Consider the following 144,179-nt stretch of genomic DNA (forward strand, 5'->3'; position numbering starts at 1 on the left):
GATTATCCCGAATGACACAACACATTTCTTCTGCTTCAGCAATCATGTCATTCCCAAGAATCTGACGCTCACCAGTCTCTGACCAATTGAGCGAGGTACGACACGTCCTACCATAGAGAATCTCGAACGGAGCTTTACTGAACTTGCCTGATAACTGTTGTTATATGAAAACTCAGCAAAAGGTAGGCAATCTTCCCACTTCATGCCAAAGTAAATGACACAGCCTCTTAGCATATCCTCGAGGACCTGATTGACTCTCTCAACTTGCCCACTAGTCTGAGGATGGAAGGCTGTACTGAATCGAATCTTAGTACCCATCGCAGACTGAAATGAATCCCAGAACTTGGAAGTAAAGATGCTTCCTCGATTCGAAGAAATCAGCATTGGAACACCATGCAATGCGACTACCCATGACGTATAGAGCTCTGCAAGCTGAGCTGCCGAGATAGACTCCTTGACTAGAATGAAATGAGCGACTTTGCTCAACTTGTCGATGACGACAAAGATGACATCGTTACCTTTCTTGGACTTCGGAAACCCGATGACGAAATCCATCTCAACATGGTCGAACTTCCACTCGGGAATGGGCAAGAAATGCAAAAGACCCGCTGGACGTTGATGCTCTGCTTTCACCCTTCGACATACATCACATTCATTTACGAACTGAGAATATCACGCTTCATGCAAGTCGACCAGAAGGTCTGTTTCAGATCCTGATACATCTTGGAACTTCCTGGATGTATCGAGAGAAGAGAGTTTTGAGCTTCTTCCATGATAACCTTTCTGAGATCCCCTTTCGGAACGACAAGGCGATCTTGAAAGAACAATGTATCTTTGGCATCAACACTGAAGCATTAATATTTGGGAACTCCCTTTGCCAAGCCAATCTTAACTTTCTTCACCATTGCATCAAGAAGTTGAGCTTGTCAGACTTGGTCTTCGAAGGTAGGAGAAATCTGAAGATTAGCAAGAAATCCCCGAGGTACTAACTAAAGGTTGAGCTTTCTGAAAGAATCACAAAGATCAGGCTCGATAGGCTTCAGAATGAGACTGTTGAAGTAAGCCTTCCTGCTCAAAGCATCTGCCACGACATTAGCTTTGCCTAGAGTGTACTCAACGCTCGGATTAAGATCTTGGAGCATTTCCACCCAACGAGTTTGTTGAAGATTAAGGTTAGGCTGGGTGAAGATGTATTTGAGACTCTTGTGATCGGTGAACACTTCAACCTTTCTTTCCAACAAGAGGTGTCTCCAAGTCATCAGAGCATGTACCACTGCCGCCAACTCAAGATCATGAGTGGGGTAATTCTTCGCACTTGGCTTCAACTGCCTCGAGGTATAAGCTACCACTTTCTTGTCTTGTATCAGAACTGCTCCAAGACCTTGAAGAGAGGCGTCGCAGAACACTTGATAAGGTTTGGAATCATCAGGAGGAACCAAGACTGGAGTGGAGGTGAGCTTCTCTTTGAGTGTGTCGAAAGCCAACTGACACTCTGGAGACCAGACATACTTCACACCCTTCTGAACAAGACTTGAGAGAGGTTTAGCAATCTTGGAGCAATTCTCAATGAATCTTCTGCTATAGCTTGCAAGCCCGAGAAAGCTTCGAAGCTGCTTCACATTTTGCAGAGGTTCCCACTCAACAATGGCCTGCACCTTCGACGGATCAACTTTGATGCCCTCGACAGAGATGATGTGCCCAAGGTAGACAACTTCCTTCAACCAGAACTCACATTTGGAAAACTTAGCATATAACTTATGCTGTCTTAGCTTATCAAGTACAAGCCTGAGATGTTCTTCATGCTCTTCCCCAGTTTCCGAAAAGACCAGAATATCATCAAGATACAACAAGATGAATTCATTCTTGGACGGGGAGAAGATATAATTCATCATCCGACAGAAGGTCGGTGGAGCATTGGCCAGACCGAAAGACATCACCGTGTACTCATACGAGCCAAAGCTTGTTCTGAAAGCAGTCTTTGGAATGTCCTCTTTGCAAATGTGAATCTGATGATAACCCATCCTGAGATCAAGCTTCGAGAAGATCTTAGCCCCTTTCAATTGCTCAAACAACTCATTGATGTTGGGAAGTGGATACTTTTTTTGATCGTCTTCTTATTCAATGGGCAGTAATCGACACAGAGTCGTTCCGTACCATCATTCATCTTGACGAAAAGCACTCCACAACCCTAAGGAGATGAGCTTGGTCTGATCAGACCCAGACGTTCTTGCTCATCACGTTGTTTATTCAGCTCCTTCAACTCTTCTGGACCCAGCTTGTGCGGCCGCTTGCACACTGGCTCAGTACCCGGTTCAAGCTCAAATACGAACTCAACTGCTCGGTGCGGAGATATTCCTGGTAGTTCTTTTGGAAAAACATCTTCATACTCGCAGACCACTGGGACTTGAGAAATTGGAGAGATCTCACCCTTCTCATTCAAGGAAAACAGAAGGACCGTGTCATGACGCGTTGCGAAGATAATCATGTCCTCCGAAGAAAGAGTTAGCTTCACTTCTTTAGCTTCACAATCAATAGACGCCTTGTTCATAGCCAACCAATCCATTTCAAGGATCATGTCAATATCAGAGTTGCCAAGGACAATAGGAGAATCTAGAAAGACATAATTACCCAACTTGAGAGACATCCAGAACTATGCGACTAGAATTCAAAATCAAACCAGGAGAGACCACCGACATCGGCTTAGGCAAATCTTGATAATCAAACTCATGCTTGACGAAAAATAACTTTGACATAAAGCAATGCGAAGCACCAGAATCAAACAAGAATTTTGCAGGAGAATCATTAACTAAGAAATTACCCATAATCATGTGTGAGGAGTTGTGTGCTTCAGCTGCATTCACCATATTGACTCTCGCAGCCTTGGGATTTAAGTTCACCATAGCATTGCTTGGAGGCTTCCCTCGAGGAGGGGGTGGAAGACGCAGCTGAGAGGGGCACTTGTTGGAGTAGTGACCCTTCTTCCCACACTTGTGACAAGTAACATCTGACAGCGGACGAAACTACCTGAGGATTCCCTTGCTTCTGTTGCTGAAACCTGTGCTGGAAAGCTGGGTTGGGTGGGTGGGAAGAACCACGACCATGTGACTGCTTGAACTGCTGAGTCTGCCGAGGAGGAGGAGGAGAAACCCAATATTTCTGCTGCTTCTGGACCACCTGAGTTGAGGGCGACGAGATGGAATCTCTAAAACGCTTCCTCGAATTCTCCACTCTGAGCAAAGCAGCCTTAGCCCTGATAGGCAAGTTATAGAACTTATCAAACTCATCGGGATCGTGCAAGGCAAGGGCCAGCTGCAAGTCCTCTCTCAGGCCACCTCTGAACTGACAGATCTTCCTCTTCTGATCTGGAATGTCCTGCAAGGCATATCGAGCCAACTCATGGAACTCGACGTTGTACTTGTACACAGAGGAACCACCTTGCTTCAAGTGTCTGAACTTCTCACACATCTCTTCCACAAAGATAGACGGGATATACTGAGACCTGAAATCTATGCAGAAATCATCCCAACTGATCATTCGGTCTCCCGTGGAGTCCTTCAACTACTGCCACCAAACTGCTGCGTGCCCCTTGAGCTTAAACATTGCAATCTTGATGAAGTCCTCTCGACGGACATTGCTGCACTCAAAGTGTTTGATCATGTCCCGAATCCAGTCCTCAACGTCGAACGACTGGTCACAAGACATGAAGGACTTCGGCTGGTTCACCAGGAATTGATTCAGAGATGCAAACTGATTACCACCATGGTTGAAATTGCCGTGCTGCTGATTGGTCCTCTCTTGCAACAGCTGGATTAACATCTGGGTGTTAGAATTTGTTGCAGCCATCACCGCTTGCCAAGCCTCTGCAGGAGGAGGCGGCGGCGGCGGAGGAGGCAGAGGAGGTGGTGGCAGAGAATCAGCACCCTCGCGACCCGGATTCTGGCGAGTTGGTGGAGCCATCCTAAAGACGGACAACACATTAGCCCAGAGAGTAACATTCAAGGTAAAGCTGAATGAATAGGGAGAAATATCTGAACAAGAATATTTAGCAATTGCACTCGAACAAAATAGTAAGAATGCTTCCTCAAAGTGACTGTCGACAATATCTGATTAAAGACCACTTGCAAACCAAGTATGAGCTAGAACTGCTCGAAACAAACGTATGACAGAGATTCCATCCGATATCTTCGTGGATATGATCGCACGGTCTTGAATTTACAGTAGCCATCCTGTGCAAGGCAGTGCACACGACATACGAAGCGTCCCCGAGTCATAGCAAGCTACAAGGACTCTTTAAGACACAATGAGAACCGCTGTAAGACAACCGTGAACAAACGTACCCACTGAATGTCGAATCCCAACCTCACATCATGCATCTATAGGAAGATTGTCCTATAAGTCACTATCTGATATCCCACCTATGAATTCCCGAAATATATGGCCATGCAATCTGGTACACGGATACAAGGAGTAATATGTCACACAACTCCTATACTAACCCGTCCAGTGTATCACATCCGTCAACACATAACCAGTATCTCGTACCTTCTTCTAACACATACCCTCGTAATCACAATGATACAAAGTGTGGCGATACATCGGGAACTCTCTACACCAGTACTGGGGAAGTCGGACTCCTCTTAGCACTACTAGTATCGAAGCAATTACGAACATCCTCCGTCCTGAGATACTAAGAAATCTGAATGATGGCAGATGTGCATAATAATCCCCTGGAGCTCAACTCCCCGGAAGAAATCAAGTCAGACAGGATGCACCAAGACAGAACTCTGTCACATCGATATCATATAGATTTCAAAATATCCGCGTGATCCTAATTTTTTTTGAGCGAGAAGAGGAGTAGAATTAAGATCTCCTAAGTCGAGAACCTCACCAGAGCATAGAAGAGGAGAAAAAAGAAACCTACTCTTCGATATAACTAAGACTCAAATAGTTTTACTAGACTCGACTCGGCCAAGTTCGATCACACAAAGGCTCCTATGGTCGTAAGGCTCTAATTACCAACTTGTGATGACTAAGATGCGGCCCTTTCCTATTTTGGGGGCCAGACCTCAAAAGGGAAAGGGGCGCATCTAAACGTTTCGCAAGCGAGATAATCATAACATTACATAACTGAAAGAGTGACAATTAGGGCATACACTTGCCATCTGATAAGAGTACATCATTAAGCTTACATACACACATTATTCGCAGCATAGTTTAGTCCCGCTATGGAAAACATGAAACAAGTAAAAGTAATACATCCCGCATGCTGGCCCCACGATCACGACCATGGACTCAGTCCTCCGGATAGTTCACGTACAGTCGGCCAGAGTCCTCATCGAACTCCCACTTCAGCTGGTTGTCATCAGGATCTCCCGCGTCGGGCGTACCTGTACCTGTTGGTGTTTGTAGTAATCTGTGAGCCACGGGGACTCAACAATCGTATGACCTTGGTATCGAATCTAGCCAAGTTATTGGGTGAGGAAGGATAAGTGTTTGGGTTTGCATCAACCTAAGCATATATGGTGGCTACCTTACGATGATCAGAGTAATCATATGGTGGTCTACACAAGCGATCGAAGACTAGATTGATCACTAAGTGATCCTGGACACCTACTTACGACACACATAACCCCACCGTGTTCTCGATCGGAGAGCGATCTCCGAAGGAGACAGTCACGGTTACGCACACAGTTGGCAGTTTTATTAGAGTTACTTCAAGTTATCTAGAACCGGATGTTAACAAAATATCCACATTTGCCACATAACCGCGGGCATGGCTTTCCGAAAAGATTAAAACCTGCAGGGGTGCTCCAACTAGTCCATCACAAACTGCCACGGGCCACAAAGTAATCCTCTATCACGAAACATGTGATCTCGTCGGATTCCTTAGAGGAAAACCTCAACTTCGAGGAGACCCAAAGTTTCACCTGAATCCCTATACACAAGATATATCGTTAAGGTAAGGCAATTCTCGCAGGACCTCCCGACGTGTCGACGAACCCGATAGGATCCGCATATCTCATTTTCAGGACACGGTCGGATGAGCATAGCGTACAGTGGCTTGATAGAAATCTCCCGAGTTGCCCCGTGTTGGCCCCGCACACGACTCTAGTTTGGACCAACACTCATGAGGAGCACTGGCCCGGGTTGTTGATTAATTCCTCGGGGTAGCTATTCCCTATGCAAATTATTATTAGGTTATTAGCAGATTAAAAACCAATGTTGGGTCCTGCCAGACGAGCCTTAACACTACACAATTTATCAAGGGGGTCCCCATAACAACCCTCAACGTGTTAGGAGCGATCAGTTATGGAATCAAACACCGGTAACCGAAACTAAGACGGCAACAACGGAACAAATCACCCGACAAAAGGCTAGGACTTCCGCTATTTACCAATTATATAGGTGCATTAATTAAATAACAGTTTAAACATAATGATATCAAAATACCCATGTTATCACATGGGATAGCTGGCACCTGCAACTAGCAAAGCTACTCATTAGAGGTTGAGCAAGCCTACTTAGCCAAACAACATTTGCTAGGAGAGGGAGGTGTTTGGGGTTCGTGGCAAGGTAGGTGGCATTTATATCAAGTGGTAGGCAGCGAGCATGTAACGAGGAAACGTGACTCTAAGAATAACAAAGCTAGATACGGTGTCAAGGTCACGGTCATCTTGCGTGTGATGTCTTCGGCTTGGATCTGCTCCTGTTCTTCCTGCACGTACTCTCCAGAATCCACGTACTCGCTCTTCGTTCCTGATACTACCCATAAGATAATAGCCAATTAACACCGGCAAGACATAATGCAACAATCAATATGATGCATGTGTGAAGAAGGAAGCATGCATCACTATTCTAGTCACTTTCATATGCATTAGTTGAGTTAATTGAATTCTGGACAGAACCTCATATTAAGTTATCTTGACATGCATGAATATGGCATGAATATGCGCATCATGAGAATACGATGCAAAAACATATAAAGAACGTAGAGAACGGAGTCACGGATCAACCAAAAACTACAAAACAAGTTTCAAAGGCTTACAGTTCAAAACAGCCACAAACACACTTTAATGGGCACTCACTGGTGTAACCAGGTTGCCACATGATCAAGCAACAAATTATAAGTGGGGTGGTGCATGGGAACACACCACACCATCAACAATGCCCACACAAGCTTCAAAACAATACAAACATACAATCTGTTTTCAACAGCAACATAGCAGTTTGTCTACAAGATTTAAAGAAGCTACTACCTTCTAAACAAATCACACAAGGCATGAAACTGAAGCCATCCAAAAGCTCTACAACCCTGTACAAGAAGCTAATGCAAAGGAACCACCCATGAGCATATATATAGACCCTAACTTGGACAAAAACTATCACATATTGGGACTTAGTGAAAATCACAGATTTTCACTAGCTACTTATGCTCTGAAGCATTTTGGCAGCCTCCAAAATGATATCTACAGGAGGTGTATAAGGATGAGATTTAACAGGGAGCTAAGCAAACATAAAAGCTCATAAACATTAGTTTGTTGCATGGGCTAATTCCCAACACAGGAGCTAATTCACACAAGACAACATGAGAAGAAAATAACTTCAGATTCCCACGTGAAATTCACAGGTTTTCACAAGTCTGACAGATTCAACCAAGTACCCACTTTGACAAGGCACAATAGGTTCATACAAATCCCTAAGAACAAAATAAAGGCCCCATGATGTATAGGGGTTCACCCACTACCATTCCATCAAGGAATCATCCACAAAGGGCCAAAGCACCACCTAATGTAAAGCAATAAACATGGCATCATACCAGAAAATAACAGTTTTATGAAGTTGCTCTAAAGTGAAATCTGAATGCACCAATGGATTCCCGGGATGATTCTACCCCAAACTCATATATCATACATGGATACTTGCATGTAACAACAATGCACAAAGCTAGCTCGAAAATGTCACATATAATCCTATAAGCTACAAATAACTATCATCACATGTGGAAGCTATCACATATGGTATCATCTACACATGCACATTCCTAGGACAAGATAAACCTATCTAGGCATAGCATGGAATCACTAACATGGTCACACTAACATAGAGAGAAGTGGTCATCCACACACACACACATGTGCACTCACATACACATGCACATGTATATATGGACACACACCACACACACCTACACACACAAGGGATTACTCACCCACATACACACATAGAAGAATCACACAACATTATTGTTGGAAATATTCCCTAGAGGCAATAATAAATTAGTTATTATTATATTTCTTAGTTCATGATAATCGTTTATTATCCATGCTATAATTGTATTGATTGGAAACACAATACTTGTGTGGATACATAGACAAAACACTGTCCCTAGTAAGCCTCTAGTTGATCAAAGATGGTCAAGGTTTCCTGGCCATAGGCAAGTGTTGTCACTTGATAACGGGATCACATCATTAGGAGAATCATGTGATGGACTAGACCCAAACTAATAGACGTAGCATGTTGATCGTGTCATTTTGTTGGTACTGTTTTCTGCGTGTCAAGTATTTATTCCTATGACCATGAGATCATATAACTCACTGACACCGGAGGAATGCTTTGTGTGTATCAAACGTCGCAACGTAACTGGGTGACTATAAAGATGCTCTACAGGTATCTCCGAAGGTGTTAGTTGAGTTAGTATGGATCAAGACTGGGATTTGTCACTCCGTGTGACGGAGAGGTATCTCGGGGCCCACTCGGTAATACAACATCACACACAAGCCTTGCAAGCAATGTAACTTAGTGTAAGTTGCGGGATCTTGTATTACGGAACGAGTAAAGAGACTTGCTGGTAAACGAGATTGAAATAGGTATACGGATACTGACGATCGAATCTCGGGCAAGTAACATACCGAAGGACAAAGGGAATGACATACGGGATTATATGAATCCTTGGCACTGAGGTTCAAACGATAAGATCTTCGTAGAATATGTAGGATCCAATATGGGCATCCAGGTCCCGCTATTGGATATTGACCGAGGAGTCTCTCGGGTAATGTCTATATAGTTCTCGAACCCACAGGGTCTGCACACTTAAGGTTTGACGTTGTTTTATGCGTATTTGAGTTATATGGTTGGTTACCGAATGTTGTTCGGAGTCTCGGATGAGATCACGGACGTCACGAGGGTTTCCGGAATGGTCCGGAAACGAAGATTGGAATATAGGATGCCCTCATTTGATTACCGGAAGGTTTTCGGAGTTACCGGGAATGTACCGGGAATGACGAATGGGTTCCGGGAGTTCACCGGGGGGGGGGGGGGGAACCCACCCCGGGGAAGCCCATAGGCCTTGAGGGTGGCACACCAGCCCTTAGTGGGCTGGTGGGACAGCCCAAAAGGGCCCTATGTGCCAAGAAGAGAAAATCAAGAGAGAAAAGAAAAAAAAGGAGGAGGTGGGAAGGAAGGGGGACTCCCTCCCACCAAACCAAGTCCAACTCGGTTTGGGGGGGGGGAGTCCTTCCCCCTTGGACTCGGCCGACCCCCTTGGGGCTCCTTGAGCCCCAAGGCAAGGTCCCCTCCCTCCCACCTATATATACGGAGGTTTTAGGGCTGATTTGAGACGACTTTTCCACGGCAGCCCGACCACATACCTCCACGGTTTTTCCTCTAGATCGCGTTTCTGCGGAGCTCGGGCGGAGCCCTGCTGAGAAAAGTTCATCACCAACCTCCGGAGCGCCGTCGCGCGGCCAGAGAACTCTTCTACCTCTCCGTCTCTCTTGCTGGATCAAGAAGGCCGAGATCATCGTCGAGCTGTACGTGTGCTGAACGCGGAGGTGCCGTCCGTTCGGTACTAGATCGTGGGACTGATCGCGGGATTGTTCGCGGGGCGGATCGAGGGACGTGAGGATGTTCCACTACATCAACCGCGTTCACTAACACTTCTGCTGTACGATCTACAAGGGTACGTAGATCACTCATCCCCTCTCGTAGATGGCCATCACCATGATAGGTCTTCGTGCGCGTAGGAAATTTTTTGTTTCCCATGCGACGTTCCCCAACAGTGGCATCATGAGCTAGGTTCATGCGTAGATGTCTTCTCGAGTAGAACACAAAAGGTTTTGTGGGCGGTGATGTGCGTTTTGCTGCCCTCCTTAGTCTTTTCTTGATTCCGCGGTATTGTTGGATCGAAGCGGCTCGGACCGACATTACTCGTACGCTTACGAGAGACTGGTTTCATCGCTACGAGTACCTCAGTTGCTCAAATATGACTGGCGGGTGTCAGTTTCTCCAACTTTAGTTGAATCGAAATTGGCCGAGGAGGTCCTTGGATGAGGTTAAATAGCAACTCATATATCTCTGTTGTGGTGTTTGCGTAAGTAAGATGCGATCCTACTAGATACCCATGGTCACCACGTAAAACATGCAAACAACAAAATTAGAGGACGTCTAACTTGTTTTTGCAGGGTATCCTTGTGATGTGATATGGCCAACGATGTGATGTGATATATTGGATGTATGAGATGATCATGTTGTAATAGTTAATATCGACTTGCACGTCGATGGTACGGCAACCGGCAGGAGCCATAGGGTTGTCTTTATAACTAACGTTTGTGCTTGCAGATGCGTTTACTATTTTGCTAGGACGTAGCTTTAGTAGTAATAGCATGAGTAGAACGACAACCCCGATGGCGACACGTTGATCGAGATCATGATGATGGAGATCATGGTGTGACGCCGGTGACAAGAAGATCGTGCCGGTGCTTTGGTGATGGAGATCAAGAAGCACGTGATGATGGCCATATCATGTCACTTATGAATTGCATGTGATGTTAATCCTTTTATGCACCTTATTTTGCTTAGAACGACGGTAGCATTATGAGGTGATCTCTCACTAAAATTTCAAGACGAAATTGTGTTCTCCCCGACTGTGCACCGTTGCTACAGTTCGTCGTTTCGAGACACCACGTGATGATCGGGTGTGATAGACTCAACGTTCACATACAACGGGTGCAAAACAGTTGCGCACGTGGAACACTCGGGTTAAGCTTGACGAGCCTAGCATGTGCAGACATGGCCTCGGAACACATGAGACCGAAAGGTCGAGCATGAATCGTATAGTTGATATGATTATCATAGAGATGCTTACCACTGAAACTATTCTCGACTCACGTGATGATCGGACTTGAGATAGTGGATTTGGATCATGTACCACTCAAATGACTAGAGAGATGTACCTTTTGAGCGGGAGTTCTTAAGTAATATGATTAATTGAACTAATTGTCATGAACATAGTCTAAATGGTCTTTGCGAATTACGATGTAGCTTGCGCTATAGCTCTACTGTTTTTATATGTTCCTAGAGAAAATTTAGTTGAAAGTTGATAGTAGCAAACTTTGCAGACTGAGTCTGTAAAACCGAGGATTGTCCTCGTTGCTGCACAGAAGGCTTATGTCCTTAATGCACCACTCGGTGTGCAGCACCTCGAGCGTCGTCTGTGGATGCTGTGAACATCCGACATACACGTTTCTGATGACTACACGATAGTTCAGTACAAAAATACTTAATGGCTTAGAAGCAAGGCACCGAAAACGTTGTAAAATGTCACGGAACATAAGTGATGTTCCAAAGAGATGAAATTGTGATTTCATGCTTGTGCCCTTGTTAAGAGGTACGAGACCTCCGACAAGATTCTTTGTCCACAAAGTAAAGGAGAAAGGCTCAATCGTTGAGCATGTGCTCAGATTGTCTGAGTACGACAATCGCTTGAATCAAGTGGGAGTTAATCTTCCAGATGAGATAGTGATAGTTCTCCAACGTCACTGCCACCAAGCTGTGAGAGCTTCGTGATGAACTATAACATATCAAGGATACATACAATGATCCTTGAGCGATTCGCGATGTTTGACACCGCGAAAGTAGAAATCAAGAAAGAGCATCAATAGTTGATGGTTTGTAAAACCACTAAGTTGCAAGAAAGGCAACGGCTAGAAGGGATACTTCGTGAAACGGCAAAACAGTTGCTGCACTAATGAAGAGACCCAAGATTAAACCCAAACCCGAGACTAAGTGCTTCTGTAATGAGGGGAACAGTCACTGAGGCGGAGCAACTCTAGATACTTGGTAGATAAGAAGGCTGGCAAAAGTCGAAAGAAGTGTATTTGATATACATGATGTTGATGTGTACTTTACTACTACTCCTAGTAGCATGAGGGTACTGGATACCGGTTCGGTTGCTAAGTGATTAGTAACACGAAATGTAAGCTACGGCATAAACGGAGACTAGCTAAAGGCGAGGTGACGATACGTGTTGGAAGTGTTTCCAAGGTTGATATGATCAAACGTCGCACGCTCCCTCTACCATCGGGATTGGTGTTAAACCTAAATAATTGTTATTTGGTGCTTGCGTTAAGCATGAACATGATTGGATCGTGTTTATTGCAATACGATTATTCATTTAAAGAGGATAATGGTTACTCTATTTTCTTGAATAATCACCTTCAATGGTTTATTGAATCTCGATCGTAGTGTTACACATGTTCATGATATTGGTGCCAAAAGATACGAGTTGATGATGATAGTACCACTTACTTGTGGCACTACCGCTTGAGTCATGTTAGTATTGCATGAAGAGGCTCCATGCTGATGGATCTTTGTACTCACCTGATTTCGAATCACTAGTGACATGCAAATCATACCACATGAGCAAGGCCTTGTTTTCATTGAGATGAAATAAGATAGTAACTTGTTGGAAGTGATACATCTTGATGTATGCAGTCCAATGGGTGCTGAGGCACGCAGTGGATATCATTATGTTCTTACTTCACTGACGATTTGAGTAGATACAGGAGTATTTACTTAATGAGTCACAAGTCTGAAATGTTGAAAAGTTCAATTCCGTTTCAGAGTGAAGTTTGTCGTGACAAGAGGATAAACTGTCTACAATATGATCATGGAAATGAATATCTGAGTTACGAGTTTTGGTACACAGTTAAGACAATGTGGAAATTGTTTTGCAGTTCATGCCACCTGGAACATCATAGTGTGATGATGTGTCTGAACGTCATAGCCATGCACTATTTGGTATGGTGCATACTATGATGTCTCTTATCGAATTACCACTATCGTTTATGGGTTATGCATTAGAGACAACCGCACTCACTTTAAATAGGGCACCGCGTATTTCCGTTGAGATGACACAGTATAGATTGAGGTTTAGAGAAATCTAAACTGTCGTTTCTTGAAAGTTTGGGGGTTTCGACACTTATGTGAAAAAGTTTCAGTCTGATAAGCTCAAACCCGAAGCGGATAAATGCATCTTCATAGGATATCCAAAACAGTTGGGTACATCTCCTATCTCAGATCCGAAAGCAAAGTGTTTGTTTCTAGAAAGGGATCCTTTCTCGAGGAAAGGTTTCTCTCGAAAGAATTGAGTGGGAGGGTAGTAGAACTTGATGAGGTTATTGAACCATCACTTCAACCAGTGTGTAGCAGGGCGCAGGAAGTTGTTCATGTGGCGCCTACACCAATTGAAGTGGAAGCTGATGATGATGATCATTGAGCTTCGAATCAAGTTACTAAAAACCTCGTAGGTCGACAAGGTCGCGTACTGCTGCAGAGTAGTACGGTAACCCTGTCTTGGAGGTCATGTTGTTGAGCAACAGTGAACCTACGAGTTATGGAGAAAGCGATTGTGGGCCCAGATTCCGACAAATGGCTGAAAGCCATGAAATCCGAGAGAGGATCCATGTTTGAAAACAAAGTGTAGACTTTGAAAGAACTACTTGATGGTCATAAGACTATTGACTAAAGATGGATCTTTAAAAGAAGACAGACGATGATGGTGATAAGTCACTATTAAGAAAAGCTCGACTTGTCGCAAAGATGTTTTCGACAAGATCAAACAATTGACTATGATGAGACTTTCTCACTCGTAGCGATGCTAAAGGTCTGTTAGAATTATGTTAGTTGTTGATGCATTATTTATGAAATATTGCACGTAGGATGTCAAAACATTGTTTCCTCGACGGTTTCCTTGAGCAAACATTGTATGTGATACAACCTGGAGGTTTTGTCGATCCTAAAGATACTAGCAAGTATGCAAGCTCCAGCGATCCTTCAATGGACTGGTGCAAGCATCTCGGAGTTGGAATATATATACTTTGATGAGATGATCAAAGATTTTGGGTTTGTACAAGGTTTATGAGAAACTTGTATTTCCAAAGAAGTGAGTGGGAGCACTATAGAATTTCTGATAAGTATATGTGGTTGACATATTGTGGATCAGAAGTAATGTAGAATTTCTGTAAAGCATACAAGGTTGTTTGAAAGGAGTTTTTCAAAGGAATACCTAGATTGCGCTACTTGAACGTTGAGCATCAAAGATCTATGGAGATAGATCGAAAGCGCTTAATAGAAGTTTCAACAAGATGCATGCCTTGACAAGTTTTTGAAGGAGTTCAAAATAGATCAGTAAAGAAGGAGTTCTTGGTTGCGTTGTAAGGTGTGAATTTGAGTAAGACTCAAAACCTGACCACGACAGAATAAAGAGAATAGACGAAGGTCGTCTTCTATGCCTTAGCCATAGAATCTAAAGTATGCCATGCTGTGTACCGCACCTGATGTGTGCCTTGACTCAAAGTCTGTTGAGAGGTACAGAGAGTGATCCATGATTGAATCACTAGCAGCGGTCAAAATTTATCCTTAGTAACAAATGGACTAAGGAATTTTTCTCGATTATGGAGGTGGTTAAAGAGTTCGTCGTAAAGGGTTATGTCGATGCAAGCTTTGACACTAATCCGAATAACTATGAGTAGTGAAACGGATTCATATAGTAGAGTAGATATTTGGAGCATTTCCGAATAGCACGTAGTAGCAGCATCTATAAGATGACATAAAGATTTGTAAAGAACGCACGGATCTGAAAGTTTCAGAACCGTTGACTAAAACCTCTCTCACGAGCAAGACGTGATCAGACCCCATAACTATATGGGTGTTGGATTCGTTGGAATCACATGGTGATGTGAACTAGATTATTGACTCCAGTGCAAGTGGGAGACTGTTGGAAATATGCCCTAGAGGCAATAATAAATTAGTTATTATTATATTTCTTAGTTCATGATAATCGTTTATTATCCATGCTATAATTTTATTGATTGGAAACACAATACTTGTGTGGATACATAGACAAAAACACTGTCCCTAGTAAGCCTCTAGTTGACTAGCTCGTTGATAAAAGATGGTCAAGGTTTCTTGGCCATAGGCAAGTGTTGTCACTTGATAAAGGGATCACATCATTAGGAGAATCATGTGATGGACTAGACCCAAACTAATAGACGTAGCATGTTGATCGGGTCATTTTGTTGGTATTGTTTTCTGCGTGTCAAGTATTTATTCCTATGACCATGAGATCATATAACTCACTGACACCGGAGGAATGCTTTGTGTGTATCAAACGTCGCAACGTAACTGGGTGACTATAAATATGCTCTACAGGTATCTCCGAAGGTGTTAGTTGAGTTAGTATGGATCAAGACTGGGATTTGTCACTCCGTGTGACGGAGAGGTATCTCGGGGCCCACTCGGTAATACAACATCACACACAAGCCTTGCAAGCAATGTAACTTAGTGTAAGTTGCGGGATCTTGTATTATGGAACGAGTAAAGAGACTTGCCGGTAAACGAGATTGAAATAGGTATACGGATACTGACGATCGAATCTCGGGCAAGTAACATACCGAAGGACAAAGGGAATGACATACGGGATTATATGAATCCTTGGCACTGAGGTTCAAACGATAAGATCTTCGTAGAATATGTAGGATCCAATATGGGCATCCAGGTCCTGCTATTGGATATTGACCGAGGAGTCTCTCGGGTCATGTCTACATAGTTCTCGAACCCGCAGGGTCTGCACACTTAAGGTTCGATGTTGTTTTATGCGTATTTGAGTTATATGGTTGGTTACCGAATGTTGTTCGGAGTCCCGGATGAGATCACGGACGTCACGAGGGTTTCCGGAATGGTCCGGAAACGAAGATTGATATATAGGATGCCCTCATTTGATTACCGGAAGGTTTTCGGAGTTACCGGGAATGTACCGGGAATGACGAATGGGTTCCGGGAGTTCACCGGGGGGGGGGGGGCAACCTACCCCGGGGAAGCCCATAGGCCTTGAGGGTGGCACACCAGCCCTTAGTGGGCTGGTGGGACAGCCCAAAAGGGCCCTATGCGCCAAGAAGAGAAAATCAAGAGAGAAAAAAAGGAGGAGGTGGGAAGGAAGGGGGGCTCCCTCCCACCAAACCAAGTCCAACTCGGTTTGGGGGGGGGGAGTCCTTCCCCCTTGGACTCGGCCGACCCCCTTGGGGCTCCTTGAGCCCCAAGGCAAGGTCCCCTCCCTCCCACCTATATATACGGAGGTTTTAGGGCTGATTTGAGACGACTTTTCCACGGCAGCGCGACCACATACCTCCACGGTTTTTCCTCTAGATCGCGTTTCTGCGGAGCTCGGGCGGAGCCCTGCTGAGACAAGGTCATCACCAACCTCCGGAGCTCCTTCACGCTGTCGGAGAACTCTTCTACCTCTCCGTCTCTCTTGCTGGATCAAGAAGGCCGAGATCATCGTCGAGCTGTACGTGTGCTGAACGCAGAGGTGCCGTCCGTTCGGTACTAGATCGTGGGACTGATCGCGGGATTGTTCGCGGGGAGGATCGAGGGACGTGAGGACGTTCCACTACATCAACCGCGTTCACTAACGCTTCTGCTATACGATCTACAAGGGTACGTAGATCACTCATCCCCTCTCGTAGATGGACATCACCATGATAGGTCTTCGTGCGCGTAGGAAATTTTTTGTTTCCCATGCGACGTTCCCCAACAATTATATGTGGAGATGCACACATATATGTGTTTGTGCACAGTTGCACTAGTGTGTGTGTGCAAACACATACACACATGCACACACATCTCCACCTACACACTATCTACACACACATTCACTACACTCTAGTGAAACATGGGAGAATAAAAGAAAACATCAAACACAACCCCCTGGTAGTAAAAAGAACAACACAAAAAAATGACAGCAAAGGAAAAGAAATAGGGGAGGATGTGGGGATCGAACCCACAACCCCCTAGTACATCCACCAGAGACACACCACTTGGCTAGGCCATCGAGGCTTACCAGAGAGAGGGCCATATGCAAGGTTAGTCCTCTCTGGCACATCACATGGACTAGGAAAAAATAAAAGCAAAAGGGCGCCTGGGGGATTCGAACCCGCGATGCAGGTCCACGCGCCTGGCTGTATTGCCACTTCGCTACGCTAACTAATCTTAACAGAGAGGGGGGATGTTGCTCTTTTGAGCAGCCCCCTCTGCTCTCCCTGCATCTAACGCTGCCGGAACAAGCAAGAACGCGAGCGGCTCTCCGGCGACTACCACGCGGGGAAGGAGGGAAGACCATGGGTTCCATTCCCGGGGCTAGCTCCCTGGGAGGAGCCCCACTGCGACGGCTTGATGGCGCGGCTATCCTACTGCGATCCTGGCAAGGGCAGAGGCCTACGGCAAGGCTAAGCGCAACATGAGACTCTACGCACAGGGAAGAAGAAGGAGGAGGTGCTGGCGCTCACCCTAACGCGATGAGGAGGAGGAACGACCCGACGAAGAGGAAGAAGAGGCGAGGCGACGACGACGGCTCTGCTCCACTCTGTCCCTGACGGAGACGGCGAGGAGGGGCCGGCAGAGGAGGGGATCTACCCTCCTAGCACCGGGAATGGATCGAGGGAGGATCCAACATCCTCCCTGCGTGCTTGGACTTGACGGGGAAGCACCGGCGACGAGGGGAGGGACGACGGCGAGGCGACGACGCTCTCTCTGAACCCCTCTCACTCTCTCTGAAACCTTACCTGCAGAGGGGGAAGAAGGAGGGAGAAAGAGGTGGTAGCGGGGAGAGGGAACCGTAGGAGAGGCACGAACGACGAGGGGCTAAATAGGCGACGGGGCTAACGACCTCGACGTCCGTGATGCCACGGTGGCAAGCTCTCTCTCACACGCCCGACTCTCTTTGTCGGAAAGAAGGGGAAAAGTGGCGAACAACGTGAGAGGAGGAAGAAGGGACGGGGAGAAGGCCGCGCGAGCGATGAAAAGAGGCGAGGCCCAGGTGGAGAGGAGGGAGCCGGCCCACCTGGGCTTTTCTTGCACTTGGCTGAAAAAAATAAAAGGGGTTTTCCTTTTTAAATAAATAAAACAACAAACAAAACCCTCACGGCCACACAGGGATGTGAAAAATAAAATAAATTCAAATAGAGCATGAGGGATTTATGCCCTATTTTATAAAAATCTAAACCAGATTTCTAGAACAAATAAATTATACATGAAAGAGGAATTTATAATGCTTTTTTTATAAAAACCCCACATGAATTAAATCTTAATACAACAAAGACAACTACCCCCCTCAACCACAAGTAAATTCTCTGAATGTTTAACATTTTTAAAACAGGTTCAAACAAAGTATAACACACAAGTTAAAAATAACAAAGGGGAAGGGCTTTGCATTGTTTGAAAAACATAGTTTGAAAGCATTGTTTTGAAAACACAACATCATTTCACACCACTCAAAGCAAGCTAGCACTACCATGATGGATCAACTCCTAGCAACACAAGAAGGAAAGAAATGCAATTGAAAAGGATGCCATGATGCAAGATGATGACATGAAATAAAGCCACATGAAATGATAACTTTATATAACCTCCAACACATGGTTCCACAAAATAGGAAAGGATCCAATTATGGAAAGGAATACATCTGGGTTGTTACACCAGGGACCACTGGGAGGGGTGTGAAAACCCAAGATTCTTGTGGGCTATGAGAAGAGGTGGACCAGCCCCTGGTGGGCTGGACGAAGCCTCTCTCAAAGGCCCATGCGGCTAGGAGAAGAGATAGAAGGATAAATGACTTTTAAAAGGAAGGGAAGGAGGAGTCCTCCCAAAGTAGTCCACCTTCCCACAAGGAAGGTGGACTTTTCCATTGGTTCGGCTGACCCCTCTCCTTGGAAGAGGGGCCAAGGCGGCCTCCTCTCCTCTCTTCCTATATATACTAGAGGTTTTGAGGGTTTTTGAGACACAATAATCAGCCATGTGCTGCCCTCTCTCTAGATCCGTTTCTCCTCTAGTCTAGTTTTCTGCGGTGCTTAGGCAAAGCTCTGCTAGACTAGCTCCACCACCATCGCCGTCACACCATCGCGCTACCGGAGAACTCATCTACCTCTCCGCCCCCTCTTGCTGGATATAGAAGGTGGAGATCATCGTTGAGCTGTACGTGTGCTGAACGCGGAGGTGATGTCCGTTCGGCGCTAGATCGGGACAGATCATGAGACGCCGGCGATTTGGATTGCAAATACGTTCCACTACATCAACTGCGTTTCTTAACGCTTCTCGCTTAGTGATTTACTAGGGTATGTGGATCTGATCTCCCTCTCATAGATGATCATCACCATGATAGGTCTTCGTGTGCGTATGAATTTTTTTGTTTCCCATGCAATGTTTCCCAAAAGATAACACTACATGGAAGAGCGATGATGACACCCTAGTTAAAAGCAATGGTGATAAACCCCAAAGGCGCCAACATTGTAATAAGCCGAAGGCACATAAGGGCAAGGGAAGCAATACGGGCACTAATGAAAAATCCACACTAGATGACCCAGTTAACCCTGTCGATCCCACTGCTCCCGAAAACCGGCATGACGATTCATAGGGACACACAGATCTGGATAAGCTCGACGACCTCGTTGATTCCGAGGATAGCAACTACCTCCCTCTTTCCGAAGAGGAGAGCAGTATTGGAGACGAGGATTTCATCGTCCCTGAATATCCGTTGGATCAGGAACATTCAAGCGACAACTAATAGCCACTGCCCAGAGCCTGAAGCTCAAACAACAAGGAATCAAGGGCAAACAAGACTCCATCAACGATAAATGGACCCAAGTCCTAGACAGCGAAGAATGGTACGACAAGGAGCAAGAGGAACATTATAAAAGTTACCTGTGTTGCCGATTATTGCGAGAGTTTGAGGATGTAGCATTAGAGCCCATACCCCCTAGACGCACTCAGGGCAACCAGTCAGACCCCCCCTCCCCCGAGACCGGGACGAGACGACAAGAGAAGCTGGTGAACAACCCAAACACCCTCACAGAAGAGGGAAGGAGCCGGCATAGCCTGGAGACCCATCTGACCTGCAGCACAACTTGAACGCTAAAGTAGGACATACAAGATCCATATATGTGTCCACATGATGCACTCTCGCTAGACGGGATATCTACCAAGCTTGATTCTCGGGAGCCACCTCGGAACATGGCTTCATCCGACCTCCGGCATGATGTGTCTCGGGTCAGAGGCGCCGCTCACCCAATATGTTTCACAGACGAGGTGATGCAACACTAGTCCCCTGAAGGGTTTGAACCCGTCAACATAGAGCAACACGACGAGATAATAGACCCAGCCGTGTGGCCTGAGGTGATGACCTCCATGCCATAAAATATTTACCATTAAATCTCAAGGTACCAGCATGACATTGAGTGAACAGCCTCCTCGAAAACTCCATTGGGAGCTGGGAAGAGCTCGAAGACACTTTCCGAGCTAACTTTCAAGGCACCTATGTACGGCTGCCGAGCTCCGATGACCTGAGCCACATCGTCCAACAAGCCGGTGAGTCACCCCGACACTTTTGGAATCGATTCCTAACAAAAAAATGTCAAATCACTGACTATTCAAACACCGAGGTACTAGCCTCCTTCACAAGCAACATGTGGGATGAATGGCTAGCCCGGACGCTCGGGCAAGATAGGCCAAGAACAATGGCAACCCTTATGTCTCTTATGACCCGCTTTTGCGCAGGCAAGGATAGATGGCTAGCCCACTGGAAAAACCCTCCCACAAACCTCGACACGTCCAAAGTTCGGTATAGAAACGAGAAGCCACGGCACAACAAGAACAAGCGTAAACACAACAACAGTGAAACTGAAGACACGACAGTCAATGCCGGATTCAGCAACTCCAGGTCTGTACCTCAGAAGAAATCCTCTAAGAAGAGTCGGGATGGACCGACCGCACTAGACAAAATACTGGATAGACCCTGACAGATCCATGACACTCCAAATAAGCCCGCTACTCACACCAACTATAACTGTTGTGTAATCGAATAGGCAAGCAAAAATATAGCCGAGGACCAGGGAAAGAGTCCCTGTAGCGAGGACGACGAAGAGCCTCGCAGGCCAAACAATGGAGGCCAAAAGCAATTTCCTTTTGGGGCGAAAACCGTGAACATGATCTATGTAATACATACCAAAAAAGGAGAGGAAGTGATCACTTTGGCACATATAAGAAATAGATACAGTAGCTCCGAAGTATAACCCATGGTCGGCATGTCCTATCACTTTTGACCGCACCGATCACCCGACCAGTATTCGGCACGGGGGTTCGGCGGCTTTGGAACTCGACCCCATTATCAATGTGTACCATCTCACTAGAGTCCTTATGGAAGGAGGCGGCAACCTCAATCTGATTTACATAGACAAAGTGAGAAAAAAGGGAATCGATCTATCAAGGATCAAACCGAGTAATACCACCTTCAAAGGAATAATTCCTGGCGTCGAGGCCCGCTGCTCGGGTACCATAACTTTGGAAGTAGTGTTTTGTTCGCCCGACAACTTCCACGGTGAAGACTTGATCTTCGATATTGTCCCTTTTCGCAGCGGCTATCATGCACTCCTGGGCCGTACAATGTTCGCTCGCTTTAATATTGTTCCCCAATATGCATGCCTGAAGCTGAAGATGCCGGGACCCAAGGGTGTTATACCGTCAATGGTAACACTTAGAAATCCCTCCAAACCGAGGAACATACCGTGACTCTGGCAGCCGAAGTACAGGTCAGCAATAGGACCCCAAAGTCCCAGCTCAACATTAAGGAATGAGGGGAAAACAAACGAGCCCGAGTCCCACCATAGTTCCCGGATCCTTCTAGAGCTCAAAATAAATAGGGGTATGCTCCCCACAACAGGACCTTTCTAGTCGTAAAATACGTGCTCCGGAGGCACAATTTCGCGCTTAAAATACCATGGGCAGCTATGGGGACCGAATTGTTGGAATTATGCCCTAGAGGCAATTATAAATATGGTTATTATTATAATTCCTGTACCAAGATAATAGTTTATTATCCATGCTATAATTGTATTGAATGAAGACTCATTTACATGTGTGGATACATAGACAAAACACCGTCCCTAGCAAGCCTCTAGTTGGCTAGCCAGTTGATCAATGATAGTCAGTGTCTTCTGATTATGAACAAGGTGTTGTTGCTTGATAACTGGATCACGTCATTGGGAGAATCACGTGATGGACTAGACCCAAACTAATAGACGTAGCATGTTGATCGTGTCATTTTGTTGCTACTGTTTTCTGCGTGTCAAGTATTTATTCCTATGACCATGAGATCATATAACTCACTGACACCGGAGGAATGCTTTATGTGTATCAAACGTCGCAACGTAACTGGGTGACTATAAAGATGCTCTACAGGTATCTCCGAAGGTGTTAGTTGAGTTAGTATGGATCAAGACTGGGATTTGTCACTCCGTGTGACGGAGAGGTATCTCGGGGCCCACTCGGTAATACAACATCACACACAAGCCTTGCAAGCAATGTAACTTAGTGTAAGTTGCGGGATCTTGTATTACGGAACGAGTAAAGAGACTTGCCGGTAAACGAGATTGAAATAGGTATGCGGATACTGACGATCGAATCTCGGGCAAGTAACATACCGAAGGACAAAGGGATTGACATACGGGATTATATGAATCCTTGGCACTAAGGTTCAAACGATAAGATCACAGATGTCACGAGGGTTTCCGGAATGGTCCGGAAACGAAGATTGATATATAGGATGACCTCATTTGATTATCGGAAGATTTTCGGAGTTACCGGGAATGGACCGGGAATGACGAATGGGTTCCGGGAGTTCACCGGTGGGGCAACCCACCCCGGGGAAGCCCATAGGCCTTTGGGGAGACACACCAGCCCTTAGTGGGTTGGTGGGACAGCCCACAAGTGCCCTATGCGCCAAGGAGAAGAAAATCGAGAGAGAAAGAAAAAAAGGAGGAGGTGGGAAGGAAGGGGGACTCCCTCCCACCAAACCTAGTCCAACTCGGTTTGGGGGGGGGAGAGTCCTCCCCCTTGGACTCGGCCGACCCCCTTGGGGCTCCTTGAGCCCCAAGGCAAGGCCCCCTCCCTCCCTCCTATATATACGGAGGTTTTAGGGCTGATTTGAGACGACTTTTCCACGGCAGCCCGACCACATACCTCCACGGTTTTTCCTCTAGATCGCGTTTCTGCGGAGCTCGGGCGGAGCCCTGCTGAGACAAGGTCATCACCAACCTCTGGAGCGCCATCACGCTGCCGGAGAACTCTTCTACCTCTCCGTCTCTCTTGCTAGATCAAGAAGGCCGAGATCATCGTCGAGCTGTACGTGTGCTGAACGCGGAGGTGCCGTCCGTTCAGTACTAGATCGTGGGACTGATCGCGGGATTGTTCGTGGGGCAGATCGAGGGACGGGAGGACGTTCCACTACATCAACCGCGTTCTCTAACGCTTCTGCTGTACGTTCTACGAGGGTACGTAGATCATTCATCCCCTCTCGTAGATGGACATCACCATGATAGGTCTTCGTGCGCGTAGGAAATTTTTTGTTTCCCATGCGACGTTCCCCAACAGTGGCATCATGAGCTAGGTTCATGCGTAGATGTCTTCTCGAGTAGAACACAAAAGGTTTTGTGGGCGGTGATGTGCGTTTTGCCGCCCTCCTTAGTCTTTTCTTGATTCCGCGGTATTGTTGGATTGAAGCGGCTTGGACCGACATTACTCGTATGCTTACGAGAGACTGGTTTCATCGTTACGAGTAACCCCCTTTGCTCAAAGATGACTGGCAAGTGACGGTTTCTCCAACTTTAGTTGAATCGGATTTGACCGAGGAGGTCCTTGGATGAGGTTAAATAGCAACTCATATATCTCCGTTGTGGTGTTTGCGTAAGTAAGATGCGATCCTACTAGATGCCCTTGGTCACCACGTAAAACATGCAACAACAAAACTAGAGGACGTCTAACTTGTTTTTGCAGGGTATGCTTGTGATGTGATATGGCCAACGATGTGATGTGATATATTGGATGTATGAGATGATCATGTTGTAATAGAAATATCGACTTGCACGCCGATGGTACGGCAACCGGCAGGAGCCATAGGGTTGTCTTTATACTAACGTTTGTGCTTGTAGATGCGTTTACTATTTTGCTAGGATGTAGCTTTGGTAGTAATAGCATGAGTAGCACGACAACCCCGATGGCAACACGTTGACGGATGATCATGGTGTGGCGCCGGTGACAAGAAGATCGTGCCGGTGCTTTGGTGATGGAGATCAAGAAGCACGTGATGATGGCCATATCATGTCACTTATGAATTCCATGTGATGTTAATCCTTTTATGCACCTTGTTTTGCTTAGAACGACGGTTGCATTATGAGGTGATCTCTCACTAAAATTTCAAGACGAAATTGTGTTCTCCCCGACTATGCACCGTTGCTACAGTTCGTTGTTTCGAGACACCACGTGATGATCGGGTGTGATAGACTCAACATTCACATACAACGGGTGCAAAACAGTTGCGCACGCGGAACACTCGGGTTAAGCTTGACGAGCCTAGCATGTGCAGACATGGCCTCGGAACACATGAGACCGAAAGGTCGATCTTGAATCATATAGTTGATATGATTAGCATAGGGATGCTTACCACTGAAACTATACTCAACTCACGTGATGATCGGACTTGGGATAGTGTAAGTGGATCATGAACCACTCAAATGACTAGAGAGATGTACTTTTTGAGTGGGAGTTTAGCATATAATTTGATTAAGGTGAACTCTAATTATCTTGAACATAGTCTAAGTCCACTTTGAATATATTTATGTTGTAGATCATGGCTCACGCGACAGTCATCCTGAATTTTAATACGTTCCTAGAGAAAGCTAAGTTGAAAGATGATGGAAGCAACTTTGTAGACTGGGCTCGTAATCTTAAGCTAATCTTACAAGCTGGGAAGAAGGATTATGTCCTTAATGCTGCGCTAGGAGATGAACCACCCGCTACGGCTGATCAGGATGTTAAGAATGCTTGGTTAGCATGTAAGGAGGACTACTCAATAGTTCAATGTGCAGTCTTGTATGGCTTAGAACCGGGACTTCAACGTCGCTTTGAGCGTCATGGAGCATTTGAGATGTTCCAGGAGTTGGAGTTTATCTTTCAGAAGAACGCCCGGATCGAGAGGTATGAGACCTCCGATAAATTCTATGCTTGCAAGATGGAGGAAAACTCGTCTGTCAGTGAACATGTGCTCAAAATGTCTGGGTACTCAAACCGTCTAGCTGAGCTGGGGATTGAACTCCCGCAAGAAGCTATCACTGACAGAATCCTTCAATCACTGCCGCCAAGCTACAAAGGCTTTGTGTTGAACTACAACATGCAAGGGATGAACAAGTCCCCCGGCGAGTTGTTTGCGATGTTGAAAGTCGCAGAGTCTGAACTCCGTAAAGAGCATCAAGTGTTGATGGTGAATAAGACCACTAGTTTCAAGAGAAACGGCAAAGGCAAGAAGGGCAATTCGAAGAAGAGCGGCAAGCCTGTTGCCAATCCGCCGAAGAAACCCAAGGCTGGACCTAAGCCTGAAACGGAGTGCTACTATTGCAAGGGTATGGGTCACTGGAAGCGCAATTGCCCCAAGTATCTGGCAGATAAGAAGGCGGGCAAAGAAAAATCAGGTATATTTGATATACATGTTATTGATGTGTACTTAACCGGCTCTCGTAGTAGTGCCTGGGTATTCGATACCGGTTCTGTTGCTCATATTTGCAACTCGAAACAGGAACTGCGGAATAGACGAAGGCTGGCGAAAGATGAAGTGACGATGCGCGTAGGAAATGGTTCCAAGGTTGATGCAATCGCCGTCGGCACAGTATCACTTCAGCTACCATCGGGATTAGTGATGAACTTAAATCATTGTTATTTAGTGCCTGCGTTGAGCATGAACATTATATCTGGATCTTGTTTATTGCGAGATGGTTACTCTTTTAAGTCTGAGAATAATGGTTGTTCTATTTCTATGAGTAACATCTTTTATGGTCATGCACCGAATGTGAGAGGACTGTTCATATTGAATCTCGATAGCGATACGCATATACATAACATTGAGACCAAAAGAGTTAGAGTAAACAATGATAGCGCCATATTTTTGTGGCACTGCCGCTTGGGTCATATTGGTGTAAAGCGCATGAAGAAACTCCATGCTGATGGACTTTTGGAGTCACTTGACTTTGATTCACTTGACACGTGCGAACCATGCCTCATGGGCAAGATGACTAAGACTCCGTTCTCCGGAGCAATGGAGCGTGCAAGTGACTTATTGGAAATCATACATACCGATGTGTGTGGTCCAATGAGCGTGGAGGCACGCGGCGGATATCGTTATTTTCTCACTTTCACTGACGATTTGAGTAGGTATGGTTATGTCTACTTGATGAAGCACAAGTCTGAAACATTTAAAAAGTTCAAGCAATTTCAGAGTGAAGTGGAAAATCATCATAACAAGAAGATCAAGTTCCTACGGTCTGATCGTGGGGGTGAATATCTGAGTTTCGAGTTTGGTGATCACTTAAGAAAATGTGGAATAGTTTCACAGTTAACACCGCCTGGAACACCACAGCGTAATGGTGTGTCCGAACGTCGTAACCGTACTCTATTAGAGATGGTGCGATCTATGATGTCTCTTACTGATTTGCCGTTATCATTTTGGGGTTATGCATTTGAAACAGCTGCATTCACTTTAAATAGGGCACCATCAAAATCCGTTGAGACGACACCATACTAACTGTGGTGTGGCAAGAGGCCAAAGTTGTCGTTTCTTAAAGTTTGGGGATGTGATGCTTATGTCAAAAAGCTTCAGCCTGAAAAGCTGGAACCCAAAGCGGAAAGGTGCATCTTCATTGGTTACCCAAAAGAGACAGTTGGGTACACCTTCTATCTCAAATCCGAGGGCAAAGTGTTTGTTGCTAAAAACGGAGCTTTTCTCGAGAAGGAGTTTCTCTCGAGAGAATTGAGTGGGAGAAAGATAGAACTTGACGAGGTTGTCGAACCTCTCATCCCTCTGGATGGTGGCGCAGGGCAAGGGGAAACCTCTGTCGTTGCGACGCCGGTTGAGGAGGAAGTTAATGATGATGATCATGAAACTCGAGTTCAAGTTTCTGTTGAACCACCAGGTCGACGAGATCACGCGCTGCTCCAGAGTGGTACGGTAATCCCGTCTTGTCAATCATGTTGTTAGACAACAATGAACCTGCGAATTATGAAGAAGCAATGGTGGGCCCAGATTGCAACAAATGGCTAGAAGCCATGAAGTCCGAGATAGGATCCATGTATGAGAACAAAGTGTGGACTTTGGAGATACTACCTGAGGGCCGCAGGGCTATTCAGAACAAATGGATCTTTAAGAAGAAGACGGACGCTGACGGTAATGTGACCGTTTATAAAGCTCGACTTGTGGCAAAGGGTTTTTCACAAGTTCCAGGAGTTGACTACGATGAGACTTTCTCACCCGTGGCGATGCTTAAGTCCGTCAGAATAATGTTAGCAATAGCTGCATTTTTCGATTATGAAATCTGGCAGATGGATGTCAAAACGGCGTTCCTTAACGGTTTCCTTAAGGAAGAGTTGTATATGATGCAACCCGAAGGTTTTGTCGATCCTAAGAATGCTAACAAGGTGTGCAAGCTCCAGCGATCCATTTATGGACTGGTGCAAGCATCTCGGAGTTGGAACAAACGCTTTGATGAGGTGATCAAGGCATTTGGGTTTATACAAGTGGTTGGAGAATCTTGTATTTACAAGAAAGTGAGTGGGAGCTCTGTGGCGTTTCTAATATTATATGTGGATGACATATTACTGATTGGAAACAACGTAGAGCTTTTAGAGAGCATAAAATGTTACTTGAATAAAAGTTTCTCTATGAAGGACCTTGGAGAAGCTGCTTACATTCTAGGCATTAAGATCTATAGGGATAGATCAAAACGCCTGATAGGACTTTCACAAAGCACATACCTTGATAAAGTTTTGAAAAGGTTCAAAATGGAACAGTCCAAGAAAGGGTTCTTGCCAGTTTTACAAGGTACAAGATTGAGTAAGACTCAGTGCCCAGCAACTGATGAAGATAGAGAGCATATGCGCTCCGTCCCCTATGCTTCAGCCATAGGTTCTATCATGTATGCGATGCTGTGCACTAGACCGGATGTTAGCCTGGCCATAAGTATGGCAGGTAGGTTCCAGAGTAATCCAGGAGTGGATCACTGGACAGCGGTCAAGAATATCCTGAAGTACCTGAAAAGGACTAAGGAGATGTTTCTCGTGTATGGAGGTGACGAAGAGCTCGCCGTAAAGGGTTACGTCGATGCAAGCTTTGACACAGATCCGGACGACTCTAAGTCGCAAACCGGATACGTATTTATTCTTAATGGGGGTGCAGTAAACTGGTGCAGTTCCAAGCAAAGCGTCGTAGCAGATTCTACATGTGAAGCGGAGTACATGGCTGCCTCGGAGGCGGCTAAGGAGGGTGTCTGGATGAAGCAGGTCATGACGGATCTTGGAGTGGTGCCAAGTGCACTGGATCCAATGACCTTGTTCTGTGACAACACGGGTGCCATTGCCTTAGCAAAGGAACCACGGTTTCACAAGAAGACCAGACACATCAAACGACGCTTCAACCTCATCCGCGACTACGTCGAGGAAGAGGACGTAAATATATGCAAAGTGCACACGGATCTGAATGTAGCAGACCCGCTGACTAAACCTCTTCCACGGCCAAAACATGATCGACACTAGAACTGGATGGGTGTTAGATTTATTACAATGTAATTCACATGGTGATGTGAGGGCTGGATTATTGACTCTAGTGCAAATGGGAGACTGTTGGAATTATGCCCTAGAGGCCATAATAAATATGGTTATTATTATAATTCCTGTATCAAGATAATAGTTTATTATCCATGCTATAAATGTATTGAATGAAGACTCATTTACATGTGTGGATACATAGACAAAACACCGTCCCTAGCAAGCCTCTAGTTGGCTAGCCAGTTGATCAATGATAGTCAGTGTCTTCTGATTATGAACAAGGAGTTGTTGCTTGATAACTGGATCACGTCATTGGGAGAATCACGTGATAGACTAGACCCAAACTAATAGACGTAGCATGTTGATCGTGTCATTTTGTTGCTACTGTTTTCTGCGTGTCAAGTATTTATTCCTATGACCATGAGATCATATAACTCACTGACACCGGAGGAATGCTTTGTGTGTATCAAACGTCGCAACGTAACTGGGTGACTATAAAGATGCTCTACAGGTATCTCCGAAGGTGTTAGTTGAGTTAGTATGGATCAAGACTGGGATTTGTCACTCCGTGTGATGGAGAGGTATCTCGGGGCCCACTCGGTAATACAACATCACACACAAGCCTTGCAAGCAATGTAACTTAGTGTAAGTTGCGGGATCTTGTATTACGGAACGAGTAAAGGGACTTGCCGGTAAACGAGATTGAAATAGGTATGCGGATACTAACGATCGAATCTCGGGCAAGTAACATACCGAAGGACAAAGGGAATGACATACGGGATTATACGAATCCTTGGCACTGATCTTCGTAGAATATGTAGGATCCAATATGGGCATCCAGGTCCCGCTATTGGATATTGACCGAGGAGTCTCTCGGGTCATGTCTACATAGTTCTCGAACCCGCAGGGTCTGCACACTTAAGGTTCGACGTTGTTTTATGCGTATTTGAGTTATATGGTTGGTTACCGAATGTTGTTCGGAGTCCCGGATGAGATCACGGACGTCACGAGGGTTTCCGGAATGGTCCGGAAACGAAGATTGATATATAGGATGACCTCATTTGATTACCGGAAGATTTTCGGAGTTACCGGGAATGTACCGGGAATGACGAATGGGTTCCGGGAGTTCACCGGGGGGGGGGGGGCAACCCAACCCGGGGAAGCCCATAGGCCTTTGGGGAGACACACCAGCCCTTAGTGGGCTGGTGGGACAGCCCACAAGTGCCCTATGCGCCAAGGAGAAGAAAATCAAGAGAGAAAGAAATAAAAAGGAGGAGGTGGGAAGGAAGGGGGACTCCCTCCCACCAAACCTAGTCCAACTCGGTTTGGGGGGGGGAGAGTCCTCCCCCTTGGACTCGGCCGACCCCCTTGGGGCTCCTTGAGCCCCAAGGCAAGGCCCCCTCCCTCCCACCTATATATACGGAGGTTTTAGGGCTGATTTGAGACGACTTTTCCACGGCAGCCCGACCACATACCTCCACGGTTTTTCCTCTAGATCGCGTTTCTGCGGAGCTCGGACGGAGCCCTGCTGAGACAAGGTCATCACCAACCTCCGGAGCGCCGTCACCCTGCCGGAGAACTCTTCTACCTCTCCGTCTCTCTTGCTGGATCAAGAAGGCCGAGATCATCGTCGAGCTGTACGTGTGCTGAACGCGGAGGTGCCGTCCGTTCGGTACTAGATCGTGGGACTGATCGCGGGATTGTTCGCGGGGCGGATCGAGGGACGTGAGGACGTTCCACTACATCAACCGCGTTCTCTAACGCTTCTGCTGTATGGTCTATGAGGGTACGTAGATCATTCATCCCCTCTCGTAGATGGACATCACCATGATAGGTCTTCATGCGCGTAGGAAAATTTTTGTTTCCCATGCGACGTTCCCCAACACGAATATATGGGACCAAGTACTCATCTAGACTAAACTATGGTCATTACATGTCTTCAAACAAATTCGGGTATCATTAAATACCTACTCAGTGTCAAGCTAAACACACATTGGGGACGACCGTCTCTACCACTGGTCCATTCACGCATTATTCCCTCCCGTAAAGAAGTACTTCATGGATAACAAAGGTGTATACGTGCAACAGGGCACCGTGAAGGACATCAAGCCATCCGCCAGTGACCCCGTGTAAACCTTTCTCTGTAAGTTTATTTTTATAGTATCCATAACAGTTGCTTGAGAAAATCCTATTGTACGAGTTCATCAGAAATAAAGACCATGCTTTATGATCCCATGGTTATCAGTTTTATCGTACAACCTTTTTTACTTCTCTTGCGCTCTTTCACAACAACAAACCTGTTCAATACCTACTTTCGATGTGATTGGCTAATCGACCGGGGCTTGGCTATTACGCTCGTCCTAAGCATCATTCCAACACCATCTTTTATGATGTGTGTTCGACTTCTTGGATATTGAGTTATATGCATCGATTCCAAATTATGTCTTGGATCAATAGTTGGGTTGCCCGGCTCCTGTGCTACCCCTTTATGTTCTGCTTGTTTGGCTAAAAGGGTAAAGGGAGAACCATTGTGATTGTATTGCTAGCTTGTCTGGTCAAGTACCTTAGTGGAGAAAGCCGAAAATTGACTATCATAATAGGCGAGAACTGATCTTTGATCCACTGATAAGTATTAAACTAAGAACCGATGGAGGTTCATCGTGTTATGTGGAGGGTTTGAAGTTATACAAACCAAATGATAATGGTTTTTAACCTCGGATCATAACTAGTCCCCGCAATCAAGCTCCTATGGTCAAGTGAAAGCAACAAGGCCACATAGTCTGATTGCCTTGCTTCCTTCCGGACTACCACCTCCGGGAACCAAGACATTGGGTAAGAGTAATAGTGTGAAAAACGAAAACACCCCTGATAGCATCTACGAGGGGGCTGAAGCCGACGACTCGAAACTTTCCAAATTCAAACTACCGTAGAGGATACAAATTAAAGAAGGACATGGTAAAACATGCAAAACAAAAGGCACCATATTGCACAAAGGTTTGTCCGTTCATACAAGATAGTACTTTCATTCAAAGAGTACATCTTTGGAGCACTGGGTTGCGATCACCCGAGCACCCTCCATTACATTGGGGGAAATATAGCTCATGAGCATGTGCTCCTTTCCAAGTGGCGGTGGTGCAATGTCTATCTCGATGGGCTTTAGCTTCGGCCAGTGCACCATGGTCCTCATGAATGCCGTCCGAGCTCCCTCAATACAGACGGAGCGCTTTAGGACATCAATAGAATGTACATCGGTGATAATTTTCTACACCAGGCCTAAGTAGCTGCTCAGCATTGGCTCTGCAGGCCATAGCCTGATGCAGAGATCCTTCATGGCTGGCTCCGCCATCCAATGCAGCTCCATTAGATGTTTTAGCTAACCGGAGACATGCAGGCGTTGTTCAAGGGCTTGGAACTGCTCCCAGAATAGCCTCAACTCAGCATGTCCTCCATGGGATGCATAATGCAATGATGCTTCTGCCGCACTCTTGGGGAGGTCCGCAAACATCCCTGGAGAATGCCATACTCAAGTAAGCAAGGCGAACTTTTTTCGCCATAGATGCATTTGAGTAAGTATTGCTTACCATCCGTAGTGCGTTTGATTTGGCGTATCTCCTTCTCCTGGCATTGCGCCTCCATTCGCGCCTCCTTGAGTGTCGCAACCAAATAGGATAGCTCGGAAGCCCGCTGTTTGTTTTTCTGCTCAAGGGCCTCACATTTCGTGAAGGAGTCCTTGAGCTCTTATTTCACCTCGGCAACCCTGACCTCATCCTTGTCGCCGGTCGCCTCGCTGTCAACAGTTTGACAACTGCTTGTTTGGCTACCTCCTTCTGTCCGACAGCCACTTGCCAGCTTTGTTCAGCTCAACCTTGAGCTTCTCTACCTCCGCGACAACAACTACAATTGTCATGCAAGCAATTCACACTTAAGGATACAAATAAAAATACCTACTTTGATGAATTTTTTTAATGATAATAGTCCAGTTCGGACTTACCTTGTGCGCCATCAAACCTCTAGTTAAGTAGGTCGAGCTCTTCCTTGGAGCTCTTAAGCTCCTGATTCATTTCAGCCAAATCCGTGGAGTTGGGGTCTGCTCACGAAGATGAGACGTGCATAAACACGTGTCACACTCCAAAGTTATCAGATTTTTTGAATCATGTGCTAAGTTTTTTCTACCATCCTACCAGAGTCTTGGGGGCTATGACTCATTTTAAAACAATTTTTATGTGTGTTTCCGACATGACTTTGACCTCTGCATGAGTTTTTTCAAAGTCACACCAGTCTCGAGGGCTACTAAATATGTCGATTGCTTATAAACCCACAAATTACAACTACTTTTGTAAAAAATAAATTGTGAATTACTTTGAATCCTGTCAACATGCCGTCGAAAGCCTCCTTCAATCTGTTATCAATGGATCAAATACTTTGTAGAACTGCACTCAATAGAGTGCAGTGTTCCTCAGTGATGGAAGAGTCATTTAGACCCTCATCCATCATGGCCGGCCACCCGGTTTGGGCCCGCTCTGTTGTGGACAGCTCCGGGTGTGGCGTTGCAGTTTCTCCTCTCGGAGAAGCTGATGCGGATGATTCCGAAGGATGAGAGGTCTCTGGAATTGTCTTTGGAGAAGACAGGGATTGTCCGGGCTCTCCCTCTTTTCTTGCTGGAAGGGTTTCGTTCTCCTGGTCTTTGGTGAATGACGTGTTAGCCTCGACCATGATGTCATCAACCCCGAACCTGGTTTCTGGCTCCGAGGGGTTCTCTCGAGACACTACCTACCCGATCTCCTCGATAAGTGGGGTGTTGGGGAACGTTGCATGGGAAACAAAAAAAATTCATATGCGTACGAAGACCTATCATGGTGATGTTCATCTACGAGAGGGAGATCGGATCCACATACCCTTGTAGATCGCTAAGCGGAAGCGTTAATAAACGCGGTTGATGTAGTGGTATAGCTTTGTCATTCAAATCACCGTCGTCCCACGATCCGTCCCACGACCCGTCCCGATCTAGTACCGAACGGACGACACCTCCGCGTTTAGCACACGTACAGCTCGATGAAGATCTCCGCCTTCTTGATCCAGCAAGAGAGACGGGGAAGTAGATGAGTTCTCCGGCAGCGTGACGGCGCGCCGGTGATGGTGATGATCTTTTCCTGCAGGGCTCCGCCCGAGCTCCGCAGAAATCCGATCTAGAGGAAGAACTACGAGGTATAGGTTTGAGTTGCACATGGGAAAGTTGTGTTCCAAAAGCCCTAAACCTCTAGTATATATAGGAGGAGGGGAGGGGCAGCCTTGGCTCACCAAGGAAGACCTCCTTGGGTCGGCCAAAGTAGGGAAGGGAGGAGTCCTTCTCCAATCCCACTTTGATTAGGACTCCTTCCTTATTTTCCCACCTCTTTTGTATTTTCCACTTTTTCATCACAGGCTTTCCTTGGATGATTTTTTCAGCCCATTATACCTTATTGTGCATCCAATAAACCTATGTGGACCCCTTGGGGCGTGGAGGGCCCACCCAGTGGCCCCTCAGAACCCATTCGTCACTCCCTGTACACTACGAGCAATTCCCGAAAACCTTCCGAAATCCAAACACCAACTTCCTATATATCAATCTTCGTTTCCAGACCATTCCGGAACTCCTCGTCACGTCTGGATCTCATCCGGGACTCCGAACAAAACTTTGGTCACAAACACATATAACTCAACTATACCAAAACGTCACCGAACCTTAAGTGTTCAGACCCTGCGGGTTCGAGAACTATGCAGACATGACCTGAGACACTCCCCGACCAATATCCAATAGAGGGATCTGGATGCCCATATTGGATCCTACATATTCTACAAAGATATTATCAGTTGAACCTCTGTACCAAGGATTCATATAGTTACGTATAACATTCCCTTTGTCCTTCGGTATGTTACTTGCCCAAGGTTTGATTGTCGGTATCTCTATACCTATTTCAATCTCGTTACCGACAAGTATCTTTACTCGTTCCGTAATACAAGATACAGTGACTAACACTTTAGTCACATTGCTTGCAAGGCTTATATGTGATGTTGTATTACCGAGTGGGCCCCGAGATACCTCTCCGTCACACGGAGTGACAAATCCCAGTCTTGATCGATGCTAAATCAACGGACACCTTCGAAGATACCTGTATAGCACCTTTATAGTCATCGAGTAACATTGCAACGTTTGATACACAAAAGGTATTCCTCCGGTGTCAGTGAGTTACATGATCTCATGGTCATAGGAATGAATACTTGACACGCAGGAAACAATAGCAACAAAATGACACGATCACATGCTATGTTCATATTCGGGTCTTGTCCATCACATCATTCTCCCAATGATGTGATCCCGTTATCAAGTGACAACACTTGTCTATGGTCAGGAAACCTTGACCATCTTTTATCAACGAGCTAGTCAATTAGAGGCTTACTAGGGACAGTGTTTTGTCTATGTATCCACACATGTATTTGAGTTTCCAATCAATACAACTATCGCATGGATAATAAACAATTATCATGAACAAAGAAATATAATAATAACCAATTTATTATTGCCTCTAGGGCATACTTACATCATGGGGAGGCGTGTTGTGTGAGGCGGTCCCACTCTCTACCAGGTTGGCTAGTAAGGAGTCCCCCTCCGAGAATTGATCAGCGGGAAAATCGCATGGCAGGTACAATGCGGAAAATATGCTTATCATTAATAGGAATGTCTCTTCCGGAAGGGTTTTCGGGTTTTTGGACTTATACCTTAGGGTCCTTCGAGTAACCCTCTCAAAGTCCTCGGATTCCTCGACACAGTCCAGAAAATCATCAAACAGGGCCACTTGGGCCCTGCATTGCCCCTTTGGGGTAGTGGGAGCTAGATCTCACTCGGCGTCCTTGAACGCTGCCCTTTTCTTTTATTGGAGGAGCCGCTCTCCTCCCAGCCTTCTTCCTCTTCTCCCTCCAAATGAGAGGGAGCAAGTGTGTCTTCAGACCTGGTGTCCGGAGGTCCTTTTGACCGAAGACCCTCCCGCCCTTCTTCTTTTCTGCCTTCTCTTTTAGTGTTGTGTACGACTTATCGACTAGCATGGGTGTTAATAAATCCGTCGTGGGGCCCTCGGGCAAGTGTGCCAGACAGTTGATCTACTGGTACTTTCCCAGCCAAATCTGCGAATGTGGAGGAAAACGAAGATAAGAACCTTGTTAAAGGGGGAAAAACCAAACACATAATAAAATCTTACCAGACCAAGGGGTTTGGTAACATGAATGCCGATGTCCACCTCTTCGACCGTCCAAGTCTTCTGCGGTTTGAACAACACCTTCCACGACTTCTCGTGGGTCGTGCAAAAGAAGTTCCGCATAGTGGCCGGGTCGCCCGTGCTGTATTCCCACAATAGAGAAGCCCGACATAGACTGGGGATGATGCATCGACGTAGCATGACCTGAACTACGTTGGTCACCTCGATCTTTTTCTGCAGCAAGATGGAGATGCAGCTTTGCAGTGCCTCCAGCTCCACGGTTTCCCCTCAATTGAGTGACTTCTCCGTCCAAGACACTAATCGGGTAGGGGGTCCGGATCTAAATCTGAGGGGTGTCTCCCAACTCGCGTCTCGTGGCTCGGTGATATAAAACCATTCATGCTGCCAAACCTTGACGGTGTCTATGAAGGAACCGCCCAGCCATTGAACTAGCGGGAGTTTGCTAATCATTGCTCCCCCGCAGTATGGCTGCTCTCCATTGACTACCTTCGGCTTAACATTGAATATTTTCAACCATAAGCTGAAGTGAGGTCGGACCCGCAAAAAGGCCTCACATACGAAAATGAAAGCCAAAATGTGCAAAAAGGAATTTGGGGGAAGATCATGGAAATCTAACCCAGAATAAAACATTATGCCCCAAACAAAGGGGTGGCGAGGGAAGTCGAGGACCTTAATAAAGTGAGTGATAAAAACTACCCTCTGGCCTTCTTTAGGCATGGGGATGACCTGGCTGTTCTCAAGAGCGCGGTAGACGATGTGTGCTGACAAATAGCTGGCGCTCTTCAACTCCAGGATGTCCTTTTCTATTACACAGGAGGCCTCTATAACATCCTAGATGTATTCCTTTCCTTATTTGTACTCCTTCCCTATTTGATGTAGGCTATGTTGAACCATGTGTGGGTGTTATATAGAGTTATCATTTCATGAGGCTTCATTTTATGTCATCATTTTTGTATCATGACATACATTAGCATTCTTGGCATTCCATTCTTGTGTTGCTAGTGGTTGATCCACCATGGGAGTGCTAGTGTGATATAAGAGTGGGTTGTATGTGGTTTTTGCAAACATTGGTATTTTCAAAACAATGCTAAAACCCTTCCCTCTTTGTTTATTTTAACTTGTGTGTTAGACTTTGCTTGGTCCTATTTTAAAAATGTTAATCATTTAGAGGATTTACTTGTGGTTGAGGGGGTAGATCTCATTATTGTATTAGACTTTAGATCTATGTGGGTTTTAAGAAAAACAACATTAAAAATTCCTGTTTTGGGGTGTATTTTATTTTGTCCAAAAATCTGGTTTATATTTTTGTTAAATAGGGTATAATTCTCTCATGCCCTACCTATTTTTATTTTTCCCAAAATCCCTGTGTTGCCTCTGAGGTATTTTGGTTGTTGTTTTATTTAATTTAAAAGATAAAACCTTTTGTCCTCCATGTCTTAGCCGGGCGCAAGAGAAGCCCAGGTGGGCTGGCTCCCTCCTCTCCACCTCGGCCTCGTCTCCCTCTGCCGCCAGCGAGGCCCACAATAAGTTCCTTCTTCCTCCTTGTGATGCCGTCCCCCCTCGCGTAGCTTTCCGCCAGAGAGCAGAATGAGAGAGGTCGCATCCCACGCCGTTAGCCGTCCCCTCCTCAGCCTATTTAGGCCTCGACGTGCGTGCCCGGTAGGGTTTCCCCTATTCCCCATCGCGCCGCCACCTTCTTCCTCCTCCTTCCCCATCTCTCTCCCTCCCAGGGAAGTCTCTGAAGATAGATGAGAGAGCAGACCGCGAGAGAGAGGACTTCACCGCCGTCTACCCCCGCGTTGTCGTCGTCTCCGGCGTCGGCAAGCATGTACAGGGGCTTGGGAAGACTCCCCGTGTTCCGTTCCCGTTGCTAGGAGTCCCGGAGGTCCACCGCAACAACGACCACTTCCTCGTCTACCTCGCCGTCGTGCTGCTCCGCCCGTGGTCGACCTGCTTTGACTCCGGCAGGCTTCCGCGACCCTTCTTCCCCTGCGTCGGCTCCCCTTGACCGAGGGTGAGCACGCCGTCTCCTCCCCCTCTTCCTTCTCCCATAGTAGCGCCGTTTGCATGCTCGCCGCCTTGTTGTCGCTGCCGTGGCAGGAGAAGTACCGCGCCGGCCATCCACCGTTGCGGGCTCCGTCCCGCCGTACTAAGCCGGGGAATGGGTTCACCTGGAACCCCGCGACTAGCGCCAAGTGTCGCCGCGACGAGTAGGTCATCGGAGCTTCGCCGGAGAGGATCCTCTGTTCCAGCCGTGTTGGTTGCAGTAGAGCAGAGGGGGGCTGCTCAAAAGAGCAACACCCCCTCTTTGTTAAGATCCGCTCGTCTAACGCAGTGGCAGCCGAGCCGTGTGCCTTCGCAAGCGTCGCGGGTTCGATTCCCCCAGGTGTCCTTTTTTATTTTATTCGTTTAGTTCCAGTGCAGCGCCAAAGGGGTGGCTTACCTTGCCCATAGCCCCCTCTTTGTTAAGCCTCGATAGCCTAGCTCAGTGGTGTGGGTCTGGTGGTTGCACCAGTGGGTTGTGGGTTCGATCCCACATCCCCCCTTTTATTTTAATTTTAATTTTTCCTTTTGCTATTATTATTTTTGATTTGTTTCATTTTACTGCCAGGGGCTTTTGCTTGTTGTTTGTCTTTTCTCCTGATGCATAGGGATTGTAGTGTGTGTATGTGTGTGTAGATGGTGATGTGTGTGCATGTGTGTATGTGTTTGCACACACACACTTGTGCAAGTGTGCACAAACACATACATGTGTGCATCTGCACATATAGTGGGATGGATGAATCTACTATGTGTTTGTATATGTGAGTAGTTCTTGTGTGGGGATGCATGTGTAGGTGTAAGTGTGTTTGAGGGTGTGTGTGTGAGACCACATATACATGTGCATGTGAGTGTGCTCATGTGTGTGTGTGTGGAGGAAGCCCTTCTTACCATGTTGGTATAACGTTGTTAGTGATTCCATGCTATGACTAGGTAGGTTGAACTTGTCCTAGTGTGTGTGCATGTGTAGATGATACCAAATATGATAGCTTCTACATGTAATTATAAGACACTTGTAGCTTAGAGGATTCGTTGTGATATTTTCGAGCTAGCCTTGTGCATTGTTGTTACTGCAAGTACCTATGTATGATATATGGTTTTGGGGTAGAATCATCCCAGGAATCCATTGGTGCAGTCAGATTTCACTTTAGAGCAACTTCATAAAACTGTTATTTTCTAATGTGATGCCATGCTTAGAGCTTTGGCCCTTTGTGGATGATTCCTTGATGGAATGGTAGTGGGTGAACCGCTCTACAACATGGGACATTTATTTTTTTTCTTAGGTTCTTGTATGAACCTATTGTGCCCTGTCAAAGTGGGTACTTGGCTGAATCCGTCAGACTTGTGAGAACCTTAGAATTTCACTACGTCTGGGAAACTGGAGTTATTTTCTTCCCGTGTTGTTGTGTGAATTAGCTCGTGTGTTGGGAATTAGCCCATGCAACAAACTAATGTTTGTTAACTATTATGTTTGTATAGCTCTCTCTTAAATTTCATGCTCATACACCTCCTATAGGTATCATTTTGAAGGCTGCCAAAATGCTTCAGAGCATAAGCAGCTGGTGAAAATCTTTGATTTTCACTAAGTCCCAAACTGTGATATTTTGTCCAAGTTAGTGTCTATAGATCTTCTCATGGTTGATTACTTTACCTTAGCTTCTTGTCCAGGGTTGTAGTGCTTTTGGATGGCTTCAATTTCATGCCTTGTTTGATTTATTTATAGGCCTGTAGCTACTATAGAACTTGTAGTCAAACTACTATGTTGTTGTTAAAAACAGATTGTATGTTTGTATTGTTTTGAAGCTTTTGTGGGCATTGTTGGTGGTGTGGTGTGTTCCCAAGCACCATCCCACTTGTATTTCGTTGCTTGATCATGTGGCAACCTGGTTACACCAGTGAGTACCCATTAGTGTCTGTTTTGACCCGTAGGCCTTTGAAACTTGTTTTGTAGTTTCCGGTTGATCCGTGACTCCGTTCATTATGTTCTTTATATATTGTTGAATCATTTTCTCGTGATGTACATGTTCATGCCATATTCATGCATGTCAAGATAACTTAATATGAGGTTCTCTCCAGAATTCAATTAACTCAACTAATGCATATGAAAGTGACTAGAATAGTGATGCATGCTTCCTTCTTCACACATGCATCATATTGATTGTTGCATTATGTTTTGCCGGTGTTCATTGGCTGTTATCTTATCTTGGGTAGCATCAGGAACAGAGAGCGAGTACGTGGATTTTGGAGAGTACGTGCAGGAAGAACAAGAGCAGTTCCAAGCTGAAGACATCAGATGCAAGATGACCGTGACCTTGACACGATTTCTAGCTTTGTTATGCTTAGAATCATGTTTCCTTTCTTACATGCTCCCTACCTACCACTTGATATAAATGCCTCCTGTCTTTGCCATGAACCCCAAACACTTCCCTGTCCTAGCGAATATTGTTTGGCTAAGTAGGCTTGCTCAACCTCTAATGATAGCTTTGCTAGTTGCAGGTGACAGCTGGTCCATGTGATACCATGGGCATTTTGATATAATTATGTTTAAATATTACTTAATTAATGCACCTATATACTTCGTAAATAACGGAAGGCCTAGCCTTTTGCCGGGTGATTTGTTCCGTTGTTGCCGCCTTAGTTTCGACTAACGGTGTTTGATTCCATAACTGATCGCTCCTAACACGTTCGGGGTTGTTATGGAGACCCCCTCGATAAATCGTGTAGTGTTAAGGCTTGTCTGGCTGGACCCAACTTTGGTTTTAATCTGCTAATAACTTAATAATCAAGTGCATAGGGAATAGCTACCTCGAGGATTTAATCAACAACCCGGGCCAGTGCTCCTCATGAGTGTTGGTCCAAACTAGAGCCACTTGCGGGGCCACCTGGGGCAACTCAGGGATTTCTATCAGGCCACTGTACGTAATGCTCATCCGACGTGTCCTGAGAACGAGATACGCGGCTCCTATCGGGTTCGTCGACACGTCGGGAGGTCTTGCCAGTCTTGTCTTACCTTAGCGATATATCTTGAGCATTGGAATTCCGGTGAAACTTTGGGTCTCCTCAAAGTTGATGTTTTCCTCTAAGGAATCCGACGAGATCACGAGTGTCGTGATAGAGGATTACTTTGCAGCCTGTGGCAGTTTGTGATGGACTAGTTGGAGCACCCCTGCAGGGTTTAATCTGTTGGAAAGCCGTGCCCGCGGTTATGTGGCAGATATGGATATTTTGTTAACATCCGGTTCTAGACAACTTAAAGTAACCCTAATAGAACTGCCAACTGTGTGCGTAACCGTGACTATCTGTTTCAGAGATCGTTCTCTAATCAAGAACACGGTGGGGTTATGTCTGACGTAAGTAGGTGTTCAGGATCACTTAGTGATCAACCTAGTCTTCGATCACTTACATAGGCCACCATATGTTACTCTGACCATCGTAAGGTAGCCACGATATATGCTTAGGTTGATGCAAACCCATACACTTAACCTTACTCACCCAATAACTTAGCTAGATTCGATACCAAGGTCATACGATTCCTGAATCCCCATGGTTCACAAATTACTACAAATACCAACAATTACATGTACGCCTGATGCAGGAGATCCTGATGACAGCGAGCTGAAGTGGGAGTTCGATGAGGACTCTGGCAGACTGTACGTGAACAACCCGGAGGACTGAGGCCATGGTCGTGATAGTGGGGCCAACATGCGGGATTTCATAGTTTTACTTGTTTCATGTTGTTCGTAGCGGGACTAAACTATGCTCTGAATAATGTGTGTATGTAAGCTTAATGCTATACTCTTATCAGATGGAAAGTGTATGCCCTACTTGTCACTCTTTCAATTATGTAATGTTATGATTATCTCGCTTGTGAAACGTTTAGATGCGCCCTTTCCCTTTTGAGGCCTTGCCTCCAAAATAGGAAAGGGCCGCATCTTAGTCGCTACAAGTTGGTAATCAGAGCCTTACGACCATAGGAGCCTTTGTGTGATCGAACTTGGCCGAGTCGAGTCTAGTAAAACTAATTGAGTCTTAGTTATATCGGAGAGTAGGTTTCTTTTTCTCCTCTTCTATGCTCTGGTGAGGTTCTCGACTTAGGAATTCTTAATTCTACTCCTCTTCTCTCTCAATTATTTTTAGGATCACGCGGATATTTTGGAATCTATATGATATCGATGTGACGGAGTTCTGTCTTGGTGCCTCATGTGTGACTTGATTTCTTCCATGGAGTTGAGATCCAAGGGATTCTTGTGGCACATCCCTATCATTCAGATTTCTTAGTGTCTTAGGACGGAGGATGTTCATAATTGCTTCAATACTAGTAGTGACGACAGGAGTCGGGCTTCCCCAGTACTGGTGCATAGAGTTCCGGATGTATTGCCACACTTTGTATCGTTGTGATTACGAGGGTCTGTGTTAGATGATGGTACGAGATTCTGGTTATGTGTTGACGGATGTGATACACTCGACGGGTTAGTATAGGAGTTGTGTGACATATTACTCCTTGTATCCGTGTACCAGATTGCATGCCCAGATATTTCGGGAATTCATAGGTGGGATATCAGGTAGTGACTTATAGGACAATCTTCCTGCAGATGCATGATGTGAGGTTGGGATTCGACATTCAGTGGGTATGTTTGTTCATGGCCGTCTTACAATGGTTCTCGTTGTGTCTTAAAGAGTCCTTGTAGCTTGCTACGACTCGGGGACGCTTCGTAAGTCATGTGCACTGCCTCACATAGGATGGCTACTGTAAATTCGAGCCCGTGCGATCATATCCACGAAGATGTCGGAGGAATCTCTATCATATGTTCGTTCCGAGCAGTTCTAGCTCATACTTGGTTTGCAAGTGGTCTTTAATCAGATGTTGTCGACAGTCATTTGAGGAAGCATTCTTACTATTTTGTTTGAGTGCAATTGCTAAATATTCTTGTTTAGATATTTCTGCCTATTGATTCAACTTTACCTTGAATATTATTCTCTGGGCTAATGTGTTGTCCGTCTTCACGATGGCTCCACCAACTCGCCAGAATCCGGGTCGCGAGGGTGCTGATGCTACGCCACCACCTCCTCCGCCTCCACCTCCGGCGCCGCCTCTTCCTGCAGAGGCTTGTCAAGCGGTGATGGCTGCAACAAATGCTAAAACCCAGATGTTAATTCAGCTGTTGCAAGAGAGGACCAATCATCAATAGGGCAATTTCAACCATGGTGCTCATCAGTTTGCATCTCTGAATCAATTCCTGGTGAACCTGCCAAGGTCCTTCACGTCTTGTGACCAGCCGTTTGATGCCGAGGACTGGATTCGGGACATGATCAAACACTTTGAGTGCAACAATGTCCGTCCAGAGGACTTCGTCAAGTTTGCAACGTTTTAGCTCAAGGGGCAGGCATCCGTCTGGTGGCAGCAGTTGAAGGACTCCAGGGGAGGCAGAATGATCTGTTGGGACGATTTCTCCAAAGATTTCAGATCTCACTATATCCCATCTAGCTTTGTGGAAGAGATGCGTGAGAAGTTCAGACGCTTGATGCAAGGAGGATCCTCTGTGTACAAGTACAACGTCGAGTTCCATGAGCTGGCTCAATATGCCTTGCAGGACATTCCAGATCAGAAGAGCAAGATCTATCAGTTTAGAGGTGGTCTGAGAGAGGACTTGTAGCTGGCCCTTGCCTTGCACCATCCCGATGAGTTTGATAAGTTCTATAACTTGGCTCTCAGGGCTGAGGCAGCTTTGCTCAGAGTGGAGAATTCGAGGAAGCATTTCAGAGATTCCAGCTCGTCGCCCTCAACTCAGGTGGTCCAGAAGCAACAAAAATACTGGGTGTCTCCTCCTCCTCCTCGGTAGACTCAGCAGTTCAAGAAGTCAGGTGGTCGTGGTTCTTCCCACCCACCCAACCCAGCTTTCCAGCAGAGGTTTCAGCAGCAAAAGCAAGGGAATCCTCAGGTGTAGTTCCATCCGCTGTCAGATGTTACTCATCACAAGTGTGGGCAGAAGGGTCACTACTCCAACAAGTGCAACTCTCAGCTACGTCTTCCGCCCCCTCTTCCAGGGAAGCCTCCAAGCAATGCTATGGTAAAGTTCAACCCCAGGTCTGTGAGAGTCAATATGGTGAATGCAGCTGAAGCAGACAACTCCTCAGACGTGATTATGGGTAATCTCCTGGTTAATAATTTTCCTGCAAAGGTCTTGTTTGATTCTGGTGCATCGTATTCATTCATTTTTAGGCCTTTTGTTGCAAAGCATGATATCGTGATAGATGACACTCCTAGACCATTAAAAATCATTTCTCCGAGAATGCAAATGACTTGTCTGGTATTTGTTCCCGATGTCTCTACCAAGACGGGTAATTATGCCTTTCTGGCTTCTCCTATTGTCCTTGGCAACTCTGATATTGATTTGATCCTTGGAATGGATTGGTTGGCTATGAACAAGGCGTCCATTGATTGTGAAGCTAAAGAAGTGGAGCTTACTCATTCTTCGGAGGACGTGATTATCTTCGCAGCGCGCGATGACACAGACCGTCTGTTTTCCTTGAATGAGAAGGGTGAGATCTCTCCAATTTCTCAAGTCCCAGTGGTCTGCGAGTATGAATATGTTTTTTCGGAAGAACTGACAGGAATGCCTCCGCACCGAGCAGTTGAGTTCATAATTGAGCTTGAACCGGGTACTGAACCAGTGTGCAAGCGGCCGTACAAACTGGGTCCAGAAGAGCTGAAGGAGCTGAAGAAACAACTTGATGAGCAAGAGCGTCTCGGTCTGATCAGACCAAGCTCATCTCCTTGGGGTTGTGGAGTTCTTTTCGTCAAGAAGAAGGATGGTACGGAACAACTCTGTGTCGATTACCGTCCATTGAATAAGAAGACGATCAAAAACAAGTATCCACTTCCCAATATCAATGAGTTGTTTGAGCAATTGAAAGGGGCTAAGATCTTCTCGAAGCTTGACCTTAGGATGGGTTATCATCAGATTCGCATTCGCGAAGAGGACACTCCAAAGACTTCTTTCAGAATAAGCTTTGGCTCGTATGAGTACACGGTGATGTCTTTCGGTCTGGCCAATGCTCCACCAACCTTCTGTCGGATGATGAATTTTATCTTCTCCCCATTCAAGAATGAATTCGTCTTGTTGTATCTTGATGATATTCTGGTCTTTTCAGAAACTGAGGAAGAGCATGAAGAACATCTCAGGCTTGTGCTTGATAAGCTAAGAAAACATAAGTTCTATGCTAGGTTTTCCAAATGTGAGTTCTAGTTGAAGGAAGTTGTGTACCTTGGGCACATCATCTCTGCCGAGGGTCTCAAAATTGATCCGTCGAAGGTGCAGGCCATTGTTGAGTGGGAACCTCTGCAGAATGTGAAGCAGCTTCAAAGCTTTCTCGGGCTAGCAAGCTATTGCAGAAGATTCGTTGAGATTTTCTCCAAGATTGCTAAGCCTCTCTCAAGTCTTCTTCATAAGGGTGTGAAGTATGTCTGGTCTCCAGAGTGTCAGTTGGCCTTCGACACACTCAAAGAGAAGCTCACTTCTACTCCAGTCTTGGTTCCTCCTGATGATTCCAAACCTTATCAAGTATTCTGTGATGCCTCTGTTCAAGGTCTTGGTGCAGTTCTGAGGCAAGACAAGAAAGTGGTACCTTATACCTCGAGGCAGTTGAAGCCAAGTGATAATAATTACCCCGCTCATGATCTTGAGTTGGCGGCAGTGGTACATGCTCTGATGACTGGGAGACACCTCTTGTTCGAAAGAAAGGTTGAAGTATTCACCGATCACAAGAGTCTCAAATACATCTTCACCCAGCCTAACCTCAATCTTCGGCAACCTCGTTGGGTGGAAATGCTCCAAGATTTTAATCCGAGCGTTTAGTACACTCCAGGCAAAGCTAATGTCATTGCAGATGCTTTGAGGAGGAAGGCTTACTGCAACAGTCTCATTTTGAAGCCTCTCCAGCCTGATCTTTGTGAATCTTTCAGGAAGCTCAACCTTCAGTTAGTACATCAGGGATTTCTTACTAATCTTCAGATTTCTCCTACCTTGGAAGACCAGGTTCGGCAAGCTCAACTTCTTGATGCAATGGTAAAGAAAGTTAAGATTGGCTTGGCAAAGAGCATTCCCAAATATAAGTGCTTCAGTGTTGATGACAGAGATACATTGTTCTTTGAGGATCACCTTGTCATTCCAAAAGGGGATCTCAGAAAGGTTATCATGGAAGAAGCTCATAACTCTCTTCTCTCGATACATCCAGGAAGTTCCAAGATGTATCAGGATCTGAAACATAATTTCTGGTGGACTCGCATGAAGCGTGAAATTGCTGAGTTCGTAAATGAATGTGATGTCTGTCGAAGAGTGAAAGCAGAGCATCAACGTCCAGCAGGTCTTTTGCATCCCTTACCCATTCCCGAGTGGAAGTTCGACCATGTTGAGATGGATTTCGTCACTGGGTTTCCGAAGTCCAAGAAAGGTAACGATGCCATCTTTGTTGTCGTCGACAAGTTGAGAAAAGTCGCTCATTTCCTTCCAGTCAAGGAGTCTATCTCGGCAGCTCAGCTTGGAGAGCTGTATACATCAAGGGTAGTCTCATTGCATGGTGTTCCAATGCTGATTTCTTCGGATCGAGGAAGCATCTATACTTCCAAGGTCTGGGATTTATTTCAGACTGTGATGGGTACTAAGATTCGATTCAGTACAGCCTTTCATCCTCATACTAGTGGGAAAGTTGAGAGAGTCAATCAGGTCCTCGAGGATATGCTAAGAGCCTGTGTCATTTCCTTTGGCATGAAGTGGGAAGACTACCTACCTTTTGCTGAGTTTTCTTACAACAACAGCTATCAGGCAAGTTCAGGCAAAGCTCCGTTCGAGATTCTTTATGGCAGGTGAAAGGATCGATATGGTTGGCTAGAGGGGGTGTGAATAGACAACAACCACTTTTTAATTAATCTTAGCAAGTTAAGGTAAACAACATACGGGTTCACAAATAATACGACAATGAGGTGAACCCTAAAGAAGCTAACAACGAGAGCTATTAAGACAAGTAAGATATAGTCACAAGCATAAGCAAATACGAACTAAAGGATAGAGATAACCACAAGTGGAACCGATGGAGACGAGGATGTGTTACCGAAGTTCCTTCCCTTTGACAGGAAGTACATCTCCGTTGGAGTGGTGTGTTGGCACAATGCTCCCCAAAAAGCCACTAAGGCCACCGTATTCTCCTCACGCCCTCGCACGATGCAAGGTACCGTGATTCCACTATAGGTGCCCTTGAAGGCGGCGACCGAACCTTTACAAACAAGGTTGGGGCAACTCCACACAAAGCTTGGATGCTCCCAACTAGACCACGAAGCTTCACCACAATGGAATATGGCTTCGAGGTGACCTCAACCGTCTAGGATGCTCAAACACCCAAGAGTAACAAGATCCGCAAGGGATTGGTGGGGGAATCAACTTTTCTCTTGGTGGAAGTGTGGATCTAGGCCTTCTCAACCACTCCCTAAAGAATCAACAAGTTTGATTGGCTAGGGAGAGAGATCGGGCACTTTTGAGCTTGGGGCACAACAATGGAGCTTAGAGAGGTAAGAGATGAGGTTCCTCAGCTCGAAGAACCCTTTATATAGTGGGGGGGGGGGGAATCAGACCGTTTTCCCACTCTCTGCCTGAGCTCCAGCGGTACTACCGCTGGCACTCCAGCGGTACTACCGCTGACCAGGGGCGGTACTACCGCCGCCTGGCGGTACTACCGCTGGATGCAGCGGTACTACTGCTGGGATTCCAGTGGTACTACCGCTGACACCAGCGGTACTACCGCTGGGCCCCTGGTAGTGCAAAAGCACTACTACCGCCAAGAAAGTCTTCGTAAAAAGGTCCGTCCACGAACAACCGCTAGGCAAGCGGTACTAAGCTCCTGGAGCGGTACTACCGCTGACCAGGAGCGGTACTACCGCCAGCTAGCGGTACTACCGCGGGCTGCAGCGGTACTACCGCTAGCAGTCCAGCGGTACTACCGCTAGGGCCAGCGGTACTACCGCTGGGAACCATTTTCCAAAGATACAAGAAACAAAGTGGCGGGGGCCGCACCGAAGATGAAGGTAAGGGAGAATATGTGAAGTGTGCGCGTGCAAAGATAGATTCCACCCAAACCATTCCACTACGGATCCCCTCTTAATAGTACCGCTTTCCTATGACTCAAATAAAGAGAACGAAGAGAGCGCCGTGCTTCCGTTCCATGATTGAGGAGTCGAGTCGTCTTGTGCCGTTGAGTGTGTTATCTGAAACCTCAACACACACGGTTAGTCCTTTACGGTACTGTCATCAATCACCAAAATTACTTAGGCATAAACTATGCCCAACAATCTCCCCCTTTTTGGTGGATTGATGACAATACCGGATTTGCACAGAGAATAATATGAGAACACAAAGATAGAGATATATGACAATACGGGGCATATGACTCACAACATATGATGGAAATAAATATCACATAAGTTCATGTCTCACAAATGATAGCAAACTAGAAGCAAACCAAGTTCGAAGCAAACCACACGAAGGAAAGCAAAGCAAAGCAAATTTCGACTATGAAAGCAAATCCAGCTCCTAGACTCTCTCCCCCTTTGGCACAAGACACCAAAAAGGGGCACACCTAATGCCACAGGTAGCTACTCCTCATCCTCAGCATCGCCAGACTCGTCGGTACCCTCCTGATCGTCCTGCTCCTCCTCTTCCGCCTCATCGCCAGACCACTGGTATCCTTGAGCCTGCATCCAAGTAGCCTCTGGAGTGATGTCGTCCTCCGATCCGCTGGAGATGTCCACATCAAGAGTCCTGAGAACACGCTTGTGCCTCTGGCGGCTCTCCTTCTGAGCCACGTGCGTCTGGTACTGACCCTTAGGCTGCATACAGAATAGAGTCTTCATCTTGTCCTGCAGTTTGATGGCCCAAGATGGCATGGCAGAAGAGCGGGACTGAGAGGCGGTTCCTCTGTCAGCAGCAGTCTCTGTGTCAGTATCCATGTGCTGAGAGGAATTTGATGGGTTGGCCCATTTGTCCTTGACGCGAAGCTTGATCGGGTCGTGCACAATGTAGTCAGACTGAGCATAGAGCACCTCCTCCGGAAAAGCCTCTTGCCACTTATGACGAATATATGCGAACAGATAGGGCCCGTAGATGGGAACCTTACGCATGATGATGGAGTTCCAGAGCTCCGTGAACATCACATTAGAAATATCCAGAGGGGCAGACTCCTGAGACATAGCCTCCTCACAAAGAAGCAGCATCTCAGCCAAGGAGCCATGAACCTCGTCGAAGTTACCAATGCGAGGGAAGAGGGTGTTGCGAAGGATCCGGTGCATGATGTCCAGATGCTTGGGGAGCACACCCTTCCTCACATAGAGCTTCTGCAATCTGTCCTTTGCGGGGGCCCTGTCGGTGGGGGCTGCAGCATGAGGACGCAACCCAAGTGGAGTGTCAGCTCCCTGGAAGTCAATGTTGAGGAATTGCATGAATTCACGCCAGGTACCGGGCATCTTCTGAGTCCCGGTCATCCACACCATAGAGCGCTCTTCATCAGGAGAGAAGTGGACCGTGACATAGAACTAAGCAACAACAGTGGGGTCAAAATCTGTCTTGTAAGTGATGATGTCCTTGATGCCCAGTTTGTCAATCAGAGAGAGGGCATCACCAAAATAGTCCAGGTTCCGCTGAAGATGAACTAGGTCAATCCACTGAACGGAGACATAGTTTTTCTTGAAATGCGCGACAACATCACGGTAGATCCTCCACTGATCCCTTGCCCAGACATGGTCAACATCCTTGATCACAGCCCTCTCGTTGAGATAGTGGTTCTGGGTGCGAAACTGCAAAAAGTCCTTGGGGGACATTGTTCGGACATTGACCCTCTTATCCTTGTGCGCGGTCTTCTTGAAGGACTGCCTTTTGGGTTGCAGACCTAAGGTGGCAGACCCCTCGTGAGCCTCTTGGTTGCGATACTGCTTTGACTGCGTGTCCCGTGGGGGGTTCGAACGGCAAGAACTACCTGTGACACAGAACATACAGCGAAAAGAGGCGAAAAAAAGAGTCAAGGCAATGAATCTTGAAAAAGCAGAAAAATAAACACTCATTGCCAAGCACATAAAAAGAAGGCACAGTGAATCCTCCTGGCGGTAGTACCGCTACCCTTGGCGGTAGTACCGCTGGGGGTCCTAGCGGTAGTACCGCTACCCCTAGCGGTAGTACCGCTGGGGGTTTGACTTTCAGATCTGACAGATAAAAAACCGTTACGAGAGCATGGGCTGTATATGAACACTAAGAACTCCACCCCAGCCCTACTTACATGAGGATCACAGCTATCATCGAAATAAGTACATGCCTAGTCAAGAGAGAGCAAGTTTTAGATCTAATCCAAACATAGTTCAAGTGCTAGATCTAAAACAAGTAAATCCTAGGGCATGGCAACATAATCAACAACAATCCATAGGACCTACACTCCCCTCAAATATCCCCTTCATGCCATCCAAGAACACGACACAAAATCAAAGACATGGATCCAATCCCCATTGCTCCTATCCCTAGAACAAGAACATCAATCAAATAGAAGAAGGGAGGAGCTTTACCGGGATTCATGGCTCTTGGAGGAGGAAGAAGAGGTGGAGCAACCCTTCCAATCCAACGGAGAGAAGGAGCTCCACGAAACGAGATCCAAACGGGGAGATTTCGGGCTAGGGGAGGGAGGAGCCGCGAGGAAGAAGAAACAGGCAGAGAAAAACGGGCTCCCCCTCCTTTATATAGCCCAAGGGGTACGGGCCAGCGGTAGTACCGCTGAGGACCTAGCGGTAGTACCGCCCCCCTTTGAGACAGCCCTAAAAATTTCCTAGCTGGTCGTGGTAGATGGTAATCCTGGCGGTAGTACCGCTGGGGTCCTGGCGGTAGTACCGCTACCCTGGCGGTAGTACCGCTGCAAATGTCACAACGCGGCTTAGGATAAGAGATGAACTTGGGCACATGACAAGTAAGTAAAAAATGAGATAGCACCTAGAAAAATGTACTGACTTGTCATTGTACATCCTTTATTCTATACAAAAGAAAGGATGGAGGGGCGGTGGCCGAGACCACCTATGTTTGAGAAAATGGTATGACACCGCGAAGAATTATCCTTGGGTTCATGACCAATGCTCGTCTTTGAAGCACATTTGCCATTTGACAATGGCTAAAGTGAAAGACTAGATTGATTTATGCATAATGGGGGGAGGGAAAGTTTATTGAGAGAACAACACTCCCCCTATGTCCATGCCTACATCTAGACCAAGATGGAATGCAAAGTGAGGTGCAACATGCCTAGTTTCAATCCACATTACTTGAATCAATGATATTTAGCTCATGCCTTAACTCCTGGAACCTTGCTTCATCTAGAGGCTTAGTGAAAATATCTGCAAGTTGCTCTTCAGTGTGGATGAAGTGAACCTCAATATCACCTAGCTTGATATGTTCACCAATGAAGTGATGACGAATATCAATATGTTTGGTCTTGCTATGTTGCACTGGGTTGAGGGAAATCTTGATAGCGCTTTGATTGTCACATAGAAGAGGCACTTTGTCACAAGTGACACCATAATCCTTTAAAGTCTGCCTCATCCATAGCAATTGTGCACAACAACTTGCAGCTGCCACATACTCAGCTTCGGTGGATGATAAGGAGACGCAATTCTGCTTCTTTGAAGACCAACTTACCAAAGAGCGACCAAGGAATTGGCATCCTCCAGACGTTGACTTCCTCTCCACATAATCTCCTGCCCAATCTGAGTCAGAATAGCAAACTAGATTGAAGTTTGCTCGTTTGGGATACCAGAGGCCAAAGTTTGGGGTATGAGCCAAATAGCAAAAGATTCGCTTAACAGCCATGTAATGACTTTCTTTTGGTGCGGATTGAAACCGTGCACATATCCCTACACTCAACATAATATCCGGTCTAGATGCACAAAGGTAAAGAAGGGATCCAATCATGGAGCGGTATACCTTTTGATCCACTGCTTTACCATTGGGATCACTGTCAAGCTTGCATCTTGTTGCCATGGGGAACTTGACCGGTTTGACATCATCGAGCTCGAACCGTTTGAGCATGTCTTGAGTGTACTTGGCTTGTTTGATGAATGTCCCTTCTAGACCTTGTTTAATCTCGAACCCGAGGAAGAACTTCAACTCTCCCATCATGGACATCTCAAACTTCTCAGTCATTAGTGCAGCAAATTCTTCATTGAATGAAATGTTAGGAGAGCCAAAGATAATATCATCAACATATAGTTGGCATATGAACAAATCCCCTTTAACCCTCTTAGTAAAAAGAGTGGGATCTATCTTCCCAATTTCAAACCCACGATCTTGTAACAACCCAGTAAGGTACTCATACCACGCGCGTGGGGCTTGTTTAAGGCCATAGAGTGCCTTATTAAGTTTGTACACATGATTGGGGAGCTTGGGATGTTCGAATCCCGGGGGTTGTTTGACATAGACCAACTCATTCAAAGGACCATTAAGAAAGGCACTTTTCACATCCATTTGCTGTAATTTGAAGTTATGATGAGAAGCAAATGCAAGTAACATGCGAATAGATTCTAGACGAGCAACAGGGGCAAAGGTTTCACCGTAGTCGATACCCTCGACTTGGGAGTAGCCTTGAGCCACCAATCTTGCCTTGTTTCGAATCACAATTCCATTGGCATCTTTCTTGTTCTTGAATATCCATTTGGTCCCGATGACATTATGTTCCTCTGTTGGTCGAGGCACTAAATCCCAGACTTGGTTGCGCTCGAAGTTGTTCAGTTCTTCGTGCATGGCCATAAGCCAATCCTCATCATCGAGCGCTTCCTGTACCTGTTGAGGTTCACAATACGAGACAAACACGTGATGCTCACAATAATTCCAAAGCTGTTGACGGGTGGATACTCCCCTTTTTAAACTGCCAAGTACATTCTTCATAAGATGTGACTTGCCTCTCAACTTGTTCGCATTCTTGGCTGCTCGACGCTCCAAGAGTTCTTCATTGGATAACGGGGGAGCGTCGACTTGTTTCCTTTGCTTGCCCTTGCGTCTTGAGCCGGCTGTTGGAGCTCCAGAGGGGAATTGTGAGACAGTCTCCTGATCATCTTGTCCTTCGACTTGAGCAGGTTCACTAGTTTGTTCTTGTATTAGTGGTTGCTCTTGATCTTGATCTTGTGCTTCTACTTGGTGTGGATCTTGGGGTTGCACTTGATCTTGATCATGAGCAGGTTCGGAGTCTTGGGGTAGTGCTTGAATATCATGGGACACATCACCATTGTTGGGCAATTGATCTTGACCTTGAGCATGTTCAACTTGTTGAGAGTCTTCTCTTTGTTCATCGGAAGCGTGTGGGGCTTGTGGGGGTGATGGCTCCACGTGAGTAGAGCATTGTACTTCTCCTTCGGCCACAAGGGGTTCCTCAATGGGGAGTATTTGACCAATCCCCATTCTTCTTATGGCTTGGGGAGGAATTTCATCACCTACATCACAAAGACCACTTTGCTCCACTTGGGAGCCATTATTTTCATCAAACTCTATGTTACACGTCTCCTCAATTAGTCTGGTGGACTTGTTGAGGACACGGTAAGCATGAGAGTTTGTAGCATAACCAACAAACATACCCTCATGTGCTCTAGAATCAAATTTAGCTAGTCGTGCTCCTTTCTTGAGAATGAAACACTTACAACCGAATACCCGGAAGTACTTGAGATTGGGTTTGTTTCCAGTTAGAATCTCATACAGAGTCTTGTTCAAGCCTTTGCGGATGTAGAGCCGATTGGATGCATGACCTGATGTGTTGATGGCCTCTGCCCAGAAGTTATATGGAGATTTGAACTCTGCCATCATTGTCCTTGCAGCGTCTATCAAGGTCCGGTTCTTCCTTTCTGCCACGCCGTTTTGCTGAGGGGTATATGGTGCAGAATATTGGTGCTTTATTCCCTCATCACCTAGAAACTCATCTAAGGTGTAGTTCTTGAACTCTGTGCCATTGTCACTCCTAATCATCAAGATCTTTGCTTCATGTTGACGTTGCGCTTCATTAGCAAAGTTGATGACCGTTTGTTGAGTTTCACTCTTCCTTTAAAGAAGTATACCCAGGTATATCTTGAGTAGTCGTCAACAATCACTAAGCAATACTTTCTGCCTCCAAGACTATCAAATGATGGAGGACCAAACAGATCCATATGGAGAAGTTCCAATGGCCTCTTAGTGTAGATAAGAGTCGTTGGATGATGAGCAGTTTCATGAATCTTTCCTTCAATGCAGGCACTGCAAACACGATCTTTAGCAAAGCTCACATTTGTTAGTCCACGAACATGGTCCCCTGTCAGAAGACTTTGCAAAGATCTCATATTGACATGAGCTAAACGGCGATGCCAAAGCCAGCCCACGTCAACTTTAGCCATTAAACATGTCGCAGTCTTAGTGGGTCGCTTTGAGAAGTTCACCACATAAAGACCATTTTCGACATGTCCAACATAGGCTACTTTAAGAGTCTTGCTCCTCAAGAGGACCACAGAGTCAATATTAAAGAATGTGGAAAAACCCATAATTGCAAGTTGGCGAACCGAAAGTAAATTGTAGGCAAGTGACTCAACAAGCATGACCTTCTCAATAGATAAATCTTGAGAGACGACCACCTTACCAAATCCCAATACCTTTGAACAGGATGCATCGGCGAATTGGACATGGGTGGGCATAGATGGAGAAGGATGCACATCCACCACTAAGTCCTTGCTTCCGGTCATATGATTTGTTACTCCACTATCGAGCAACCATGACACCCCACCGGAAGCAAACTCCTGCAATAGATCAAGGCTTGGTTTTAGGTACCCATTTTTAATGGGTCCTTTCATGTTAGAGACAAGGGTCTTAGGAACCCAGATAGCCCATTCAATATCCTCATCGTAGGAACCAACAAATCTGGCATAAACATGCCCATCACTAGCACAACACAAAACATAAGAAGAATTGAGTTTGCCGGTTGTGTTAGTAGGAACGGTTTTGCCCTTCTTGGGGTTCCCATAGTCCACCTTGTTCCTGTTCACCTTTTGAGTCCCCTCACCCTCTTTGACAAAGATGTCCATGAGGGTGAGAGATCGTTTGTTCTTGTTCTTCCTTTTATCTTTTGACTTGGAGGTAAGTCCAAGTCCTTCCTTTCCTACACCACCCTTTTGAGTGCTCAAGAGATCGTTCAGACTCTTCTCACCTTGTATGCATGCCACAAGGCCCTTCTCAAGTTTCTTCTTTAACTTGGCATTTTCCTCCACAAGATGTACATGCTCACAACAGGGGTTAGTTGCACAAGCATTATCAATTAACACAAAGGGAGGACAAGTAGAGATCTCCTTGGTAAGCTTTGCTTGGAGTTGATCATGAGACTCCTTCAGAGAGAAATGAGCACCTTTCAAGGCTTTGTGTGCCTTGTCAAGTATGTCAAACTCCTCTTTGAGTCTGTCACGGCCAACCTCAAGAGCATACTTTTCAGATTTAAGCATACGAGTAAGAACAACATCATGATCTAGTTTCTTTTGCATTTTAGCGCAGTCATCGTTATATGACTCCTCGAGAGCCAAACGAAGAGTGTGCTCCTCTTCTAGAGCACTAGATAATTCAGCAATTTCATCGGCATAGTCACGACTATGTCCCTGAAGCTCGGAGATGGTCTCCTCATGAGACTCAATGAGGTCAGTGGCCTCACCCAGTTGTTCCAAGAGAGCAACAACGTGCTTCTTGGGTTCTCCCTTAATAGTGCACAGAAACTTATCAAGATCATGCTCATTAAGTTCCCCAACATCACTATCCTCAACACAATTTAACAATGAAGGAGAAGAAGCAATGTTGGTCTTAATGATGGGAGTTACCTGATGGATACCTTTTGCCATGAGGCACTTGGTGATGTGGTTCTCGTTGGGGGCGTTGAAGAGAGACACCTTCTGGGAAGGGGTAGTGGCAATAGCAACAGTTGTCGTTGCCATTGTATCATCAACATCACCATCATCATCGGAAGGATACTCTTCCAGGGCCACCATCCCTTTTGGGTGAGGTTTCTTCACAAAGTTGTTCTTGATTGTAAATGATTTGGTTTTGTCTTTGCGAATGAGATTGCCTCCGTTGTCTTCCCTTTTTTCATAGGGACATTCGGCCACGAAGTGACTCACGTTACCACAGTTATAACATGTCCCTACTCGTTGTTTGGGTTTGAATCCACTCGAGTTGTTCTTGGTGAAGGAGGGTCTTGAGTTCCTCTTGTTGCCCCAAAATTGCCTCGATGCAAGAGCCATGTGCTCATGATAGGCATACTTTGTTTCTTCAGGGCAGCCCTCCTCTTCCTCATCTTCTTCTTCTTCTTCTTCAAGCATTGCTTTTGCTTTCAACGCAAGGTTGGGTGAAGTTGTCTTTGATTGAACACGAGCAAGTGCATTGTCGGCTGTTTTGTTCATGATTGACATTGCAATGAATTCATCCAACACCTCACTGGAAGACAAGGAGTGGAAGTCTGGCCGCTGACGAATGACAGATGACATGGCTTTGTTGAAAGGCATGATGGCTTTAAGGAACTTGCGCTTGACCCATGTATCATCCACATCCTTGCTCCCATGATCCTTGAGTGCCACAGCAATGGCAGTCACCCTCCGATAGAGATCACGAGGGTCCTCGTCTTCCTTCAACACAAACTCATCGGCCTTATCAAGTATCACTTCATAGTTGGATTGTTGAATGCTTGAGCTTCCCTTTTACAATACCATAATGTGCTCCCAACAATCCTTGGCCAAAGTGAAGGGACGCAAGTGAGGAAGATCTTCAGGTGGCATGACAGACTGGAGAATAAACAACACGGAGTGATTGTATTGATTGTCTGCATCTTCTCTTGGAGTGAGGTTGCTTGGATCATGGGGATAATATCCTTGCTCGATGATTCTCCACAAGTTTGTTGAGTTGTGATTCAAGTGAGACTTAATAGAAAATACCCAGTTAGCAAAGTCACCTTTCACAAGCTTAGGAGGAGGACCAACAGGATTAAGACGTGGTGCGGGAACGGATCCTCCATAGACCATGGGGGGTGGAACTGAAGCATATGTTCCAGTCCCATCCTTTTCGTGAGATGAGGGAGGTTGCATACCTTTAGCCGCTTCCTTAGAGGAGTTGGCCTCCGAATCGGAAACGGTGGGTTTAACCACTATAGTCGGTTCGGGTGAACTTTTAAATCCCTCAATTAACTCTTTAAGCATGGTCTTGACCTCGTTCGTCAAGGACGTCTTGAGAGCGGCCATAGCCGTATTCAAGTCGTCCCTTGTGACTGAAGTCAAGTCCATGGCCTCGGGTTGACCATGGTTAATTCCCTCTTCGCCTTCCATACTCTTCGGGTGGTTAAACCCTTAATAAAGAGACGTGGCTCTAATACCAATTGAAAGGATCGATATGGTTGGCTAGAGGGGGGGGGTGAATAGACAACGACCACTTTTTAATTAATCTTAGCAAGTTAAGGTAAACAACATACGGGTTCACAAATAATACGACAATGAGGTGAACCCTAAAGAAGCTAACAACGAGAGCTATTAAGACAAGTAAGATATAGTCACAAGCATAAGCAAATACAAAGTAAAGGATATAGATAACCACTAGTGGAACCGGCGGAGACGAGGATGTGTTACCGAAGTTCCTTCCCTTTGACAGGAAGTACGTCTCTGTTGGACCGGTGTGGAGGCACAATGCTCCCCAAAAAGCCACTAAGGCCACCGTATTCTCCTCACGCCCTCGCATGATGCAAGGTACCGTGATTCCACTATAGGTGCCCTTGAAGGCGGCGACCGAACCTTTACAAACAAGGTTGGGGCAACTCCACACAAAGCTTGGATGCTCCCAACTAGACCACGAAGCTTCACCACAATGGAATATGGCTTCGAGGTGACCTCAACCGTCTAGGATGCTCAAACACCCAAGAGTAACAAGATCCGCAAGGGATTGGTGGGGAATCAACTTTTCTCTTGGTGGAAGTGTGGATCTAGGCCTTCTCAACCACTCCCTAAGGAATCAACAAGTTTGATTGGCTAGGGAGAGAGATCGGGCACTTTTGAGCTTGGGGCACAACAATGGAGCTTAGAGAGGTAAGATATGAGGTTCCTCATCTCGAAGAACCCTTTATATAGTGGGGGGGAATCAGACCGTTTTCCCACTCTCTGCCTGAGCTCCAGCGGTACTACCGCTGGCTGCAGCGGTACTACCGCTGGCACTCCAGCGGTACTACCGCTGACCAGGGGCGATACTACCGCCGCCTGGCGGTACTACCGCTGGATGCAGCGGTACTACCGCTGGGATTCCAGTGGTACTACCGCTGACACCAGCGGTACTACCGCTGGGCCCCTGGTAGTGCAAAAGCACTACTACCGCCAAGAAAGTCTTCGCAAAAAGGTCCGTCCACGAACAACCGCTAGGCAAGCGGTACTAAGCTCCTGGAGCGGTACTACCGCTAACCAGGGGCGGTACTACCGCCAGCTAGCGGTACTACCGCTGGCTGCCGCGGTACTATCGCTAGCAGTCCAGCGGTATACCGCTAGGGCCAGCGGTACTACCGCTGGGAACCATTTTGCAAAGAGACAAGAAACCAAGTGGCGGGGGCCGCATCGAAGATGAAGGTAAGGGAGAATATGTGAAGTGTGCGCGTGCAAAGATACATTCCACCCAAACCTTTCCACTACGGATCCCCTCTTAATAGTACGGCTTTCCTATGACTCAAATAAAGAGAACGAAGAGAGCGCCGTGCTTCCGTTCCATGAATGAGGAGTTGAGTCGTCTTGTGCCATTGACGTGTGTTATCTGAAACCTTAACACACACGGTTAGTCCTTTATGGTACTGTCATCAATCACCAAAATTACTTAGGCATAAACTATGCCCCAACAGCAGGAAGTGCCGTACCCCGCTCAATTGGACAGAGACTGGTGAGCGTCAGATTCTTGGGAATGACATAATTGCTGAAGCAGAAGAAATGTGCCATGTCATTCGGGATAATCTCAAAGCAGTGCAGTCCCGTCAGAAGAGCTACTACGATAGCAAGCATCGTGACATGGCTTATCAGCTCGATGATTTCGTCTATCTTAAAGTGTCTCCCATGAAGGGCACTCAGCGTTTCGGCATCAAAGGAAAGCTTGCTCCTCGTTTTGTTGGGCCTTTCAGAATTGTTGGCAAGAGAGACGACCTTGCATATCAATTAGAGCTCCCTTTAAACTTCTCAAATGTGCATGAAGTGTTTCATGTCTCTCAGCTTCGGAGATGCTTCAAGACTCCCGAGCGCACATTTGATTTTCAGGATATCGACCTTCAACCCGACCTATCCTACCCTGAGCATCCAGTTGTAGTTCTTGAGGCGACTGAGCGCAAGACCCGCAATAAGTCAATAAAGTTTCTCAAGGTGCAATGGTCACATCATTCCGACAAAGAGGCCACTTGGGAGCGCGAGGATCACCTCTGTTTCGAATTTTCAGAGTTCTTTTAGTCCTAGATCTCGGGTCGAGATCTACTTGTAGTGTGGGAGAGTTGTAACAACCCAGATGTATTCCTTTCCATATTTGTACTCCTTCCCTATTTGATGTAGGCTATGTTGAACCATGTGTGGGTGTTATATAGAGTTATCATTTCATGTGGCTTCATTTTATGTCATCATTTTTGCATCACGACATACATTAGCATTCTTCGCATTCCATTCTTGTGTTGCTAGTGGTTGATCCACCATGGGAGTGCTAGTGTGATATAAGAGTGGGTTGTATGTGGTTTTTCCAAACATTGGTATTTCAAAACAATGCTAAAAACCCTTCCCTCTTTGTTTATTTTAACTTTTGTATTAGACTTTGCTTGGTCATGTTTTAAAAATGTTAATCATTTAGAGGATTTACTTGTGGTTGAGGGGGTAGCTCTCATTGTTGTATTAGACTTTAGATCTATGTGGGTTTTAAGAAAAACAACATTAAAAATTCCTGTTTTGGGGTGTATTTTATTTTGTCCAAAAATCTGGTTTATATTTTTGTTAAATAGGGCAAAATTCTCTCATGCCCTACCTATTTTTATTTTCCCAAAAATCCCTGTGTTGCCTCTGAGGTATTTTGGTTGTTGTTTTATTTAATTTAAAAGAGAAAACATTTTGTCTTCCTTGTCTTAGCCGGGCGCAAGAGAAGCCCAGGTGGGCCAGCTCCCTCCTCTCTACGTGGGCCTCGTCTCCCTCTGTCACCAGCCAGGCCCGCATCGCTTTCCTTCTTCCTCCTTCTGACGCCGCCCCCCCCCCCCCCCCCGCGTTGCTTTCCGTCAGAGAGCAGAGAGAGAGAGAGGCCGCGTACCACGCCGTTAGCCGTCCCTTCCTCAGCCTATTTAGGCGTCGGCGTGCGTGCCCGGTAGGGTTTCCCTTATTCCCCATCGCGCCGCACCTTCTTCCTCCTCCTTCCCCATCTCTCTCCCTCCCAGGTAAGTCTCTGAAGATAGATCAGAGAGTAGACCGCGAGAGAGAGGAGTTCGCCACCGTCTACCCCCGCGCCGTCGTCGTCTCCGGCGTCGGCAAGCATGTCCACGGGCTTGGGAAGACTCCCGCGTTCCGTTCCCGGCGCTAGGAGTCTCGGAGGTCCACCGCAAGGACGACCACTTCCTCGTCTACCTCGCCGTCGTGCTGCTCCGCCCGTGGTCGACCTGCTTGAACTCCGGCAGGCTTCCACGACCCTTCTTCCCCTGTGTCGGCTCCGCTTGACCCAGGGTGAGCACACCATCTCCTCCCACCTATTCATTCTCCCGTAGTGGTGCCATTCGCATGCTCGCCGCCTTGCTATCGCTGCCCTAGCAGGAGAAGTGTTGCGTCGACCATCCACCACCGTGGGCTCCCTACCGCCGTACTAAGCCGGGGAATGGGTTCCCCTGGAACCCCGCGACTAGCGCCAAGTATCGCCGCGACGAGTAGGTCACCGGAGCTTCGCCGGAGAGGATCCTCTGTTTCAGCCACGTTGGTTGCAGTAGAGCAGAGGGGGGCTCCTCAAAAGAGCAACACCCCCCTCTCTGTTAAGATCTGCTCGTCTAGGGCAGTGGAAACCGAGCCATGTGCCTTCGCAAGCGTCGCGGGTTCCATTCCCTCGGGCGCCCTTTTTTTCTTTTATTCATTTGGTTCTAGTGCAGCGCCAGAGGGGTGGCTTACCTTGCCTGTAGCGCCCTCTCTGTTAAGCCTCGATAGCCTAGCTCAGTGGTGTGGGTCTGGTGGTTGCACCAGTGGATTGTGGGTTCGATCCCACATCCCCCCTTTTTATTTTTATTTTATTTTTTCCTTTGCTGTTATTTTTTTTGATTTGTTTCATTTTACCGCCAGGGGATTTTTCTTGTTGTTTGTCATTTCTCCTGATGCCTAGGGATTGTAGTGTGTGTATGTGTGTGTAGATGGTGATGTGTGTGCATGTGTTTGCACACACACACTTCTGCAAGTGTGCACAAACACATACATGTGTGCATCTCCACATATAGTGGGATGGATGATTCTACCATGTGTGTGTATATGTGAGTAGTTCTTGTGTGGGGATGCATGTGTAGGTGTAAGTGTGTTTGAGGGTGTGTGTGTGAGACCACATATACATGTGCATGTGAGTGTGCTCATGTGTGTGCGTGTGGAGGAAGCCCTTCTTACCATGTTGGTATAACCTTGTTAGTGATTCCATGCTATGACTAGGTAGGTTGAACTTGTCGTAGTGTCTGTGCATGTGTAGATGATACCAAATATGATAGCTTCTACATGTGATTATAAGACACTTGTAGCTTAGAGGATTCTTTGTGATATTTTTGAGCTAGCCTTGTGCATTGTTGTTACATGCAAGTACCTATGTATGATATATGGTTTTGGGGTAGAATCATCCTAGGAATCCATTGGTGCAGTCAGATTTCACTTTAGAGCAACTTCACAAAACTGTTATTTTCTGATGTGATGCCATGTTTAGAGCTTTAGCCCTTTGTGGATGATTCCTTGATGGAATGGTAGTGGGTGAACCCCTCTACAACATGGGACATTTATTTTGTTCTTAGGTTCTTGTATGAACCTATTGTGCCATGTTAAAGTGGGTACTTGGATGAATCTGTCAGACTTGTGAGAACCTGAGAATTTCATTAAGTCTGGGAAACTCGAGTTATTTTCTTCCCCTGCTGTCTTGTGAGAATTAGCTCATCTGTTGGGAATTAGACCATGCAACAAACTAATGTTTGTTAGATGTTATGTTTGTCTAGCTCCGTGTTAAATTTCATGCTCACACACCTCCTGTAGGTATCATTTTGGAGGTTGTCAAAATGCTTCACAGCATAAGCAGCTGGTGAAAATATGTGATTTTCACTAAGTCCCAAACTGTGATATTTTGTCCAAGTTAGTGTCTATAGATCTGCTCATGGTTGATTCCTTTACCTTAGCTTCTTGTCTAGGGTTGTAGTGCTTTTGGATGGCTTTTGTTTCATGCCTTGTTTGATTTATTTATAGGCATGTGGCTACTATAGAACTTGTAGTCAAACTACTATGTTGCTGTTAAAAACAGATTGTATGTTTGTATTGTTTTGAAGCTTGTGTGGGCATTGTTGGTGGTGTGGTGTGTTCCCAAGCACCATCCCACTTGTATTTTGTTGCTTGATCATGTGGCAACCTGGTTACACCAGTGAGTACCCATTAGTGTGTGTTTGTGGCTGTTTTGACCCGTAGGCCTTTGAAACTTGTTTTGTAGTTTCAGGTTGATCCGTGACTCCTTTCATTACGTTTTTATATGTTGTTTCATCATTTTCTTGTGATGTACATGTTCATGCCATATTCATGCATGTCAAGATAACTTAATATGAGGTTCTATCCAGAATTCAATTAACTCAACTAATGCATGTGAAAGTGACTAGAATAGTGATGCATGCTTCCTTCTTCACACATGTATCATATTGATTGTTGCATTATGTTTTGACGGTGTTCATTGGATGTTATGTTATATTGGGTAGCATCGGGAATGGAGAGCGAGTACGTGGATTCTGGAGAGTACGTGCAGGAAGAACAAGAGCAGTTCCAAGCTGAAGACATCACAGTCAAGATGACCGTGACCTTGATATCGTTTCTAGCTTGTTATGCTTAGAATCATGTTTCCTTCGTTACATGCTCGCTGCCTACCACTTGATATAAATGCCTCCTGTCTTTGCCATGAACCCCAAACACTTCCCTGTCCTAGCGAATATTGTTTGGCTAAGTAGGCTTGCTCAACCTCTAATGAATAGCTTTGGTAGTTGCAGGTGACAGCTGGTCCATGTGATAACATGGGAATTTTGATATAATTATGTTTAAATGTTACTTAATTAATGCACCTATATACTTGGTAAATAACGAAAGGCCTAGCCTTTTACCGGGTGATTTGTTCCATTGTTGCGCCATAGTTTAGGCTACCGGTGTTTGATTACATAAATGATCGCTCCTAACACGTTCGGGGTTGTTATGGGGACCCCCTTGATAAATCATGTAGTGTTAAGGCTTGTCTGACAAGACCCAACTTTGGTTTTAATCCGCTAATAACTTAATAATCAAGTGCATAGGGAATAGCTACCCAATCAACAACCCGTGCCAGTGCTCCTCATGAGTGTTGGTCCAAACTAGAGCCACTTGCGGGGCCACCCGGGGCAACTCGGGGATTTCTATCACGCCATTGTACGTACTGCTCATCCGACGTGTCCTGAGAACGAGATACGCGACTCCTATCGGGTTTGTCGACACGTCGGGAGGTCTTGCCAGTCTTGTCTTACTATAGCGATATATCTTGCGAATTGGAATTCCGGTGAAACTTTGGGTCTCCTCAAAGTTGAGGTTTTCCACTAAGGAATCTGACGAGATCACGAGTGTCATGATAGAGGATTATTTTGCGGCCTGTGGCAGTTTGTGATGGACTAGTTGGAGCGCCCCTACAGGGTTTAATCTTTCGAAAAGCCGTGCCCGTGGTTATGTGGCAAATATGGATATTTTGTTAACATGCGGTTCTAGAAAACTTAAAGTAACTGTAATAAAACTGCCAACTGTGTGCGGAACCGTGATTATCTCTTTCGGAGATCGTTCTCTGATCGAGAGCACAGTGGGGTTATGTCTGATGTAAGTAGGTGTTCAGGATCACTTAGTGATCTACCTAGTCTTCGATCGCTTACGTATACCACCGTATGTTACTATGACCACCGTAAGGTAGCCACCATATATGCTTAGGTTGCTGCAAACCCATACACTTAACCTTACTCACCCAATAACTTAGCTAGATTTGATACCAAGGTCATACGATTGCTGAGTCCCCGTGGCTCACAGATTACTACAAACACCAACAGGTACAGGTACGCCTGACACAGGAGATCCTGATGACAACCAGCTGAAGTGGGAGTTCGATGAGGACGCTGGCAGACTGTACGTGAACTAACCGGAGGACTGAGGCCGTGGTCGTGATCGTGGGGCCAGCATGCGGGATTTCATAGTTTTACTTGTTTCATGTTGTCCGTAGCGGGACTAAACTATGCTATGAATAATGTGTGTTTGTAAGCTTAATCCTATACTCTTATGAGATGGCAAGTGTATGCCCTACTTGTCACTCTTTCAGTTATGTAATGTTATGATTATCTCGCTTGCGAAACATTTAGATGCGCCCCTTTCCCTTTTGAGGCCTCGCCCCCAAAATAGGAAAGGGCCGCATCTTAGTCGTTACAGCCTCCCACTTACCTTTCGAGCCCGAGCCGGCCATGGACGAACTAGGGAAGGGGTCGACGGGATTGGGGAAAGGAGAGAGCTTGGAAGCTGGAGATCTGAGGATTGGGAAAGGCAATGATGTGAGATCTGGAAAGTGTAAGGATGTTGTGCTGGCGGTTTCCTTTTTATAAGCCGTTGTAATACCAAGAGCCCCTCAACTACGCCGTGAACTTTGCCATTTCCCGATAAATCATGCAGTTTTGTGCACATGGGATAGACAAATCGTAAACCATATCCCTTGAAAGGTGGGACACGATCTCCATGTTGATGGAATGTGTTAATAGAAAACCGTCTCGAACCACGTTTCTATGACAGGTCGCGGATCTTGATCATAAGTGACCTTTCATTAAAAAGTTGTCGGACAAATATGATTTTCGCTCACCGAGCAGTCGGCCTTTGAGCCTATATATATATATATATATATATATAGGGTCGCGCTATTCGTCATCCTGGGTGAGGAATAGTTATTCTTCACCCCCTCTATTTTAACATCAATGCATCGTAATTTTAAGTTTCGTAAATTTTATCTTATTTTATGCGTCAAAAGAGACCATAAAAAATATAATTAATGTAAAAATATTTTCTATCACATAAAATTACGAACGTTAAAAAATAGTGCAAAAAGTACAATAAATTCAATTTTTCTGGTCTTGCGACCTATATTCTTTCTTTTATTTTGTCATATTTTATGTAGTGATTCAATATAAGTGTAACTATTTGTATTTCAAATGTAACTTATTTGTAAATTGATCGTAAAATTATCTCGGGTGAAGAATAAACTATTCTGCACCCTGGGTGATGAATAGAGTTTCTATATATATATATATATATATGTATGTATGTATATATATGTATGTATATATATATGTGTATGTATATATATATACATACATACATACATATATATATGTATTCTTGGTAGTGGGGAACGGTCCCGATCTTTCGATGAAATGATAACTATCGATTTGGTGGAGACGACTTCGACGATCCGACTACAAATGTGCCCGATGTTGCGCCTTAGCAATCGCTAAACCAATCTCCAAGAGGTTATTGACCATGCCGGAGCACGATCAACCTGACCACGAAGATCTGTTCTTGCAAGCAATCAAAGAACAAGCAAGAATATGATATTGCAATCTGAATATTGCGAATATAGATGAAGTATTGATAAGGGTGGGGATCCGAAAGCGCTCTTAGTCTGGTCGTTGGACACAAACAAAGTACATGAAGTTCAATGGCTAACTTTTAACTAAACAAATCCCAAGCAAAAAGCTACTAGGTTGATCTACTTATATAGGAGCAAGGGGTTGCGGCCAAGGATGTGGGAGGACGTCTCAAGGGAGCCTAAAACTAACCCTAGGTCGTATAAGGCCTATGGGCCCAAGTGGAGGTGATGCAACACCTTTGGACTTGTTGTTTGACTCGGATTCTGGTGCAACGTCATATTGTTTGGTTGATATCTCCATGCTCCGGACGAATTTGAGGAATAGTTATTCTTCAACCCCCTTTATTTTCATATCAATACACCGTAATTGTCGGGACCCCGATCCTAAGCCATAGGAATCCAGTCTGTAACACATCGCATCTCTTTGCGGTCTCAGGCACAGTTATCCCCAGGGCTGCAACCTTACCTTAGCCGGGACCGTTTGCGCCTTTTGACTCACGTATGCAATTGTGTCGCTAGCAATCCAATGACAAAGAACCCAGATCGACATGTCTAGTCATAAACCAAAGCAAAGCATGACCCAGCAAAGCAGGTGTCGGTCATGAGCGAATGTAGATGAGTCGTAGCAAGCTACAAGGACTCCATTACATCGCGTGACATTTCCCCAAAGGGGACATACACAACAGCTAAGAAGGACACATGCCGGTCAACCAATGTGTCCGGAGCAGTAGCGAACTACCATGGCTCGTTGGATCACAGAGGGGCATTTCCCTGTAAGGAGTGCTACTAAAGCCTACGCCTAGGTAATCGAACCCCATACATATCGAGTACAACACACGTACGCATGGCATACCGATATGTATAGATACATCGATGGCATCACAACATAACCATAAACATACAAACTTTATTTAGAAGGCTCGGAAGAGCCACACACATAATATTACAAGGTAGGGGTCTCACGACCCATCATCACAATTCATACACACAATTCTTACAAACCAGCGGAAGAGTAAAGCTGTCTGAGTACAGACAGAAGGAACGACAAAGGCACATGGCCTGACTATCTACAGACCCATCCTAGGGCCAGATCGTAGCTCGGATACCAGCTACTCGTCGTCGTCGATGTCTAGGTAGAACCCTCCATTAGGGTCATTAACAACCTCTGCAACAATTTATTAAGCAAACGTGAGTACAAAAGTACCCAGCAAGACTTTAGGATAAGCTATCTAGTCATGCAATGTATCAATAAGGAGTTGTGGGGTTTCATGCGGAAAGCCAGCATTTGACTCGTGGCTAGACAACTTGCATTTTTAAATAGTTTAGACAACATTGATTTCTCGCACACGAGTCCACTAACACCACAACAATACTCCATCGTGGAATCAATCCGTCTCCATAGGGAAATGTCGTCCACAACACTCACGCTTGTCTTGACAATTTTATGAGTAGCCATTATAGTTATCTATGAACAACATATGTCTCCAAGTAGTCCATATCCGTGGACGCGGCTATTCGAATAGATCATAACCCTGCAGGGGTGTACTTATTCACACACGCTCTCGCCACTTATCGCCATGTGCACGTCATGCACCTCGGCAACCTTCAAGCGGAAGCCCGGCGAGGGAGTCGGCCACGACCGTTAACCACGCCAATACTTAGTCCAGGTCTATCGCCTATCTGAGGGTAACCCGCATGGAAGTCCGACCGAGGTTTCCGCCACGGCTCCAAACGATGTGCGCAGGGTTCCCAAGCCCACCATTCGGGTGCCACTTGGTACACCGTGCAACTGCCTACCGCATCATAGCCCTCCTCTAAGGTCAGCGCTACGCACGGCCTCCAGCATGACTATAAACACCATAAACTACTTGCAACTCCTAGACCGAGTACTAAGCGATTAATAAGTCGAGCGGGGTCATATTTCACGGCCCAGCAAGAGGTAGTATCTCGTCTTGGATTACATACACGGAACTCAGTTCCTAAGGACGGTTCCAATGAAACAACCCGCCATGTACTCCTACATAGCCTTTCACCGGTACCTTTACCAAATCAGGTTCAACACACAACCTTTACTTACTAAACACATTCTCACAATTCTGTTCATCACCCAGATGACAGACCATACACAACTCTAAGCATAGCATGCATAGCAGGATAAGGCACATCATGGCTCAAGCATCTACCAGGTATGCTAGGTTGCGAGGTTCAGCTATTTACTGTGACAAGGACAAGTCATGCAAAGGAAGTGGGTTCAAATAACGTGGCAAAAGCATTTGAAGCATTTGATCCTAATGAAATAAGTAAGAGCAGAAGCGAGAACATGGGATTTATCGGGATGATCAAAATGGTTGCTTGCCTTGTTGCTCAGCAGAGGGACAATATCCGTTAGTCGGATATTCAGTGGAATCCACAGGAGCGGGGCCTACCGGTAAGAATAATATCAATCAATAACAATCATATGCAACAAGATGATGCATGAGCATGGCATGAAAATGAAAGGTGGTAGGCTAATGTGACTACCATTTCTTAAGTTGAAGTTGATTTGAATCAAGATTCAAATATCACTTCAAACAAGGTATTTTCAAAACCCTTTTAATTGATTGGACCTGATGCTCAGGTAATCTTGTTTTAGCATGCATGAAGATGGTATTTTGAGGTGTTGATTGTTCTTGATCATTGTTTGGTCATAATGTTTGAAGTGGAATTCAAATGGATTTCAAATTCCAACTCCAAATTATTTAATAAGGTTATCCTATTCATCATTTAATCTGTTTGGTGATGTTAACATTTCCAAACATGTTTAAAAATATCAAAATCAGATTCCTTGGATTTTTCTGATCCTTTTTCATATATAAATTATTTCCATCGGAGTTACAGATTATTTTCTATGATTTTTAGAAGTTTTGGGCATTTTTTGGAATTCTTTTAAATCAGAAAAAGCTTATTGCATCAGCATGACATCAGCAGGTCCAACTGGCCGTTGAAAGTCAAACCTGACCAGTGGGACCCACTGGTCAGTGACTCTGGCCAGTTTTTAGTTTAAATTTCTCTTAATAGATTAATTATCAGGGCTGGACCCACATGTGAGTGATTGTTTATGTTTTTATTTAATTAATTATTTTTACTAATCCTAATCTTAATTAACCAGAGGCTGGCCCCACCTGTCATAGACTCAAGGGGTCAGATCCACCGGCGGCGAGGTCATCCTCGCCGGCGGTGAGCCTCCGGCGACCACTAGAACGGCGGAGGGGCTCGGAAATCTCATTCTGACGACCATTTGCACGGCACAGGGCAACAGACTTACCAGCACTCACCCGTCATTCCATTCCTGCACAGAACCGGGGCTGATCTGGCTAGAGATGACGCCGGCGACGAGCTTGGTGGCGGCCGAAGCTCGGGCATCATGGGGGTCATCGAAACAGGGTGCTTCACGCGCGGGGCTAGGCTCATACGGCATCTACACGATGTGCTGAAGCGTTTGCAAGCCTCAGATCAACCAGCTGATCACCAGAGAGCCACTGGCGACGAGCTACCGCGGCGGTCATCGTCGGGCTCCGATGGAATCAGGTGCTAGGGCTCGGGATCGAGAGGGGAAATAGGGGGAAAAGGATCCTGAGCTCACGAGGAGTGCGGAGGCGTTGAAAGCAGGCTCGGGGGAGGCCCAAGGAGGAAGAATGGAGGCGATGAACGTCGGCGATCCGAGGAGGAAGAAGGTGGCTTCTCGGTGATTCACTGCGTCTCGGCGTCGAGCTTGTGGCTTGGAAGCTTCAGGGGACCCTGACGGTTCTTCTGCACGGCTTAGGAGGGAAGGAGGCAGGCCAGAGCAACGGCGAGCTCGAGCTCTGCTCGGGCTCCAATGGCGGCCGAGAGGAGAGGTAGCAGGGGGAGAATGGGGAGGGGATGAGCTCAGGCACGCCTCGGGGAGCTTATCCCCGACCTCGCCAGCGCGACGCGGTGGCCAGGCACGCACGCAGCTGCGTGGGCGCGCCGGATCGAGCGGCGGCCATCTCCTGCTCCGACTGGCAGGGAGGAAGACGACAGGTAAGGTGGGCTGGGCTTCAAGTAAGCGTAGGATAGCATTTTTCCATTTTCATGTTTCTGTTTTATTTGCTGACATTGATTTCTATTTATTTTTGCTTCAAAAAGCAAACTAAAAATAGTTCGAAAAATGCTCGGGTGTTAGTTGGAATATTTCCAATCACCCATAAAGTTTTCAGCATTTTTGAAAACTATATATTTTTGAATTCAAATATAAGTTTGAATTGAGAGACTTGCTAGTTTAAAATAAAATGCCAAACGTGATTTGAAAATAGTTTTCTCCCCTGATAATTTGTTTACAATATTTATCAAAAATATTGAACTTTTAAGAAGGCCATTTTGGGTTCATTGATTTTGACAAGATTTGAATTTCCTTTGAATAAGAAGTGGCTAGGGTTTTTGGTTGAGTTTCACCACTTCTTTGGAATTTGTTTCAATTTCTTGAATGCAATAGAAGAAAACATGAGCACGAATACTAAATCCTAGTTAGGGATCCAGGGATGTGACAACTCACCCCCACTCAAAAGAATCTCGTCCCGAGATTTGGAAGTCGTCGGGAATAGCGCGGGATACTCAAGTCGGACACGATCCTCTCTTTCCCATGTTGCCTCCTTATCGGAATGATTTGACCATTGAACTTTAAGAAACTTGAGGTTTCGACGTCGAGTGGTACGCTCAGCTTGATCAAGAATATGCACAGGGTATTCTCGATATGAAAGGTTATCTTGGAGATCAAGCGTTTTGTGGTCCACTTCGCGGATAGGATCCGAAAAGCAACGCCAGAGTTGTGAGACGTGGAAGACATCATGAACCTTGGAAAGATGCAGAGGAAGTTCCAATTGGTAGGCAGATTATCCTCGTTTGGCAAGAATGAGAAAAAGACCAATGTAACGAGGAGCCAACTTGCCCTTGATACTGAATCGATGGGTACCCTTCAAAGGTGTAACCCGAAGGTAAGCCTTCTCGTGAACTTCATAGGTCACAACCTTGTGATGACGATCATATTGGCTCTTTTGACGAGACTAGGCTGTTTTCAACTTTTCACGAATAATGCGAACCTGCTCTTCGGAATCCTGGATCATATCCGGGCCAAAGAGTTGCCTCTCTCCGGTTTCTGACCAATTAAGAGGTGTTCGACATCTTCGTCCATAGAGAACTTCAAAAGGGGCTTTGCCCAAGCTTGATTGATAACTATTGTTATAAGCAAATTCGGCGAATGGAAGGCACTTCCCCCAATTCATACCGAACGATATAACACAAGCTCGGATCATATCTTCTAGGACTTGATTCACTCTTTCTACTTGACCACTTGATTGAGGATGGAAAGCAGTGCTAAAAGATAAGTGAGTCCCCATAGCATTCTGAAAACTTTCCCAGAAGCGAGAAGTAAAGATACTTCCACGGTCTGAGTTAATCTCCAGGGGAACACCATGAAGAGACACTATTCGAGAGATATATAACTCTGCTAGCTGGCTAGCTGTTATACTCTTACGAACTGGAAGAAAATGAGCTACTTTGGAGAGACGGTCAATGACCACAAAGATAGCATTATTTCCTTTCTTGGTCTTGGGAAATCCAGGAATGATATCCATACTGACTTTATCCCATTTCCATTCAGGAATAGCTAAAGGTTGAAGGGTGCCAGCAGGCCTTTCATGTTCTGCCTTAACTCGACAACGAACGTCGCAGTTAGCTATGAACTCAGCAATTTCTCTCTTCATCCTAGTCCACCAAAACCTCTGGCGTATGTCATGATACATCTTAGTACTACCAGGATGAATGGTGAGAGGAGAATCATGAGCCTCCTTAAGGATCAATTGCCGCAGACGTTTGCTCTTAGGAACCACTAAACGATTCTGGAAGAACACAACACCTTGATCATTCATATATAATTCATTAGCGTTTCCGCTAATAATATTCTCCTTGATCCGTGATATACCCTTATCACGCTTCTGCCCAGCTATAATTTGATCCTTAAGAGTAGGCTTCGCCACCAGGGTAGAAAGGAATCCTTCAGGATCAATATGAAGATTTAACTTCCGAAATTCCTCATAGAGATGTGGTTGACCTCGTTGTAGCATCGAATTGTTACAATAAGACTTACGACTTAGTGCATCAGCCATAACATTGGCCTTCTCCGGGGTGTAAGTTATCCCTAAGTCGTAATCCGTGATCAAATCAACCCACCGTGTTTGCCTGAGATTCAAATCCGGCTGGGTGAAGATATATTTCAGACTTTGGTGATCAGTGAATATTTCGCAACGATTACCAAGAAGGTAATGTCGCCAGGTTTTAAGTGCATGAACTACAGCTGCAAGCTCAAGATCATGTGTGGGATAATTATCCTCATGTGGACGCAACCGTCGAGATGAGTATGCTATCACATGATGATCTTGCATGAGAATGCAACCAAATCCTTGCCGCGAGGCGTCGCAATAGATAACAAAGTCCTTAGAAAAATCTGGTGGTAGCAACACAGGTGCGGAAGTCAGGCGTCTTTTTCAGTTCCTGAAAACTATGCTCACACTGTGGTGTCCACTCGAACTTTTTATCTTTCTTGAGGAGTTCACTTAGAGGCTTTGCAACCTTGGAGAAATTCTCGACAAAGCGGCAACAATAGCTTGCTAGACCAAGAAAACTTCTAACTTGCTTAACCGATTCAGGTTGAGTCCAATCAAGGACAGCTTGAACTCTCTCGGGATTGACAGCAATACCCTTACCAGAGATTACGTGACCTAGATAGGTCACTTCTGGTAACCAAAATTCACATTTTGAAAACTTGGCATAAAGGTGATGCTCTCGAAGTTTCATCAATACCAGCGTTAGATGCTCGGCATGTTCTTGTTCGTTCTTCGAGTAGATGAGAATATCATCAAGGTATACTACGACGAATTTATCCAAATACTCCATGAAGATTGAATTCATCAAGCGAGAGAAAGTGGTTGGGGCATTGGTTAAACCGAAGGACATGACGGTGTACTCGTATTGGCCATAACGAGTGACAAAAGCCGTTTTTGGAATGTCCCCGTTCTTGATCTTGATTTGATGGCATCCCAACCTCAAATCTATTTTTGAGAAGAATGAGGATCCAGCGAGGTAATCATACAGGTCGTTGATCCTGGGGAGCGGATACTTGTTCTTTATGGTGACCAGATTAACTGGTCGGTAATCTACAACCATCCGATCCATTCCGTCTTTCTTCTTGACGAAGAGGACGGGACAATCCCAAGGAGAAGAGCTAGGATGAATGAAACCTTTATTCAAGGCCTCATCTAGTTGCTTCTTAAGTTCGGCTAGCTCTAGGGGTGCCATCTTATATGGTCTTCTAGTTATTGGAACAGTTCCCGGAACAAGATCTATCACAAACTCTACATCTCTGTCAGGTGGAATTTCTGGCAGTTCCTCTGGAAAAACATCCGGGAAGTCACGGACTACCGGAATGTCTTCAAGTTCCGGAAGAGGGTTGGCATTGAGGGAATAGAGTTGGCATTTGACAACTCGAGTAGAGACATTGACTATCTCACCCGAGGGATGGGTAAGCTGAACATTTCTCGAATGAGTATCAATCCTGGCATAGTGAGCTGACATCCAGTCCATACCCAAGATGATATTGATATTCGAAGATTTCACGGCTATCAAGGATGCTAGAAAAACTAGCCTGTCTACTAGAATTTCATTGTCATAGGTTATCCTGGAGGTTTGCCACTTACTACCAGGGGTTTGGACAACCAATGGGATTGGCATATCACAGAAACACATGTTATGCAACTGTGCATAACTTTTTGAAATGAAGGAATGAGAAGACCCAGTGTCAAAAAGAACAAACGTTGGGTGATGATTAACGAGGAGCGTACCCAGTATGACGTCGGGATCCTGTGCAGCTTCTTCTGCTGAAACACAGTTCACGCGGCCACATGTAGGAGTTGGCTTCACATAGTAAGCTTTGCCCGACTTGCCTTGCCCAACGGACTTTCCGGATTGCCTGGCACCCACATTCTGAGGAAACTCACGGGAATATTGCCCTGGTTCTCCACACTTGTAACAGATCACCTGATTGACACGTGGTGCAGCATTGCTAGCTGGACCACCATAGGTTTTTGCTGGAGGGTTGGTCTGATTCGTCTGAGGCGCCACATAGGATGGCCTCGGAGTGTATCTTGGCGGCAGAGAACTATTTGGAACCCACAGCCTGCGTTTTGGAAACGCGGAACCAGATGACGAGCCAAAGTCACGAGAGTGCTTTTTTTTGGCTTCATAGTCGGTATGACCAGTCTCGGGACTTATCGCCTTGTTGACCAAGGCTTGGAAGCTTGTACATTCGTGGAGGCGCAAATCACGACGAAGCTCAGGGCTCAGACCCTTACGGAATCTTGCTTGCTTCTTGGCATCAGTAGACACCTCCTCTGTTGCATAGCGGGCGAGGTTACCGAACTCGCGGCTATAGGCATCCACGGTCAACTTTCCCTGGGTGAATGCACAGAACTCCTCTCTCTTTCTGTCCATGAGGCCCTCTGGAATATGCTGCAGACGGAAGGCTGCACTAAATTCTTCCCATGTGGCTGCTGGTTCAGCAGGACGCATAGCTTCAAAGTCCTCCCACCACAGATTGGCGGGTCCTTCCAGAAAGTACGCCGCAAAGGTCACCTTGTCGGCCTCAGAAACATTCACCGAGCGAATCTTGCGTGATATACTACACAACCAATCATCAGCGTCGAGGGGATCGACGGAGTGATGGAACTTTGGAGGATTCAGCTTCACAAAGTCATTGAGGGACACTGCAGCATTCCGAGGCTGACGAGCCGTATTTTGCTCAATACGCTCTAACAGTCGGTTGGTCTCCCTTTTGTTTCTCTCTGCCTCAAGCATAACTTCCGCCAGAGAGGGCGGGTGAGGCAGTTCTTCCTGCGACGCTTGACTACCCTCGCCTTGCTCATGAGCAGGGGCACGGTTCAACCTGGTGAACACCATCCTGACAAACAAACTCACAGCTTAGACCAATATCATCATCAATACTAGCTATGGATTAAGAATGCACTGAACACATGGAATGCGTAAATGAATATCCGAACAGCATGGTAACAAGCAACTGCTATATATACACCATGGTTCATACACACCATTACATAGTTCAGCACAACCTTAACCGAAGAGCAAACTACGGAAAATATGAAACTACTCATCAGATGCTTACAAGCTTCCTATACATTATTTATCTATGCCTCCGGAATTCATTTCACGACACAAGCATACTTCACAAGTCACACAGGACTGTGAAAGTACAACTACTACCATACTAACCTTCCACTCACGGTTCAGGCATCCGCGTAGAACATCTCATAAAGATTGCCTCCATGGCCTGGAAGCTCAACCTGCGGATCAGGAAATACTCCAGCCTGAGACCCGTGGGGTCCATAAGGACACGGGTGTCGCCTTGATCCCCTGACTGGTGGTAATAGAGGTCCCCGAAGAGGGGTGACTCCTATAGCAGGCCAGTCAACATGAGCTGGAAGATGGTTTCTAACAGGGTTCAACATCTCCATATCTCCATACCCTGTCTGGACTACGGGTGCCAGCTGCGTCAAAGCCGTCCACAGATGGGCACGTGTAGCATAGAGCTCCATACGAAGGGCACGAGCATCCCTGTCTCTATTCTCTAGCATCTCAGCAGTGGACTGCAGCAGCAGATCCTCCATATAGGAATCAAAGTAGACCCCACTGAGGTATCCTTCTTCACCTGGCTGAGAGGCAGGAACATAGCAGAACTCTGAATTCTGCAGCAGTGCACGTCTAGCCCTCATGATGGTCAACATTGAATAGGCAACATATTGTACTGCCATGTCAACAGTGACTCCCAATCCATAAGACCAATGGATTGGCTCCTCAGCTCCAGGCTAATCTGGGAATACCCTAACAGTGTAGAGGTACTGGCTGTGATTAAAATCCCGGTACTGCTCCTCCACTGTGTACTCTGGGTACCAGCGGTAACCGGACACTGACATCATTTTGACTAGCATGGCCGTATGACCCGGCACATCAATGCACCTAGTCAGACGAACCACCTGACGAGAAGGACGACCAGGTATAGGAAAATAGATAGTAATGCAAAGCATTAGACCTCTGAAGACAAAATTGGGCAGCATAACGGCTGTAAATGCTCAAAAACAATTTTGAGACAACCCATAAAAATAGGATAACGTAACCACTCAACTATCAAGTTCAATTCGCTGATCATCAAAACTTACTTCCTTTCCCTAGGGATAAAAGAGACCTGAAATAACTCTCGACCCGTTGTCCTATAGTCTACCGATCAAAAACACGAGCCTAAGAGAAGGTAAGTAACCTAGTCCTTAACCCCCGAAGAAAAGACGAGGATGACCAGAATAGAATAACTTGAGAAGAGAACAAGAGTTTTACGGTCCCTTCCACAAACAATTCCCTTATATATAACTAAAGAAATTCTAGACTCAACTTCGACCAGTTTGGCTTAGTGATCCTACAGTCAGTCAGGCTCTGATACCAACGATGTCGGGACCCCGATCCTAAGCCATAGGAACCCAGTCTGTAACATATCGCATCTCTTTGCGGTCTCACGCACGGTTATCCCCATGGCTGTAGCCTTACCTTAGCTGGGACCGTTTGCGCCTTTTGACTCGCGTATGCAATTGTGTCGCTAGCAATCCAATGACAAAGAATCCAGATCGACATGTCTAGTCATAAACCAAAGCGGTAGTTCCGCACAGGGACATGCATACATGACCCAGCAAAGCACGTGTCGGTCACCAGCGAATGTAGACGAGTTGTAGCAAGCTACAAGGACTCCATTACATCCCGTGACATTTCCCCAAAGGGGACAGACACAACAGCTAAGAAGGACACATGCCGGTCAAACAATGTGTCCGGAGCAGTAGAGAACTACCATGGTTTGTTGGATCACAGAGGGGCATTTCCCTGTAAGGAGTGGTACTAAAGCCTACGGCTAGGTAATCGAACCCCATACATATTGAGTACAACACACGTACGCATGGCATACCGATATGTATAGATACATCGATGGCATCACAACATAACCATAAACATACAAACTTTATTTAGAAGGCTCGGAAGAGCCACACACATAATATTACAAGGTAGGGGTCTCACGACCCGTCATCACAAGTCATACACACAATTCTTACAAACTAGCGGAAGAGTAAAGCTGTCTGAGTACATACAGAAGGAACAACAAAGGCACATGGCCTGACTATCTACAGACCCATCCTAGGGCCAGATGGTAGCTGGGATACCAGCTACTCGTCGTCGTTGATGTCTAGGTAGAGCCCTCCATTAGGGTCATTAACAACCTATGCAATAATTTATTAAGCAAACATGAGTACGAAAGTACTCCGCAAGACTTTAGGATAAGCTATCTACTCATGCAATGTATCAATAAGGAGTTGTGGGGTTTCATGCGGAAAGCCAGCAATTGACTCGTGACTAGACAACTTGCATTTTTAAATAGTTTTGACAACTTTGATTTCTCGCAAACGAGTCCACTAACACCACAACAATACTCCATCGTGAAATCAATCTGTCTCCATACGGAAATGCCGTCCAGGACACTCACGCTTATCTTGACAATTTAATGAGTAGCCATTATAGTTATCTATGAACAACATATGTCTCCAAGTAGTCCATATCCGCGGACGCGGCTATTCGAATAAATCATAACCCTGCAGGGGTGTACTTCTTCACACACGCTCTTGTTGGGGAACGTAGCTTAAATTCAAAATTTTCCTACGCCATATTCAGATCTTCCTATGGAGAGACCAGCAACAAGAGAGGGGTAAGAGCATCTTCATACCTTTGAAGATCGCTAAGCGGAAGCGTTGCTAGAACGCGGTTTATGCAGTCGTACTCGCGGCGATTCAGATCGCGGTGTGATTCCGATCTAGTGCCGAACTACGGCACCTCCGCTTTCAACACACGTGCAGCCCGGTGACGTCTCCCGCACCTTGATCCAGCAAGGAGGAGGGAGAGGTTGGGGAAGAACTCCAGCAGCACGACGGCGTGGTGTTGATGGAGAGACGAGGTCTCCCGGCAGTGCTTCGCCAAGCACCGGCAGAGAGGAGGAGGAAGAAGGGCAGGGCTGCGCCGAGGGAGAGGGAGAAGTCTGTCTCCCAAGGGCCAAAACCCCTCTCTATTTATAGGAGGAGGGGAGGGGGTGCGCCACCCCTAGGGTTCCCCCCTAGGTGTTGCGGCAGCCACCAGATGGGAAAGGGGGGTGGCGGCTAGGGTGGGAGGGGGTGGCGCACCACCTGGTGGGCCTAAGGCCCACCTCCGCCTAGGGTTGCCCCCTCTCCCACCACTTGCGCATTGGGCTGGGTGTGGGAGGCGCACCAGTCCACCTAGGGGCTGGTTCCCTCCCGCACTTGGCCCATCTAGCCTCTTGGGGTCGTTGCCCCCCTTCGGTGGACCCCCGGGGCCACCTCGGGTGGTCCCAGTGGTCCCGGTACGTTACCGGTGACGCGCGAAACACTTCCGGCGTCCAAAACCATCCATCCTATATATCAATTTTTACCTCTGGACCATTCCGGACCTCCTCGTGACATACGGGATCTCATCCGTGACTCCGAACAACTTTCGGTAACCTCGTATAACAATTCCCTATAACCCTAGCATCATCGAACCTTAAGTGTGTAGACCCTACGGGTTCGGGAGACAGGCAGACATGACTGAGACACCTTTGTGGCCAATAACCATCAGCGGGGTATGGATACCCTTGGAGGCTCTCACTTGCTCCACGATGATTTCATCGGATGAACCACGATGTCAAGGATTCAATCAACCCCGTATACAATTCCCTTTGTTTGTCGGTATAGAACTTGCCCGAGATTCGATCGTCGGTATACCAATACCTTGTTCAATCTCATTACCGATAAGTCTCTTTACTGGTTCTATAGCACGTCATCGTGTGACTAACTCCTTAGTCACATTGAGCTCGTGATGATGTTCAACCGAGTGGGCCCAGAGATACCTCTCCGTCACAGGGAGTGACAAATCCCGATCTCGATTCGTACCAACCCAATAGACACTTTCAGAGATACCCGTAGTGCACCTTTATAGTCACCCAGTTACGTTATGACGTTTGATACACCCAAAGCACTCCTACGGATATCCGGGAGTTGCACAATCTCACGGTCGAAGGAAAAGATACTTGACATTAGAAAAGCTTTAGCATACGAACAACACGATCTAGTGCTATGCTTAGGATTGGGTCTTGTTCATCACATCATTCTCCCAATGACGTGATCCCGTTATCAATGACATCTAATGCCCATGATCAGGAAACCATGATCATCTATTGACTAACGAGCTAGCCAACTAGAGGCTTTCTAGGGACACATTGTGATCTATTTATTCACACATGTATTACTGTTTCCTGTTAATACAATTATAGCATGAACAATAGACGATTATCATGAACAGGGAATTATGATAATAACCATTTTATTATTGCCTCTAGGGAAAATTTCCAACAGTCTCCCACTTGCACTAGAGTCAGTAATCTAGTTACATTGTGATGTATCGAACACCCATAGCATTATGGTGTTGATTATGTTTTGCCCGTGGAAGAGGTTTAGTCAACGGGTCTGCAATATTCAGATCTGTGTGTACTTTACAAATATCTACCACTCCACTCTGGACATGGTCCTGGATGGAGTTGTAGCGGCGTTTGATGTGCTTCGTCTTCCGGTGAAACCTGGTCTCCTTGGCTATGGAAATGGCCCCATTGTTATCACAGACGAGTGTCATTGGACCCGACGCGCTTGGAACCACTCCAAGGTCGGTGATGAGCTCCTTCATCCAAATTCCTTCATGAGACGCTTCTGAAGCAGCTATGTACTCCACTTCACATGTAGATGCTACCACGACTTCTTGCTTGCTGCTGCACCAGCTCACTGCCCCACCATTCAACACATATACGTATCCGGTCTGTGACTTACAGTCATCCGGATCTGTGTCGAAGCTAGCATCGACGTAATCCTTCACGACGAGCTCTTCATCACCTCCATAAACGAGAAACACTTGCTTAGTCCTTTTTAGGTACTTAAGGATATTCTTGACCGCTGTCCAGTGTTCCATACCGGGATTACTTTGGTACCTCCCTACCATTCTTATGGAAAGGTTTATATCAGGTCTGGTACATATCATGGCATACATTAGAGAGCCCACGGCTGATGCGTAGGGGATAAAACTCATCTTCTCTCTATCTGCTGCCGTGGTCGGCGACTGAGTCTTACTCAATCTCATACCTTGCAAAACTGGCAAGAACCCTTTCTTTGATTTTTCCATATTGAACTTCTTCAATATCTTGTCAAGGTATGTGCTTTGCGAAATACCTATGAGGCGTCTCAATCTATCTCTATAGATCTTGATGCCTAATATGTATGCAGCTTCTCCAAGGTCCTTCATCGAAAAACTCTTGTTCAAATAGGCCTTTATGCTCTCAACATCTCTATATTATTCCCCATCAATAATATGTCATCCACATACAGTATGAGGAAAGCTACAAAGCTCCCACTCACTTTCTTGTACAGACAGGCTTCTCCGTAAACCTGTATGAACCCAAACGCTTTAATCACCTCATTAAAGTGAATGTTCCAACTCCGAGATGCTTGCACCAGCCCATAGATGGAGCGCTGGAGCTTGCACACTTTGTTAGCACCCTTAGGGTCAACAAAACCTTCTGGTTGCATCATATACAACTCTTCCTTAAGGTTCCTGTTAAGGAACGTTGTTTTGACGTTCATTTGCCAAATTTCATAATCATAAAAGGCGGCAATTGCTAACATGATTCGGACTGATTTCAGCTTTGCTACGGGAGAGAGATTCTCTTCGTAGTCAACTCCTTGAATTTGTCGAAAACCCTTTCCGACAAGTCGAGCTTTGTAAACGGTTACATTACCATTTGCATCAGTCTTCTTCTTGAAGATCCATTTATTTTCTATGGCTCGCCGGTCATCGGGCAAGTCCACCAAAGTCCATACTTTGTTCTGATACATGGATCCTATCTCGGATTTCATAGCTTCAAGCCATTTGTTGGAATCCGGGCCCGCCATCACTTCTTCATAGTTCGAAGGTTCACCGTTGTCTAACAACATGATTTCCATCACAGGGTTGCCGTACCACTCTGGTGCGGAGCGTGCCCTCGTGGACCTTCGCGGTTCAGTAGTAACTTGATCCGAAGCTTCATGATCATCATCATTAACTTCCTCTTCAGTTGGTGTAGGCGGAACAGGAACAACTTCCCGCGCTGCGCTACTATCCTGTTCGAGAGGGGGTGTAATTACCTCATCAAGTTCTACCTTCCTCCCACTTACTTCTTTCGAGAGAAACTCTTTCTCTAGAATGGATCCATTCTTGGCAACAAAGGTTTTACCTTCGGATCTAAGATAGAAGGTATACCCAATAGTTTCCTTAGGGTATCCTATGAATACGCATTTCTCCGCTTTGGGTTCAAGCTTTTCTGGTTGAAGTTTCTTCACATAAGCATCGCAGCCCCAAACTTTAAGAAACGACAACTTAGGTTTCTTGCCAAACCATAGTTCATATGGTGTCGTCTCAACGGATTTAGACGGTGCCCTATTTAAAGTGAATTCTGCAGTTTCTAATGCGTATCCCCAAAATGATAGCGGTAAGTCGGTCATAGACATCATATATCGTACCATATCTAATAAAGTGCGATTACGACATTCAGACACTCCGTTGCGTCGCGGTGTGCCAGGCGGCGTCAGTTGTGAAATGATTCCACACTTCCTTAGGTGTGTGCCAAATTCGTCACTCAAATATTCTCCTCCACGATCAGATCATAGACATTTAATTTTTCTGCCACGTTGATTCTCAAGCTCACTCTAAAATTCCTTGAACTTTTCAAACGTCTCAGATTTGTGCTTCATTAAGTAGATATACCCATACCTACTCAAATCATCGGTGAGAGTGAGAACATGACCATAGCCACCACGAGCTTCAGCGTTCATTGGATCACACACATCAGTATGTATTATTTCCAATAAGTCGGTTGCTCTCTCCATTATTCCTGAGAATGGAGTCTTAGTCATCTTGCCCATGAGGCACGGTTCGCATGTGTCAAATGATTCAAAGTCAAGAGACTCTAATAGTCCATCAGTATGGAGCTTCTTCATGTGCTTAACGCCGATATGACCAAGGCGGCAGTGCCACAAGTATGTGGGACTATCATTATCAACTTTACATCTTTTGGTATTCACACTATGAATATGCGTAACATCACGATCGAGATTCATCAAGAATAAACCATTCACCAGCGGAGCATGACCATAAAACATATCACTCATATAAATAGAACAACCATTATTCTCTGACTTAAATGAGTAGCCGTCTCGCATTAAGAAAGACCCTGATACAATGTTCATGCTTAAAGCTGGTACTAAATAACAATTATTAAGGTTTAAAACTAATCCCGACGGTAGATGTAGAGGTAGTGTGCCGGCGGTGATTACATCGACCTTGGAACCATTCCCGACGCGCATCGTGACCTCATCCTTGGCCAGTCTCCGCTTATTCCGAGTTCCTGCTTTGAGTTGCAAATGTGAGCAACAGCACCGGTATTAAATACCCAGGAGCTACTACGAGCGCTGCTAAGGTACACATCAATAACATGTATATCACATATACCTTTAACGTTGCCGGCCTTCTTGTCCGCTAAGTATTTGGGGCAGTTCCGCTTCCAGTGACCTTTTCCCTTGCAATAGAAGCACTCAGTCTCAGGTTTGGGTCCATTCTTTTTCTTCTTCCCAGCATCTGGCTTACCGGGCGCGGCAACAACTTTGCCGTCTTTCTTGAAGTTCTTCTTACCCTTGCCTTTCTTGAAACTAGTGGTCTTGTTGACCATCAACACTTGATGCTCTTTCTTGATTTCTACTTCTGCAGACTTGAGCATCGAGTACAACTCGGGAATGGTCTTCTCCATCCCTTGCATGTTGTAGTTAATCACAAAGCCTTTGTAGCTTGGTGGGAGAGACTGGAGGATTCTGTCAATTATAGCATCATCCGGAAGTTCGACTCCAAGTGAAGTCAGACGACCGTGTAACCCAGACATTTTGAGTATGTGCTCACTGACAGAACTGTTCTCCTCCATCTTACAGCTAAAGAACTTGTCGGAGACTTCAGATCTCTCGACACGGGCATGAGCTTGAAAAACTAGCTTCAGCTCCTGGAACATCTCATATGCCCCGTGTTGCTCAAAACGCCTTTGGAGCCCCGTTTCTAAACTGTATAACATGCCACACCTAACCAGAGAGTAGTCATCACTCCGCGTTTGCCAGACGTTCAGAATGTCCTGGGCTGCTGCGGGAGCGGGAGGGTCACCTAGCGGCGCATCAAGGACATAAGCCTTTTTAGCTGCTTCAAGGATGAGCTTCAAGTTGCGAACCCAGTCCGCATAGTTGCTACCATTATCTTTCAGCTTGTTTTTCTATGCGTTGAAACTGAGGTTGACGTTGGCCATGTACAATATTTATAAAGACAACTTCAGACTAAGTTCATGAAAATTAAGTTCATTTAATCAAATTAAGTATGAACTCCCACTTAAATCGACATCCCTCTAGTCATCTAAGTGATACATGATCCATGTTGACTAACCCGTGTCCGATCATCACGTGAGACGGACTAGTCACCATGGTGAGCAACTTCATGCTGATCGTATTCAACCATATGACTCATGTTCGACCTTTCGGTATCTTGTATTCGAGGTCATGTCCGTACATGCTAAGCTCGTCGAGTCAACCTAGGTGTTTCGCGTGTGTAAATCTGGCTTACACCCGTTGTATGCGCACGTTAGAATCTATCACACCCGATCATCACGTGGTGCTTCGAGACAACGATCCTTCGCAACGGTGCACACTTAGGGGAATACGTTCTCGAAATTTTAAGAGGGATCATCTTATTATGCTACCGTCGTTCTAAGCAATAAGATGAAAAACATGATAAACATCACAATGCAATCATATAGTGACATGATATGGCCATTATCATCTTTGCTCTTTCGATCTCCATCTTCAGGCATCGCCTGATCATCATCGTCACCGGCGTGACACCATGATCTCCATCATCATGATCTCCATCATCGTGTCTCCGTGAAGTCGTCACGCCAACTACTACTATCACTACTACTATAGCTAACTGTTAGCAATGAAGTAAAAGTAGTAACCACAAGGCGTTGCATCTCATACAATAAATTAAGACAACTCCTATGGCTCCTGCCGGTTGTCATACTCATCGACATGCAAGTCGTGAAACCTATTACAATAACATGATCATCTCATACATCATACATGCAACATCACAACTTTGTCCATATCACATCACATGTCAAACCCTGCAAAAACAAGTTAGACGTCCTCTAATTGTTGTTGCAAGTTTTACGTGGCTGATTTGGGTTTCTAGCAAGAACGCCTTCTTACCTATGTGACAGCCACAACGATGATATGCCAAAGCTATTTACCCTTCATAAGGACCCTTTTCATCAAATCCAATCCGACTAGAGTAGGAGAGACAGACACCCGCTAGCCACCTTTATGCACGGTGTGCATGTCTGTCGGTGGAACCAGTCTCACGTAAGTGTACGTGTAAAGTCGGTCCGGGCCGCTTCATCCCACAATACCGCCGGAAAAGAATAAGACTAGTAGCGGCAAGCAAATTGACAAATCATCGCCCACAACTTTTGTGTTCTACTCGTGCATAGAATCTACGCATAGAAAACCTGGCTCTGATACCACTGTTGGGGAATGTAACATAAATTCAAAATTTTCCTACGCCATATTCAGATCTTCCTATGGAGAGACCAGCAACAAGAGAGGGGTAAGAGCATCTTCATACCTTTGAAGATCGCTAAGCGGAAGCGTTGCTAGAACGCGGTTGATGGAGTCGTACTCGCGGAGATTCAGATCGCGGTGTGATTCTGATCTAGTGCCGAACTACGGCACCTCCGTGTTCAACACACGTGTAGCCTGGTGACGTCTCCCGCACCTTGATCCAGCAAGGAGGAGTGAGAGGTTGGGGAAGAACTCCAGCAGCACGACGGCGTGGTGTCGATGGAGAGACGAGGTCTCCCGGCAGGGCTTCGCCAAGCACCGGCAGAGAGGAGGAGGAAGAAGGGCAGGGCTGCGCCGAGGGCGAGGGAGAAGTCTGTCTCCCAAGGGCCAAAACCCCTATCTATTTATAGGAGGAGGGGAGGGGGTGCGCCACCCCTAGGGTTCCCCCCTAGGTGGTGCGGCAGCCACCAGATGGGAAGGGGGGGGGCGGCGGCTAGGGTGGGAGGGGGTGGCGCACCACCTGGTAGGCCTAAGGCCCACCTGCGCCTAGGGTTGCCCCCTTTCCCACCACTTGCGCATTGGGCTGGGTGTGGGAGGCGCACCATCCCACCTAGGGGCTGGTTTCCTCCCGCACTTTGCCCATCTAGCCTCTTGGGGTCGTTGCTCCCCTTCGGTGGACCCCCGGGGCCACCTCCGGTGGTCCCGGTGGTCCTGGTACGTTACCGGTGACGCCCGAAACACTTCCGGCGCCAAAACCATCCATCCTATATATCAATTTTGACCTCCGGACCTCCTCATGACGTTCGGGATCTCATCCGGGACTCCAAATAACTTTCGGTAACCTCATATAACAATTCCCTATAACCCTAGCATCATCGAACCTTAAGTTTGTAGACCCTACGGGTTCGGGAGACAGGCAGACATGACCGAGACACCTCTCCGGCCAATAACCATTAGTAGGGTCTGGATACCCTTGGTGGCTCCCACTTGCTCCATGATGATCTCATCGGATGAACCACGATGTCAAGGATTCAATCAATCCCGTATACAATTCCCTTTGTCTGTCGGTATAGAACTTGCCCGAGATTCAATTGTCGGTATACCAATACCTTGTTCAATCTCGTTACCGGTAAGTCTCTTTACTCGTTCCGTAGCACGTCATCGTGTGACTAACTCCTTAGTCACATTGAGCTCATGATGATGTTCTACCGAGTGGGCCCAGAGATACCTCTCCGTCACACGGAGTGACAAATCCCGATCTCGATTCGTACCAACCCAACAGACACTTTCAGAGATATCTGTAGTGCACCTTTATAGTCACCCAGTTACGTTGTGACGTTTGATACACCCAAAGCACTCCTACGGATATCCGGGAGTTGCACAATCTCACGGTCGAAGGAAAAGATACTTGACATTAGAAAAGCTTTAGCATACGAACAACACGATCTAGTGTTATGCTTAGGATTGGGTCTTGTCCATCACATCATTCTCCCAATGACTTGATCCCGTTATCAATGACATCTAATGCCCATGATCAGGAAACCATGATCATCTATTGACTACCGAGCTAGCCTACTAGAGGCTTGCTAGGGACACATTGTGATCTATTTATTCACACATGTATTACTGTTTCCTGTTAATACAATTATAGCATGAACAATAGACGATTATCATGAACAGGGAAATATGATAATAACCAATTTATTATTGCCTCTAGGGCATATTTCCAACAACTCTCGCCACTTGTCTCCATGTGCACGCCATGCACCTCGGCAACCTTCAAGCGGAAGCCCAGCGAGGGAGTCGGCCACGACCGTTAACCACGCTAATACTTAGTCCAGGTCTATCACCTATCTGAGGGTAACCCGCATGGAAGTCCGACCGAGGTTTCCGCCACGGCTCCAAACGATGTGCGCAGGGTTCCCAAGCCCACCATTCGGGTGCCACTTGGTACACCGTGCAACTGCCTACCGCATCATAGCCCACCTCTAAGGTCAGCGCTACGCACGGCCTCCAGCATGACTATAAACACCAGAAACTACTTGCAACTCCTGGACCGAGTACTAAGCGATTAATAAGTCGAGCGGGGTCATATTTGAGGGCCCATCATGTGGTAGTATCTCGTCTTGGATTACATACACGGAACTCAGTTCCTAAGGACGGTTCCAATGAAACAACCCGCCATGTACTCCTACATAGCCTTTCACCGGTACCTTTACCAAATCTGGTTCAACACACAACCTTTACTTACTAAACACATTCTCACAATTCTGTTCATCACCCAGATGACAGACCATACACAACTCTAAGCATAGCATGCATAGCAGGATAAGGCACATCATGGCTCAAGCATCTACCAGGTATGCTAGGTTGCAAGGTTCAGCTATTTACTGTGACAAGGACAGGTCATGCAAAGGAAGTGGGTTCAACTAACGTGGCAAAAGCATTTGAAGCATTTGATCCTAATGCAATAAGTAAGAGCAGAAGCGAGAACATGGGATTTATCGGGATGATCAAAATGGTTGCTTGCCTTGTTGCTCAGCAGAGGGACAATATCCATCAGTCGGATATTCAGTGGAATCCAGAGGAGCGGGCACTACCGGTAAGAACAATATCAATCAATAACAATCATATGCAACACGATGATGCATGAGCATGTCATGAAAATGAAAGGTGGTAGGCTAATGTGACTACCATTTCTTAAGTTGAAGTTGATTTGAATCAAGATTCAAATATCACTTCAAACAAGGTATTTTCAAATACCCTTTTAATTGATTCGGCATGTAGCTCAGGTAATCTTGTTTTAGCATACATGAAGATGGTATTTTGAGGTGCTGATTATTCTTGATCATTGTTTGGTCATAATGTTTGAAGTGGAATTCAAATGGATTTCCAATTCCAACTCCAAATTATTTAACAAGGTTATCCTATTCATTATTTAATCTGTTTGGTGATGTTAACATTTTCAAACATGTTTGAAAATATGAAAATCATATTCCTTGGATTTTTGGATCCTTTTTCATATATAAATTATTTTCATTGGAGTTACAAATTATTTTCTATGATTTTTAGAAGTTTTGGGCATTTTGTGGGATTCTTTTAAATCAGAAAAAGCTTATTGCATCAGCATGACATCAGCAGGTCCAACTGGCCGTTGAAAGTCAAACCTGACCAGTGGGACTCACTGGTCAGTGACTCTGGCCAGTTTTTAGTTTAAATTTCTCTTAATAGATTAATTATCAGGGCTGGACCCACATGTCAGTGACTATTTATGTTTTTATTCAATTAATTATTTTTACTAAACCTAATCTTAATTAACCAAAGGCTGGCCCCACCTATCAGAGACTCAGGGGGTCAGATCCACCGGCGGCGAGGTCGTCCTCTCCGGCGGTGAGCCACCGGCGACCACCAGAACGGCGGAGGAGCTCGGAAATCTCATTCCGACGACCATTTGCACGGCAGAGGGCACCAGACTGACCAGCGTTCACCCGCCGTTCCATTTCTACACAGAACCGGGGCTGATCTGGCGGGAGATGACGCCGGCGACGAGCTTGGCGGCGGCCGAAGCTCGGGCGTCATCGGGGTCATCGAAGCAGGGGGCTTCACGTGCGGGGCTAGGATCCTACGGCATCTACACGACGTGCTGAAGCGTTTGCAAGCCTCATATCAACGAGCTGATCACCGGAGAGCCACCGGCGGCGAGCTACCGCGGCGGTCATCATCGGGCTCCGGTGGAATCAGGTGCTAGGGCTCGGGATCAAGAGGGGAAATAGGGGGAAAAGGATCTTGAGCTCACGAGGAGTGCACATGCGTTGAAAGCAGGCTCGGGGGAGGCCTGATGAGGAAGAACGGCGGCGATGAACGTCGGCGATCCGAGGAGGAAGAAGGCGGCTTCTCGGTGATTCACTGCGTCTCGGCGTCGAGCTCGTGGCTTGGAAGCTTCAGGGGACCCTGACGGTTCTTCTGTGCGGCTCATGAGGGAAGGAGGCAGGCCAGAGCAACGGCGAGCTCGAGCTCTGCTCGGGCTGCAATGGCGGCCGAGAGGAGAGGTAGCACGGGGAGAATGGGGAGGGGATGATCTCAGGCAGGCCTTGGGGAGCTTATCCCCGACCTCGCCAGCGCGACGCGGCGGCCAGGCAGGCACGCAGCTGCGTGGGCGCGCTGGATCGAGCGGCAGCCACCTCCTGCTCCGACTGGCAGGGAGGAAGACGACATGTAAGGTGGGCTGGGCTTCAGGTAAGCGTAGGATAGCATTTTTCCATTTTCCTGTTTCTGTTTTGTTTGCTGACATTGATTTCTATTTATTTTGGCTTCAAAAAGCAAACTAAAAATAGTTTGAAAAATGCTGGGGTGTTAGTTGGAATATTTCCAATCACCCATAAAGTTTTCAGCATTTTTGAAAACTAAATATTTTTGAATTCAAATATAAGTTTGAATTCAGAGACTTGCTAGTTTAAAATAAATTGCCAAAAGTGATTTGAAAATAGTTTTCTCCCCTGATAATTTGTTTTCAATATTTATCAGACATATTGAACTTTTAAGAAGGCCATTTTGGGTTCATTGATTTTGACAAGATTTGAATTTCCTTTGAATAAGAAGTGGCTAGGGTTTTTGGTTGAGTTTCACCACTTCTTTGGAGTTTGTTTCAATTTCTTGAATGCAATAGAAGAAAACATGAGAACAAATACTAAATCCTAGTTAGGGATCCAGGGATGTGACAACTCACCCCCACTCAAAAGAATCTCGTCCCGAGATTTGGAAGTCGTCGGGAATAGCGCGGGATACTCAAGTCGGACACGATCCTCTCTTTCCCATGTTGCCTCCTTATCGGGATGATTTGACCATTGAACTTTAAGAAACTTGAGGTTTCGACGTTGAGTGGTACGCTCAGCTTGATCAAGAATACGCACAGGGTCTTCTCGATATGAAAGGTTATCTTGGAGATCAAGCGTTTCGTGATCCACTTCGCGGATAGGATCCGAAAAGCAATGCCAGAGTTGTGAGACGTGGAAGACATCATGAACCTTGGAAAGATGGAGAGGAAGTTCCAATTGGTAGGCAGATTCTCCTCGTTTGGCAAGAATGAGAAAAAGACCAATGTAACGAGGAGCCAACTTGCCCTTGATACTGAATCGATGGGTACCCTTCAAAGGTGTAACCCGAAGGTAAGCCTTCTCGTCAACTTCACAGGTCACAGCCTTGTGATGACGATCATATTGGCTCTTTTGACGAGACTAGGCTGTTTTCAACTTTTCACGAATAATGCGAACCTGCTCTTCGGAATCCTGGATCATATCCGGGCCAAAGAGTTGCCTCTCTCCGGTTTCTGACCAATTAAGAGGTGTTCGACATCTTCGTCCATAGAGAACTTCAAAAGGGGTTTTGCCCAAGCTTGATTGATAACTATTGTTATAAGCAAATTCGGCGAATGGAAGGCACTTCTCCCAATTCATACCGAACGATATAACACAAGCTCAGAGCATATCTTCTAGGACTTGATTCACTCTTTCTACTTGACCACTTGATTGAGGATGGAAAGTAGGGCTAAAAGATAAGTGAGTCCCGTAGCATTCTGAAAACTTTCCCAGAAGTGAGAACTAAAGATACTTCCACAGTCTGAGTTAATCTCCAGGGGAACACCATGAAGAGACACTATTCGAGAGATATATAACTATTTTCATTTTAAATCTAATAAATATATATATATAGAGAGAGAGAAAGTATATTCATCACACAAGATTCAGAATAAGTTATTCTTCACCCGAGGTAATCTTATGATCGTTTCATAAATAAATTACATTTGAAATGCAAATGGGTACATTTATATTGATTGACTACATAAAATTTGATATAAGAAAACAAAAATATAGGTCATAAGACCAGAAAAATGTCGTTTTATGTTTATTTTACACTATGTTTTTGTGTTTGTAATTTTACGTGACATAAAATATTTTTTACGATGACTATTATTTCTTACAGTCTCTTTTTATGTATGAAATAAGACCAAATTTACAGCATGTAAATTTACGGTGCATTGATATGAAAATAGAGGGGGTGAAAAATAACTATTTCTTACTATTTCTCTTTATATGTGTGTGTGTGTGTGTGTACATATATATATTGTTTGGAAATAGGGAACTCATCGATGGCCGAACTATTACTCGTTGAATATAAAAAGGGAGAAGAACTCACCCCACAAGCCAAAGACCTTGGACGCAAGAAGCGGCTAAAATCAAGACTACGCCATTGGAGGCGAGTTCGGGGGCTACTGTAGAAATCCGGGATTAAGGGGTCTTCGGGCTGTGTACCTATTTCTATGGGCCGGACTCCTGGGCCGTCCTAAAATTATTGTTGGAATTCAGAAAAATAAGGCGATGTTGTATCCAAGACGGACTCTTCCAAAGACTTGGCGTGCACCCCACGGCCACGTGGTAATCAACATATTTTCTCCTTGGTGTAACTGATACGTCTCCATCGTATCTACTTTTCTAAACTCTTTTGCCCTTGTTTTGGACTCTAATTTGCATGATTTGAATGGAACTAACCTGGACTGATGCTGTTTTTAGCAGAATTGCCTTGGTTTTATTTTTCTGCAGAAATCGAAGTTCTCAAAATGTCCTGAAAATTTATGGGGAGCATTTTTGGAAAATATGAAAAATACCCGCGCAAAGATCCACTTGAGGGGGTGGGCCAGTGGGCCACAAGCCCTTCCTCCGCCACCCCCCTGGTGGCGGTGGGCAAGCTTGTGGGCCCCACACGGCTCTGCCGCCCCCAATCTCAGGTCTATAAGTTCACTTTCGTCCCAGAAAAAATAAAAAGAGAAGATTTCGTCACGTTTGCGATACAGAGGCGCTGCCACAACCTGTTCTTCATCTGGAGGGCAGATCTGGAGTCTGTTTTGGGCTCGGAAGAGGGGAAATCGTCGCCATCGTCACCATCAACCTTCTTCCCTCTCCAGTTCCATGAAGCTCTTCATCGTTCGTGAGTAATCTATTCGTAGGCTCGCTGGGCGGTGATGAGTAGGATGAGATCTATCCTGTAATCGAGTTAGTTTTGATGGGGATTGATCCCTAGTATCCACTATGTTCTGAGATTGATGTTGCTACTACTTTGCCATGCTTAATGCTTGTCACTAGGGCCCGAGTGCCATGATTTCAGATCTGAAATTATTATGTTGTCACCAATATATGTGTGTTTTAGATCCAATCTTGCAAGTTGTAGTTACCTACTATGTGTTATGATCCGGCAACCCCGGAGTGACAATAACCGGAACCACTCCCGGTGATGACCATAGTTTCAGGAGTTCATGTGTTCACCAAGTGTTAATGCGTTGGTCCGGTTCTTTATTAAAAGGAGAACCTTAATATCCCGTAGTTTCCTTTTGGACCCAGCTGCCACGGGAGGGATGGACAATAGATGTCATGCAAGTTCTTTTCCCTAAGCACGTATGACGAGACACGGAATGCATGCCTGCATCACATTGACGAACGGGAGCTAGCCACATATCTCTCCGTGCTATAACTGTTGCATGATGAATATCATCCAAACAAATCACCAACCCATTGCCTACGAGTTTGTCCTACTGCTGCTGTTGCTTGTGTTGCTCTGTTGTTACTTGTCTTGCTCTGCTGTTACTACTGTTGCTGTTGTTGTGACTACTATTGCTGCTGCTGTTACTTGTCTTGCTCTGCTGTTGTTACTTGTCTTGCTCTGCTGCTACTGTTGCTACTACTGTCGCTTGCTACTGTTGCTACTTGCTACTGATGTCACTACTGATGTTCCTTGCCACTGCTATTACTCATTACACTGTGCTATCTGCTACAATCTTGATCGCTGGTCGTTGACGGGAACTGACAATTTCCGTCAACGAGGCAACTTGGCGCCATTGATACAATCGTTAGAAATAGTCTGCCGTGTCAACAGATCGTTTCTGACACCGTTGTTATCATACTAATTTGTTGTTACTACTTTGCTTGCAGATACTAATCTTTCAGGTGTGGTTGAATCTGACAAATTCAGCTGCTAATACTTGAGAGTATTCTCTCACCTCCCGTCGTGCGAACCAACAAATTTGGGTTGAATACTCTACCCTCGGAAATTGGTGCGAACCCACGCGCTGGTGGGCCGTCAACAACATTCTTCTAGTTCTGTTGCCGGGGAGTGCTAGTAGCATTCTTATGGTGCCGTTGCAAGGGAAGGATTGTTATCACAGAATCAACATTCATCTAGCTATTGCCAGAGAGTGCCAGTCAGCATTTTTTTGGCGCCGTTGCCGGGGAGGTATTGCTATATTCTCTGAGTCACTTGGGATTTATATCTGCTGGTCACTATGAAGAATCTGAAGAATCCAAAAACCAAAGTCTTGCCCTCAACTACGAGGGGAGGTAAGGAATTGCCATCTAGCTCTGCACTTGATTCACCTTCAGTTATGCGTAAGTTTGCGACATCACCTCCGGCTAGAAATCTTGATATGTCGCATGTGCTTGATGATGCTTATGATGCTACTGCTAGAGATGCTATGCTTGATACTATGCCTGATACTGCTAGAGATGTTGTGCTTGATACTATGCCTGATATTGCTAGAGATGTTATGCCTGATACTGCTTTGCCTGATGATGCTATGCTTGATACTGCTAGAGATGCTACTTTGCCTGATGTTCCACTAGGGGTATTCCTTGATGCTCATATTTCTAGAGTTACTGCCAATGCTCGTGATGCTTCTGAAACTGTCGATACTATTGAGATAGAACCTGCTTTTGCTCCTGTTAGATCTAGCTCTCCTAGATATGAATTGCCTGATATACCTGAGGGTTACGTTATGGAGGGAGAGATAGCTCAGGATTTTCTTACGTGTAAGGATCCCTATGATGCTGAGAAATTACTTCTCAAGTGGAAGGAAAAATCTCTGAAAGCTAGGATGAAATACGTCCCGAAGTTTGCCACTTCACCTATCTTTATCACCGATAAGGATTATGAATTATCTGTCGATCCTGAGATAATCTCTCTAGTCGAATCTGATCCTTTTCACGGTTATGAGTCTGAGATGGTCGTAGCCCATCTTGCCAAACTACACGATATAGCCACCCTTTTCACTAATGAGGAGAAGATCTGCCACTACTATATCCTTAAGCTGTTTCCTTTCTCTCTAAAGGATGACGCTAAAGCCTGGTTCACCTCTCTTGCTCCTGGATGTGTGAGTAGTCCCGAGGATATGGTCTATTACTTCTGTGAGAAATATTTCCCTGCCCATAAGAAGCAAGCTGCCTTGCAGGAAATATACAACTTTGCTCAACTCCAAGAAGAGAGTCTCCCACAAGCTTGGGGGAGGCTCGTCCAGCTACAAAATGCTTTGCCTGATCACCCTCTTACGAAGAACGAGATACTTGATATCCTCTATAACAGACTTACCGATGCCTCTAGAGACCACCTAGATAGTTGTAGCGGTTGTGTTTTTAGGGAACGAACTGTAGAAGAAGGTGAGACTCTACTGAATAACATCTTGATCAACGATAATGCTTGGACTATTCGCGAACCACCTCCTAAGACAACTCCTAAGAAAAGAGGTATTCTATTCCTCAGTCCCGAAGATATGCAAGAAGCCAAGAAATCTATGCAAGAGAAAGGCATTAGATCTGAAGATGTCAAAAATCTACCACCTGTCGAAGAGATCCATGGTCTCGATAACCCGATACAGGTCGTAGAAGTGAATTCTCTGCGTAGGTTGATGAGAGTGATATTCCTTTTGATAAACCTGCTAGCCTATGCTTTGATGAATTTGAAAACTTTGTTGCCAAACAACAGAGTTTCAATGATTACGTTAGCAGACATTTGGAACAAAGTACTCGTATGCTTAGCCATTTAAGTGCTTGTGTAGACAGAAATGTCAATGATCTCAAGCTTCTGAGTAAACATGCCTCTATGATTACTACTCAGGTAGAACAAGTACTTAAAGCTCAAAATGACCTGCTCAATGAATTAAATGACAACTCAGTCACAGTCATTACTAGAGGAGGCAAAATGACTCAGGAACCTTTGTATCCTGAAGGTCATCCTAAGAGAATTGATCAAGATTCTCAAGGAATCAATGCTGATACACCCAGTCATCCTAAGGAGAAGAAGAAGGATGATAGAAACCTACATGCGAGTTCACCAAATACTATCACACCTGAAGAACCTAATGATATTTATGTGTCTGATGCGGAAACACAATCTGGTGATGAACATGAACCTGGTGACAATATGCACAGTGATGCTCATAATAATGCTCAACCTAGCAATGATGAGGATGTGGAGATTGAACCTACGGTTAATCCTGATAACCCACAACCTAAGAGATACGATAAGAATGACTTCACTGCTAGGAAGCATGGTAAAGAAAGGTAGCCATGGGTTCAGAGATCTATGCACTTTCCTCCTAAAGCATCCAAGAAAAATGATGATGAATATTTTGAGCGCTTCGTTGAGATGATAAGACCCATCTTTCTGTAGATGCGGTTAACTGATATGCTCAAGATGTCTCCGTATGCCAAGTACATGAAAGATATCATAACTAATAAATGGAAGATACCAGATCTTGAGATCTCCACCATGCTTGCCAACTACACTTTCAAGGGTGGAACTCCTAAGAAACTTGGTGATCCCGGACTGCCCACTATACCTTGCTCCATTAAAGGAAACTACGTAAGAACTACCTTATGTGACCTTGGAGCCGGTGTTAGTGTTATGTCGCTCTCTCTTTATCGTAGACTTGAATTGGGTAAGTTGACACCCACTGAAATTTTTCTGCAAATGGCCGACAAATCAACTGCTTTCCCTATCGGCATTTGCGAGGATGTGCCTGTTGTGGTTGCTAATTCAACTATCTTAATACACTTTGTTATCTTGGATATTCCCGAGGACGATGCCATGGCTGTCATCCTCGGAAGACCCTTTTTAAACATGGCAGGGGCTGTTATAGATTGCAACAAAGGCAATGTCACTTTCCATGTCAACGGTAATGAGCACACAGTGCACTTTCTAAAGAAACTATATCATGTACATTGCATCAGTGCTATCGAAAAGACTTCATCGATTCTTGTTGGGAGCTTTGAATGCCCTATTCCTCGTGTTAAGATGAAGTATGATTTTCTTGTTCGGGAGATACATATCCCCATTGAGGTGACTTAGTGGCTATTCGAAAATTCTTCTTTCTCTCTTGCGATTCGAGACGGTTTTGTCATGAGGACTTGATCAACCCCATTGACGGATTTCTTTCGATAACCATGAAATGGATGAATCAAAGAGTCACATACCTCTATTTTAAGCTTTCATTTTATTTTGCTTAGAATAAAAATGATAGATTTAGTTTAGCTTTTCCTGTTTTCTGTTTTAGCGTCTCGGAGAAAAATACCTCGAAAATAAAAGTTCTCCGATGGTCCTGAAAATTTAGTATGATTGTTCTGGAATTTTTGAAAATTACTGGGCCTGAGAGCTGGCCTGGGGGCCAGACCAGTGGGCCACAAGCCCTGCCACCACCACCCCCTGGTGGCGGAGGGCAAGCTTGTGGGGCCCACAAGGACCCCCTCCACTCATTCCAGCTCCCAGCCTCTTCTTCCACCTCCAGAAAAAATTCTTTCATAGCTCAAACCCATGTTCTTGCTCATTTGGCTGTGATTTTCGATCTCCTTGCTCAAAGCACCATTCTCCGAACCGTTTTGGGGAAACTACTCCTTGGTAAGTGACTCCTCCATTGGTCCAATTAGTTTTTGCTCTAGTGCTTTATCTTTCGCGTATTCTTGCTACCTTGGTGACCCTGTTCTTGAGCTAGAAAGGTTGATTTTAGCTGGTCCCAAGTAGTTTTAGCGCGTGATACGGTCTCTAGGCACTAGTAGGAGTAGTTGCTACAAGGTATGGTTGGTCTTCATTCACTTTTCTCTTGAACTTCAAAAATTTCAGCAAAAGGAAATTACATTCAGGAGGAAGTTTCATGGTGGTTCCTCAAGTAAGAAGGGTCCCCGTCTTTCTTTTCGGGAGCCCGAACCTTTTCAACTAAGGGACGCACCGGTGCAACCATGTGAATGGCCTTCCGATGAGTTTATGATCGAAGAAGGTTTCAAGGACGAGTTTGATACACTTGTCCGCAATGCCGGGTTAGAAGAATTCCTCTCAGATAAATGTGAACAGTATGCTATGCTCACTGCCTCTTTCGTGCGTAGATTTAAATTTTCAGTTGGCCGTGACTCATCCATACTGTTTGATCTGTACGATAAATCCTATACCATGGATTTGGAGGATTTCAATAGGATTTGCAAGATACCCGATGGGGGTAGTATTAATGATCCTTCTAAATCTTCGGTCAGAGACTTTGTCTCTTGTATAACTGTTGGAGAAACCAGAGATATCACGCAAGCCACCATAGGAAGCATCCATTTCCCTGCCTTGCACTACTTTGCCCTCTTCATAGGTAGGTGCATTAACGGCAAGGGTCACATTGTCACCTATGCGCTTCTGACCTTAGTATCCTTAAGCGCAGTGACAGGTGACATGATCTTCAATATGGGAGCTATAATAGCAAGGAGGCTGAACAAAAATGCCAGTGAGGGGGATTTCTTTGGTGGAGTTTATGCTACATGCTTAGCAAACTTTTTTGGAATATCCATCCGTTCAGAAGACCCTCCTCTCCGTACAGCCTACCTTGATCGTGTCGCTCTAACACGCTACCAGTTCCTTGAGAGAGATCGTGGATCCCTCCTTTACCGCTTGATATTTAACCGACATCGTGTTTTCCATATTACCCTTCCTGCTCCTGCTTTCTTTGACTTTCAGGTAAAACAAAGATACTACATAACCATAGGAGAGGCAGAGGAGTATGAGAGGGAGGCGACGGCTGCTGGACTTCGTGAGACAACTATTCAGGCAGTGGCTGCAGCACTCCCGAATAACACTCATTATGATTTTTGGTTTCGCGAGGACCATCCATGGAGTAGACCAAGCTAGGCCAAAAGCCTAAGCTTGGGGGAGTAAGTGTTCTCACCGACTTTACATTCATGCTTATGCTTTCACTTTGTTAGTCGATGTTTACACTTTGCCACTGTATTATCCATGCTACTTTATTTTTGTTTTCTTGTTTTCTTGTTTTGTGTCCTTTTGAGAAAACCCAAAAATATTTTTCGTTCTTCTTTTTTCTTGTTGGGAGCTTTCCCGTGTAAATAGTTTTCTTTTTATTTGGGTCAAGGTAGAAGATATTGGTTACAATGTTTAGTGGTTCTTGCATGCATACCTGTTTAGCTTTCAAAGAGCCATATTACTTTGTCTCCTCCTTTGTGTTTGCCTGCAGATTCAGCTTAGTCCAATGCACGAGCACTCTTATTATTGTTCACCACGTTCGGTCGTGCAAATGAAAGGCAATAATGATGATATATGATGAAGTGACTGAGACTGAAAAGCTGGTATGAACTCTATCTATTTTGTTTTTGTAAATATGACTAGCTTGTCGACCCAGATTCAGCTTTGTTGTGAGAGAACCATGTTTGCAATGACAACTTAGAGATCATAGTTTCGGATGCCATGCTTATTTAGCTAGGAGCTTATAATGGTTTGTCTTGATTGCCAACATAGATTTTGAGATGACTATGATGTAGTATGATAGGATGGTATTCTCCTTGGAATGTTTCAAGTGGCTTGACTTGGCACATGTTCGTGCATGTAGTTGAAACAAAATCAACATAGCCTCTATGATGTTCGTGTTCATGGTGATTTATATCATGTTCATGCTTGCATTGAATGTTAGTCAAACTCATTGCATCTTGATGACTGTTGTCGCTCTCTAGTTGGTCGCTTCCCAGTCTTTTGCTAGCCTTCACTTGTACTAAGCGGAATACTGCTTGTGCATCCGCTTCCATAAACCAAAAAGTTTTTCCATGAGAGTCCACCATACCTACCTATTTGCGGTATCTACGTGCCGTTCCAAGTAAATTTGCATGTGCCACTCTCTAAACCTTCAAGAAATAATATGTTTTGCATGCCCAAATCGCTCATGTGGTGACAGAGGGCTATTGGTATCTTCCATGATAGGAGTGTTATCCTCGACATGTGTTTATTCACCGTCATTCACGAGAAAGGGGCCGGTAATTGGAATGCCCAGTTCCACGCTTAAATCGAAAACATAATGTAAAACAAGACTCCCCCCGGATTGATGTTAGTATGGGCGGTACCCGAGGATTCGGCTAGCCGTGGAGTGTGATTGATTGGTGGTGGGGGAGTTAAAACTTTACTTTTGTGTTTGGGAACTGCCTATAGCATGAGTAGCATGGAAGATATTGAGAACTCTTGGTCATTGCGTTGACAATGAAAGCATCCCACCCAAAATTATTATCTCTGTTTTCAAAGCTTGAGCTCTGGCACCTCTGCAAGTCAATGCTTCCCTCTGCGAAGGGTCTGCCTATTTATTTTCCTGTTGAGTCATCCTCCTCTTCTACAAGCACAAATTAGAGAGCACCTCTGTCATTTTTATGCTTTGCTTTTGATTGATATTGAGTATGACTATGACTGGATCTTCGTTGCTATGAATTACAATGTTTAGTCAGCCCTCTGTCACCTCTGCATTTATGTTTTGCGGTCTCAAAAAGAGCTAACGAGATACCACCTATTCATGTTGCTTCATGCTTGTTTTGATTGAAGTGTTGGTATTTGAAACTCATTATTATTTGCTTGTTAGCTGATTATGCCATTGATATTAGTTTACCGTGAGACCTTTGTGTCACTTGCTTATGTGGTTAACTTCTGATCTTGCTGAATATCTGGTTATGAGTTAGACATAGTTGCAACAACAAGATCAAACAGAGTTTGTCAAAGTTTTTTTTTCTCTCTCAGTTTGTCAACTGAGTTGCTTGAGGACAAGCAAGGTTTTATGCTTGGGGGAGTTGATACATCTCCATCTTATCTACTTTTCCAAACTCTTTTGCCCTTGTTTTGGACTCTAATTTGCATGATTTGAATGGAACTAACCTGGACTGACGATGTTTTCAGAATTGCCTTGGTGTTATTTTTGTGCACAAATCAAAGTTCTCCAAACATCTTGAAAATTTACGGGGAGGATTTTTGGAAAATATGAAAAATACCTGCGCAAAGATCCACTTGAGGGGGTGGGCCAGTGGGCCACAAGCCCTGCCTCCGCCACCCCCTAGTGGTAGTGGGCAAGCTTGTGGGGCCCACACGGCTCTGCCGCCCCCAATCTCAGGTCTATAAGTTCACTTTCGTCCCAGAAAAAATAAAAAGAGAAGATTCCGTCACGTTTGCGATACAGAGGCGCCGCCACAACCTATTCTTCATCTAGAGGGCAGATCTGGAGTCCGTTTTGGGCTCCGGAGAGGGGAAATCGTCACCATCGTCATCATCAACCTTATTCCCTCTCCAATTCCATGAAGCTCTTCGTTGTTCGTGAGTAATCTATTCGTAGGCTCGTTGGGCGGTGATGAGTAGGATGAGATCTATCATGTAATCGAGTTAGTTTTGATGGGGATTGATCCCTAGTATCCACTATGTTCTGAGATTGATGTTGCTACTACTTTCTCATGCTTAATGCTTGTCACTAGGGCCCGAGTGCCATGATTTCAGATCTGAAATTATTAGGTTGTCACCAATATATGTGTGTTTTAGATCCGATCTTGCAAGTTGTAGTTACCTACTATGTGTTATGATCCGACAACCCCGGAGTGACAATAACCGGAACCACTCCCGGTGATGACCATAGTTTGAGGAGTTCATGCGTTCACCAAATGCTAATGTGTTGGTCCGGTTCTTTATTAAAAGGAGAACCTTAATATCCCGTAGTTTCCTTTTGGACCCCGCTGCCACGGGAGGGATGGACAATAGATGTCATGCAAGTTCTTTTCCCTAAGCACGTATGACGACAAACGGAATGCATGCCTGCATCACATTGACGAACGAGAGCTAGCCAGATATCTCTCCGTGTTATAACTGTTGCATGATGAATACCATCCAAACAAATGACCGACCCATTGCCTACGAGTTTGTCCTACTGTTGTTGTTACTTGTCTTGCTCTGCTATTACTTGTCTTTCTGTGTTGTTACTACTGTTGCTGCTGTTGTTACTACTGTTGCTGCAGCTGTTACTTGTCTTGCTCTGCTGCTACTGTTGCTACTACTGTCGCTTGCTACTATTGCTACTTGCTACTGCTATCACTACTGTTGTTCCTTGCCACTGCTATTACTCGTTACACTGTGCTATCTGCTACAATCTTGATCGCTCGTCGTTGACGGGAACTAACAATTTCCGTCAACGAGGCAACTTGGCGCCATTGATACAATCGTTAGAAATAGTCTGTCGTGTCAACTGATCGTTCCTGACACCGTTGTTATCATACTACTTTGCTTGTAGATACTAATCTTTTAGGTGTGCTTGAATATGACAAATTCAGCTGCTAATACTTGAGAGTATTCTCTCACCTCCCGTCGTGCGAACCAACAAATTTGGGTTGAATACTCTACCCTCAAAAACTGCTACGAACCCACGCGCTGGTGGGCCGTCAACAACATTCTTCTAGTTCCGTTGCTGGGGAGTGCTAGTAGCATTCTTCCGGTGCCATTGCAAGGGAAGCATTGTTGTCATAGAATGAGCATTCGTCTAGCTATTGCCAGAGAGAGCCAGTTAGTAACCGACATTGTGTAACCCTAGTACCTCTGGTATCTATATAGGGCTTTAGTTCATAGGATAGGTTAAGATCATTATTCCTAGGGTTTAGACCACAACATACAATCCTGAGGTAGATCAACTCTATACTTGATACTCCATCATCAATATAAACAAGAGCAGGACGTAGGGTTTTACCTCTATCAAGAGGGCACGGACGTGGGTAAACATTGTCTCGTTTGTCTCCTACTACCCATTGATCCAAGATCCATAGTTCGGGAAACCCTAACCGAGATATGTTGGTTTTGGCACCGACATTGGTGCTTTCATTGACAGTTCCACTGAAGGATCACTAGAAGGACCGATGGCTTGCCTAATCGCTAGCAACAACATCGACAACAGGGATATCTTTGTCCTCGGCCGGACCTTTGCGTTTGACAGTGTTATTTTGCATGTCGAGACGGCTCATGGCCTCTTCCAAGTAAACGGGTTCGCCCCTGGCCATGGAATCAAGTTCGGCAACTTAGATTACGTCGCTGATGCCCATGGCAATCTGGTCCTTGCTGCGTTCACAGCTTTACCCGTTGAGCTCAAAAACCACGAAGCCTCGACTTTGGGTCTCCTCCCCGGCTTCATGTCCGAGATGGTGCCCACGCTGGATCCAACCTCGAGCACATGTCTGGCCGCGACATTTGAGGATTAGGGATTAACCTTGGATGAGCACACTCCATGTGCACACAAACCATATATCGTCTCTCTCAATACCCCGAAGACTAGTACGGTTGATCCTTTGTTGTCAAGTGAGATACGGACCCAGACCCGAATTATGGGAACTTCAGATGACACAGCCTCGATCCGTGATCAGTTCGGCTTCGAGCCCTATCACATGCAATTTTATTCCCCACCCATCACCCACTTAGTAGACACTACTGAAGATTTAACCGATATGTTGGACTTCTCTTGGATGACGCCCAAGATACATTTACACATGAGGCCAAATAGGGGGGCAAGGGGCAGCACACATGACCGTGCGACCAACCCGTGGGTGCACCCTATTGTGTGCTGCCTCACACGTCCAACGTATAGTCTCCTCCCGATGCTTCTAAGTCTTCTTTTTGTCTAGAAAAAATCATAAAAAAATTTGGGCAATTGGACTTGGTTTGATAATGTAAACCTACAAACCAAAAATATGCAAAAAAAATAGCAACTGGCACTAGGCACTGGGTCAATAGGTTTCTGCTAAAAAATAATTTTTATTGGTATATGAACATCAAAAAAGCATCCTAGAATGATAATGTTATAGAACAGGACAATAAAACAATTATAGATACATGATGACCCACAAGTATAGGGATCACCTTTCGATAAGTATGAGTGTCGAACCCAACGAGGAGGAGAGGCTCTGATAAACGGTTTTCAGCAAGGTAATAACTGCAAGCACTCGAAGTAGCGGTAACAAGTGATGGTGTAGTGAGGTGAAACATAGCAAGCGAAAAGTAACAAGTAACAAGTAGTAGCAACGGTGCAGCAAGTGGCCTAATCCCTTTTGTAGCAAGGGACAAGCCTGAACAAAGTCTTATAAGAGGAAAAGCGCTCCCGAGGACACACGGGAATTTCTGTCATGCTAGTTTCATCATGTTCATATGATTCGCGTTCGTTACTTTGATAGTTTGATGTGTGGGTGGACCGGCGCTTGGTTACTGCCCTTACTTGGACAAGTATCCCACTTATGATTAACCCCTCTCGCAAGCATCCGCAACTACCAAAGAAGAATTAAGACAACGTCTAACCATAGCATTAAACTAGTGGATCCAAATCAGCCCCTTACGAAGCAACGCATAGACTAGGGTTTAAGCTTCTGTCACTCCAGCAACCCATCATCTACTTACTACTCCCCAATGCCTTCCTCTAGGCCCAAATATGGTGAATTTATATGTAGTCGACGTTCACATAAAACCACTAGAGGAAAAACAACATACAACATATCAAAATACCGAACGAATATCAAATTCACATGACTATTATTAGCATGACTTATCCCATGTCCTCAGGAACAAAAGTAACTACTCACAAAGCATAATCATAATCATGATCAGAGGTGTAATGAATAGCATCAAGGATCTTAACTTAAACTCTTCCACCAAGTAATCCAACTAGCATCAACTACAAAGAGTAATCAACACTACTAGCAACCTTACAAGTACCAATCGGAGTCGCGCGACGGAGATTGGTTACAAGAGATGAACTAGGGATTGGAGAGGAGATGGTGCTGATTAATATGTTGATGGAGATGCCTCCCCTCCGACGAGAGGAGTGTTGGTGATGACGATGGCGAGGATTTCCCCCTCCGGGAGGGAAGTTTCCCCGGCAGGATCATCCTGCCGGAGCTCTAGATTGGATCTGCTCAAGTTCCCCCTCGTGGCGGCGGAGAATCCACGAAAAAGCTCCACCCTGATTTTTTTTCGGACGAAGCCCTTCGTATAGCAAAAGAGCGGGGGCAGTGGGCCGCCAGGGAGCCCACAAGCCCTGTTGCCGCGGCCAGGGGGGTAGGCCGCGACAAACAGGCTTGTGGGCCCCTGGTTGCTCCCCTCCGACACTTCTTTCACCTAGTATTTTTTATAAAATCCAAAAAAAACCAAGTTGATTTTCACGGCATTTGGAGTTACGCAGAATACAGGACTCAGACTTGCTCCTTTTCCAGTCCAGAATTCCAGCTGCCGGTATTCTCCCTCTTCAAATAAACCTTGCAAAATAAGAGAGAAAAGGCATAAGTAAGGTTCCACAAAATATAATAACAATCCAAAAAGCGATAAATATAAACATGAAAGCATGATGCAAAATGGACGTATCAACTCCCCCAAGCTTGGACCTCGCTTGTCCTCAAGCGAAAACCAAGACTCAAAACATGTCCACATGTTTAGGGATGAAGGTGTCGATAAAACAAAATACGGACATGAGGGCATCATGATCACACATAGAACAGCAATGCATCATAGAGATTCTTATGGGAAAGTAGCAATTCCTTCACAAAGCAAAGTATGAAACAAAAACCTTACCGAGAAGTGGCCAACAACCGTCCAAAGTCATTGAAGCAATTGCAATTTATCATATTATCACCAAGAGTCAAATAAGAGCTTGTAAAGCAAATCCACATACTCAATCATCTCTTTTGTTTTCCATAATTGTTACAACTCACGTGGTACTCATGGTATCGAAGTTTCAGTTGGACACAGAGAAAGATAGGGGCTTATAGTTTGCCTCCCAACCATTTACCTCAAGGGTAAAGTCAACAATAATAAAGCATAAGTACTTAGCTCCAAGTTGATATATGAATATAGATCTTTCCCAAGCATATGACGTTCACCAAGAAAAAGGCTAAATAAGGAATTGGTTAAGATCACCATGACTCTTACAAGGGAAAAAAGTAAAGGTGCAAGATAGGCCCTTCGCAAAGGGAAGCAGAGGTTGTCATGCGCTTTGGAGGTTTGGATGCGTGTCCTCTTAGTGCGGAGGAACGTCACTTTATATTGCCTCCTGTGATAAAGAACTTTATTATGCAGTCTGTCGCTTTTATGTCTTCCTCATCACAGGTTCGTACAAAGCTTATTTTCCACACACTAATGCGGAAACTTCTTCAGATTTGGCTTGAACCTAATGCGGAAATAAACTAAGAGGGTACTTGTCAAGCACAAATCCTAAATGCACTAGGCACTGCAACGTGTATCAACAACACGATCTACCAAGATGGACACAATGCAGTTACTAACAAGCACAAGTAAGTTACACAAACTTACTTGAGCTATATCACACGACAAGTAGGTGAACAACACAAGATACTAGATCATACTATATCACACGATATATCAAGGGCTGCAAGTATGTACGTGTGGATATAGAGGGTATGCTTGAATGATTAATCTTGTACAAGAAATAGACAACACAATATAATGAGCACAAACAATATGCAATGTATGTATGCTCAAGTAACACAAGTAAACCACAAGTAAGGAGTTAGGGTTAAGGATAATCAAGGTCACTGAGACGAAGATGTATCCCGATGTTCACTTCCTTGGAGGGAAGCTAGTCACCGTTAGAGAGGTGGATGTTACCGCGAAGGCACACCAACGCCACGAAGGCTAAGGCGTTTCTCAACCACTAGTGGTAAGCCTTTGAGGTGGCTTCCAAACCCTCACAAACTTTTCCGGGGGAAATCACACGGATTGATTCCTCTCCGAAGAACTCCTACCGCCTAGGAGTCTCCAACCTCCAAGAGTAACAAGATCACGGGGAATGCTCAAATCTTGCTCAAATCACAAATAGCTTGGGTTGAGAGAAGGAGAGGGAGACGATCTATCTTTTGATTGGAACAACTCTCAAAGGGGCTCACAAATGCTCTTGGGATCTAAGATTTGCAGTGAGAAAATGTGTGTGAGGTGGAAATGTGTTCTTATGAGGATAAGGCTGTGTTAGACAACCCTCTCACGAAGTGGGAGGGGGGTATTTATAGAGGGGAGAGAAAAAGAGCTGTTGGGGACACTTTAAGTCACACAGGGTCCGGACGTCCGCGAGGAGTCGGACGTCCGACGGGGGTCGGTCGTCCGAGACCTGTAGATACGACTGAAACTATTTTGAATTAAACAGCGACCGGACGTCCGACAGGGGTCGGTCGTCCGAGGCCTGAAGATACGACTGAACCTATGTTGAATTTATCAGCCACCGGACGTCCGGAGAGGACCGGAAATCCGAGTTATACAGCTCAACTTCTACTGGTGGTAGGTTCCAGATTTCCGACGGGTGTCGGACGTACGGCGCTCGGACGTCCGGAGGGAGCCGGATTTCCGAGATATAGAACTCAACTTCTACTCGTGCAGGCTTCCAGATTTCCGGGTCTTGGCCGGACATCCGGACCTCGGACGTCCGGAGGAAGCCGGAAGTCCGAGTTATATGGCTCTGATTTCTCTGGTATAGGATTCCGGATTTCCGAACTAGTCGGTCGTCCGGTCCTCGGACGTCTGGAGAATGCCGGATGTCCAAGGCACTGGTTCTGTTTTCAGATAACAACAAAGCAGTGGAGATGTGGTCTGAGCAGAAAGTGATGATGTAGTTTGAGCAAGTTCATCGCAAAACCTGTGATCCCCTCTTAATAGTGCGGGATCCCTAAGGACTCAAGAATCATAAAAGAGTACTGATGATCCATACTTGAGTGTATACTTTTATTCGCTGATCATCACTCCGCACAACTAACGTCAAAGGAACTGATACCTTTGAGTTAGCCCTTTCACCTGAGCTTGATGTTGTTGTTCCTTCTTGGCTCAAGTTGAAAGCAATACATGATGAAGTCTTCAAGTAGCTTTCCCATACACAATGCGGAAAGCCTAGCTTATGTATTCATCTTCATTTGTCCACCATGTGAACATCCACAAGAATCAAGCATGTAGTGCTCAGGAATGCTTATCTTGATCTTGTCCTTGTTAGCACATGAGGTTGTCCTTATCAACATCCTTGTTAGCTTATGTTTCAATGATATATTCATGCTGATCCACTTGAACTTGCACACCACAATCTTGATGACGATCACCACTTGACGTCATCCTTCATGGGTTGTATGAGATCTTCCTTTTGACGCAAGCCCAATGAAAGCACACCTAACCCCCACACAGGAGTCTCACAAAGACCATGGGTTAGTACACAAACACGTAATGGACAATTCTTACCATACCATGGGATCACTTGATCCCTCTCGGTACATCTTATACGCTTTGTGTGTTGATCATCTTGATTTACTCTTTGTCTGAGATCTTGATCAACCTAGTGTTTCTATGACCATTCTTTGGATAATACCTTGATAACATCTTGGTCATCATATAAAATCCTTGAACCCAACAGATGGACTTCAAGAAGTGCCTATGGACAAATCCTATAAATATAACTTAAGGCAACCATTAGTCCATAGGAATTGTCATCAATTACCAAAACCACATATGGAGATATATGCTCTAACAATCTCCCCCATTTTGGTAATTGAAGACAACCACTTCAAGAGAGTTTATGTAAAGACATAAGCATAACCAAGCGCACACATACAAGGTAATAATGCATGTATGCAAGATGTAAATGCTTACGCAATAAAAGCAAAACCCTCTAAACATATCCAAAGTAAACTCTCTAAACTTCTCCCCCATTGGCATCGATTGCCAAAATGGACGACAAGTTCAAAAAGCCAAAATAGTAGGTGCTTACGCAATAAAAGCAAAACCCTCTAAACATATCCAAAGTAAACTCTCTAAACTTCTCCCCCATTGGCATATGATCCTTTTATTTGCAATCTTTGGGTCCTTTGCAAGAAAAGAATGCATGAAGTGGATACTTGTTACCGAGACAACATTGGATTGATGTAGTAGATAGTTGTTCTTTGATCATCCTAACTTGGCTCCAATAATCACATGGTCTCAACATCTTCCTTATAGGTGAGCCGAGCATCCAATGCATCTCCAGTTGTTCCTGGAACAACAAAAACAAACAAAATGGTGCCCAAACTCATTGGGACCAAAGAGTTAGAAAACCAGCAATACATAGGACAAACTCCACACACATATGTGCATATAGATATGAATTTGAATTTCATGCACACCTTAGCCAATTTATGACAGGGTGGAGTTTCCCTTATATATTGGGTCAAAAGAGGAAAGCAAGCAAAAGAAGTTGTATATAGTAGCTAGATACGCATGCTCAAGACTCTCAAGAATCAACTCAACACAAAGTTGATAAGTCATCAAAAGACAAGGTATCAAGTGATAATAAGATCCTAAAACAAAAGAACTATCATTTGAAGGATATCAATTAAAAGATACATCAAGGAATGAGATATCCATTGACACATGCCAAATAGAAGGCAACAAGAAACCAATTGAAGGAAAACAAACACGAGGTATCTAGTTTCCAAGAGAGAGCTAGGTTCCAACAAACAAATCCCTCTACAAATTTTCATGATGGCACAAAGCATCATAAAGAGCAAGACTTGCCTCCCATCAACACACACTTGATGGGGATCAAATTATTTTATAATGGGTGAATAAAGAGAGTGTTTTTAAAGAGAATAGGATAGCTCCCCCAAGGGACGTGCATTATACAGAATTTGCATTTGAATACAAAACGCGCACGATGGGATCATCACTTTCTCTATATCTATAACCACACTAGACATGTTAAAAATAGATTCATAAGAGGCAAGAAGGACAAATGAAACACAAAATCCAATGTAAAGATGATTAGCAATTCCAATCACATGATGGGAATACCAATTGTCAAGGAAAAGAAGTATTTTTGAAATGATACTCATTGGTGGATCACAAATATATCCAAGATCATCTTTACCCATAAAACGCAAGCAAATGACACTTGTAGAGCTAACATGCCACCTAGGAACAAGATAATTTACAATATCAACATTAAGTGGCAATACGTCAAATGTACACATTTTCTAGGTTTGTAATATGCACATAGCATATTACTCCCCCATAATGTGATAAACCAATAACATTAACAAGTGGCAAATTAAAACCAACAAGAGATACTTAATGGACCATATAGAATTTGAATTTTGTCATGAGTAAGACATACCACATAGACACTAGATAATCTTGAAGCATCAAAACTAAGTGGTATTCTCCATGTATACACATTTATAGGATTGTGAGGTGTGCAAAGCACATCACTCCCCCACAATGGGATAGTCCATTAATCTCTCACAAGAGCCAGCAAAAATACAAACAAGATGCAAATAGGCTCAATACAAGACTCACATGTACATGATGTGCAAACCAACATACACATACTCGATTACTCAAGATAAGCAAGTTGGAAGAACAACATATACAAACGCATGCAAGGTAAAAAAACCACAACATGCAAAGGGGCAAGCACCTAACAATGTAAACAGTTTAAGTATAAGTTACCGTAAGGAGGCACATTGGATATAAGATAGAGACTCGATAATCCAAATGACTTGGCTTGAGATAATATGAATGATGAAGACCCCTTAATTCTTCATTATGTATCCAAGTCTCTAATGTCCTCCAAGGTCACCTATTGATCAAGTTTGAGCTTGTTGGTCCCCAACTACGTTGGGTCCTAAGAGGTTAATCACAATAGGCTTGGCAACCCAAATGGTTCTTTTCTTGACACCATTTTGAGTACCAACAAACTTGGCAAACACATTGCCAACCTTATCCTTCCCAAGGGAATATGTATCATCAATAGTGATTGGGTTGGACAAGTTACCTTTCATGCAAGACGAAGCGACGTGACCCTTCTCACGACATAAGTAGCAACATCTACCCTTTGTTTTCTTCCCAGTTGATTTCTCACCTTGGGGAGTGTTGGCTTGGGTCTTATTGGGAAGAGGCCTTCCTTCAACTTGTAGTTGAATATGTGATTGAGCTTGTGGCCGCTTCCCTTGTTGCTTGTGACTTTGAGACTTCGTCTTCAGAGGGCAAGATCTAACATGGTGCCCTTTAACTTTGCACTTGAAGCAAATGATTTTGGCCGAATTCTTGACTTGTTCTAGGCCCCTCTTGTTCTTGTTTAAGTTTACTCCAAACTCATTTTTGTCATTCGGAGATGTTTGCTCACACAGGACGTTGTTGAGTGTGGGCATCCCTTCATGACACTGTTCCAAGTCTTTCTTCAAAGAAGTGACTTGGGCCTTGAGCTCTTTGATTTCCTCTACACGGTTAGTATCAATGCAAGTACTAGAGGAAGTGTAAGCTTCAATGTTAGAGCAACAAGGCAAGGAAAGTAATTCATCACACGAGGTAGCAACATTATGAGTAGACGAATTATGAGGACTAGCACATGGAAATATAGTACTTTGACTAGAAGTAGTGCCATTGTCCACATGAGGCTCGCTTGATGTTACCTTGGTGATGATAGCCTCATGAGCTAACTTTTGCACATTAAGGGATGTTAGAAGATCGGCATGAGATCTTGTGAGCATTACATGGTTTTCTTCCAACTTCCCATAATTGCTAGTTAGTAAATCAAGTTGAGCACGTAGCTCAACATTCTCCTTCAATGTTGATACTTCAAAAGAGACGGGGTTAGATGTACAAGTATCATCAACAATATGAGAGGAGTAAGTAGCGATCAGAGACTTCTCATGAGTAGATGAAAGCTCCTCATAGATCTTAGAGGTTTTGACGAGCTCTCCCTTGACATTCTTGCATTCAAGGAGAAGGGCCTCAAAATCCTTCTTAAGTATATCATGAGCAACTTCAGTCTCTCATTTTGAAGATCTTAAGTCTCTACATGCTTGATGACTCTTCTCAAGTTCATGTTCAAGTTGTTCACTTTTAGCTTGTTCATGATTAAGTGAATCATTACAATTTTCAAAGTAAGCAAGAACATCTTGAAATCTTTGAAGAGCGTTATTTTTAGCTTTATGAAGAATTTTACTGATCACATAGATATTTTCGGTCAAATCATCATCATCATCCTCATCGCAAATATCATCGTTATTGCACAGGGAAGATGATACCTCATTATTACCTCTTGCCATGAGGCACATGTGAACTGGAGGAGTTGATGATGATTCTTTTGGTGAATCAGATTCTTCATTAGTCAAAGGTACTTCATATTTCTTGATTTCCCCTAAATGATTAGTCATAGAACAACTAGGGAGAAACAAGATATTTTGATCAAGAGGACATGAGGAAGCAGGAATATCACCACAGACATTTGTCGAGGGATCTTTAGGTGAAATGCATGACCTATCAGCACAATAATTTACACTATGTGTGGTGCTAGATATGCTCGTGTCCATAGAGGCTATGACATTTTCATCAACATATATTTCTTCACTCACCATGTCATTACCTTGTGAGATTGAAGATGCTGAGGTGTGCAAGCAATCGGATATGGAAGTAGTGGTGGAATCTTTAAGATCGAAAAGAGTGAAGAGCTCATGCACCAACTCCTTCATCATAATACCGTCTTCATCAAGATTGGACCCACCATATATATCTTCAAGTTTAGTCCAAACTTCATGAGCTGACTTGCAAGTCGAGATAGACTTAAACACTTCAGGACTTATAGTTCGATGAATGGCAAGAAAAGCCTCACAATCAAGATACATCTCATTAGTAGATGAAGATGCATCATCCTTTTTGTCGGCAATCCCTACAAGAACAATTCGTAAAGTATTTGGGCCCATGGCCCGAAAGTGATGAAGCATACGAATTCTCCATAGGGTATAATTTATGCCATCAAAGTCAAAGATGCCATTGTGCACTAATCCAATAGTCGACATCGATACTCTCTAGGTCGTGAAACCTAATTAAAGAGAGACCTAGCTCTGATACCAATTGAAAAGACCTCGATGACGCCTAGAGGGGGGTGAATAGGCTATTTAAAAACTTCTTCAGATTTGGCTTGAACCTAATGCGGAAATAAACTAAGAGGGTACTTGTCAAGCACAAATCCTAAATGCACTAGGCACTGCAACGTGTATCAACAACACGATCTACCAAGATGGACACAATGCAGTTACTAACAAGCACAAGTAAGTTACACAAACTTACTTGAGCTATATCACACGACAAGTAGGTGAACAACACAAGATACTAGATCACACTATATCACACGATATATCAAGGGCTGCAAGTATGTACGTGTGGATATAGAGGGTATGCTTGAATGATTAATCTTGTACAAGAAATAACCAACACAATATAATGAGCACAAACAATATGCAATGTATGTATGCTCAAGTAACACAAGTAAACCACAAATAAGGAGTTAGGGTTAAGGATAACCAAGGTCACTGAGACGAAGATGTATCCCGATGTTCACTTCCTTGGAGGGAAGCTAGTCACCGTTAGAGAGGTGGATGTTACCACGAAGGCACACCAACGCCACGAAGGCTCACCCTATTCTCCCTTCGAGATAACACCACGAAAGCGTTTCTCAACCACTAGCGGTAAGCCTTTGAGGTGGCTTCCAAACCCTCACAAACTTTTCCGAGGGAAATCACACGGATTGATTCCTCTCCGAAGAACTCCTACCGCCTAGGAGTCTCCAACCTCCAAGAGTAACAAGATCACGGGGAATGCTCAAAACTTGCTCAAATCACAAATAGCTTGGGTTGAGAGAAGGAGAGGGATATGATCTATCTTTTGATTGGAACAACTCTCAAAGGGGCTCACAAATGCTCTTGGGATCTAAAATTTGGAGTGAGCAAATGTGTGTGAGGTGGAAATGTGTTCTTATGAGGATAAGGCTGTGTTAGACAACCCTCTCACGAAGTGGGAGGGGGGTATTTATAGAGGGGAGAGAAAAAGAGTCGTTGGGGACACTTTAAGTCACACAGGGTCCGGACGTCCGACAGTTGTCGGAAGTCCGGGCGTCCGCGAGGGGTCGGACGTCCGACGGGGGTCGGTCGTCCGAGACCTGTAGATACGACTGAAACTATTTTGAATTAAACAGCGACCGGACGTCCGACAGGGGTCGGTCGTCCGAGGCGTGAAGATACGACTGAACCTATGTTGAATTTATCAGCCACCGGACGTCCGGAGAGGAACGGAAATCCGAGTTATACAGCTCAACTTCTACTGGTGGTAGGTTTCGGATTTCCGACGGGTGTCGGACGTCCGGCGCTCGGACGTCCGGAGGGAGCCGGATTTCCGAGATATAGAACTCAACTTCTACTCGTGCAGGCTTCCGGTTTTCCGGATCTTGGCCGGACATCCGGGCCTCGGACGTCCGGAGGAAGCCGGAAATCCGAGTTATATGGCTCTGATTTCTCTGGTATCGGATTCCGGATTTCCGAACTAGTCGGTCGTCCGGTCCTCGGACGTCCGGAGAAAGCCGGATGTCTGAGGCACTGGTTCTGTTTTCAGATAACAACAAAGTAGTGGAGATGTGGTCTGAGCAAAAAGTTATGATGTAGTTTGAGCAAGTTCATCGCAAAACCTGTGATCCCCTCTTAATAGTGCGGGGTCCCTAAGGACTCAAGAATCATAAAAGAGTACTGATGATCCATACTTGAGTGTATACTTTTATTCGCTGATCATCACTCCGCACAACTAACGTCAAAGAACTGATACCTTTGAGTTAGCCCTTTCACCTGAGCTTGATGTTGTTGTTCCTTCTTGCCTCAAGTTGAAAGCAAGACATGATGAAGTCTTCAAGTAGCTTTCCCATACACAATGCGGAAAGCCTATCTTATGTATTCATCTTCATTTGTCCACCATGTGAACATCCACAAGAATCAAGCATGTAGTGCTCAGGAATGCTTATCTTGATCTTGTCCTTGTTAGCACATGAGGTTGTCCTTATCAACATCCTTGTTAGCTTATGTTTCAATGATATATTCGTGCTGATCCACTTGAACTTGCACACCACAATCTTTATGACGATCACCACTTGATGTCATCCTTCATGGGTTGTATGAGATCTTCCTTTTGACGCAAGCCCAATGAAAGCACACCTAACCCCCACACAGGAGTCTCACAAAGACCATGGGTTAGTACACAAACACGTAATGGACAATGCTTACCATACCATGGGATCACTTGATCCCTCTCGGTACATCTTATACGCTTTCTGTGTTGATCATCTTGATTTACTCTTTGTCTGAGATCTTGATCAACCTAGTGTTTCTATGACCATTCTTTGGATAACACCTTGAATAACATCTTGGTCATCATATAAACTCCTTGAACCCAACAGATGGACTTCAAGAAGTGCCTATGGACAAATCCTATAAATATAACTTAAGGCAACCATTAGTCCATAGGAATTGTCATCAATTACCAAAACCACATATGGAGATATATGCTCTAATAGATACGATACCAGGGCAACTCCCCCAAGCTTGGCAAAAGCCAAGTGGATTGCCCATACCAATGCCTACTTGTCTTCCTTTGGTGGTGATGGTGGTGGTGTTGTTGGAGTGGTTTGATCCTCTGTCTTCCAAGGCATAGGTGCTCCATCATGGCAGGATGAACGAGTCGCCGGAATCCTCAAATCTACAGCCAACCATATTGATTTCAATCTATACTCATACTCATAGTTTTGGTTTTGCAGGTCATAGATCTGGCCATGGAGTTGATCAACCCTATCATAGAGCCTCGAGAGGTGCTTCCCAATATCAATGGCATCCATCTTGTGATTGCTGGTGAACTCTGTGATCATCATGTGGTTGGCGTTGAGTCCACGCTCCACCATCCCTTGGCACTTGAAGACTTGTTGCTCCATTGCTTTGAGCCTCGTCTCCATGCTTCCGATCTTCTTAGGCCCCTCAACATCACGGATGTGCAACATCCCCTCACTCATCTTAATAGATTGAGGGTGTTTCAGCACTTCCGTGAGGTAGGGATTTATGACCTTCTCGTAGATCTTGTCCTTAGGAGCTTTTGGGGAAGTCATGATGGTCTAGATCTGCGACAGAAACAAGCTCGAAACGAAAACAGAGGAAAACTACGTGATATGGAGATCAAAACCCTCGGGCGTATATATAATGATTTTTTCTGGACCAGAAGGAGTGCTCCGCAAGAAAACGGAGTCCGAGATGCACACGAGCTGCCCACGAGCCCTGTTGCCGCGGCCAGGGGGGAGGCCGCGGCAACCAAGCTTGTGGCCGCCTCGTGCGCTCTCCGGACTGCTTTTTATTTTTCTAATTTTCCATAAATTCCAAAACGGAGAAAATTTCCTATTGGAAAAGTTTTGGAGTCCAATTACTTACCGAAACAGATACCTCTTGGTTTTCAGGGTGTGAAACAGGCTGATAAACATCCCTTATGTACTCCTCTGGAGTTATGATATTGATGATATTGGTCTCAACATTTATGGGAGTACCACAGATGTAATGCTTGATTCTTTGCCCGTTTACCACTCTAGGAAAATTGCCTTCCGTGTTATTGATTTTGATGGCACCGGAACGATATACTTCCTCGACAATGTAGGGACCTTCCCATTTAGAGCGGAGCTTGCGTGCGAAGAATCTGAAATGATAATTGTATTGTAGGACATATTCACCTACATTGAACTCTCGTTTTTGTATTCTTTTGTTGTGCCATCTCTTAAACTTTTCCTTGAACAACTTGGCATTCTCATATGCCTGGGCCCTCCATTCATATAATGAGCTGATATCAAACAACCGCTTCTCACCGGCAAGTTTGAAATCAAAGTTGACCTCTTTGATTGCCCAATAAGCTTTGTGTTCCAGCTCAAGAGGTAAATGACAGGCCTTACCGTAAACCATTTTATAGGGCGACATGCCCATGGGATTCTTATAAGCAGTCCTATAAGCCCATAGTGCATCGTCAAGTTTGCTAGACCAATTCTTTCGAGATCTATTGACGGTCTTTTGTAAGATCAATTTGATCTCCCTATTACTCAAATCCACTTGACCACTAGACTGAGGATGATAAGGAGATGCAACTCTATGGTTGACATCGTACTTAGCGAGCATCTTGCGGAAAACACCATGAATGAAGTGTGAACCTCCATCAGTCATCAGATATCTAGGGACTCCAAATCTTGGGAAAATGACTTCTTTAAGCATCTTAATAGAGGTGTGGTGATCAGCATTTTTAGTGGGGATAGCCTCTACCCACTTAGTGACATAATCCACAACAACTAAGATGTGAGTGTACCCATTGGAACTCGGGAAGGTTCCCATATAATCAAAGCCCCAGACATCAAATGGTTCAATGACCAGTGAATAGTTCATAGGCATTTCCTGACGTTTGCTAATGTTCCCTATTCTTTGCCATTCGTCACAAGACAAGACAAACTTACGGGCATCCTTGAAGAGAGTGGGCCAATAGAAACCTGATTGCAATACCTTATGAGCAGTTCTGTCTCCAGCATGGTGTCCTCCGTAGGCCTCGGAATGACACTTCTGCAGGATCTCTCCCTGTTCATGTTCAGGCACACAATGTCTAATAACACCATCTACTCCTTCCTTATAAAGATGAGGATCGTCCCAAAAGTAGTGTCTCAAATCAAAGAAGAATTTCTTCTTTTGCTGGTAGGTGAAACTGGATGGTATGTATTTGGCTACGATATAGTTTGCGTAATCAGCATACCACGGTGCACTATGTGAAGTGCAGATGACATTCAATTGCTCATCAAAAAAACTGTCATCAATAGGTCGTGGGTCATCAAGGACATTCTCTATCCTAGACAAGTTATCTGCTACAGGGTTATCATCACCCTTTCGGTCAACGGCGTGCAAATCAAATTCCTGTAGCAGGAGAACCCATCTGATTAGTCTAGGCTTAGCGTCCTTCTTCTCCATAAGGTACTTAATAGCAGCATGATCAGAGTGAATAGTGACTTTGGAGTCAACTATATAATATCTGAACTTTTCACATGCAAACACGACTGCTAAAAACTCCTTCTCCGTAGTGGCGTAGTTTCTTTGGGCAATGTCTAGAGTTTTACTAGCGTAGTGAATTACATTCAACTTCTTGTCAACTCTTTGTCCTAGAACAGCACCAATGGCATAATCACTAGCATCGCACATGATTTCAAAGGGCAAGTTCCAATCAGGTGGTTGAACAATAGGTGCGGTTATCAAGGCCTTCTTAAGTATTTCGAAAGCTTCCTCACAATCCTCATCAAAAACAAAAGGAACATCCTTCTGCAAGAGGTTGGTAAGAGGCCTAGAAATCTTGGAGAAGTCTTTAATGAACCTTCTATAGAAACCAGCATGACCTAGGAAACTTCGTATACCTCTGATATCTATGGGGAAAGGCATTTTCTCAATTGCATTAACCTTAGCCTTATCAACTTCAATACCCCTCTCAGAGATTTTGTGTCCTAAGACGATGCCTTCATTAACCATGAAGTGGCACTTCTCCCAGTTCAAGACGAGGTTGGTATCTTTGCATCTCTGTAAGACTCGATCAAGGTTGCTGAGGCAATCGTCAAAGGAAGAACCATAGACGGAGAAATCATCCATGAAAACCTCAACAATCTTTTCACAAAAGTCAGAGAATATAGCCATCATACATCTTTGAAAGGTGGCAGGTGCATTGCACAAGCCAAAAGGCATGCGTCTATAAGCGAAGGTACCGAAGGGGCATGTGAAGGTGGTTTTCTCTTGATGAGATTGTGCAACAGGTATTTGCAAGAAACCTGAATAACCGTCTAGAAAGCAGAAGTGTGTGTGTTTAGATAGCCTTTCTAGCATCTGGTCGATAAACAGCAAAGGATAATGGTCCTTCCTGGTTGCCTTGTTCAGTTTCTGGAAGTCTATCACCATCCTATAGCCAGTAATAATCCTCTACGGGATTAATTCATCCTTATCATTAGGGATGACGGTGATACCTCCCTTCTTAGGTACGCAATGTACCGGACTTACCCAATCACTATGAGCAATAGGATAGATGATTCCTGCTTCCAGAAGCTTCAATATTTCTTTTCTCACGACCTCTTTCATCCTCGGATTTAGTCTCCGTTGATGATCAGCAATTGGCTTAGAATCAGGATCAGTTTTAATCTTGTACTGACATAGAGTGGGGCTAATACCCTTAAGATCATCAAGAGTATATCCAATAGCAGCACGGTGCTTCCTCAAAGTTTTTAATAACTTCTTCTCTTTGTGACTCGAGAGGTGAGCACTAATAATAACAGGATATATCTCCTTCTCATCAAGATAGGCATACTTAAGAGTATCTGGTAACTGTTTTGGCTCGAACACAGGATCACCCTTTGGTGGGAAAGGATCCCCAAGCAGTTCAACAGACAGATTATTCTTGAGAATAGGATATTGTTCTAAGACAATTTTATCTTTCTCATCACTTTCCTCCATATGCATATCATTTTCATGCTCTAGCAGATATTGCTCTAAAGGATCCGTAGGAGGCACGACAATAGAGGCAAGAGCAATGATTTCATACCTACCACACGACTCTTTTTCATGGTGTTGTCTTCCAAACTTGGAGAAGTTAAATTCATGAGACACACCCTCGAAACTAACCGTGACAGTCTGTTTAATGCAATCAATGTAAGCATTGACAGTGTTGAGAAAGGGTCTACCAAATATGATGGGACAAAAGCTATCTTGTGCAGTAACAAGGACGAGGAAATCAGTAGGATACTTCGTCTTACCACACAGGATTTCTACGTCTCTCACAATTCCCAGAGGGCAGATAGTGTCTCTATTAGCTAGCGTAATAGTGACATCAATGGGTTCTAACTCAGCAGGTGCAATCTCATCTTTGATTTCATCATATAGGGAACGGGATATTGCATTAACACTAGCACCCATATCACATAAGCCATGGTAACAATGATCTCCTATCTTGTAAGAAACTACGAGCAGGCCAACTACAGGTCCGTATTTGTCTTTCGCGTGAGGTTTAGCTATTCTAGCGGAGTCCTCACAGAATTTGATAACATGCCCGTCTATGTCCTCGGCTAAGAGATCTTTCATAATAGCAACACTAGGTTGAACTCTAATTTCCTCAGGGGGTGCAAGTGGTCTAATGTAACCCCTACGTATCACAGTTGGAGCTTTAGAATAATCCTTTTTCCTAGCAGGGTATGGTGGTTTCTCAGCGTAGGCACAAGGAACAATAGGATCACTGAAGGCAATGACTTTCTCCTCAACTAGATTGGGTTTAACTATGTTGATTTCTACAGGAGGATGATACTTAAACCACTTCTCTTTGGGAAGGTCAACATGAGCAGCAAAAGATTCACAGAGAGAAGCTACTATCTCACAGTCAAGTCCATACTTAGCGCTAAAATCTCTAGAAGTGTTTGTTTCAACAAAAGATTTAACGCAATCAAACTGGAAATTCATACCTGACTCCTTACCTTCTTGAAGCTCCCAATCTTTAGAGTTACGTTTGATTATTTCCAATAAATTCCACTTGTGGTCAATATCCTTCTTCATAAAAGAACCGGCACAAGAAGTGTCAAGCATGGTACGATCTTCATGAGAAAGCCGAGCATAAAAGTTTTGAGTGATAATTTCTCTCAAGAGATCATGATTGGGGCATGAATATAGCATTGATTTAAGCCTCCCCCAAGCTTGAGCTATGCTTTCCCTTTCACGAGGCCAAAAGTTATAAATATAATTATGATCATGATGTACTAAATGCATAGGATAAAACTTTTGATGAAATTCCAATTTCAACCGATTGTAGTCCCATGATCCAGTATCATCACATAGCCTATACCATGTCAACGCCTTATCCTTCAAAGATAAAGGAAATACTTTCCTCTTTACCTCATCCTCGGGCAAACCTGCAAGCTTAAATAAACCAAAAACTTCATCTACATAGATTAGATGCAAGTCTTCATGTGAAGATCCATCTCCTGTAAAAGGATTAGCCAGCAGTTTCTCAAGCATACCCGAAGGAATTTTATAAAAGATATTTTCAGTAGGTACCTCAGGTTGAGGAACAACTCCTGCTACTTCTGTTCGTGGTGAAGATACCCCGAACAAAATCCCCAAAGGAACAGTTTCCATAGTGACAAGTGACAATAAATTTCAGCACGGTATATAAATGTTTCCTTACCAAATTCCACTTACCAAAGGCGCTTCCTCCCCGGCAACGGCGATAGAAAAGATTCTTGATGACCCACAAGTATAGGGGATCAATCGTAGTCCTTTCAATAAGTAAGAGTGTCGAACCCAACGAAGAGGAGAAGGCTCTGATAAACGGTTTTCAGCAAGGTAATAACTGCAAGCACTGAAAGTAGCGGTAACAAGTGATGGTGTCGTGAGGTGAAACGTAGCAAGCGAAAAGTAACAAGTAACAAGTAGTAGCAATGGTGCAGCAAGTGGCCCAATCCCTTTTGTAGCAAGGGACAAGCCTGAACAAAGTCTTATAAGAGGAAAAGCTCTCCCGAGGACACATGGGAATTTCTGTCATGCTAGTTTCATCATGTTCATATGATTCGCGTTCGTTACTTTGATAGTTTGATATGTGGGTGGACCGGCGCTTGGGTACTGCCCTTACTTGGACAAGTATCCCACTTATTATTAACCCATCTCGCAAGCATCCGCAACTACGAAAGAAGAATTTAGACAATGTCTAACCATAGCATTAAACTAGTGGATCCAAATCAGCCCCTTACGAAGCAACACATAGACTGGGTTTAAGCTTTTGTTACTCCAGCAACCCATCATCTACTTACTACTCCCCAATGCCTTCCTCTAGGCCCAAATATGGTGAAGTGTTATGTAGTCGACGTTCACATAACACCACTAGAGGAAAAACAACATACAACATATCAAAATACCGAACGAATATCAAATTCACATGACTATTATTAGCATGACTTATCTGATGTCCTCAGGAACAAAAGTAACTACTCACAAAGCATAATCATAATCATGATCAGAGGTGTAATGAATAGCATCAAGGATATGAACATAAACTCTTCCACCAAGTAATCCAACTAGCATCAACTACAAAGAGTAATCAACACTACTAGCAACCTTACAAGTACCAATCGGAGTCGCGAGATAGAGATTGGTTACAAGAGATGAACTAGGGATTGGAGAGGAGATGGTACTGATGAAGATGTTGATGGAGACGCCTCCCCTCCGACGAGAGGAGTGTTGGTGACGACAATGGCGACGATTTCCCCCTCCGGGAGGGAAGTTTCCCCGGTAGGATCATCCTGCCGGAGCTCTAGATTGGATCTGCTCAAGGACCGCCTCGTGGCGGCGGAGAATCCACGAAAAAGATCCACCCTGATTTTTTTCCGGACGAAACCCTTCATATAGGAAAAGAGGGGGGGCAGTAGGCTGCCAGGGTGCCCACAAGCCCTGTTGCCGCGGCCAGGGGGGTAGGCCACGGCAACCAGGCTTGTGGGCCCCTGGTTGCTCCCCTGTGACACTTCTTTCGCCCAGTATTTTTTATAAAATCCAAAAAAAATCCACGTTGATTTTTAGGGCATTTGGAGTTGCGCAGAATAGAGGACTCAGACTTGCTCCTTTTCCAGTCCAGAATTCCAGCTGCCGGTATTCTCCCTCTTCAAATAAACCTTAGAAAATAAGAGAGAAAAGGCATAAGTAAGGTTCCACAAAGTATAATAACAGTCCAAAAAGCCATAAATATCAACATGAAAGCATGATGCAAAATGGACGTATCAATACATTGGAGACGTATCAACTGTTGGGGAACGTTGCATGGGAAAAAAATCCTACGCACACGAAGACCTATCATGGTGATGTCCATCTACGAGTGGAGATTTGGATCTACGTACCCATGTAGATCACACACCAGGAAGCGTTAAGAAACGGGGTTGATGTAGTGGAACGTCTTCACGTCCCTCGAACCGTCCCACGATCCATTCTGATCTAGCGTCCAACGGACGGCACCTCTGCGTTCAGCACACGTATAGCTCGACGATGATCTCGGCCTTCTTGATCCAGCAAGCAAGACGGAGAAGTAGATGAGTTCTCTGGCAGTGTGACAGCGCTTCGGTGGTGGTGATGATCTACTCATGCAGGGCTCCCCCGAGCTCCGCAGAAATCCGATCTAGAGGTAAAACTATGTGGTATAGGTTTGAGTTGCACGTGGAAAAGTTGTGTCTCAAATCAACCCTAAACCACCAATATATATAGGAGGGAGGGGGAGGGCTAGCCTTGAGGGACAAGGCCCTCAAGGGTGCGCCAATGCTAGGAGAAGAAGGACTCCTCCACCAATTTGGTTTGGGGAAGGAGGAGTCCTCCTCTTCCTTCCCACCTCCCTCTTTCCTTTATTCTTTTATTTTCCTTTGCTATTTTCTTATGTGGCGCCATGGGCCCCTTGGGATGACTCCACCAGCCCACTAAGGACTTGTGGCGCCACCCTAGTGCCTTGGGCTCACTCCCGGGTGGGTGGGCCCCTCCCGATGAACTCCCGGAACCCATTCGACACTGCCGGTACACTGCCGGAATTGCCCGAAACTTTCCGGTGACCAAATGAAACCATCCTATATATCGATCTTTGTTTCTAGACCATTCCGGAAACCCTCGTGATGTTCGTGATCTCATCCGGGACTCTGAACAACATTCGGTAACCACACATATAACTCAACTATACTAAAACATCATCGAACCTTAAGTGTGCAGACCCTGTGGGTTTGAGACCTATGTAGACATGCCCCGAGGTACTCCTCGGTCAATATCCAATAGAGGGACCTTGATGCCCATATTGGATCCTACATATTCTCCGAAGATCTTATCGGTTGAACCTCAGTGTCAAGGATTCATATAATCCTGTATGTCATTCCATTTGTCCTTCGGTATGTTACTTACCCGAGATTCGATCATCGGTATCCACATACCTATTTCAATCTCATTACCAGCAAGTCTCTTTACTCGTTCTGTAATACAAGATCCCGTGACTTACACTTAGTCACATTGCTTGCAAGGCTTGTGTGTGATGTTGTATTACCGAGTGGGCCCCGAGATACCTCCACACGGAGTGACAAATCCCAGTCTTGATCCATACTAATTCAAAGGACACCTTCGGAGATACCTGGAGAGCACCTTTATAGTCACCCAGTTATGTTGCGACGTTTGATGCACACAAGGTATTCCTCCGGTGCCAGTGAGTTATATGATTTCATGGTCATAGGAACAAATACTTGACACGCAGAAAACAGTAGCAATAAAATGACACGATTAATATGCTACGTTCATAGTTTGGGTCTAGTCCATCACATGATTCTCCTAATGATGTGATCCAGTTATCAAGTGACAACACTTGCATATAGTCAGAAAACCTTGACTATCATTGATCAACTGGCTAGCCAACTTGAGGCTTTCTAGGGACATTATTTTGTCTATGTATCCACACATGTATCCATGTTTTCATTCAATAGAATTATAGCATGGATAATAAACGATTATCTTTGAACAGAAAATATAATAATAACTATTTGTCATTGCCTCTAGGGCATATTTCCAATAGTCTCCCACTTGAACTAGAGTCAATAATCTAGTCCTCACATCACCATGCGATTTACATTGTAATAAATCTGACACCCATACAGTTCTGGTGTTGATCATGTTTTGCCAGTGGAAGAGGTTTAGTCAGCGGGTCTGCTACATTCAGATCCGTGTGCACCTTGCAAATATTCACGTCCTCTACTTCAACGTAGTCGCGGATGAGGTTGAAGCGTCGTTTGATGTGTCTGGTCTTGTTGTGAAACCTTGGTTCCTTTGCTAAGGCAATGGCACCAGTGTTGTCACATAACAGAGTTATTGGATTTAGTGCGTTTGGCACAACTCCAAGATCTGTCATGAACTGCTTCATCCTGACACCCTCCTTTGCTGCCTCCAAGGCAGCCATGTACTCCGCTTCACATGTAGAATCTGCTACAATGCTCTGCTTGGAACTGCACCAGCTTACTGCACCCCCATTAATAATAAATACGTATCCGGTTTTCGACTTAGAGTCATCCGGATCCATGTCAAAACTTGCGTCGACGTAACCTTTTACGATGAACTCTTTGTCACCTCCATAAATGAGAAACATTTCCTTAGTCCTTTTCAGCTACTTCATAATATTCTTGATCGTCGTCCAGTGATCCACTCGTGGATTACTCTAAAACCTGCCTGCAATACTTATGGCCAAGCTGATGTTTGGTCTAGTGCACAACATTGCATACATGATAGAACCTACGGCTGAAGCGTAGGGGACGGAACTCATTTGTTCTCTATCTTCCACAGTTGCTGGGCACTGAGTGTTACTCAATTTTATACCTTGTAATACTGGCAAGAACCCTTTCTTGGACTGATCCATTTTGAACTTCTTCAAAACTTAATCAAGGTATGTGCTTTGTGAAAGTCCTATCACACGTCTCGATCTATCCCTATAGATCTTAAAGCCTAGAATATAAGCAGCTTCTCCTAGGTCCTTCATAGAGAAACTTTTATTCAAGTAATCCTTTATGCTCTCCAAAAGCTCCACGTTGTTTCCAATCAGCAATATGTCATCCACATATAATATTAGAAACGCCACACAGCTCCCACTCACTTTCTTGTAAATACAAGATTCCCCAACCACTTGTATAAACCCAAATGCTTTGATCACCTCATCAAAGCGTTTATTCCAACTCCGAGATGCTTGCACCAGTCCATAAATGGATCACTGGAGCTTGCACACTTTGTTAGCATTCTTTGGATCGACAAAACCTTCGGGTTGCAGCATATATAACTCTTCCTTAAGAAAACCGTTAAGGAACGCCATTTTGACATCAATCTGCCAGATTTCATAAACAAAAAATGCAGCTATTGCTAACATGATTTGGATGGACTTAAGCATCGCTACCGGTGAGAATGTCTCATCATATTCAACTCCTTGAACTTGTGAAAAACCCTTTCACACAACTCGAGCTTTATAAACGGTCACATTACCGTCTGCGTCCGTCTTCTTCTTAAAGATCCATTTGTTCTGAAGAGCCTTGCGGCCTTCAGGTAGTACTTCCAAAGTCCACACTTTGTTCTCGTACATGGATCCTATCTCGGACTTCATGGCCTCCAGCCATTTGTTGGAATCTGGGCCCACCATTGCTTCTTCATAATTCACAGGTTCATTGTTGTCTAACAACATAATTGATAAGACAGGATTACCGTACCACTGAGGAGCAGTACGTGATCTTGTCGACCTGCGAGGTTCGATAGGAACATGATCTGAAGTTTCATGATCATCGTCAACAACTTCCTCCTCAACCAGCGTCGCCATGACAGGGATTTCCCCTTGCCCTGCGACAACATCTAGAGGGATTAGATGTTCTACAACCTCATCAAGTTCTATCTTCCTCCCACTAAATTCTTTCGAGAGAAACTCCTTGTCAAGAAAAGCTCCGTTTTTAGCAACAAATACTTTGCCCTCGGATTTGAGATAGAAGGTATACCTGACTGTCTCTTTTGGATAACCTATGAAGACACCCTTTTCCTCTTTGGATTCCAGCTTTTCAGGCTGAAGCTTTTTGACATAAGCATCACAGCCCCGAACTTTAAGAAATGACAACTTTGGTCTTTTACCATACCACGGTTCGTATGGTGTCGTCTCAACAGATTTTTATGGTGCCCTATTTAAAGTGAATGCAGCTATCTCTAATGTATAACCCCAAAACGATAACGGCAAATCGGTAAGAGACATCATAGATCGCACCATCTCTAATAAAGTACAATTATGACGTTCGGACACACCATTACGCTGTGGTGTTCCATGCGGTGTCAATTGTGAAACAATTCCACATTGTCTTAAGTGAGCACAAACTCGAAACTCAGATATTCACCCCCACGATCAGACCGTAGGAACTTGATCTTCTTGTTATGATGATTTTCAACTTCACTCTGAAATTGCTTGAACTTCTCAAATATTTCAGACTTGTGCTTCATCAAGTAGACATAACCATATCCACTCAAATCATCAGTGAAGGTGAGAAAATAACAATATCCGCCGTGTGCCTCCACACGCATCGGACCGCACACATCGCTATGTATGATTTCCAACAAGTCACTTGCACGCTCCATTGTTCTGGAGAATGAAGTCTTACTAATCTTGCCCATGAGGCATGGTTCGCACGTGTCAAGTGAATCAAAGTCAAGTGACTCCAAAAGTCCATCGGAAAGGAGTTTCTTCGTGCGCTTTACACCAATATGACCTAAGCGGAGTGCCATAAAAACATGGCGCTATCATTGTTAACTCTAACTCTTTTGGTCTCAATGTTATGTATATGTGTATCATCGCTATCAAGATTCAGTATGAACAATCCTCTCACATTGGGTGCATGACCATAAAAGATATTACTCATAGAAATAGAACAACCATTATTCTCTAACTTAAACGAGTAACCGTCTCGCAATAAACAAGATCCATATATAATGTTCATGCTTAACGCATGCACTAAATAATAATTATTTAAGTTCATAACTAATCCTGATGGTAACTGAAGTGAAACTGTGTCGACGGCGATTGCATCAACCTTGCAACCATTTCCCACGCGCATCATCACTTCATCTTTCGCCAGCCTTCGTTTATTCCGCAGTTCCTGTTTCGAGTTGCAAATATGAGCAACAAAGCCGGTATCGAATAGCCATGCACTACTATGAGAGTTGGTCAAGTACATATCAATAACATGTATATCGAATATACCTGATTTTTCCTTGGCCACCTTCGTATCAGCCAAATACTTGGGGCAGTTGCGCTTCTTGTCACCAAGTCCCTTGCAATAATAACACTCTGTTTCAGGCTTAGGTCCAGCCTTGGGTTTCTTCATTGGATTGGCAACAGGCTTGTCGCTCCTCCGGGAATTACCCTTCTCGCCTTTGCTGTTTCTCTTGAAACTAGTGGTCTTATTCACCATCAACACTTGATGCTCTTTACGGAGATCTGACTCTGCGACTTTCAGCATCGCAAATAACTCGCCGGGTGACTTGTTCGTCCCTTGCATGTTATAGTTCAACGAAAAGCTCTTGTAGCTTGGTGGCAGTGATTGAAGAATTCCGTCAGTGATAGCCTCTTGCGGGAGTTCAATCCCCAGCTCAGCTAGACGGTTTGAGTACCCAGACATTTTGAGCACATGTTCACTGACAGACGAATTCTCCTCCATCTTGCAAGCATAGAATTTATCGGAGGTCTCATACCTCTTGATCCGAGCGTTCTTCTGAAAGATAAACTTCAACTCCTGGAACATCTCAAATGCTCCATGATGCTCAAAGCAACGTTGAAGTCCTGACTCTAAGCCATAAAAGACTGCACATTGAACTACTGAGTAGTCCTCCTTACGTGTTAACCAAGCATTCTTAACATCTTGGTCAGCCGTAGCGGGTGGTTCATATCCTAGAGCAGCATTAAGGACATAATCCTTCTTCCCAGCTTGCAGGAGCAACTTAACATTATGACCCCAGTCTACAAAGTTGCTTCCATCATCTTTCAACTTAGCTTTCTCTAGGAACGTATTAAAATTCAGGGTGACTGTCGCGTGAGCCATTGATCTACAACACAAATATTTCAAAGTGGACTTAGACTATGTTCAAGATAATTAGAGTTTAACTAATCAACTTACTTGCTAAACTCCCACTCAAAAAGTACATATCTCTAGTCAGGTGAGTGGTACATGATCCAAATTCACTAACTCAAGTCCGATCATCACATGAGTTGAGAATAGTTTCAGTGGTAAGCATCTCTATGCTAATCATATCTACTATACGATTCATGCTCGACCTTTCGGTCACATGTGTTCCGAGGCCATGTCTGCGCATGCTAAGCTCGTCAAGCTTAACCCGAGTGTTCCGCGTCTGCAACTGTTTTGCACCCGTTGTATGTGAACGTTGAGTCTATCACACCCGATCATCACATGGTGTCTCGAAACGACGAACTGTAGCAATGGTGCACAGTCGGGGAGAACACAATTTCGTCTTGAAATTTTAGTGAGAGATCACCTCATAATGCTACCATCGTTCTAAGCAAAAAATGGTGCATAAAAGGAGTAACATCACATGCAATTCATAAGTGACATGATGTGACCATCATCTTGTGCTTCTTGATCTCCATCACCAAAGCACCGGCACACTCTTCTTTTCACCGGCGCCACACCATGATCTCCATCAACGTGTCGCCATCGTGGTTGTCATGCTACTTATGCTATTACTACTAAAGCTACGTCCTAGCAATATAGTAAACGCATCTGCAAACACAAAGTTAGTTTAAAGACAACCATATGGCTCCTGCCGGTTGCCTAGCATCGACGTGCAAGTCGATATTAACTATTACATCATGATCATCTCATACATCCAATATATCACATCATGTCATTGGCCATATCATATCACAAGCATACCCTGCAAAAACAAGTTAGACGTCCTCTAAATTGTTGTTGCATGTTTTACGTGGCTGTTATGGGTATCTAGTATGATCGCATCTTACTTACGCAAAAACCACAACGAAGATGTGCAAATTGCTATTTAACCTCTCCAAGGACCGCCTCGGTCAAAACCAATTCAACTAAAGTTGAAGAACCTGACACCCGCCAGTCATCTTTACACAACGAGGTTGCATGTCAATCGATGAAACCAGTCTCTCGTAAGCGTACGAGTTATGTCGGTACGGGACGCTTCAATCCAACAATACCGCCGAATCGAGAAAAGACTAAGGAGGGCAGCAAATCGAACATCACCGTCCACAAAACATTTTGTGTTCTACTCGAGATAACATCTACGTATGAACCTAGCTCATGATGCCACTGTTGGGGAACGTTGCATGGGAAACAAAAATTTCCTACGCACACGAAGACCTATCATGGTGATGGCCATCTACGAGTGGAGATTTGGATCTACGTACCCCTGTAGATCGCACAACAGGAAGCGTTAAGAAACGCGGTTGATGTAGTGGAACGTCTTCACGTCCCTCGAACCGTCCCGTGATCCATCCCACGATCCGTTCTGATCTAGCGCTGAACGGACGGCACCTCCGCGTTCAGCACACGTACAGCTCCACGATGATCTCGGCCTTCCTGATCCAGCAAGCATGACGAAGAAGTAGATGAGTTCTCCGGCAGCATGACGGCGCTCCAGTGGTGGTGATGATCTACTCCTGCAGGGCTTCGTCCGAGCTCCGCAGAAATCCAATCTAGAGGTAAAACTACGTGGTATAGGTTTGAGTTGCACGTGGCAAAGTTGTGTCTGAAATCAATCCGAAACCACCAATATATATAGGAGGGAGGGGGAGGGCTAGCCTTGAGGGACAAGGCCCTCAAGGGTGCGCCAGCGCTAGGAGGAGGAGGACTCCTCCTCCAATTCGGTTTGGGGAAGGAGGAGTCCTCCTCTTCCTTCCCACCTCCCTCTTTCCCTTTTTCTTTTATTTTCCTTTGGTATTTTCTTATGTGGCGCCATGTGCCCCTTGGGCTGACTCCACCAGGCCACTAAGGACTTGTGGCGCCACTCCCGGGTGGGTGGGCCTCTCCCGGTGAACTCCCGGAACTCATTCATCACTCCCGGTACACTTCAGGAATTGCACAAAACTTTCCGGTGACCAAATGAAACCAACCTATATATCAATCTTCATTTCCGGACCATTCCAGAAACCCTCGTGACGTCCATGATCTCATTCAGGACTCCGAACAACATTCCGTAACCACACATATAACTCAACTATACTAAAATATCATCGAACCTTAAGTGTGCAGACCCTGCGGGTTCGAGAACTATGTAGACATGCCCCGAGGTACTCCTCGGTCAATATCCAATAGCGTGTAACATCCCAAAATTATAAATTTTGGAATGTTATAAAGAAATAAGTAATTAGGATTTTTTTTCTTGAATGATGTGTGATTGATTGTTTCAAATTGAATGGAATTTGAAACTTCTTAAAAAAATAATGAGAGGGAATAAAATGAATTTCCCAAAATTTTGTATTTTGAATCCCTATTCAATTTTGAGTTTGAATATTTTCAAAACCCTCTGGTAAAAAAATCAAATGAGAGGAAGAAAATGACACTCCAAATTTCACACACAATTTCTTGATTCAAATTTTAAGTATTTGCAATTTATTTGAAATTCAAATTCCTTTTCATTTTAAAGTTATTGCGATTTTTTAAAAAAGGTATTTTATTTAGTATTGAAAATATGTTCATGTTGTAGAAAATTTTATTTTGAAAATTTTGATATATAATATGCCTATATAAAATATTCTCTTAATTTCGTTTATATTGTTTTTTGCTGTTTATTTTCAAAAATAAAAAAGCACTCTTCATGTCGGACATTGTTCATCCGAAAAGAAAAATGCGCTACCCTGTTCACTGCGGCTGGTCGAACCCTTTAGCCCATGCGGCACCTTTCTCCCTCTTTTTTCTCTTTTGTCCATATTACGTATATGTTTAGTCCCATATTGCATATTTAGTGATCTTTAGACCTTCTTTTTACATATAAATATAGATCCATAGGAGCATCAAAAAATCATCTACTTTGGGTTAAATAAATCTTTTAGTTTGACTAGGTTTATTGAATAAAAATATTTTCTTCTCTTTGGCGGGATTTCTGGAAGTGGTCTCCTCTTTGAAATTAATTCTTATTCTCCATTCTAAAGGTATTTCTCTTCGTATTTTTATTTTATACTCCGTAGTTTATTATTTCTAGACTAGTATTCCTACACTAGTATACGGTAGAGTAATTCGATTTATCAATTAGTCTTTGTATTACACATTAGTCCTAGAATTCTTTTAGACGTAACACTTTTCTTCTGTAAAACAGCTTGGCCTTGATTTTTCAAATAGCCATAACTTTTTACTCGTTTATCCGAATTAGATGAAACCAACGCCCAGAGTTTCATCTTGATCCCACCTATCCGGTGAACCTATCATATAAACTTTTCAAATTTTAAAATTTCGAAATTTGTTCAGATTCATATTCAAACTTCTTTTCATGATATCTTTTTATCCGTAGCTCTTTTTTAGATGAATCCAATTGCGTCGATTCGTACCAAAGTAATCTTCCCGTTTGTATCATTAGTTTTAACTTTTCAACTTATAATTTTGATCAAATCAGATTTATCTATTAGTGCCCAAAAGTGTTCACATCGTTCTAAGTTGATTCAATGTTATATGGAAGTATTTGTATCTTTTGATCCGCTATTTCAAATCTAGTAATTATTTTTTACATGTTCATATTGATCCCCTATATCTGGTAGCATCATTAGTTTCGACCTTTGAACCTTACAAATTTGAGAGATTCAAATTTGTATTCGAACATTCACTTGATCTTATCTTGCAAATCGTAACACCTTTTCAATTGATTTCCTTTTACCCCTAAACACTCATGTCATATATTTTTGTACATAACTATCGTACTACAGTTCAACTTCTTTTGACCTTCCGAATGCAAATTCAATTCATACTTCAATTCGCTATAACTTGTGTTGTAGTGCTCCATTTCAAGAAATTCTTTCTACAAATAAATTCTTATGTCTTATACTATTAGTCAAACAACATTCATGTTGTTCTCCCAATATTTTTGATCATCTCCCATAGTGTATGCAAGTCAAGCATATATAGCAACAGTTGAACATCCTTTGATTCTTTTGAGTTGACCCCTTTCACCTTTCCTTTTACAACACCATAAGGCCCTATCTTTTCTTATTAAATTTTGGTATGTTGTTATTTTGCACCAAGACATGTTTTGTTCTTATGTTCTTTTGGTTCTTCCTTTTGGCATGAATGTTTATTGAATGCTATTCATTTACGATAGATTTCTCGGAGTGTGACGAGTAGAATTATCAGGACTATGAGAGTGACTATCTTCATCAAGTAATACCAGGCAAGTTCACATTGATCAGATTTTTACCTATGGTTTTATTGCATTAGTTTCAACCTTCTTCACCCATTGCATGCAAGTAGGTACTTGGAAACTTTGGTTATTGAGTTGTATGTTATGATAGGCACCCCTAAACCCTTGTTACTTTGGCCGAGACGTTATTTTGCTATGCTCCAAGTAGACGGGGTTTGGTTGAGTGTTTATCATGAGTGTTGTGAGAAACTTAATAATCAAGACCGAAAGACTCCAAGACTTGCAAGACCTCAGAATGAAATATACCTCTGGGTGAAGGACGGTTTAGATGGGCTCCATGGGAAAACCAGCGGAGGATCCGGTGTTGGGGATATTATCTGCGGTGTGACCCTCCCTAGTTGGGCCGGGTCACCATGTGGGCGACTCATCCTTTGGCGATTCAAGCTTTAGCCCAATAGGCCCAGGAGTTGGATGGCGGTTCAAGATCCTCGTGGAGAACCAATTATCGGGGAGTTCTCCAGTCTTGGAAAGTACGAGGACTTAGAGATAGAAAGAATCATGACTTGCGTGAGAGCAAGGACTCTTGTAAACCCTAAGGGCTCGACCTGTATATAAAGGCGAGTCCCTAGGAAGGAGAGGACAGGTTAGAAATCATCGAGAGCTAGGTCAGGCGAGTTACGCCCTCCTTGTAATCGAATCACCATCAATACAACACAAAGCAGGACGTAGGCTTTTACCTCCTTACGAGGGGCCGAACCTGGGTAAATCCGAGTCTCGCTCCCATTTAACCCCTTTGAGTCGCCACCAAGGTGCGATGGCTCCATCATTAAGTCCTTTCACTAGGACATCTGCCGTGACAAAACCACGACTGTTGGCGCCCACCGTGGGGCCTACGCACGGTGGAGTTGAGTTCTCAAAGGGGCCTAAGTACTACATAGACAACTCGCTGTGGGGGCCCGAGGTCGATTCAATCGAATCCGGCTACAGAGTTCCCTTCGGCAAGGTCAACATCTTCATCGGCACGGTCGGAGCACCCGTGCGTGAGCCTGACACCTCCACCGACACCGTCGAGCCGGCCAGGTATGTCCGTCCCGTTGCGATGCCAAACCTGACACGCCCGGTCTTCGTTGGCTACACGCAGGGATCTGATGAACCAGAGCGATCGGCGACTCAGGAGACTACGCCGGTCAACACGGACGACGAGTCATCCATGGGTGACACAGATTCAATTCAGTCTCTGCATGGGGGCTGTCTCGGAGATCTGTCGCTGGCGATGGATGTCGAGGTACTCGACTGGACCCACCATCAGATCATCGTATATATGGCGGGGGCGACATAGTCCTAGCAAAACCATGTAGGCAACAACGAGGCTGGCGAAACATCCAAGAGCCCAGCTGCGATCTTGGTGGACCTGTCGGCGGAAATAACAAGGATCATGGCAAGACCTGTAACGGCAGAAAACCAGGGCACGATAAATGCCGAGTTGGCAAAGCTACGAGATGAGATGGCGAAGGCTCAGCGAGATGCTGAGGTAGAAGCCGCCACGATTGAGACCCGGCAAGCTCAGATCACCGCTGAGACAGCCCGCTTGAACACCGAGAACTGGTGCCTTGAAAGGCATCAGCGCGCGTCCGACGTTGTTCATCAGAGGAGGCACCAGGGGCGTTTACCCCCTGATCTGAACCCTAACCGCCTTTTCGACACTCCGCGCACCCCCGGGGCAGGAACCATTCCAGGAGGAGGGCCGACTCAGCCACCAAACCCGCCAATTCAGCCAGCAGTTGATCGCGTTCCCCGTTTCCAGACGCCTCAGGGCCACTTTTCCAACCCCGTGGACAACGTGCTCGCCGCAACTCGCCACTTAGAATCCCTTCTGATTTACGGCAACACCCCGGCTGAAATAGAAGCAAGAAACGCCATTGAGATGTTGAAAAGGGCGGTGGTTCAGAACGCGCAATTCTCGCACAGCCTCGATCGGCTGCACTCCACCCCCCAGGTGAGCCGCACCAGAAGCCGGCCAGAGGACCAACCCGCCATAACCAGCGGACCGCGACACCTACCTCAGGGTAACCCGCCTGACCATCGGGACTCGCCTGGATGGGATCACCATGACATTCAAACCAGCCCACCGTCGCTTATCGGAGGCGGCAGGCAAGTAGGGGTGCCATGCTTAGCCCCCGCCCTACGCAATGAGAGGATGCCTAAAGATTTTAAAGGACCAAGGAAGGTGCCCAACTATACCCCGGACCTTGAGCCGGCATCATGGGTTGGAATTTATGAAATCGCAATGGACATGCTTGATGTAAGTGAAGCGGTCTGTGCCAGGTACTTTACAATGATGCTCGAAGGGACGGCGTGCAGTTGGTTGAAAAACCTGCCACCCAACTCCATCAGACTTGGGCTGAACTGAAAGAACGTTTCGTCAAAAACTTCTGAGGAACTTGCAAATGCCCGATGAAGATCGTCGACTTACAGCACTACGTTCAGCGCCCCGATGAGTCGGCCCACCACTGGATGCGGCGGGTTGCAGAAATCATCCACTCGTCAGATGGCATCACGGCGGCTCAAGCTGTGCTGATCTTGGAGAAAAACTGCCACTATGAGCCCTTGGTACAGAAGCTGGGGCGACTCAAGCGCAAGGTCCAGGATATGGGCGAATTGATGCACACCCTCACTCGGTACACCAAAGCAGACGATACTAAAGATGCAGGAGAGGACGGTAGCAAAGCCAACTCGCCGATGAAAGGCGAGTCATCCAAAAATTACTCCCGGTTTCAGGGACGCGCCCACCATAATCATGGTGGAAATGGCAAGAGAAGGCAGAGGAAGGATCCACGGACTTCGTTGCCAACACGAGTGCTAACAATGGCAATCAGCGCGAGAAGAAGAGGGGTTACAGTGGCAAGAAGCCGCACAACTATAACGAGATACTTAAGGCCCCCTGCCCGCACGACGCCATGGCGGATGGACCGGCGACTCACTCTTGGGAAGACTGTTACGTGATGCAGGAATTTCGGGCGGAGGCAATCAAGAAGGGCCAAACCGGTGACCAGGGCCAACGGCAGGAACAGTTAGGTGCACCTAATCAACGTCAGAACCCGTTCGGCGGTTTTCCCGAACCAGGGGCCCAGGGCGGCTCGCAACCAAGCAGTGGCCAGTACCCTGTGCATAACCAGCAATGGTATAACCTGCCCGGAGTGTTTCAGTAGCCACCTCTGCAGGGGGCTCCATAGGGGCAAGATGATCATGGCGGGTTCCGCAGCAATCCCAAACAATTAAGTAGCGGACAATACCATGTGTTCACCACCAGTGCCTGTAAGCGAGACAAGAAGGTGAAGCACCAGACGTATAGTGTGTCTGAGCCGGCACTCCCCAGGTACCTCCACTAGTCTGAGCAGACTATCTCGTGGAGTAGGGAGGATCACCCGCCCATAATTGACAACCCCGGCGACTTAGCACTGGTCGTGGCCCCCAAGTCGGGGGATATACCCTTTCAAAGGTTCTTATGGATGGTGGCAGCAGCATGAACATATTATATTTCGACAACTTTCGAAGGATGAACCTATTAGAGGAAGACCTAATGCCGTCAACCACAGTATTCCATGGTATCGTCCCAGGTAAGTCGGCATATCCAATTGGGTAGGTCAAACTTACTGTGGCTTTTGGTACAACATCCAATCACAGGAGCGAGTCACTTATATTTGAGGTGGTCAAGCTAAAGAGCCCTTATCATGCGTTGTTTGGGCGGCTGGCTTACGCCCGGTTCATGGCTCGCCCCTGCTATGTTTACCTTGAACTCAAGATGCCTGGCCCTAAGGGACCCATCACGGTCGATGGAGATAGGAGGATAGCATAGGAGTGTGAGGAAGGAGATGCGGCTTACGCCGAAATCGCCTGTGCTGCAGAAGAACTCAAGTATCACCAAGCCAATGTTGATCAGGCAAATATGTCTCCCCTCAAGAAGCCAACGACTGATGCCGAGCCGCTCCTCAAGTTCAAACCGACGGATGACACTAAGATAGTGAACTTCGTTCCTGGCGATTCATCCAAGCAGTTCACTATCGGGGCGGGTCTGGATCCCAAATAGGAAAGCACGCTCATCGAATTCATCCGTGAGAATCGGGACATCTTCGCATGGAAACCTTCTGACATGCCTGGTGTACCGAGGGAATTCGCTGAGCACCATCTTAATGTTGACCCTAATGCAAAGCCGATTCAACAATATCTTCGCAGGTATAATGAGGAGCGACGCAAGGCGATCGGGGAAGAAGTCGCCCGCCTTTTGGCTGCCGGGTTTATCGTCGAGGTCTTTCACCCTAAATGGTTGGCCAACCCAGTCCTAGTGCTAAAAAAGAATGGCACTTTCCGCATATGCATCGACTACACCGACCTCAACAGAGCTTTCCCGAAGGATCCTTTCGCCCTTCCCCGCATTTATCAAATCATTGATTCGGTGGCGGTTGCGAGCGTTTGTGTTTCTTGGACGCCTACTCCGGATATCATCAAATCAAGATGGATGTGGAAGGTCAGGAGAAGACAGCTTTCATAACCCCGTTTGGGGCTTTTTGCTATGTATCCATGTCGTTTGGGCTCAAGAGCGCTGGGGCGACTTACCAGCGCTGTATCCAAAACTGCCTCCGCGGCCAAATCGGACGCAACGTTCACGCTTACGTTGATGTCATTGTGGTTAAAACTCGTAAGAAGGAGACACTCTTGGAGTATCTCAGGGAAACTTTTGACAATATGCGGGTGTATCTGATAAAGCTTAATCCCACCAAATGTGTCTTTGGCGTTCCCACAGGAAAGCTGTTTGCTTTCTTGGTGTCCGGACGCGACATTGAGGCCAACCCGGACAAAATCGAAGCAATTACTTCGCTTGGGAAACCAGCGAATATCAATCAAGTTCAACGCATGGCGGGTCGTATTGCGGCTTTAAGTCGCTTTATAAGCCGCCTGGGGGAGAAAGCTATTCCCCTCTATCAGTTGCTTAAGAAAGCTGACTGTTTTGTTTGGACGGACGAGGCCAATGAAGCTTTTGAAGCCCTGAAGCAGCAGCTGGTCAACCCGCCAGTTTTGGCCGCCGCAACTGAAAAGGAGCCTATGCTTCTATACATCGCGGCGAACTCCAAGGCGGTGAGTGTGGCAGTAGCTGTCGAACGGAATGAAGAAGGAAATGAATATACGATACAACGTCCGGTGTATTTTATCAGCGAGGTGCTAACCCTCTCCAAACAACGTTACCAGCACTGGCGGAAGTTGGTTTATGGGGTCTTTATGGCAAGTCGGAAGCTCAAACACTATTTCCAAGAACATCCTATCATGGTGGTTAGCTCCGCCCCTCTTGGGGACATCATCCAGAACCGAGAAGCAACAGGGCGAATCGTCAAATGGACGATTGAGCTTGGACCACACCACGTGCGATATACGCCTCACACGGCTATCAAGTCCCAGGCATTGGTCGACTTCAACAATGATTGGACCGAGTTGCAGATTCCGGAGGACAGGCCTGTTCTCACCTACTAGACTATTTATTTTGATGAGTCTACGCAATTGGAAGGCTCGGGTGCTGGCGTGGTGTTGATTTCACCCCAGGGAGACAAGTTCTATTATGTTCTCCGACTCATGTTCCCATGTACCAATAACGCTGCAGAGTATGAAGCCTTGCTTCATGGTTTGTGAATCGCCAAGGAGATGAACCTCACATGTGTTAGATGTCTTGGCGATTCTGATCTGGTGGCTCAGCAAGTCTCAGGTACATGGGACTCCCGGGACCCCTTGATGGCGGCTTACAGAAGGGCCGTGTCTAATGTGGCGGGTCATTTCCATGGCTATCAAGTTGATCATATCAACCGGCGACTTAACGAAGCAGCTGATGCCCTCTCACGCCTCGGCTCGCAACATAAGCCGGTTCCTCCTAATGTTTTTCTGGACATTTTGCATAATCCTTCCGTGAGGTTGCCCTCAGAAGAGGAGTTGGCGATACCAGATCCTGAGTCCCAGTTGGTGGCGGTTCTCCGTGTTACGCCGGATTGGGTTCTTCCTTATTTGGCATACCTTACACGAAGCGAGTTGCCTTCGGATGAGGTGTTGGCTCGCCAAATCGTCCGTTTGAGAAAATCCATGGTCATCATCAACGGCGAGTTATATAAGCGAAGTACTTCTGGGGTATTTCAAAGATGTGTTTCTTCCGATGAAGGATGCGTAATTCTGAACGACATCCATGCCGGAGATTGTGAGCATCATGTCGGGTCACGTTCCCTGGTCTCAAAGGCATTCCGACATGGATTCTTTTGGTTGACGGCTCATGCGGACGCGGAAGAGATAGTTCATCGATGTGATGGCTGTCGTTATGGACGACAGGCTCATGTGCCGGCTCAAGAGCTAAGGATGATCCCTATCACCTGGCCCTTCGCGGTCTCGGGGTTAGATATGGTTGGCCCCTTTAAGATGTCATCCAATAAAAAACTCATCTACTGGTGGCGGTTGATAAATTCACCGAGTGGGTCGAAGCAGAACCAGTTGGAAGCTGTGATGCAGAAACGGCCGTCAAATTCTTGAAAAAGTTGATCTTCCGGTTTGGATACCCACACAACATTATCACAGATAATGGTACCAATTTATCACAAGGGGTGATGCAGGAGTTTTGCTACCGTGAGCACATCCAGCTTGATGTGTGTGCGGTCGCTCATCCGCAATCTAATGGGCAGGCGGAACGGGCGAATCAGGAAGTACTGCGAGGAATCAAGCCCCGACTTATGGTTCCCCTGGAGCGCCCCCCAGGGTGTTGGGTTGAGGAGTTGCCTTCGATATTATGGAGCATCCGAACCACCCCGAATTGTTTTACGGGTTTTACTCCTTTTTTCCTAGTGTACGGAGCAGAAGCCGTTCTTCCGAGTGACATTAGGCATGACTCGCCCAGAGTCGCCGCTTATGTGGAACGGGATAACGAGTTGACATGTCAGGATTCTTTGGATGCTTTGGAGGAAGCGCACGATCTGGCTGCTTCCCGATTGCTATCTATCAGCAGGACTTGCGGCGTTATCATAGCCGCCGGGTCAGGAGCCGAGCTTTTCAGGAGGGCGACTTAGTGCTCCGTTTGATCCAAGATTTCACTGGCATGCATAAGTTTTCACAACCATGGGAAGGACCATTCGTCATCAGTAAAAACCTTTGCAACGAGTCATGCTATTTGGTGGATCTTCGGCCTGATCGGCCAACCACGGAGACTGAGTCAACTCGCCCCTGGAACATAGCCCACCTGCGGCCTTATTACACTTGAGCTATTGGCTCTGTTTTTTCTTCTCTCATCTTTTGAATATTGTAAGTTTTTCATTTATATAAAGCAATAAAGTTGATACCCACGAATTCCGGGTCTTTCCTGCCACTTCATCTTCTTTAAAGCATGGATCTTTATTGCTCTTCGACAAGTCGCCCAAGCATGGACGCTACCAATACCAGAGAGCATAAGTCGCCATGCTGCACTTATTACAACACTGGGTATCGATAAGCCAAAGAGGATCAAGTCGCTACAAGCGCACGATTCAAACATGGGCGCCTTATATGATTATGAGGATTAGGCCAGCTTACTTGGGGGCTATTAGCTCCCAAGTCGTTTTGTGGTAAGAGCGTATACGCTTCTACAATCCTATGACCGGTCTTTCCCCTAATCATAGGTCACTTGGGGGCTTCCTCTCACTGAGATCAGTCTTACTACCCATTTGGCTAGCGAAAAATTACCGCACTACAAATGGTTATACTGGACTGTGTGTTGGCCAAATCGCCATATGGACCCATGAACTCTTGGCGAGTCAATCCGCTCTATGGACCCTGAACTCACCTCGGTTAAAACATGCATGGTACCGGCTAGCGCCCCACATGGAGAATAGAGAAAGCATTGGTTCATTGAACCTGCTTCACTGAAGCTTGACTCGCGCCTGATCAGCCGGTCTAAATACTTGAGCTTTTTTACACAAAAAGTCTCCCTCGGGTAGCACTTGAGTTTGTCTAACTCGTCCTATCCTGTCGCGACTTGAACGAGCCGATGAAATTCTTACTCTCACCTTCCTGGCACTGCCACAAGGTTTCACAGATTTATACGACTCGCCGGATCTTTTTGAACCGGGTTTTTCTGCATATAATTCGCGAGAACACTTGAGTCGGTTATTATTTATTATCATCCATTACTCATTGAGATGGTTTGATGTATGTTTTTAGACCAACAGGTTGGTGATCAAAATCTTTACTGACGTGGCGGGTCAAGCGTGATAAGGCACCTCAAGGGCGACACAAGGTTTTTTAAAGATCATAGAAGAGTTCCGCAACGGGCATAAGCAAGAGATTGTTTTCTACAATAACCTATTACATGGCTCGGATGGCCAAATCAGTAAGATCTATTCTGCTGGTGCCTCCAGGTCAACTTGCCCTGAGCTCTGGCCGACTTCAAGTTGTAAAACGCCAAGTACCCAATTGCACTTGGATAAAGCGGCAAATTCATCTTCATCATTCAAAAATGCCGAAAGATCCGCCTCCAAATCAAAAGGGTTTTTGGGCCGACGAGGAGTCAAGCTGGTTGTCACAAAGGTTGGCGGGTTTACCTTCTTGTTCTTATCGTCATAAGCAGCTTGGTACTTTGACAAATCCAAGCTTGCTGCTAGTTGAGTCGCCGCCAAGCGTGATTCCCTGACGACACGCTCATAGTCATCTTGAGTAAATTCTGACTCGTCTTCCTTGAGCTGCGGGAAACCTGCTGCTACTTCTTCGGGTTTCAGTTCTGGAGCATACGCCAAACACCAACTCAACGTAGTCAGTGCCCCTTTCCGGGCGGCTGATCGGGTTAGCTCACCTATCTGAGGCGGAAGGGTAGATAAGCAGCCAAGCATCTTTTTGATTGATGTGATTGGTTCCTTGGCGCCCATCACTGCTTTCACGGTCAGCACGCTCCCAGTATACAGCTGCTCAGTCAATGTGTAAATCGCCTTTAACCTCAAGATGCAGTCGTCCTGAAGGTTGGCGGCTCTCGGGCCTGCATAAGGGACAATAATGGTCAGTGCTTATTTTCACACTAATTTTTTCTTTTACAAAGTACAAAATCAGGGATTCCTTCTTACCAAAGATGGCCTGTGTCATGTTGGAGATATGTTTCTTTAAGCCGGCCAGCTCTTGTTGCACGGCTTCTAGTTTTGTTTCAGCCATTTCCGCTCGCTTTGGCATGGTGGCCTGGTCAGCTTGAGACTTCTTGTTGGCGGCTTTCAGCTTTTCCATACCAGCTAAGATCACCTGGTATTTTCTTCTGCTTTAGCCCGCGCATCTTGCTGGTCGGCTAAACTTTTCTTTAAGTTTTCCAACGCCGACTCAGCTTGGGCCAGAGATTCGTGTCAACATATTATCAAAGGGACAAGTCTCAGAATTATTGCAAGCAACACCCCTGACACTTGGGGGCTAATGTATAATTTTTTAGATAAAATTATACCACAATCAAGACCCGGCTCATCTTTCAAAAGATGACCCGGCCCTTGGGGGTTGCAGGTCGAAAGTTTTTTCTACAATCAAGACCCAACTCATCTTTCAAAAGATGACCCGGCCCTTGGGGGTTACACGTCAAAAGTTTTTTCTACAATCAAGACCCGGCTCATCTTTCAAAAGATGAGCCGGCCCTTGGGGGTTACAAGTCGAAAGTTTTTTCTACAATCGAGACCCGACTCATCTTTCAAAAGATGACCCGGCCCTTGGGGGTTACAGGTCGAAAGTTTTTTCTACAATCAAGACCCGGCTCATCTTTCAAAAGATGACCCGGCCCTTGGGGGCTAATGAGGAGGGTATGCATTAAGGCTCACCTCATGTTTATTCTTCATTATATGGAGCAGATTTTTCTCCAGTTCATAACTTGTTTCCAAGCGACTTGCGAAGCCGGAGCAGAGCTCTTTAAACTCAAGATTTTCATATTGAGAGAGTTTGGCCTTGGAAATTTCATGTCCAGTAGAAGGATGGGACGATGTTGATACATGCTTCGATAAGACTGCCGAAGCAGGTTTAGAAAAGCCAGTACCAGTAATGCTTACAGCGTCAGGATCTTCAGTTGCCTTCAGCGGATTTGGCGGGTTGGGTGTTTCCATGCCTTCCTTGGAAGAACTTGGAAGGTCAACCCGGTCATCAGATATATCTTTCGTCGGGTCAGCACGAGCCGGCGATGGCATTTCTTGAAGTTCTGGAGCCGGGGTGGAAGTTGAGCCGCCAGTTTTTCTCTTCTTCGCTTGCGCTCTAAGAAAAAGAAGGTCATGCTTAAAGCAAGCATCATCATCATCATCAGGAAAAACATAAGTATTATAAGAACTTACCCTGTTACGCGAACCATTGGCGGAAGGGCCGACATCACTGAGTCGCCTGATGAAGGGGGAGAAGTCTGCAAAAAGTAATATCTCAAAATATGAGCGGGTTACAAGTATGATCCAAAAAGAAAAAGAAGGTGGACGTTGATAAAGGATACCTCATTTTGCCGTTTCTTGGTAGGAGTTTTCACTGGTAACCCGGACACCAAATCTCCTGAGTGGCTCCGAGTCTTCCGACAGGAAGCATGTTGCGCCTTCTTCAAGAGGAAATTAGGATCCAGACAAGCATTCGGGTGAGACATGGGAACTTTCCCACAAACCCGCCTGTCCGGCTTAGGCGCAGGAGAAGATGAGTCGAAAGAAATAGAAATTACCCCTATGGTGTCATCTTGGCTTTCGTTATCATCATTCTATACATAAGAGATGCAGAGATATAAGCACAAATTAGAGCAATGGATGTCAAGACAAAGAAGATAGAATTTTACCTCTGAAGACGCATCGCCGACTTGGGATTCGTCCACATCAGACGATTCGGTGATGGCGGCTTTGTTTTTTCCCTTGGTTTTCCTCTTTGGAGGCGGTCTAGCTTGTTTGAGGGCCATCTTCTTCGGCCTCTTTGACCAAAATCGGTCGCCTTTCTGAAGTGGAATTTTCATTATGCAAATCAGAATCTGAGTAAGTCGGGAAGAATGAACCAAGGGCGGGTTAAATTATTTACCTTAGGAGCCGGGTTAATCTTGCAGAATGGCTTAAGGCCTATCTGGCTACACTTGGCCAAGGGCTCACCGGTTAGCTTCTTGATAATGGTCACAATATATTCCTCTGTGAGTGTTGTGCGGAAGTAGCATTGGGGGTGGTCCAAAGTACCATCAAACTCACACATCAAGTCATCTCGGCGACTCAAGGGAAGGATGTGTCATTCCACCCAGCAGCGGATCAGATCAACTCCAGTAAGACCGTTGTTTGTTAAAGATCGTAACTCGGATAGCACTGGAATGAAGTCCGACTCCTCTTCTTCAGTGAGCTTGTTTGGAAGTTTGAAGTTTGTAGGCAGACGTTCCTTCCTATAGCCGAGGAGTTTGTTTTCACCCGGAGGGGAAGTTTCCTGGCAATAAAACCAAGACTCGCCCCAGCCTTTGGGATGGCTAGGCATGGCGAGTGACGGGAATGAGCTGTACCTGTGGCGTTGAACGTTGACCCCTCCAAGTTCTAAGCTAGGGTTGTTGGCAAACTCGATCTGGCGATTCAAATGGAAGAAGTACCAAAACAAAGGGACCGATGGTTCCATCCGCAAGTAGGCTTCACAGAATACTTGGAACTGGCATATGTTGCTGATCGAGTTGGGGCCCAGGTCTTGGAGGCGGACGTTCATGAAGGCCATAGCATCTCTGAGGAATTTTGATCCTGGTGGCTTAAACCTCCGTTCGAGGTGCTCAGCAAAAACAACTATCTCCCCTTCCTTCGGGTTGGGGATTTCTTCGCCTAATTCGGATCGCCATCCGATAACTTCTTTCGGGTCAAGATTCCCCGTTTTCACGCAGTCATTGAGGAAGGCGTGATCAACTTTGGTCGGGAGCCAATCGACTTTGAAAACAGTACCCATAGCTATAGAGGAAAAGGTCACGGGTAAATTAACTCGCCGAACACTTGTTGAGTGGCTAAGAGGATCTATTAACCCGCCGAATATTTGTCGAGTGACTAAGGGAATCTGTTGACTCGCTAATAAGGGACCGGATCTAGGCACAAGGGCGACTTAGGAATTTCCTATTGTTTAGGGGAGACATCTCAAAGCATCCAAGATGTTCGGTAAAATGGTGAAATGCGGATCTATAAACAAGTTTCTACACGGCAGGCAGTAAAATATAGATCTACGAACAAGTTAAAATGAATAGAAAAAGGCCTGGATAAGGTAAAACAGTCT

Source organism: Hordeum vulgare, chromosome 3H (genome assembly GCF_904849725.1).
Source record: "Hordeum vulgare subsp. vulgare chromosome 3H, MorexV3_pseudomolecules_assembly, whole genome shotgun sequence".
In the NCBI taxonomy this organism is placed as follows: domain Eukaryota; kingdom Viridiplantae; phylum Streptophyta; class Magnoliopsida; order Poales; family Poaceae; genus Hordeum; species Hordeum vulgare.